Below are 125893 nucleotides of genomic sequence, written 5' to 3'. Positions count from 1 at the left end.
ATGTTATTTTTTCTTATTTTACAATACAAATACATATATTTAAGAAGCATACAGAAAAATGTTTCTTTCTTAACTGATTAAGAGTAAGTTATAAGAATCTCAATAGAATTTTAACACCAGGATATTATCACAAATAATTAGAGAATTTTGATTTTTGAATTTCATATAATTTCAGGCAGATATTCTGCTTTATGGACCTTGACTTCACATTCATGTCTTCAAAGTATGAAAATTCAGCCACAGCTGCTACATCCTGCCATTTGTTTTTATTATAATATCTGGAGAAAAAATATAAAAATCAATTACTTCATATATATCACAAGCAGGTGTCCAATAATTATTAATAACCAGAGATTGGGGAGAGAGCTCTTGAACCACAGGAAGGCTGGCTAAGTGGAAATTCTACAACTAGAAGAAAAGAGAAAAGCACACTGAGACTCACAGGAGCTGCGGAAGGCAGAGGTATGGAGGCGTGCGTGCAGAGAGGGCTGGCAACTGAGTACGCGGCTGGCTTTCTCAATCAGGAGGGAGACAAAAGCTCCCGACTGCTCTGAACTCCAGTTCCAGGCAAGACTCTGGGGACCCAGACTCATAAAGGGAGAAACTGGACTGTCTGGCAGCGGGCGAAACTTGAGGGCGGCTTTCTCTCAGAGGTGCTTGCAGCAATTACCGAGGGCTGACGGGAAGCCATTGCTGTATGCTCCGCCCTGTGACTCCACCCCATCCAAGCTGAGCGCAGAGGCTTTTGCATATGAATGACCTGGTCCTTTGAATTCTAAACTTATCTAACAAACTGCAACTGAGTCAGTGAGACCCAGAACATCCAAAAGAAGGCCCAAGGCCCCACAGCAGCTTGCATTGCTTCACAGCTGGGCCTCATCTGGGCACCACCAAAACCCAAACAAAGAAGAGGAATCTGCAGATCTCTCCGTAGCTCCTGCTGGGTGGCCTCAGGCAGAGGCTAAATTAGCACTCCTTGGAGATCCAAGAGCCAGTGTACCCAGGGGTCAGAGTGGGACCATCCAGATTACAACTCCTCAGATCCATAAGGGACACACTCAGGGGGCAGACTCAGTGAGCACCAAAGCCCCACTGAAGCAAGTCTTGTCTCATAAGGGTGTCTCCAGCTCAGAAGTTCTCCCATTGTAGATACAACTGATCCTCACAGCCAATTGGCCTGGAGGTTAATTCCTCACAGTGATACCAACAACAATCAAGGCTTAACTATAACAAGACTGTGCTCACAGCCCACAAAAGGGTGCACTAAGAGTGTCCACCTCAGGTAACTGGAGAGGCTGAGCCACTGGGCCCTATAGGACACCTCGCACACAAAGCCACTCTATCAACTCAGGGAAGCAGCCAAACTGCGGAAACAAAGAAACAGATCACAAATGAAAGAAATGGAGGAAAGCAAATGACTGGATATAGAGTTCAAAATCACGGTTATAAGGTTTTTCAAGAATATTGTAGAAAAGGCCGATAAATTCAGCGAGACCCTCGAGGATATGAAAAAGGACCAACTAGAAATTAAGCATACACTGACTGAAATAAAAAATAATATACAAAGATCCAACAGCAGACTAGAGGAACGCAAGAATCAAGTCAAAGATTTGAAATACAAAGAAGCAAAAAACACCCAACCGGAAAAGCAAAAAGAAAAAAGAATCCAAAAATATGAAGATAGTGTAAGGAGCCTCTGGGACAACTTCAAGCATACCAACATCTGAATTATGGGGGTGCCAGAAGAAGAGAGAGAGCAAGATACTGAAAACCTATTTGAAGAAATAATGACCGAAAACTTCCCCCACCTGGTGAAAGAAATAGACTTACAAGTCCAGGAAGTGCACAGAACCCCAAACAAAAGGAATCCAAAGAGGACCACACCTAGACACATCATAATTAAAATGCCAAGAGCAAAAGACAAAGAGAGAATATTAAAAGCAGCAAGAGAAAAACAGTTAGTTACCTACAAGGAAGCACCTATACGATTGTCAGCTGATTTCTCAACAGAAACTATGCAGGCCAGATGGGAGTGGCAAGAAATATTCAAAGTGATGAATAGCAAGAATCTACAACCAAGATTACTCTACCCAGCAAAGCTATCATTCAGAATTGAAGGTCAGAAAAAGAGCTTCACAGATAATAAAAAGCTAAAGAAGTTCATCACCGCCAAACCAGTATTATATGAAATGCTGAAAGGTATTCTTTAAAAAGAGGAAGAAGAAGAAAAAGGTAAAAATAAAAATTATGAACAACAAATACATATCTATCAACAAGTGAATCTAAAAATCAAGTGAATAAAAAATCTGATGAACAGAATAAACTGGTGAATATAATAGAATCTGGGCATAGAAAGGGAGTGGACTGACAATTCTCGGGGGGAAAGGGGTGTGGGAGGTGTGGGAAGAGACTGGACAAAAATCGTACACCTATGGATGAGGACAGTTTTTGGGGGGGAGGTAAGGGCAGAGGGTGGGGTAGGAACCGGGTGCCTTTATTTTTGTGGCCCAGCCAATATAACAGTATGTGAGAAACTTTTTAATAAAAATTTCTTAACTTAATTTTTACAATATCCTGTTATACATAATTGTTAATAATGAACTACAATGTTCACTCATGATTGATTACCCTGTCCGCAACTGGAGGGGAGCTGTGGGGGGGAAAAAGAGGAACAATTGTAATAATTGAACAATAAAGATTAAAAATGAAAAAAATAATAAAAATAATAATAAATTTTTTTTAAAAAGGAATAGCTGGCCTACTCCTTCCTGGACAAGCTATGGACACTCTTTGGAGATGCAAAGAGACTTGCTTAAAAACATTCCAGTGGAAAGCCCAGCAAAGACAGCGGTCAGTGGGCATCACAAGGCCTCTAACCCCAGCCTTGTAACTTGGAGGAACTCATCCCTGTCCTCCTTCAACCCAAGTTGAAGTCCCTCACATTTTCCTGTCCACCCTTCCTTTGCATTCTCCTACTCTTTTTTTTTTAATTGAGCCCATATTTTTCCCAATAGAGGATTCTGGGCCCTTTTCCCCTAACATCTTGTACCAGGAGATCCAAATTGGAGCCAGATTTACTTATTCGTATTGTCACCTCTCCCCTGACCTAATCAGCCTATCTACATTAATGGTTCTCAAACTGTGTTTTACCTTAGAATTCACTGAGCTTTTGAGTGTCCTGATATCCAGGTCATACTCCATAACAATTCAGTCAGAGTGTCTGGACAAGGGACTCAAATATTCAGGAAAGTCTGATGTGTAGCTAAGTTTGACCACCAGAGACTTATACCTTTGTCATTCAAAGTATGCTCCATGGACCAGTAACTTCATCATCACCTAGGAGTTTATTAGAAATGTAGAATCTTGGTCTTCATTCCAGACCTACTGAATAAAAATCTCCATTTTGAACAAGATCCTCAAGTAGTTCATAAGTATATTTAAATTTGGGAAGCACTGGGTATTCTACCTTCTTCTCCTCCTTACTATGTTCTTTACTGACCTCATACACTATCTGCACATTTATTAAAGAATTTGGAAACTGGACCACAGTCATCCTCTCCATTCCAACTTTTGAATAACTTCCCATTGGATAATCATCCCACCCAACCACATCCCACCTACCCTTCCTCAGCCTTCATATATACATCCAGAGCCATGCCCTATGTTTTCCCCTGACATCCCCTAGGATGTATCATTTCTGAAACTTTACGGTACTGGAAACCTGGGAGTCATCCTCTACCTGTCCTTTTCTCTCACTACCCTGTACCAGCACCTAATCAGTCACTAAGCCCTGGCAATTATACCAATAAATATTTTCAGTTTAAACTGTTTCTCAAATCCCAGAACTCTGGACCAGATTGCTGAAGCAATGACCCAGGAATATGCATTATTTATAAATTCCCCAGGTGGTCTGAGTACCATACTTTGAGATACACTAGCTCAGATCCTTATTTTCTCAACTTGGTTCATCATGACTTTTGTAAAACTCCCACCTGATCTTTCTGCTTCCAGGTTCAGTTCTTTTAAGACACCTCCAAATTTCTAGCCAGAATGATCTAAATAAAAAGCAATTTGACCAAGATAAAGTCTAAAGTCAGTATGGCTTAGGAGGCTCTCCATGATCTGAACCCTGATTACTACTCACAACTCAGTTCTCAGAGAGAGAGTCCAGTCTCCATTCTAGCTGAACATGACTACTTTCAGTTCCTTAACTACCTGAGGCTGCTTTAGAACTCTGTGCCTTTATTTTTGTGGCCCAGCCAATATAATAGTATGTGAGAAACGTTTTAATAAAAATTTCTTAACTTAATTTTTACAATATCCTGTTATACATAATTGTTAATAATGAACTACAATGTTCGCTCATGATTGATTACTATAATCATGTTGCATTCATTTCCCTTACATGTCTTATGCACAGACACATCATTTCTCTCCACTAATACTAGCAGCGAATATTTTAGCAGCCAATTGCCACGTCATTAGTCTGTTTTAAAAAAAATATGTATTTTTATTGATTTCAGAGAGGAAGGGAGAGATAGAAACATCAATGATGAGAGAGAATCATTGATCGGCTGCCTCCTGCTTGCCCCCTACCAGGGATCGAGCCTGCAACCCCAGGCATGTGCCCTTTACCGTAATCGAACCTAAGACCCTTCAGTCCGCAGGCTGATGTTCTATCCACTGAGCCAAACCAGCTAGGGCATCATTAGTCTTTCAAGAAAAAAATTTTTTTTATTGATTTTAGAAAGGAAGGGAGAGGGAGAGAGAGATAGAAACATCAGTGATGAGAAGAAATCATTGATTGGCTGCCTTCTGCACGCCCCCTACTGGGGATCCAGAGCACAACCCGGGCATATGCCCTTGACTGGAATCGAACCTGGGACCTTTCAGTCTGCAGGCCGACTGAGCCAAACCAGCTAAGGCCACGTCATTATCTTGTACTGACTTGTTTGGTGTGGCCAACAGGAAATATTTCGCTTTCAGAAAACAAGAAAAATAGGTTTATTTGCATTACACTTATTAATTCGTGCAGTTATTCAGTGTCTGGTAAGTTAATGTTCAAGAAAAAAATACTAATTTTTATTAAAATGTCCTATTATTTTATGTTAACAATTACTCATTTATTTCAGCCCTTTGTATTCAGCATGTCTCTATCGAAATAAATCTACATTTCTATGAAAATTAAAGCTTTTGTTTTTTTTGCAGCCCACATAAATTTAAACCTTGTTTCTTTGGCCCATGTTAGCCTTTGAGTTTGACATGCTTGTTCTAGAGAGTATAATTTACAGGTCAGAGAAACCTTGGACTAGATGTTTTGTAAGGCCTCTTCTATCCAGGTTGTCACCATTCTTGGATCTCAACTTACCCATACTACCTCCTCTTATCACATCTCTTTTGGACTCCTCTACTGGTTCACTTTCACCACATTTTTCCTTTAATCTGAACAGTGCCAGCCAATGAACAAACACCATACAGAATAAGGGTCCTCATCCATCAAAAGTAAGCTTCATCCTGTAATGCTGATTAGATTACTGCCAAACTAGCTAAAACGTTAAATGCCAGGACTAAAAATAGGCTGCTGCATGTTTAAAATAACATGATCACTAGTTAGCTTGGGGCTTTGCTATTTTTACTGAAGACAAGGCAGAGAGAGAGAAGTGGCCAGGGGTTGAAAGGAAATTACTTAAACGAGAAGGCTGCTAAATGAGGTGAGAGCCTAGGAAGAAGCCAGAAGGTGGCACAATTGGTTCAACATGCATCAATAGGTCTCTGAGAATTAAACTAAAAATTTTGGTCTGAACACTCAAAAGAACTTCCCAGACACATTTTTGTTTTGATTTGTTGCATACTTAAATCCAGAATTGTGACATTACCTGATGTCAGAAACTAATATGACAGGCCAAAAAGATCAAATTAAAAGAAGTTTCTCTATTTTTATTTTTTTAACTTTTTATTGAAGTATAGCATACACACAGGAATGTACACATATGTGTACTGTACAACTTTATGGGCAACACACCAACATAGCTAGCATCCAGGCAATAAAACAAAACACTACCAGCACCCTAGAATTCCCTCTCAAAACCCTTTCCAGTTGCTATCCCTGTCCTCAAAAGGCATCCACTATGGTGATTTCCATGATAGTTTACCTTTGCCTAGTTTTGTACTAAATATAAGTAATATTAAATATACTTTATTGCACCTGGCTCTTTATGTAAGATTCATCAATATTGTTGCATGTACACTGCAATTGTATATTGCTGATTCCCAGTGCTATATAGCACTTCAATGAATGAATGTACCACAGTTTACTTATCCATTATACTGTTGGTGGGCATCTGGATAATTTCTAGGTTAGGGCTATTATTAACAGTGATTTTATGAACATTCTAGTATAGACCTTTTGATGAACATATGTACATATTATAGTTGGATATAGTCCCAGAAGTGGAATTACTAGGTCTCCAGGTTCCAGAGAAATGGAATTGCTGGGTCCACCTCAGTGAAACTTCCTGGAGTCCAGTGAAATGAGAGATATGCCTTCAAAGGTGAAGGCTAAGTTGTTGCATCTGGCCTTTTAGGCAATCAAAAAAGAGGCACAATGCCTAGAGGTCCTTTTTAGATTTTGGAGTCAACATATTCCTCATTTCAGTGTAGTTCTCCAGCCCATTTACCAAGTGACCTGAAAAGCTGCTGATTTTGAGAGGATCTCAGAATATGAGAAGGCTCTGCAACAGGTCCAGAGCCTACTGTGCAAGATGCTCTGCCACGTGAACCATATGATGCAGCCAACACAATTAATTGTATTTGAAGTGTCAGTGGTGGATAGAGATGCTGCTTGGAGCCTGTTGATGAATCACAGCACAGGTCCTTAGGATTTTGGAGGAAAGCGCTGCCATTCTCTGTGGATAACTACTCTCTCTTTTTGAGAAAAAGTATTTGGCTGTTATTGGGCATTAGTAGAGACTGAATATTTAACTGTGGGCCACCAAGCTATAACAGGAGATGAGTTGCCCGTCATGAATTGAGTGTTGTCTGGTGTACCATACCATAAAGTTGGCTGTGAAGAGCAACACTCCATTATCAAATGCAAATGGTATATACGAGATTGGGCTGAGCAGGCCCTGAAGGCATACATAAGTTATATGAGGAAGTGGCCCAAATATCCATGGCCCGTACTCCTGCTACATAACCTCTTTCTCAGCATGCACTTATGGCATTATGGGGAGTTCTCTACAATCAGTTGACTGAGGAAAATAAAAATCAGGCTGGGTTTACATATGGTTCTATGATACTCAAGTACCACCTGAAAGTAGACTGCTATAGTACCTATAGCTCCTTCTTGGGGCAACTCTGAAGGAAACAGGCAAAGAGATATCCTCCCGGTGGGACAGAACTTAGAACAGTGCACCTCATTTTTCACTTTGTTAGAATTATATTCATGGACTATGGCCAATAGTTTGGCTGGATGGACAGGGACTTGGAAGGGACATGACTAGAAAACTGATGACAAGGAAATTTATGGAAGAGTCATGTGGATCGACTTCTCTGAATGGGCAAAAAAACATGAATATATGTGTCTTATGTGAATCTCAACAGAGGATAAATTCAGCAGAGGAGAATTTTAATAAACAAGCCAATGACTTGTTCTGTGGATACCAGTTAGCCTTTTGCTCCAGTGATTGCCCAATGACCACAACAGAAGTTATGCATGGGCTCAGCAACATGACCTTCTGCTCTCCAAAGTCAGCCTAACTATATCCACTGCTGAGTATCCTATATCTGTCAGCAGCAGAGACCAACACCCCATCCCCAATATGTCACCATTCCTGGGAGTGATCAACCAGCTACCTGGTGGCCAGTTGATTACATGGACCACGTCCATCATGGAAGGGGCAACATATTATTCCTACTGGACTAGATACTTACTCTGGATGGTAATTTGCCTTCCCTGCACGCAAAACTTCTGACAAAACCATCATCAAGGTCTTACAGAATGACTTATCTACCATCATGGCATCCCACATAGCATTGCTTCTGATCAAGAGGCTCATTTCAGAGCAAAAGAAGTGCAGCATTAGGCCCATGTTCATGGAATTCACTGGTCTTACCATGTTCCCCACCATCCTGAAGCAACTGGCTTAGTAGAATGGGATGGTCTTTTGAAGACAGTTACAGCACTAGCGAGGCAGCAATACCTTGCAGGACTGGGGCAAGGTTCTCCAGAAGGTAAAAGGTTGTATTGCTCTGGATCAGCATCCAATATACAGTGCTGTTTATCCCATAACCAGAATTCAAAGGTCCAAAAATTTAGGGGGTAGAAATGGAAGTGGGACCACTCAATATTACCCCTGGTGACCAACTAGTAAAATTTTTGCTTCTTGTTCCCATGACTTTATGCTTTATTTGCCTAGAGGCCTTAATTCCAAAGGGAGGAAAGCTTTCACCAGAAGATACAACAATAATTCCATTGAACTGGGAGTAAAGGCTGCCACTGGCCACTTTAGGCTCCTCATGCCTCTGGGTCAACAAGCAAAGAAGAAAGTTCCTGTACTGGTTGGGGTGACTGATCCTGAATACCATGGGAAAATTGGACTACTACTCCACAGTGGAAGAGTATGTCTGCAATACAGAAGATCCCTTAGGGCAGTGGTCGGCAAACTCATTAGTCAAATATCAACAGTACAACGATTGAAATTTCTTTTGAGAGCCAAATTTTTTAAACTTAAACTTATTCTAACGCCACTTCTTCAAAATAGACTCACCCAGGCCATGGTATTTTATGGAAGAGCCACACTCAAGGGGCCAAAGAGGGCATCCCTTAATATTACCATGCCCTGTGATTAAGGTCAATGGAAAACTACAACTCATCCAAGCAGGACTAGATTCTTCAAAAATAAGAGTTTATGTCACCCCACCAGTTAAAGAATCATGACCAGCTAAGGTACTTATTAAGGGCAGAGGGAATATGGAATGGGTAGTGGAGAAAGGTAGTAATAAATACCAGTTACGATCACATGACTAATTAAGCAAATATCTTTGTTTCCTTCCCTCTCTTATACTCTATCATCCTATATAAGATGTATTAATAATAGTTAGCTTCATAATACAGAACTTGAGTTACAGAATACCAAGGAGAAGAACAAACATCACCCAAGGACTTTGAATCCTGTTCTGGAGAAAGAGCACATTTTTGGTTGTATGTAGGACAGTCACATTATGTTAGAACAGTGGTCGGCAAACTCATTAGTCAACAGAGCGGCAAACCACGGCTCGTGAGCCACATGTATCTTGTGAGCCGCAGTTTGCCGACCACTGTGTTAGAACATAGAAGTATGACTTTGTTACTGTTTTTATTTGGATATTAAATATGGTTTAAGGATATGTGTAGTTGACACAGAGTGGACTGAGATGGTTAGTTGTAGTATCAACTTGGCTAGGGGCTATCTACCCAATTATATTAAACTAGAGGCCTGGTGCACGAAATTAGTGCATGGGGGAGGGGGCCCTCAGCCCAGCCTGCACCCTCTCCAATCTGGGACCCCTTGAGGGATGTCCGACTGCCCGTTTAAGCCTGATCCCACCAGGATCCTGGTGGGATCGGGCTTAAAAGGGTAGTCAGATATCCCTCTCACAATCCAGAACTGCTGGCTCCCAACGGCTCGCCTGCCTGCCTTCCTGATTGCCCCTAACCATTTCTGCTGCCAGCCTGATCACCCCCTAACCACTCCCCTGCCAGCCTGATTGATGCCTAACTGCTCCCCTCCCAGCCTGTTTGCCCCTAACTGCCCTCCCCTGCAGGCCTGGTCACCCCTAACTGCTCTCCCCTGCAGGCCTGGGTCCCTCCCAACTGCCTTTCCCTGCAGGCCTGGTCGCCCCCAACTTCCCTCCTCTGCCAGCTTGGTCACTCCTAACTGCCCTCCCCTGCAGGCTTGATTGCCCCCAACTGCCCTCCCTTGCAGGCCTGGTCCCTGCCAACTGCCCTCCCTTGCTGGCCATCTTGTGGCGGCCATCTTGTGTCCACATGGGGGCAGCCATCTTTGACCACATGGGGGCAGCCATCTTGTGTGTTGGAATGATGGTCAATCTGCATATTACTCTTTTATTAGATAGGATAGAGGCCTGCTGCACGGGTGGGGGCCAGCTGGTTTGCCCTGAAGGGTGTCCTGGATCAGGGTGGGGGTTCTCTTGGGGCATGGGGCGGCCTGGGCAAGGGGCCGGTGGTGGTTTGCAGGCCAGCCACACCCCCTGGAGACCCAAGCAGAGGCCCTGGGATCTGGGGTTTATTTATCTTCTACAAATGAAACTTTGTGGCCTGGAGTGGAGCCAAGCCTTCTGCTTGCTCCGTGGCGGCAGCCATTTCTGTTGGGATTTATGTATCTTCTATAATTGAAACTTTGTAGCCTTAAGTGGAGGCCTGGGCTGGCCAGGGTGTGCGGAAAGCTTGGCTTCCTCCATCGCCAGGGGCAACCCTAGCCTCCTGCTCTTTCCAGCTCCGTGGCTGCCGCCATTTCTGTTTGGGTTTATGTATCTTCTATCACTGAAACTTTGTAGCCTTGAGTGGAGGCCTAGGCCAGCAAGGGCAGGCGGAAAGCTTGGTTTCCTCCATTGCCGGGGAAACCCAAGCCTCCCTCCTGCTCTCTGTGGCCGTAGCCATCTTGGTTGGGTTTATTTGCATATTCACTCCTGATTGGCTTGTGGGCGTGGCTTGTGGGTATAGCAGAGTGATGGTTAATTTGCATATTACTCTTTTATTAGATAGGATACTAATCTAATTTAGGAGCTGGTGTTCCTGCAAAGGTATTTTGTATATGTGGTTAACATCTGTAATAACTGACTTTAAATAAAGGAGATTATCCTTGATAATGTGTATGAGCCTCATCCAAACAGTTGAAAAGCCTTAAGAGCAAAACTGAGGTTTCTCTGAGGAAGAAGAAATTCCTCCTGAGGACTGCATCAACATCAGCTCCTGCCCAAGAGTTTCCAGCCTGCCCTACAGTTTTTACCATACCTTATAATTGCACTAAGTCAAATCCTTGAAGTGTGTATTTACATTCTATTAGTTCTGTTTCTTTGGTAGACCCCTGACTGATATGACATCTACTATTCCCTACCACTATGCTGTTATCAGAGAAAGAAATAGAAGTCTATTATGTGGTCTCTGTCTGTGAAAACTTCATAACTTAAAGAATATAAAAAGTTAGCATAATAATTATGTCAGAGAGTAGTAAATTATCAAGTGTAAAATGAGTAGCACTGGATTAAGTATTCAAGGAACTTAGAAAAGAAAAATATCTCTGTGGATTTAGGGAGTGCTCAGGACAGGCTCTGTGGAAGAAATTGCGACGAGGATCAATGGGGACTGATATGGAGTGAGGGAAGTACAGAAAAATCTAAACTTGGAGTTTAGATGAAAAGATTGAACTCCTTTCTACCACTTGGTAGGAATATGTTCTTGGACAAATTGCATACTACTTTAAGCCTCATATTTTTAATATATAAAGTGAGGATAATAGTACACATCCTGTCTATCATAAAGTCATAGTGAGAAATAAACGAGATATAATAAGGTGCTTAGCTCAATACCTGTCACAGAAAACATGCTCAACCACTGTTAAGTAAACACAAAAATATCTCAATATCTTTAAAAAGAATGCTACTAAAAACAAAACCCAACAACACTAAATTTCAAATAGTTATAAGAGGAATCATCTTAAATACATTTTAATTCAATGGCATTAGCTAATTTTCCAAAAGATGAAGTATTTGACTTCCAAAAAAATTATTTTAATGAGGTTCTGAAACCTGACCAAACTTACTATTAAAATTTTACTATTTCCACTTGTGCAAGAACTCTCAGAATACAATTTATAACTGAACTTCCCATGTATATAAGAAATTTACAATGAAAATGTGTTTTATAGCTTTTTAAAAATAGTTTCTGCATTCATACTACAGTACCTTGAGGAATATCTTTGGGAAGAGAATATTTCTTCTTCTTTACAAGAACACCTTTACTTTTCACTTGTCTAGTTCCTGGTGATGCTCTAATAATACAACATATTTCTGATGTATTTAAAGGAACCTGAAAAAGAAGAACAGATGTTGCATAATTCTTCCAGATACTATATTTATGTTATTTTATTTCAAAGGCAAATAGTCTTAATATCCATATTTCATAAATATTAATAAAATGCTTATCCACTCTGGGCCCTGATTAGTTTTAAAACATTTGCTTATTTAATATTCACAAGAACCAGGGAAGGCACATTATATTATCCCCATTTGTAAAATGAGAAAACTTAGATTTAAAGAGGTTGGATAACTTATTTAAGGACCAAGAGAAAACAATGATAGAGTTGAGATTTAAGCACTTCAAAGTTGGAGAGAGTGTTTATATGATTTACTGAATTAAAACACAGTTTATATTTAATTCTGAGTCAAACACTAAGTTTCCTTGATTTGCCAACTCATGTAATTTCGACAATTTCCCATCAAATAGACAATCTCTAGAATAAAGAAATACCTTATCTTTCAGAAGTGATATATCTGTTTCTTAGAACACAAAAATAGAGACATAGTTATCAAGGGCTCCTCTCATTTAAAATAACACCTATAGAGAAATTTCTTTTACTGTAAAATTTCATATCATCATCTCTGGTGGACATTTAAAATTTTCCTGCCCAACATTCATTTTCTATTCTTCTGGAACTTCTGGTTCTCTTAGGAGAACCTATTTATTCTACCAGCCTGCATACCATACTTTCTGTATGGATCAAGTGGAGCTGATAATACTTCTGAGCCTGAGAATGGCCATAAGACCCAATCTAGCCAATCAATGTACTCCATGCCCTTGGACACAGTGACTGGCTTAGACAAGGACACTATAAATGGGCAAGCAGGAAGAAAGAAATGCTGAACCTGAGATTCCTTGAAAGTATAAGGACAGAGACCCCTAAGCCAGAATCTTTAAAGGGGGCTAAAGTGGTCCCAGACTGAAACCCAACTCATTTTTTAAATTTTTAATTTTTTGAGGAAACTCCATATTGCTTTGCACAGTCACTGCACCAGTCTGCATTCCCACCAACAGTGCACTAGGGCTCCCATTTCTCCACATCATCTCCAGCACTTGTTTTTTATTTATTGATAGTTGCCATTCTGACCATTGTAGGGTGGAAACCTTATTGTAGTTTTTATTTCCATCTCTGATGATTAGTGACCTTGAGCATTTTTTCATATATCTATTGGCCATCTGTAGGTCCTTTCTGGATAAGTGTCTATTCAGGTTCTTTGCCCCCTTTTTTATAGGATTACTAGAGGCCCATTGCACGAATTCATGCACAGGTGGGGTCCCTCAGCCTGGCTGGCAATCAGGGTTGATGGGAGCCGGCCAGCAGGGGTGTGGGAGGTTGGCCGGCCGGGGGGGCGGGGGCGGGCAGCAGGGAGGTTGGCTGTGGGAATGCACTGACCACCAGTGGACAGCTCCTGCATTAAGCATCTGCCCCATGGTGGTCAGTGCGCGTCATAGCGACCGGTCAACTGGTCGTTCAGTCGTTCGGTCACTTAGGCTTTTATATGTATAGATTTGTCTTCCTGGTGTTGAGTTATATAAGTTCTTTATATATTTTGGAGATTAACTGATTAACTCCTTATTTGATGAATCATTGGCAAATATGTTCTCCCATATAGTTGGTTCCCTTTTCATTTTGTTGATTTTTTTTTTCTGTGCAGAAGCTTTTGAGTTTAATGCAGTCCCATTTTTTTTTTCTTCCCTCTGGGGACATATTGGCAAAAATACTGCTCTGAGAGATGTCTGAGATTTTACTGCCTATGTTTTCTTCTTGGATTTTTATGGTTTCACAACTTACATTTAAGTCTTTTATCCATTTTTAGTTTATTCTTGTGTATAGTGTAAAGTCATGGTCTAGTTGCTATTGTTTTTGCATGTTGCTGTCCAATTTTCCCAGCATCATTTGTTGAAGACTGTCTTTACTCCAGTGTATGCTCTTCCCTCCTTTGTCAAATATTAATTGAGTGTAATGGTTTGGGTTGATTTCTGGATTCTATTTGGTTCCATTGATTTATATGCATGTTCTTCTGCCATCCAGGCTGTTTTGGTTACAATGGCTTTGTAGTATAATTTGATATCTGGTATTGTGGTCTCTGCAATTTTATTCTTCTTTCTCAAGATTGCTGAGGCTATTTGGGGTTTTTTTTTATTCCATATAAATTTTTGGAGTATTTTTTCTAGCTCTGTGAGATATGCCATTGGTATTTTATAGAGATTGTGTTGAATTTATAAATTGCTTTGGGTAGTATGGACATTTTAATGACATTAATTCTTCCAACTCATGAACATGGTATATGCTTCCACTTGTTTGTATCTTCCTCTATTTCTTTTTTTCAGTGACCTAAAGTTTTTGAATATAGGTCTTTTACCTCCTTGGTTAAGTTTATTCCTAGGTATCTTTTTGTTGTTGTTGTTGCAATGGTAATGGAATTGTTTTTCGTGGTTTCTCTTTCTGAGAGTTCATTATTGGTGCATAAAAATTTCACCAGCCCTAACTGGTTTGGCTCAGTGGATAGAGCATCGGCCTGCAGACTGAAGGGTCCCAGGTTCAATTCTGGTCAAGGGCATGTACCTTGGTTGCGGACACATCTCCAGTAGGGGGTGTGCAGGAGGCAGCTGATGGAAGTTTCTCTCTCATCGATGTTTCTAACTCTCTATCCCTCTCCCTTCCTCTCTGTAAAAAAATCAATAAAATATAATTTTTAAAAAATATTTCTGGGTATTAATTTTGTATCTGCTGCTTTACCAAATTCATTTATTTGTTTTTAATCCTCACCTGAAGACATTTTTCCATTGATTTTTAGAGAGAGTGGAAGAGAGAGGGAAAAACAGAGAGAAATATCACTGTGAGAGAAACACATCAGGTTATTGACCTGGGTGGGGGAGGAGCCCACAACCGAGGTACATGCCCTGGATCAGAATTGAGTCTGGGACCCTTCAGTCCACAGGCCAATGCTCTATCCACTGAGCCAAACCTTGGAGGGCCAAATTCATTTATTAAATCTAGTAGTTTTTTTGTGTGGATTCTTTAGGCTTTTCTATATATAATATCAAATCAACTGCAGATAATGAGTTTTACGTCCTCCTTTCCAATCTGGATGTCATTTATTTATTTATTTATTTATTTATTTATTTAATCCTCATCTGAGAATATTTTTTCCATTGCTTTTTCAGACAGAGTAGAAGGGAGGAAGGGAGAGAGAGACAGAGAGGGAAAAAGAGAGAGGGAAAGAAAGAGAGAAACATCAATGTGAGAGAGACACATCCACTGGTTACCTCCCACATGTGCCCCAACAGGGGGCAGGGAGCAAACCCGAAACCAAGGTATGTGCCCTTCACCAGGAACCAAACCCACAACCCTTCAGTGTGCCAGCCAATACTCTAATTACTGAACCACATCAGCCAGGGCAATTTTTGGCATTTTAATTATGATGTGTCTTGGTATGGACCTCTTTGGGTTCATCTTGATTGGGACTCTCTGTGCTTCCTGAACATGTGTGTGACTTTCCTTCACTGGGTTAGGGAAATTTTCTGTCATTACTTTTTCAAGTGGGTTCCCTTTCCCTTGCTCACTTTCTTCTACTTCTGGTACTCCTATGATACATATGTTGTTACCTTTCATGTTGTCCCAAAGCTCCCTTAAACTGTCCTAATTTTTTTTTTAATCCTCACCTGAGGATATTTTTCCATTGATTTTTAGAAAGAGAGACAGAGAGAGGGAAAGACAGAGAGAAATATTAATGTGAGAGAAACACATCGAATGGTTGCCTTCTTCATGAGCCCCAACCAGGGTCTGGGCCAGGGAGGAGCCTGCAACCAAATATGTGCCCTTGACCAGAATTGAACCTGGGACCCTTTCGTCTGCACGCCAACATTCTATCCATTGAGCCAAATAGGGTAGGGCTGCTTTTTCTGCATTTATTGAGATGATCACATGATTTTTATCCTTCATTTTGTTAATGTGATATACCACATCTTGTGATTTTTGAATATTGAACCATCCTTGCATCCCTGGAATAAATCCAAATTGATCATGGTATATGAACCTTTTAATATATTTTTGAAATTGGTTTCCTACCATTTTGTTTAGAATTTTTGCATATATGTTCAACAGGGTTATTGGTCTGTAATTTTCTTTTCTTGTGGTGTCCACGTCTGGTTTTGTTGTCAAGGTAACACTGCCATTGTAAAATGATTTTGGGAGTGTTCTCTTTTAGCTTTTGGTAGAGTTTGAGAAGAATGAGTATTCTTTCTATTTTAAATGTTTGTTAGGATTCACCAGTGAAGCTATCTTTTGTTTTTGGGAGATTTTTTAAAAATTTCTTTATTGATTAAGTTATTACATATGTGTCCTTATTCCCCCATTACCCCCTGCCTCCCATTCATGCCCCCACCCCCCTGTTGTCTGTGTCCATTGATTAGGCTTATATGCATGCATATAAGTCCTTTGGTTGATCTCTCCCCTTACCCCCACCGTCTCCTACCTTCCCTGAGGTTTGACATTCTGATTGATGTTTCTCTGTCTCTGGATCTATTTTTGTTCATCAATTTATGTTGTTCATTATATTCCACAAATACATGAGATCATGTGATATTTATCTTTCTCTGCCTGGCTTATTTCACTTAGCATAATGCTCTCCATCTCCATCCATGTTGTTGCAAATGGTAAGAACTCCTTCTTTTTTACTGCAGCGTAGTATTCCATTGTGTAGATGTACCACAGTTTTGTAATCCACTCATCTGCTGATGGGCACTTAGGCTGTTTCCAAATCTTAGCTATGGTGAATTGTGCTGCTATGAACATAGGAGTGCATATATCCTTTCTGATTCATGTTTCTAGTTTCTTGGGATATATTCCTAGAAGTGGGATCACTGGGTCAAATGGGAGTTCCATTTTTAGTTTTTTGAGGAAACTCCATACTGTTCTCCACAGTGGCTGCACCAGTCTGCATTCCCACCAGCAGTGCAGGAGGGTTCCTTTTTCTCTGCATCCTCGCCAGCACTTGTCATTTGTTGACTTGTTGTTAATAGCCATTCTGACAGGTGTGAGATGGTACCGCATTGTTGTTTTGATTTGCATCTCTCTGATGATTAGTGACTTTGAGCAGGTTTTCATATGTCTCTTGGCCTTCCTTCTGTCTTCTTTTGAAAAGTGTCTATTTAGATCAGTTGCCCATTTTTTGATTGGGTTGTTTATCTTCTTTTTGTTAAGCTGCATGAGTTCCCTGTAAATGTTGGAGATTAAACCCTTATCGTTGATATCATTGGTAAATATGTTCTCCCATGTAGTGGGCTTTATTGTTGTTTTATTGATGGTTTCCTTTGCTGTGCAAAAGCTTTTTATTTTGATGTAGTCTCTTTTGGGGAGATTTTTGATTATTGATTAAATATCCTTACTCATTATTGTTCTGTTCAAATTTTCTATTTCCTCATGATTCAGTCTTGGTAGGCTGTATGTTTCTAAGAATTTATCCAGTCCTTCTAAGTTGTCCAGTTTTGGGTGTGTAATTGTTCATAGTCTCTTATAATTCTTTGTGTTTCTGTGGTATCCATTGTAATGTTTCCTTTTTCATTTCCAAATTTATTTATTTGAGTCCTCTATTTCTTATTAAGTCTTGCTCAAGGTTTGTACTTTTTGTTTAGCCTTCCAAAAAGTAGCTCTTAGTTTCATTGATCTTTTCCTTTGACTTTTTAGTCTATCTCACTTATTTATTTATTCATTTGTATAATTAAAGTTTATTTAACTACAAAATACTTTCTCTGTCTATAAAATTTCTGTTTCCTGGCCAAGGGATGCAGATCTCTCCAGACAACTAAAACCAGGTGCACAGTTCTGTGGATATATATGTGTATGGTGGCTAGCGTCCCTTCACCAAAGTGTGTGTGTCTCTCTCTTTACTCTGCCAAGGTAAATGGGGTATTTTGACTCTCACAGAAAGCACTGGCCTGTCTTGGTCTGCACTGAAGCAGTGCAGCTCTCCATAGCATGTGTTTGGTTATTATGGGTTAAATGTGTGGCTAGTTTGTGCTTTTTCTTGAGCAGGGACCGTGCGTGCTCCATGCTCACACCATGCTCTCTAAGTTCTCTTTAGACAGAGCCTCAGCTGCTACTTCAGTCTGGTTCTCAGATGGTGTGTAGGAGTCCTGATAATCTTGAAGCAGTTTCTCTACCTCTAGGTGATTGAACTGCACAGCATCGTCCAGGGGAATGTTGCCCCAACTGTCCTTCACAAAAGGATTCATTTTTCAAGCCTCAATCAGAAATTTAACAACTTCAATGTGTCCTTCAGTTGCAGCAACATGCAGGGCTGTGCAGTCTTTCTGTTCCATGTCCTTGGATGACAAGGCAAACCTTCAAAGAGCTGAGACATCCCCACTATAGGCAGCAAATAACAGGTTTACCACAGTCTTGTTCCTAACTTCTCCCCTTCACTCCGTGGGTCTAATTTCCAAGCACAGTGCCTCAGGTTGTCATAGTTGTGGAAATTGAAGAGAGACACCAACTTCTGGCAGAAACTGATGCCCCTATGGCTGTTCTCCAGCTTGTCCAGTGGAGGTGAGAGACACATCAATCCCATGACATTGGGTACCACCAGGAGGATGGTTCTTGACATAGCTGACTTGGCTGCCAGGCTCAGGTGGAGGACAAACTGGCCTGAGAAGTCATACATGCCGCAGAAGTGCAGGAGGCTGAGGGTGTTGCACACTGCTTCAACGCTCAGCATGCTCTCGCCTGTGATGGGCCAGATCCCACCATTGGCCAGGGGGGCTGCCATGACACTGCCTGATTCACAGGTTACCTCCATGGAGCACAGCTGGAAGTAGAGGTCGAGGGCAGCTATCATGTCCACCCCCTTAGGAAAGCACTTCTTTTCCTTTAGATAATAGCCGATGGCATAATTCTGATCCCATTTCCTTCTCGGACTGGAATGTGGCATTGCTGAAACCCACGTATTCATTTCCAGCCATTTTGTGCAGATATTGCACAACAAAATCAAACTTCTCTGCTTTGTTACAGTCCATCTTGATCAGGGAGCTTACGACAATGGCTCCAGTATTGACCATGAAGTTATGGGGGATTTTTTCCTCATTGAGGGAGAGCTTGTTGTAGCGCAGGCCACTGGGCTCCTTGCCCCCAAACTTGTGCACGTAGTCAGTGCCTAGATGGCACAAGTGAGGGGCTTGACACAGGACTGGAGGCAGAAGGGGATCTTTGTATGGCCCACGGAGTGCCACTGACTATCCACAATACACAGGGAGATGCCCCACAGGTCTGGATTTGACTTAGCCAGCTGAGGGATGTAGGTTGCCACTTTGCCTCCAGTGAACTCTCTGGTATCCTCAAAGATGCGATCCACATGGCTGGTGAACTCCTCAAAATCAGGAATGACAATCTTCTTTCAGAATGCATGGGTCAGGAGCACAATGTTGCTGCTCACACACTTTTGGAAGAGATCTCGGTCCAAGAGGCCACCACTGCTGGACTCTAGAACCATGTGGTGCATCTGGCTCATGCAATCCCGGAGCGGGGGATCTGATATCTGCAGTCCAGTAGCCTTCAGTGCAGTAGTGAACTTGTGGATAGGGATTCGTTCCTGTCCCTCAGCAACAGTGTAGAAGAGCAGATCACCCAATCTGGACAGCATGCCACTCTCTGACGAATCACTGTCCCGTAAGCCTTACTGATCCTGGTGCTGAAGCTGGTGGCTATGCATTGTCTCCCTGTCCCGCGGCCTCACTGAGATGGTGCCAGATGCCCTCGCCAAGGAGGGGGCTCCAGCTCAGGTGACCCCAGTCTCTCCTCCAGCAGTGACTGCTGGCCCTGCTCAGCGCATTCTGCAGAGCCTTCATAGAGTGCATCTCCCCAGCACGTCACCCGTTCCACAGAGCACCCAGTGTGTCTCTATTTCATTTATTTCTGCTCTGTTCTTTGTTATTATCCCTCTAATTGCCTCTAGTCTCAGCTTTTTACAATCTGTTCTCTGCCTCTCGATCCAGAATAAACTTTATACAAGAACATTTGATATAATTTCCTGTTCATAATCCTTTATTGGCTCCCCTTAGGAAAAAAATCCAAAAAATTTAATATATATTACAAGATCCATTACTCTGTTGGCCCGGGTTTATCTTTACAAACTCATCTCTAGTTTTCTCCTCATCACCTGGATCCCCACTCTCAACCCAGGGTGAGACTGAGAGGTCTGGCTACACTGAACCACTACACAACCCTAAAGTTTTCCTTCTTTATTTCTTTTTCTCTCTGCCTCTGTCCCGTCCTACTGTCTTTCTCTCTGTATCCCTTCTTCTTCTCTGTGGCTCTTTCTCTCTCCACCTCTCTCTTTCTGTTCTCTCTTTTTCTATTCATCCCCTCTCTCTACTCCCACCCACACCCCCATGGCTCTTAGAAAAATGAGTTTAATGTATTTATTAACAAAGCATAGTACTTTCAAATAACATAATGAAGTTGGTGACCACAATTTCTATGTAAAGACAAAAACTGAGTTTTGGATTAAAGTAGATTAATACTGTTTCTTCTGGTTGTTTAATACCCCTTGGTCCTGAGGATGCAAAATGTTTTGGCTGTGGCAGCCTAATATCCTTTCTTTGGAATTGTAACTGAAAACTTACTCCACATGTACTTGATATTAACCTTAACTGAGTTACAGATTTTTTGAAGTCTCATATACAAAGTATCTAATATAATAATAAGTATTTCTTTTGGTATTTGAAGGGGAAATTGAAACTACTACCTCATTTGAAGAATTTTCTTGGGAACTTGACACAGGAACAATTTCATCTGAATTAACACAGCTGCTGACATTTAGAAATAGTTCCTCCAAAGATGATTTTTGTACTGAGGACAGATCAATCTATAAAAGAATATACTACTCTTTTGTAGAAGTTAAATGTTGCAAAACCATTTTTTTCCTAATAATTAAAGGAAAATTGAAACATACTATTTCATTAGAAGCACTGTGACATAGAATTTGACATATGAACAATTTTATCTGAGTTAACATAACTGATGACAGTTTGGAAATAGTTCTCCGAAAGATGCATGCTCAACTGGGGAGAAATCAATCTATAAAGAAGATTATAATACTCTTTAGCTTTAAAGTTATTATTTAAATAGGTATTTTTATTAGCTTCAGTATCATGTAATTTTTTCCTATTCTTCATCCAATTAATATTTATAAGGGTCTTATTAACTGAAATCCATCTACCCTTTCTGTAAGCCAAAAGACTGAGATAGACAGTCAAAGAAACAGAGTCAGAGACAGAAAAAGACAGATAGAAAGAGAGATCAAGATAGGTTGGTGCTATAGTATTCTAATGTTTTTTATTTTATGTATAGCAATATAGAGAATACTTCCAGTGCAAGTATGTTTGTGCAACAGAAAAATAAAAATACTATTGTCTGTGTGCAATATTCCCCTGATGTGACAGAAACAGAATAAAGGGGAGCAAGAAAATAGATTCTACACATGCAAATACTAATACTTACCTCTAAACCAGCTGTTTGCGAAGTCGGAGTACTTGTTAACAGGCCTCTGTTTTTCTTAACAAGAACAGTGGGATTTGTGTCCTATCAATGTTTTGTGAAATAGTGAATTGAACAGCAGGAAGAAATAAACTACTTTAATACCATAAAAACACAATATAAAATTAGTAGACTAAATCATAATATACCAATAAAAATTTAATCTGCTAATTACATTTTAAACCATTAGATAGGCAACTAAAGAATTTTCTGGCTTGAGCTAGGTCAAACAACTCCCAAAAGAACTTTATGTGGTGCAACAACTATTTGAGAATACTTTGGTTGAAATCACTACTAATTTATGAAGAAAGGCTAATTAAAGTTTTCAATTATGAAATGGTGCTTTGATTATCTTCGTTAACTGCTAAGAAAGATATTTTACTTATAGCATTTGTTTAATTCCTAGTATATACTGTACATTTTTATGGAAAGGGATTATAAGTTATTTCTGAAGCTATTAAAACATGTACCAAGGATACTTGATTTAAAATACACACATTTAAATGCATATAGATACTTTCATTTATGGAACATCAAAGTTAAAGAAAGTACAAAGTAGAATACAGACTAATTTTCTATTTCTTTTTTTTTCATTTTCTATTTCTTGAAGATGAGGCAAAGAGAGACAAATCAAGAGTGAGAGACAGAGAAGAGAAAAAAACAGGATCAGAGGCTAAAGAATTTAAGAAAGAGCAGGAAGGACTGTCAGAGAGAAGGACAGAGAGAGAGGGGAGAAGGGAAAGAAAAAGGGAGAGAAAAGAGAGAGGAAGGAGGAAAGGGGAGATAGGGAGGATGGGGAGATAAAAGACAGAAAGAAAAATAAAGGAAGATTAAGAGGAGAGAGGGAGGGAGAAGAAAGGTAAGCCAGAGAACAGAGACTGAGCAGAAAAACTGAGATTGATAGTAAAAGAAAGAATCAGACACAAAGGACAGATACAGAGAGATCAAAACAGAGATTGGGAGAAAAGAGACAGAGCTTGAGACTGAGAGACAAAACCAGGGAGAGCAAAGACAAAGAAACAGGTAGAGAGGCAAAGCAGAAAAAAAACAGTGACAGAGTCAAAAAGAGAGAAGAAAGGAAGCTTCCTTTCTAGCCATCAACTGCCTTTCAACTCTTAGATTCCATGAAACAACCGTATCCCCCGGATAAATCTCTGAATAGGTGTCTATTATATGCTGCCAAGTCTGAAACGCAAACTCAGAGATAAAACTTGAACAGAAAGTTTATTAGGTTTTTTTTTCCTTTATTTCCTCTTTTCTTTCTTTCAGGATTAAAAATCTCTGAAACTGCCAGCATTTCTCAGTGGTTAGAGCAGCTGTGGGCAAACTACGGCCCGCGGGCTGGATCTGGCCCGTTCGGCTGTTCTATCCGGCCCGCGGAGCCGAAAGAGCGGAGGGTTCTCTTGCGCTCCCCTCCGCTCCTTTACTTTGAATTTATATTGGTTCACACAAACACTCCATCCATGCTTTTGTTCCGGCCCTCCGGTCCAGTTTAAGAACCCATTGTGGCCCTCGAGTCAAAAAGTTTGCCCACCCCTGGGTTAGAGTGTTGGCCCATGCATTGGAAGGTCTTGGGTTTGATTCCCAGTAAAGGGCATGTACCTGGGTTGCAGATTTAATCCCCAGCCCCAGTCAGGGAAGGAACAGGAGGCAACCAATCTGTGTGTCTCTCTCACATCAATGCTTCTCTCTCACTCATCCCCTGCCCCCCACCCTTCTACTCTCCCTAAAAATCAATGGAAAAAATATCCTTGGGAGAGGGTTAACAGGGGGAGAAAATAACACTCTGAAAATAATAGTTTGTTCAAGATATAATCTGGAATAGTTCATTAAAAAAATTTTTTTATCAAAATAATAAGAACAAGCCCAGTTGGTGTTGTTCAGTGATTGAGTGTTGACCCATGAACCAGGAAATCATGGTTCGATTTCTGGTCAGGGCACATGCCTAGGTTTCAGGCTTGATCCCCAGTAAGGGGCATACAGGAGGCAGCCGATCAATGATTCTCATCATTCATGTTTCTATCTCCCTCTCCCTCTCCCTTCCTCTCTGAAATTAATAAAAAATAATATATAATCATATATATAAATGTTTAAAAAATAATAAGAACACAAATGTTATGAGCATATTTACCTGGTACACTGAATATGACAGCTAATTTATTAGCTATATAATCTTTTAATTTCTTCACCTGAACAATAGGGATTACTAGTATTCTATCCCTAGGGACTACTGTGCAAAGGTTACAAATAAAACTTTTATAGAGAACCTCTGGTGCTTGGAGAGTTGGAGATACTTGATGATAGCTGTTATTATTATTACTGTGGCAGCCATGCAGGTGCTCTGCTCAGACCTTGAACAAAGAACCTGCTGTTCCACTGCAAGGAGTGCACTAGCTCTTAGTCCCCGGCTGCAGTGTATTTAGAATCTCCTTCAGCTTTTGGCTGAGGCCATTATCTTTTTAGGCAAACCTCAGCCAACGTCTGAGCACAAAAGCCCAACATAAGATTCCTATAATGGGCAATCTTTGCTCCAGACCTCCCCACTGGGAGAGCTTCTGTCAGATCTGCAGTGAAGACTGGGGCTCTTTTCCTCAGCACTGCCTACGAGGTGGCAGCCATCTCCTACTCAGCACCATGGATGCCCTTAGACCCTTATGAAACCCAAGATCATAAAAAAGAGGACCAAGAAGTTCATCCAGCACCAGTCATACTGATATGTCAAAATTAAGTGTAACTGATGGAAAACTAGATGCATTGACAATAGGGTGCAGAGAAGATTCAAGGGCCAGATCTTGATGCCCTTGGTTATGGGAGCAACAGGAAAACAAAGCACATGCTGCCAAGTGGTTTCCTGGTCTACCACATCAAGGAGCTTGAAGTGCTGCTGATGTGTAACAAATCTCACTGTGCTGAGACTGCTCATAGCTTCTCCTCAAAGAACCGCAACGCCACTGTGGGAAGCAGCCAGGCTGGTCATCAGAGTCACCAGCCTAAGCCAGGCTGTGCAGTGAAGAAAATGAATAGACAGATTGTGTGCACATTGTATTTGTGTTAATAAAACCATAAAATTCTGCCATCTGGCATTAAAAAAGACAGACTGAGGCTACTCCTGCCCAATCCTGCTTCCTCCCTGCTTTCATTTCTCATGTATTACCTGCTCCAATACACCATATACTAGTAAACTCTTAATTCTGTCTGAATATTTTTGTACCAAGTGACATAACTGTCAACTATCAGTCCAATTACAAAACATTTACCTGTATACAGCTGTAAGTATAGCATCTCTGCATTTCCCCCTAGATTTGTTAAGAAATTATGCATATCTAAATCCCAATAAGTACATTTTCTTTTCATAGTGTTTTCAGGAAATAGTAAAAGACCAGTGCTTACCAATGCAGGTTCCAGGGGCTGAGGCAGCAGAACTCTGGTAACTGATTTACCACCTGCATTGTTTTCAAGAACAGACCTCTGTTGAGATGATGGAACCTTGATTTTTAGATGAGAGCTTAACTTTGTTTGAAAATTTGTGTCTCTAGGTTCAGGATCTTTTCCAGGCTGAAACAAATTCATAATCATGAAATACCATCCACAGGCTATAAAAAAATCTGTAGCACTTCTCAGATGTCTTTTTTGTTGTTGTAATCTATAATAATAAAAGCATAATATACTAATTAGGCTGGACAGCCGAACAACCTTCTGGACATCCTTCTGGACAAAGTCGCGGTGGTGGGGGCCGAGGCAGAGGCAGTTAGGGGCGATCAGGCAGGCAGGCAGAGTGGTTAGGGGCAATCAGGCAGGCAGGCAAGCAGTTAGGGGTGATCAGGCAGGCAGGCGAGCAGTTATAGGCATCAGGCAGGCAGGCAGAGTGGTTAGAGGTGATCAGGAAGGCAGGCAGAGGCGTTGAGGGGCGATCAGGCAGTTAGACGAGTGGTTAGGGATGATCTGGCAGGAAGGCAGAGGGGTTAGGGGTGACAAGGCAGGCAGGCAGAGTGGTTAGGGGTGATCAGGCAGGCAGGCTGGAGAGCGGTTAGGAGCCAGCAGTCCCAGATTGTGAGAGGGATGTCAGACTGCCAGTTTAGGCCTGATCCTGCTATGGGATCGGGCCTAAACTGGCAGTTAGACATCCCCAGAGGGGTCCCAGATTGCGAGAGGATGCAGGCAGGCCTGTCATATTCCTTCTTTTTCTACAAATTTTGTGCACTGGGCCTCTAGTATATAATTGTTACAATTAAGATATATATTATCCTATTATCTATGCCCTCAATTTAAAAAAAGTTTTAAACTTAAAATCTTTTTTTTTTTTTTTAATCTAAGATTTTCTAGCCTGGCTGGTGTGGTTTAGTGGTTGAGCATTGACCTATGAATCAGGAGGTCATGGTTGGATTCCCGGACAGGGCACATGCCTGGTTTGCAGACTCCATTCCCAGTAAGGGACGTGCAGGAGGCAGCTGATCAATGATTCTCTCTCGTCATTGATGTTTCTATTTCTCTCTCCCTCTCCCTTCTTTTCTGAAATCAATAAAAAAATTTTTTTAAGTAAGATTTTCTATACAAAAATATGTTGCAAGACAAAATGGTTTTCAATATACTCAGCTCAAAAAATTTCCCTACCACATTTAAGGCAACATCTCTCAAAAAGAGTTCTGTTAAGAGAAAACAAATGATAATTATATCTATCTATTGCTCAATATTTAAAACTAAGTCTTAGAGAAAACAATAAATATGTCTTCATTATGCAATAATCATCCATGATCCTTCTCCTGTCATATTCCTTCCTTTTCTACCACCATCCATCATTATGAGTACTTTTTTATCCCATACTCTTTATAATTACTTTCTTATCCTTTTCTCTTTCCTAAAACTCAAATATTCTTTCCTCAGTGTGTTTAATCCACTAATGAGTCCATCAAAGGCATTCTTCATTCCTACTATAGTGTTTTTAATATCTAGATTTCTTCTTTTTTGTTTTTGATCTCTAGAATATAATTTTTGATTCTTTCCTAGAATTTCCATCTTTCTGCTCATACTATCCATCTGTCTGTTCTTGGATGTAGGTTACTTTTTTCTACAATGCCCTTAGTATAATAATCATACTTATTTTAAATTTATTTTCTAACACTACTGATAACTCTGGATCTGATGTTATCCAGTCTCTTCAAACTGTGTGGGTTTTATGTTTGTTTGTTTTTTACCTTTAGCATGCCTTGTAATTATTTGCTAAAAAGTGGGCATGATGTACAGGGTAATAGGAACTGTGGTGAACAGGCCTTTAGCAGTGTAAGGTTGCGGCGGGGAGGGCGCCAGGAAGCAGTCTATAGTTTTGCGATTAGGTCTTAGTTTTTTGTCTAGCTTGTGACCCTCAACTGTGAACTCACCAGTGTGAATCAGTTTTTTCTCCCCTTAGGTGGGACAGCATGGCTAGAGAAGACTGAAGTTACATATTTCTATTTCCCCTATGTGGAAGGCTAGAGGGAGCTAGAGTTGAGTATTTTCCTTCCCCCACTTGGGAGGTTATTTTCCTTCTCCTAGATGGGTTAGGCTCTGATGATACCCTAGCAACTTAGGCTCTAGTGAAATGCTTTCTCCTGAGGGCAGGCTTTGTTAAGAAAAACAGAATAGCCCAACTGCATGGCTCAGTGGTTGAGCATTGACCTATGAACCAGGAGATCACGGTTAGATTCCTGGTCAGGGCACATATCCAGGTTGTGAGCTCGATCCCCAGTGGGGGGCATGCAGAAGACAGCCAATCAATGATTCTCTCTCATCATTGATGTTTCTCTCTCTCTCTCCTTCTTCCTTCTTCTCTGAAATAAAAAAAAAATTTTTAAAGAAAAACAGAATACTATGGTGTGTTTCAAAATGGTTCCTTTTCCATCCTCCCTAGTGAGGGGATTTTTCTCAGATATTCACTGTCAGGATCTTGTTGAGCTCTGGGAGGTAAAATTCACAAAAGTGTGAAGGGCACCTGATGACTGGTTCCCCCTTAAGTTTTTTTTAAATATGTTTTTATTGATTTGAGAGAGAGAGGGGATAGGGATAGAGAGATAGAAACATTGATGAGAGAGAAACAGCATTGATTCATCATTGATTGGTGCCTCCTCCATGCTCCCTACAGGGGATCAAGCCTGCAACCTGGGCATGTGCCCTGACGGGGAATTGAACCGTGACCTCTTGGTTCCTAGGTCGACATTCAACCATTGACCCACACCGGCCCAGCCCCACATTGTAGACGGATCACGAGAATTCTCGCTTCATAGTACACAGTGTTTTACAAAGTATCATACTTTAAAAAGATATTAGCTTGTAAGAATATGTAATAAATAACTTCAAAATGCAATGGGTATTTCATTTTAAAGCGTGCCTTTAACATTTATGTAAAACGTTTTTTGTACTCGTTCAATAGAAAATTATCTGGCCATGCCGAAACCGGTTTGGCTCAGTGGATAGAGCGTCAGCCTGCGGACTGAAGGGTCCCGGGTTCGATTCCGGTCAAGGGCATGTACCTTGGTTGCGGGCACATCCCCAGTGGGAGGTGTGCAGGAGGCAGCTGATCGATGTTTCTCTCTCTCATCGATGTTTCTAGCTCTCTATCCCTCTCCCTTCCTCTCTGTAAAATATCAATAAAATATATTTAAAAAAAAAAAAAGAAAAAAGAAAATTATCTGGCCACTGGGTAAAGCTAGCAATAAAACTACTGGTCCGCAATGTGTTAAGTTTTTAATTTTCAGAGTTGTCCACACTGAACTTCCGGTAATTTATCAATCATGTTTTTGTCTTTTCTACCCCAGCACTGGTTCTTAAGGAGGCTTCTGTTCATGTGTTTTTGCACCAGAAAGTTGTGATTCTCTGTATCCACCTGTCTTTCCAAGTTTTAGTGCAGCAGTATGTCCTGTGACTTTACTTATTTGATGGATCAAAAAATGAGTTGTTGATTTTTCAGTTTGTTCAGGTTTTTACTTGTTGTTATGACAGAGTGGTGACTTCTAAATTCTTTACATACTGGACTGGAAATTGGAAGTCTTCCAATTTTTCAAAATCCTTTATAAAACTGGACCTCCAAGTAGCATTCAACATTGTTGACCACTCCCACTTTCAGGAAAAACTCTTTTCTTGGCTTCTATGAAACCATATTCTGCTTATTTTTCTCCTTCTCTCTGTTTACTCTTCCTTTTCTACCTGAATGTAGATTTTTCCAAGGATTGATCCTGGACCCCTTTCTCTTATGAACTCTATATTCTTTCTCGGGTGATTTTATCCATTTCCATGAACTTAATAGTATCTATAATATTATACACTCCTCTTCTGTTTTACTGGCTTACACATTTTTATAGCCAATGGCTCTTCTAACATTTTCATCTCCGTGTGCCCTCAGACCTCCTGCCTTTCCTATCACATTAAATAGCACTTTTATCCACCAAAGCTGCTTAAGACAGAAATCTAACAGTCTTTGTTGACACCTCTCACTCCATCCTCTATATTCAATCCTTGAACTTTATAGGCAAAATTATCGAGTCCATGCATATTTCTTGTCATCTCTACCTCCTAGTCACCAAAAATCTTTGTAACTTTATACTAATGAATCTTCCTGCTGACACTCTTGCTCTCTTTCAATTTGTTCCCCAATGTATACAATGACATTATGGTGTATTGGAAAGAACACAGGTTTTAGATCCAGAAAGACCTGCCACAGCTTCTTAAACATACTGGTTAACATGTAAACCTCATTTTTCTCAGCTATAAAAAGGTAAAAACAAAGCAAGCAAACAAAAAGCTTACCTAATAGGAATGCATAAAGAGAGAGATAATTAATGAAAAGTGCTTAGAATAATGCTTAGCATTGAGTAGCCATGTAGACAGTAGCTCCTGCTATCTAAATAAAGTCCAAAGACCTGTAGATTCCAGGCCTAATGTAGTAATTCACATGTATTCCTCAGCCTAAAGCACTGCTCTGGCTACATAGCAAATGTCTTATTTTTGCCTTAATGATTAAAAGACATCCAATTATCCAAAATGAAGTTGGAAAAATTATAAATTTTAATTATCTTCCATTAAACTTATATAGGTTATACTATACTCATGTAACAATAATGTAATATAATTGCTAAACTCAAAAAGTGTTTTGAACTATTGACTTAAATAGCTGAAAAATTATTCCTATAAAAGTGTTGGTTAAAAGTATGTCCTATGTTAATAAAATTTACAGTTTATGTAGTTATTCTGCTTTAATACTTGCTTTTTTCTTTGTTTTTTCAGGGGTTAAAGGGTAAGTTTTCTCAGCAAGTACTTCACAAGCTGCATTATCTACAAATAAAAACATACTTCAGAATTTTAATTATTTAACTTATCGTTCACTATAAGTACAAAAAACTCCAATATGAAAAACACTAATTTAATAACTGACTTTGTAATAATTTTAGAAGAAAAAATATATATGTTGGATAATCTGACAGATACGGTAGGATAAAGTATTCTTTAAAATATCTTTATCTCAAGAGTTCCAGGTTTCACAGGAGTAAATAAACTCTATATAAAATACTGATAGAAAAGTTGCAGTAGAAAGAGAGAGCCTGGCCTGGCTGGTTTGACTCAGTAGATAGAGCATCGGCCTGGGGACTGAAGGGTCCCAGGTTTGATTCCGGTGAAGGGCACATGCCTGGGTTGTGGGCTTGATCCCCCATAGGGGGCGTGCAGGAGGCACCGATCCATGATTCTCTTTCATCATTGATGTTTCTCTCTCTCTCTCTCACTCTCTCTTCCTCTCCCTTCCTCTCTGGAATCAATAAAAATATATTTTTAAAAAAATAAAGAGAGAGCTTTCTCAGGAAAGTGGAAATGGAAGGATAATTAATGAAGAATTTTAATCCCATACACTTTCTCTACTAATTGAAATGTAAATAACTGTTGCAGTCAATTTCCTCTGATGTCTGGTAATATCAGTGAATGAAAGTTTGAGGAGACAGGATTTTCAGAATTTCAAGCTATCTTTTTCTAAATATTTATTAACTACAAAGAAAAACTAGTAACTTTATAATGGAGAAAACCAACAGAAACCACCTTAATCAAGTACTGAGGTTTTCTCCTGTGATATGAAAAAAAATAATAATATAAAAACTCACCTAAAATTGCAGAGAGGTTTGAAAACTGTGGTGCCTTCTCTATTGCTACTGCTTTACTGGTATCCAGAAGAGTAGAATTCTTGCATTGCATGTATTCTTCCAACTTGGGATGCTCCCAATCTAACAAAGCAGGAAGAAATGGCACAAAACTTTGAACAACAGCACGCAAGTGGCAGGTTACCTTTCCTACTTCAGCTTAGGTCCCCAGCCCACGCACAGTTCTGATAACTAAAATTTTGGATGAGAAAGAGAAAAAAGACAAGCCTTGGCCTATCCCCGTGCTCTAACCCGCTTTCTTTCAGACTTTTGCCCCAAGAAGATTATTGATCTAAGGGACAGACAGCACACATGGGAGCTCCGTGTCATATTTTATGTATGCTATACCTATGTCCCATTAACTGTCATATCACTAAATAACACAGTGTTATTACTAGATGTCAGTTTTAAACTTTCCATTGACTTCCCACTATGGGAAAATGAGGCTATTGGCAGTGCCCTCTGCAGTCCTGGATCTGTTTCTTGCTTCAACAGTGTTTGGACAGAACAGACCCAGGGATGCCCCTTCTTCCAGCCTCTGGCCACTCTCCAATGTCTTATCCAGTCACCACCTTTAGAACCACCTCCAAGACCAGCCAGCACACCGGGTGTTTTTTTTTTCCTACCTTAACTCCTCATTGCTGAACAACCATGAGCTCCCAAATTTGGCAGAATTATTCCACTAAGGTGGAAGCTGTGGTCAACCACCTGGCCAACCTGCACCTGTGGGCCTCCTACACCTACCTCTCTCTGGGCTTCTATTTTGACAATGATAATGTGGCTCTCGAGGGCACTGGCTACTTCTGCGAGTTGGCGGAGAAGAATCCCGAGGGCGTGGAGCATTTCTATTTATTTTTTACTTACTTACTTACTTATATTGTTTAAAGTATTACATGTCTCCTTTTTTCCCATTGACCCACCCTCCAGTGACTCCCACCCGAGGGCATGCCTCCACCACCCCAGTGTCTGTGTCCATTGGTTATGCTAATATGCATGCATACAAGTCCTTTGGTTGATCTCTAACCCCCTCTCCCCTGCCATTTGTCTCTGGATCTGTTTTTGTTCATCAGTTTATGTTGTTCATTATATTCCATAAATAAGTGAGATCATGTGATATTTATCTTTCTCTGACTGGCTTATTTCACTTAGCATAATGCTCTCCAGTTCTATCCATGCTGTTGCAAATGGTAAGAACTCCTTCTTTTTTACCACGGTTTAGTATTCCATTGTGTAGATGTGCCACAGTTTTTTAATCCACTCATATGCTGATGGGCACTTAGGCTGTTTCCAAATCTTAGCTATGGTGAATTGTGCTGCTATGAACATAGGGGTGCATATATCCTTTCTGATTGGTGTTTCTGGTTTCTTGGGATATATTCCTAGAAGTGGGATCACTGGGTCAAATGGGAGTTCCAGTTCTTAAAGTTGCAAAACAAGCACAGTGGCCACATTCTCTTCCAGGATGTGCTGAAGCCTCCCCAGGATAAGTGGGCAAAACTCAGGATGCCATGGAAGCCGCCTGGCCTTGGAGAGGAACCTGAACCAGTCCCTTTTGCAGCTGCCTGCCCTGGGTTCTTCCGGCACAGACTCTCATCTCTGTGACTTCCTGGGGAACCGCTTCCTGGATGAGGAGGTGAAACTCATCAAGAAAATGGGCAACCACCTGACTAACAGCAGGCTGGCCAGTCCCCAGGCTGGGCTAAGTAGTATCTCTTCAAAAGGCTCACCCTCAAGCACAACTAGGAGCCTTTGGAGCCCCAAGGCTTTTGAGGGGGCCCTCTGCATTCCCCTGGTGTCTGGCTTTTACCTGAGCCTCTCCCCAAAACGACTAGCTATTCTTTTAACCACCCTAAAGCCCTCTCCCATGCATTGGACCAAATGAAACAATAAAGTTTTTTGCAGAAAAAAAAAAAAAAGAAAAATGAGGCTATTCTTTTTTACATCCCTGTTTCCACCTTTCCCACCCTTTCCATTGTCCTCATATTACTATATCACATATTTAATTAGATGAACATACAATGTAGACATTATGATAATGTCTACATAAAAAAAAAACACGCTATTTATTCTTGTGGTATACTATGACTACCTTTTGCTTTTCCTGGGGTTAATAAAAGTCTTTTTGTTTGCTTAGTTTTCTCTATTTTTCATCTATTTAATCCAAAACTACAAAATTGTATAAATCCATCCTATTCCATTCTCTGATGTTCTGAAGTTCATAATGCTTTATCTTGGTGTTTTTCATCTGTTGTGCTAGACACATTGTGGCCCTTTTAAACCAGAATATTCTTTAAAAAAATTTTTTTTATTGATTTCAGAGAGGGAGAGGGAGAAAAAGGTAGAAACATCAATGATGACAGAGAATCATTGATTGGCTACCTTCTGCATGCCCCTTATTGGGGTGGGGCCCACAACCCAGGCATGTGCCCTGACCAGGAATTGAACCGTGACCTCCTGGTTCATAGGCCAAATGTTCAACCACTGAGCCACACCAGCCAGGCATTAAGGCTGACTGATATTCCATTAAATGTATATACTATATTTTCTTTATGCATTCATCTATCCATAGACATTTAGGTTATTTCCAGACTTGGCTATCTATATATATAAATGCCTAAGCGACTGAATGACCGAGGGACTGATCGACCAGTTGCTATGACATGCACTGACCATCAGGGGGTAGACGCTCAACGTCAGTGCGCTCCCACAGTGGGAGCGGTGCTCAGCCAGAAGCCAGACTCACGGCTGGCGAGCGCAGCGGCAGTGGCGGGAGCCTCTCCCACCTCTGCAGCAGTGCTAAGGATGTCCAACTGCCAGCTTAGGCCCGCTCCCATGGAGAGTGGACCTAAGCCATCAGTCGGACATCCCCCGAGGGCTCCTGGACTGCAAGAGGGCACAGGCTGGTCTGAAGGACACTCCCCCCCCCCAAATGCACGAATTTCATGCACTGGGCCTCTAGTTTGAATAAATATCCAAAAGTGGGATTGCTGTGTCATATAGTAGTTCCACTTTTAATTATTTAGGAACTTCCATATTGTTTTCCATAATAGTTGCATCATTTTACATTCCCATCAAAAGGGTATAAGGGTTCCAATTTCTCCACATCCTTGCCAACACAGCTTTTTAAAAATAACCATTCCAACAGATATGGTGATATCTCATTGTGGTCTTGATTTGCATTTCCCTGATTAGTGATGTTGAATGTCTTTTTATATATCTGTTGGCTACTTGTGTCTTCTTTGGAGGAAAAAAACCTATTCAAGTCCTTCACCCATTTTTAATCATGTTATTTGTGTTTTCTCTCCTGAGTTGTAGGAATTTCTTAATATACTTTTTTAAATATATTTTTATTGATTTCAGAGACTGGGCAATATATTTTTGAATACTAATCCCTTATCATATATGAGGTTTGCAAATATGTTTTCCAATTTTGTAAGTTGCCTTTACACTCTGTTCATTGTTTTTGCTGTGCAAAAGCTTTTTTTGTTTGTTTTTATGTAGTTCCAGTTGTCTATTTTTGCTTTTGTTACCTGGGCTTATGGTGTCATATCCAATATCTGCTATGAACATAGGGGTGTATACATCCTTTCTGATTGGTGTTTATAGTTTTTTGGGATGTATTCCTAGAAGTGGGATCTCTAGGTCAAATGGGAGTTCCATTTTTAGTTTTTGTTTGTTTGTTTGTTTGTTTTTTGAGGAAACTCCATACTGTTCTCCACAGTGGCTGCACCAGTCTGCATTCACACCAGCAGTGCACAAAGGTTCCTTTTTCTCCACATCCTCGCCAGCACTTGTCATTTGTTGATGATAGCCATTCTGACAAGTGTGAGATGGTATCTGATTGTTGTTTTGATTTGCATCTCTCGGATGATTAGTGACTTTGAGCATGTTTTCATATGTCTCTTGGCCTTCCTTGTGTCTTCTTTCGAAAAGTACCTATTTAGGTCCATTGCCCATTTTTTGATTGGGTTATCTTCCTTTTCTTAAGTTGTACGAGTTCCCTGTAAATGTTGGAGATTAAACCCTATAGATTTTGATCTTATGTTTAAGTTTTTAATCCATTTTTAGTTGATTTTTGTGTATGGTGTAAGGTAAGGGTCCAATTTCACTTTTGTATGTGGATATCCAGTTTCCCAACATCATTTGTTAGACTATTCTTTCCTAATTGTGTATTTTTTGCATCCTTGTTGAAAATTAGGCAAATGTATACACATGGATTTATGTCTGGGCTCTCTGTTCTGTTCTGCTAGTCTATGTCTCTTTATGCCAGTACCATGATTACTGTAAAATATAATTTGCAATTTATTTTGAAATCAAGAAATTCTGATTTTCTATCTAGACATTCTGTCCATTATTTGAAAGTGAGATGTCTGAATTCTCCTACTATTGTATTATTGCCTATTTTTGCTTTTAGTTATGTCAGTGTATACTTTATATGTTAGATACTCTGATGTTGGTTGCATATTTATTTAAAATTGTTATATGTTCCTGGTGAGTTGAACCTTTTGCCATTATATAAAGTCCTTTTTTGTCTTTTGAGATAGTTCTTCACTTAATGTCTATTTTATCTAAGTATAGCCATTCTTGCTCTATTTTGGTCACCATTTACATAGAATGTCTTTTTGTATCCCTTCACTTTCAACATGTGTGTCCTTAAGTATAAAGTGAGTCAGTCTTTTAAAATCCACTCAGCCACTGTCTTTTGATTGGAGAGTTTAATCCACTTACATTTAAAGCAATTATTGATAGGAAAGGACTTACTATTACTATATTGTTAATTGTTTTTCTGTTTTTGCAGTCTCTTTGCCCCTTTTCCTGTTTTGCCATTATCTTTGCGTTTTATTAATGTACATATTGACATGCTTTGACATCTTTCTATTTTTCTTTTGTGTATCTTCTATAGGTATTTTCTTTGTGGTTACCATGAAACTTAGTTTTAATATAAAACTAATAAAAATTTCAATCATATACAAAAACTCTACATTTTACTTTTCCCCTCACACACACTGTTATTGATATTATAATTTACATCTTTTTACATTGTGTATCATTAACATATTTTTATAGTTATAATTATTTTAAATACCATCTTTTAACTTTTATACTAGAATTAAAAGTGAATTACATACCAATTATAGTATTAACTATTCTGTATTTGTCTACATACTTACCAGTGTTTTATGCTTTCATATGCTTTTATGTTGCTGTTTAGAATCCTGTTTCAATTTGAAGAACTCTCTTCAGCATTTCTTATCAGGCATGTCAAGAAATGATGATTAACCCCTTCAGCTTTTGTCTGGAAAGGTCCTTAACACTTCATTGTGGTTTTAAGGATAGTTTTGCTAGTTATAGTATTCTTGACTGACAGTTTTTTCTTTCCCCACTTTAACTATATCATTTCATTACCTTCTGGCCTGCAAGGTTTCTGCTAAGAAATATTTTTATGGTCTCATGGGGTTCCCATATACATATCAAGCCACTTTTCTATTGCTGCTTTTAAAATCCTCTCTGACTTTGACAATTTGATTATGTGTCCTAGTGTAGATTTCTCTGAGTCATCTTATTTGAGGTTCTTTGGGCTTCCTAGAATTGAATACACATTTCTTTTCCCAGATTTGGGATTTTTTTAGCCATTGTTTCTGTGAATAACCTCTCTCTCTGAAATAAATATTTTGATCTGTTTGATTTTACTCTTCACTCTGAATTCACTAATTCTTTCTTCTGCTTGATCTAGTTGGCTGTTGAATCCTTTTATTATATTTTTCATTTCATTTATTATATTCCTTGGCTCTTAGATTTCTGTTTGATTCTTAAAAAAGTTTTCTATGCCTTCCTTGGAATTCTCACTTCTTTCATGCATTGCTCTCCTAAGTTCATTGAACATCTTTAATGATGATTATTTTGAATTCTCTGTTAGGTAAATGAGATGAAAACTTGCATGCTAGACCAAGCTGCTGTCTTTGTTCTCAGCACTCATCAGGCTTCTAGAGTATGTCAGGTCCCATCAGTACTCTGGAACAGGCAAGACAGTATCCAATCCTTTGGGTAGCTCCAAAAATTTTTAGAATGGTTGATGCATGGTTCAGTCCTTTCCTTCACTTGCAGGGAGGATCTTGGAGCTAGGGATTTCATGCCAATTATATGGCACCATGCTGGAAGTGGGGTTTATGGTGAGTGGATATCTTGAATTTTCCTCCTGGCTTTGATGTAGCTGGTTTCATGCTTTTCTGGGGTTAAGAAGCCCCTCAACTAGTTTCTGTATTTCTCACAAATTGGATTAGTTTATGTATTGCTGTTGAATTGGTGTGTCCATGAGGGTAGGAGGGTCCATGGCTTCCTATTCCAACACCTTTCTGATGTCACTCCCGTAATTTGCTTTGTTTTTATCTCTATGTTTTATACTAGAGACTTTCATCAGAAGTCTGGTGATCCCTGGCTCTCTGCTAATATTTAAGAGGGAGCCCTAAAAGCCTCAGTGGACTCTCTGTGGCCTAATTGTGGCTTGTCACAAGGTTGGCTGCACTGTAGGGTGTTCTTGTCAATTTCATCAACGGACTACTGTAGTCACTATCTTTAGATATGTTTTTTAGGGTTGCTCAGATTTCTTAGGAAAGTGTCTTCCATTCTCCAGTCTGGAAGGTTCAAGTCTGGGTGTTAGTATTCTGGAAACTGAACAGAGAAATGAGCTGTTGGGTTGGGATGGGAATAGGCACTGGTAAACAGGTTCCACAATTTAGAATGTATAGTTTCATTTACTCTTTTCTAATACATTTTTATTGATTTCAGAGAGGAAGAAAAAGGGATAGAAACATCAATGATGAGAGAGAATCATTGACTGGCTGTCTCCTGCATGCCCCCCTCCTGAAGATCAAGCCCTCAACCTGGGCATGTGCCCGTGACCAGAATCGAACCGGGCTCTGTACACTGAGCCAAACTGGTTAGAGCTATAGTTTCATTTAAATCCCCTCTCTTCAGAGAAACCAAGATGGCGGCATAGGTAAACACCTGAAATTGCTTCCTCGCACAACCACTTCAAAACTATAACTAAAAGACAAAACAGACATCATCCAGAACCACAGGAAGGCTGGCTGAGTGGAAATTCTACAACTAGAAGGAAAGAGAAAAGCACACTGAGACTCAGAGGAGGTGCGGAAGTAAAGTGCAGAGGTACAAAGGCACACATGAAGAAAGGGCTGGCAACTGAGGATGTGGTTGTCTTTTTCAATCAGGAGGGAGACACAAGCTCCCAACTGCTCTGAACTCCAGTTCCAGGCAAGACTCTGGGGACCCAGACTCATATGGAGAAAAACTGGACTGTGTGGCATTGGGCGGAACTCCAGGGCGGCTTTCTCTTAGAGGTGCTTGCAGCGATTACTGTGGGACACTGAGACCCGGGGCCTCATAGGGCAGGGCTGAGGATCAGCCATAGCTGTTTGCTCTGCCCTATTGATCCCCTGAGACCCCTCCCCACCCAAGCTGTGCGCAGAGGCTTTTGCACATGAATGGCCTGGCTCTTTGCAATCTAAAATTACCTAACAAACTACAGCTGGGTCAGAGAGCCCCAGAACTTCCAAAAGAAGGCCCAAGGCCCCACAGCAGCTTGCACTGCTTCACAGCTGGGCCTCATCTGGGCACCTCCAACCCCAAACAAAGAAGAGGAATCTGCAGATATCTCCGTAGCTCCTGCTGGGTGGCCTCAGGCAGAGGCTAAATTAGCACTCCTTGGAGATCCAAGAGCCAGTGTACCCAGGGGTCAGAGTGGGACCATCCAGATTACAACTCCTCAGATCCATAAGGAACACACTCAAGGGGCAGACGCAGTGAGCACCAAAGCCCCACTAAAGCAAGTCTTGCCCCATAAGGGTGTCTCCAGCACAGAAGTTCTCCCATTGTAGACACAGCTGATCCTCAGAGCCAATTGGCCTGGAGGTCAATTCCTCACAGTGATGCTAACAACAATCAAGGCTTAACTACAACAAGACTGTGCACACAGCCCACAAAGGGGTGCACCAAGAGTGTCCACCTCAGGTAACAGGGGAGGCTGAGCCACTGGGCCCTATAGGACACCTAGCACACAAAGCCACTCTATTAACACAGGGAATCAGCCAAAATGCGGAGACAAAGAAACAGGTCACAAATGAAAGAAATGGAGGAAAGCAAATGACTGGATATAGAGTTCAAAACGACGGTTATAAAGTTTTTCAAGAATATTCTAGAAACCGCCGATAAATTTAGCAAGACCCTCGAGGATATGAAAAAGGACCAACTAGAAATTAAACATACACTGACTGAAATAAAAAATAATATACAAAGATCCAACAGCAGACTAGAGGATTGCAAGAATCAAGTCAAAGATTTGAAATACAAAGAAGCAAAAAACACCCAACCGGAAAAGCAAAAAGAAAAAAGAATCAAAAAATATGAAGATAGTGTAAGGAGCCTCTGGGACAACTTCAAGTGTACCAACATCCGAATTATGGGGGTGCCAGAAGAAGAGAGAAAGCAAGATACTGAAAACCTATTTGAAGAAATAATGACAGAAAACTTCCCCCACCTGGTGAAAGAAATAGACTTACAAGTCTAGGAAGTGCAGAGAACCCCGAACAAAAGGAATCCAAAGAGGACCACACCAAGACACATCATAATTAAAATGCCAAGAGCAAAAGACAAAGAGAGAATATTAAAAGCAGCGAGAGAAAAACAGTTAGTTACCTACAAGGGAGTACCCATATGATTGTCAGCTGATTTCTCAACAGAAACTATGCAGGCCAGATGGGAGTGGCAAGAAATATTCAAAGTGATGAATAGCAAGAACCTACAACCAAGATTACTCTACCCAGCAAAGCTATCATTCAGAATTGAAGGGCAGATAAAGAGCTTCACAGATAAGAAAAAGCTAAAGGAGTTCATTACCACCAAACCAGTATTATATGAAATGCTGAAAGGTATTCTTTAAGAAGAGGAAGAAGAAGAAAAAGTAAAGATAAAAATTATGAACAACAAATACATATCTATCAACAAGTGAATCTAAAAATCAAGTGAATAAAAAATCTGATGAACAGAATAAATGTGAATATAATAGAATCAGGGGCATAGAAAGGGAGTGGACTGACAATTCTTGAGGGGAATGGGGTGTGGTGGGTGCAGGAAGAGATTGGACAAAAATCGTACACATATGGATGAGGACAGTGTGGCGGGGGTTAAGGGCAGAGGGTGGGGTGGGAACCGGGTGGAAGAGAGCTATGGGGGGAAAAAAGAGGAACAACTGTAATAATATGAACAATAAAGATTTATTTAAAAAAAATAAAAATAAACAAATCCCCCCTCTTCTGTGTTCAATACATTATCTGAAGAAGTTGGCTTTTTCTGTATAATACTACTAAATAACTCCAAAATTTCAGTGCCATAAAATGAAAGCACTTATTTATTATTCCCATGTCTACTGTTTGGCTCAGACAGCTCTGCTTTAGATTACAGTCTGCTGATCAATTGGGCAGCCCTCTGCACTCTGCAGATTGCCTGGGCCATTTTGCTCTGTGCCTGTTATTCAGGGGTCCCACAGAAGCTAATTAGGATATATTCTTCTCTTGATGGCAAACGTGTAAGAGGACAAGCTGACCATTTAAACATATTTCAAAGGTTTGCATATGTTTTATTCACTAATATCATATTGCCAAAGCAAGTCACATTGCCAACTCCAAAGCCAAAGTGTGAAAAGGCGGTTTTAGTGAGGAAGGGAAGTATGCTTTCTCAAAAAGATCATTATTCATTGGAAGATTGTGGACAAAGGAACAATTTCTATAGTGGAGCAACTTAAAATTGAAATTATTTTCTTACCTAAATAATCTGACCCTCTGAAGAGTTCAGGTGATGGAAAGCTACTTAAATTCTCTTCAAAACCATTGCATTCTGTAGAAGAATCTGTGATTGAATAGCTTAGAAGAGAGCTAGAAATATCATGCTGCAAACTTAGTCCTGTAGAATAAACAATAAAAAAGGACAAAATGTTTAAATAGTAAACAAATTCAAAATCTTAAGAATTCAATTTGTAGAAATGTACTTGCAGTTGTATGTTAAGAATGTGAAATTGCTTCCACATACAACTGAAAAAAATATACTATTAGTAAAGCATTTTAATTTCATCTTAGAAAATAATTATTTTTGATGTAGAGAAAATGAATTATAACCCTTTTCCATTGTTTTTCAAAGTTTTATAACCTATTCCTTCCCTACTTTGGTTCAGTTATAATTCTTGACTCAAAAATCTAAATTTCATATGTCAGTTGCCCACTAACTAGCTGAAGAGAAGAAAGGCGATTCTAGACATTCCATTTAGAAAATAATGTGCCTAAATGTAGACAAATAGGTCAAAAGAACCGAAGAGAGAGCCCAGAAATAGACTCACATATATATATGAGCAACTGATTTTTATCCAAGATGCAAAGGCAATTCACTGGAGAAAGAATATTCTTTTTTTTGAAAAATTATGCCAGAATTGAATACCCATATGCAAAAGCAAAACAAAACAAAAAAATTGCACTCATATCTTCAATCATATAACAAATTATTGATGTTTCATAGATCTAAATATAAATCCTAAAACTACAAAACTTCCAGAAAAAAAAAAAACACAGAGAAGAAAACCTTCATGATACTGGTTTAGATTTCTTTGACATAACAATAAAAAGATGAGTCATTAAAACAATAGTAATGATAAGTTAGACTTCATCAAATTCAAAATTTTCTCTTCAAAAGAGACTGTTAATATGAAAAACAAGCCACAGATTAAGAGAAACATTTGCAAATGCAATTGATTTCAGAATATAAAGAACTGGCCCAGCCAGTGTGGCTCAGTGGTTGAGGGTCAACCCATGAAACAGTAGCTCACAATTTGATTCCCGTTCAGGGCACATGCCCAGTTGCTGGGCTTGATCCCCAGTGGGGTATGTGCAGGAGGCAGCCAGTCAATGATTCTCTGTCATCACTGATGTTTCTATCTCTCTCTCACTCTCCCTGAAATTAATAAAAATAAATGTTCAGTAAAAGAATCCTATATAATAAAAGGGTAATATGCAAATCGACCAAACGGCTGAATGACTGGTCACTATGATGTGCACTGACCACCAGGGGGCAGACGCTCAATGCAGGAGCTGCCCCCTGGTGGTCAGTGTGCTCCTACAGGGGGAGCACCACTCAGCCAGAAGCTGGCTCAAGGCTGGCGAGTGCCTCTGCAGCAGCGCTAAGGACGTCCAACTCCCCGGTGGGCCTAAGCTGTCAGTGGACATCCCCTTAGGGCTCCCGGACTGTGAGAGGGCGCAGGCTGGGCTGAGGGACCGCCCCCCCAGTGCATGAATCTTGTGCACCAGGCCTCTAGTTCAATAATAAGGGGGGGAAAAATCTCAGTAAGAAAATGGACAAAATATTTTAACACAGAATTTCCCATACTCAGAGGTCTTAAAGTCATTCTTGTGAGAGTAGACTTGAATAAAGAATTTTCCAATAAATTATTGTGATAGAACTCTTTTCACAGTTAATTTCTATTCATCTCTTTGAATATATAATTTCTACTCTTCTTCAGATATAAATTAAATTGCTATTCCCTCATGGAAGCCCGCCCTAATCTCCCAACCAAAACTGAATTAGTTACACTAAAGTCAATCCCTTTTTTGTAGCACTTACCACAATTGTAATTTACTGGTCTGTTAGAAGATGAGGGCCAGAGCCCAGGCTAAAGGAGTCATCTTAGACTAGGAGAAAAACACCTCCTTCACTGAGATAAGAAAATGACAGAGATACAAACCGATGCATATGCTTATAAGAAAGAAAACTGAGGGAGTTCACATCTGACAGTCTTACCTGATACTAGTTCACCAGTTGATGAACTGTCAACCTGGAGATCATCAGCCACTGAATCCTATGTGAAATAAGAATTAAAGATAACACAAATTATGAGATTGAGTATTTTTATATTATAATATTGTATCACATTGATTTGGTCATTTTGAAAATGAAAAACTAATGTCAACTTTGTATATTAGTTTCATATGTATAATAGATTCTCTTAGCTTATTGATCACAGATACAATTTGGTACTTAATATTAAATCTGAAAATAAATATTAAAATATAATATTATAGACATATCTAGGGAGTCAACAAAATAACTGTCAATTAACTACTATGGGATAGCCCAGCAACCAGAAGATAAAGGTGAATATCTTTCTGATCCCCTAAGTAGGAAGGGCTTTTTTCCTTCTACATATGAAACAAAATAGATCAAAAGATTGACAGATAAGTCTAAAATACCAGAAATAAAATTAAAGGCCAAAAAAACATGGAAATGTTTGTTACATATGAGTGTGTAAAAGTATAACTATCTTCAGTATATAATGAACAACTATTTCACAAAAAAGAAACACAAATGGCCAACAAAATAAGAGGAAAAAGTCTTACCTTTACCAGCATTCAAAGAAATGGAAAGTGAAACATATTCCACTTTTCACTATCAGCTCTGACCCAATCCGCACAGGCCAGGCTGAGGGACCCCATCGGTGCATGAATCCATGCACCGGGCCTCTAGTATGCATATAAGATCCTTAGTTAATCTCTTCCTACTCTCTTCCCTCCCCCCTTCCCTCTGAGATTCATCAGTCTGTTCCAGGTTTCCATGCCTGTGCATTGAGCGTCTGCCTCCTGGTGGCTAGTGTACATCATAGCTAACGGTCGAATGGTTGCTTAGGCTTTTATATAAATATAAATATAAATATAAATATAAATATAAATATAAATATAAATATAAATATAAATATAAATATAAATATAAATATAAATATAAATATAAATATAAATATAAATATAAATATAAATATAAATATATTTTAAGTTTCAGGTAAGATGGTGCTGATTTACCAACATGAATAAAAAAATTTAAGCATGATCCAACCTTTGACTCATTGGAAAGTATTTTTCTTGGGACAACAATCGAGGAACACAAAAAAGTTTTGCAGTAAGATATCCACTGTTATCTATAACAGCAAAACCTTGGAAACAATTTTCCTCCAACTGCAGAACAGTTATGCAAATTATAATATATCTATCTATAAAACAAAGCATTATGCAAGACACTAAAAATTAAATATTTTTTATTGAATTTTTTTTTTTTAGAGAGAGAGAAGAAGGGTGAGGGAGAGAGAGAAACATTGATATGAGAGCAGAACATCAATCAGCTACCTCCTGCATACCCCCAACCCGGGATCTAGCCTGCTACCCAGGCATTTGCCAGGAATCCAACTGGCAACCTTCCAGTGTAAAGGACAATGCCCAACCAAATGAGCCACACCGGTCAGGGTTAAAAAGCATATTTTTGAAGACTATTTAATGTTAAAGGAATATACAGTAACATAATTTGTAAAATGAAAAAAGGCACAAAATAGAATATATAAAAAATAGAAGAAACTGCTTAAACACTTTTTGAGTAGTCTGAATCATCTACAAGGAACACTTAATAGTTATAATTGCTGAAAATGCCCTTCAATAAAACAATAACAACATGCTATAGAGAAAATACTGGACAACAAAGGAGCCAGAAACACACAATGGAATAGATAGCCTCTTCAATAAATGGTGCTGGAAAAACTGGAAATCCACATGCAAATGAGTATAACTGGATTACAGTTTGTCCTCATGTACAGAAATTAATTCAAAATGGACCAAAGAGCCCTAGCTGGTTTGGCTCAGTGGATAGAGCCTTGGCCTACAGACTGAAGGGTCCCAGGTTCAATTCCAGTCAAGGGCACATGCCTGGGTTGTGGGCTCCATCCCCACTAGGGGGCGTGCAGGAGGCAGCCGATCAATGATTCTCTCTCTCTCATCATTGATGTTTCTCTCTCTCTCTCCTCTCCCTTCCTCTCTGAAATATATATATATATATATATATATATATATATATATATATATATATACACACACACACACATACACACACATACACACACATACACACACACACACACACACACACACTGGAACATAACTATCATTTTTAATGCTTATATCAGATGAGTCACAAATAAATTTTTAAATCTGAGTCTCTCCAAACTACTGCTACCCATCTTTAAAATACTGAACAGAGTCCATATTAAATGCAGTAGAACAAGAAGTTATATAACATTCTAAAGGTAATGAATCCTGTTTCTAGTTGTTAATGGGAAAACATGAAAATGGCTTTAAAATGTTTAAGGGTTACCAAACATAAGGGAGTTAGAAACACAAGAAACATTAGAAAGGTTTTATATCTGTCATGCAGAAAATTAGCCAGTGACAGACTATTCTGAAATTTTTGTCAAGGGAAAGAAAAAACAAAAATGCATGGCTATGAATCTGCCAGAATCAGAAATTCAAGGCTCTGTCTGAAGACAAAGCATCAATGTTCATAAAAACATTAAAAAACTATGTAGTCTCTATTGAACAAAGACCACATTATACTTTCATCTGGAGGTACATCAGGTACTACTGGTTTGTCTGCTAAGTCACGCAGTGGTCGGCAAACTGCGGCTCGCGAGCCACATGCGGCTCTTTGGCCCCTTGAGTGTGGCTCTTCCACAAAATACCACAGCCTGGGCAAGTCTATTTAAGTTTAAAAAATTTGGCTCTCAAAAGAAATTTCATCATTGTACTGTTGATATTTGGCTCTGTTGACTAATGAGTTTGCCGACCACTGGAAGTGTATCCACGGGTCATAGGAGAAACATACATACGCTCAATGGAGCAATCTTCTCATCCTCAGTCTCTTCTTCACTAGTGCTACTTTCTCGCAGGCTTTTCTCTCCTGCAACTCCTAGTTGAGAGCTAACAAACAAACAACACGATTAGTTTGCACCGTCTGGACTTGGTTTGCCATGTCTCTCTTCTCTGTTGGCACACTGTCCTGAATCTGAAAGGCTCTTTTGGGGACATCATTAGGGAAAAGGAAGGAGCAGAGTTGGTGAATTGCACCAATACCCAACTGATGCCATGAATGCTTTCCTGGTGTTTTATCTCACTTGCTTTTAGGTAAGTTGGCAAAATTTTCTCTTTTAAAAAATTATTATTTTCTTAAGTCAAATTTCTGGGTGTATGTTCTGAGAAGAACGAAATCAGAGTTTCTAGTTATTTATTTTCTTTGTTGACTCCTAGAATGAGAGTCCATTAGCTGTTAGAAAATTAGGATTGCAGGTTTGAGAAGGAGGCCAGAATGCACAGGTTTGTTCCTCGTGGCTACGCACCTGGGCAGCCGAGAGCTGCTACCGCCCTGCCCACTGCGCTCGGCTTTCTCGGCGATCTTCCGCAAACCGTGAGCTTTGCCATTTCCTCTCAGGCCTGAAGGAGAGCGGGTCGTTTCAGGGCAAAAGCCTTGGAGGCCAGCCTTCTGGCTTCTGGGGTCCCTGGGGGCGAGGCCCAGCTACCAACTCCCTCCCCCACCCGCACCTCCATGCTCCCACTCAGGCCAGTCTGGCAGAGCTTACAGTGGGCAGCGAGCCGTCGGCTCGGGCCTGGGAGTGCCTCTGCCATCGCGGGTGGGCCTAGGTCTGGCGCCGGGGTCAGGTTGAGCCTCTGGCCGGTCCTCTTCTTGCGGGTATAGACCCGTAGCGGCCACATTGCCATCCACCCGCAGGCCTCGGGGCCTCTTGGCCCTCCACGCCTGTGTCGTTGTCTTCCTGAGGAACTGCGCTGCTGCCGGAGGGAGTCCACGTCCAGGGGCGCCTGGGGAGCAGCCTGAGAGGAGTGCGGGGTAGAAAAGCAAAAGGTCCCAACACCTAACCCGGCCAGCCCGCCTCGCTCCCGCCTTTTTATCTCGGCCGCGCCGTGCGCTGAGGCTTCTGGGAAGACGGAGCGAGAAGGCCGCTGGGCGCCAGCCCTCCTGGGAGAGCCCAGGTAGTTGACTGGGGCGGCTCCTGGGCCCCTGCCGCAGGCTCCCTCTGACAGGATGCTTCCAGGAGAAAACGTGTTCTTCCTCCAGGAGTTCGCGCCAACATGTGCTCCCGCTGCCCCGCTGCTCTCCTTACCCACCTGCAGTAATGGAGTGTTAGGTCTCTGAGCACAGGGAGCCTAGCGGTCCGCCTGGCTCAGGGCAGGAGGGTCAGAGGGGAACGAAAGCACATTAAAGCCACAGGGAGTGTCCTCTTGAACAATCAGCCTCAGACATCTGGGGGCCATGGTACTTGAGAATTTACCCAAGCATTTGAAAATTTGGGGTTCCAGAAGTTTCTTTTCAAGGACAAGCAGAATCTTAGTCCCTTGTGTCAAAGTGGGGAATTCCACAGGGGACACCCCTCCTGGTTCCTGGGGCTCAGCTCTTTTGCTCTGCTTAATTGGAGGGACATAGGAATGACCTCCCTCTCTCTCCACACACCCAGATTGAACCATCTGGCTGCATCTGATAAGCATACTGTGCACATAATAACCACCTTTTTTTAGAAATATAGTAACACTTTATTCTTTTTTTTCTATTGTCTTTTTATTTATGTGGATCTTGTGATGTTATCACAACAAACGTATTAATTATGGCATTTATTTATTTATTTATTTATTTATTTTAAGTAAAGAATTTATATGCATATAGCATAACCCATGGACACAGACAATAGTGTGGTGAAGGCCTGGGGGTACAGATACAGGATAGAGGGGGTCAATGGGGGGAAAAGGGGGACATCTGTAATACTTTCAATAATAAATTGAAAAACAAAAAAATAATAAAATAAAAACCATCTTTTTTAAAAAAATGACATTTCACAATATTAAAATGACATTTGTAGAGATGAAACTATAAAAGTTATAAAGACCTTTCTGTGATGCTTCAATATCGTGTGACTATAAACATATACACTGAGTGGCCAGATTATTATGATCTCTGAACGCATAATAATCTGGCCACTCAGTGTATATCCTATATAATAAAATGCTAATATGCAAATTGTCCCCTCGACCAGGAGTTCGACCAGCAGCCAGGCCGGCCAACCGCCCATGTCCCCTCCCCCTGGCCAGGCTGGCCGGACCCCACCCATGCATGAATTCATGAACCGGGCCTCATATATGTATGTATGTGTGTGTGTGTATGTGTGTATATATATATATACACACACATATATACATATATATACACACACACACTGAGTGGCCAGATTATTATGTGTTCAGAGATCATAATAATCTGGCCATTCAGTGTATATAGCCACGATATTTTTATATCACTCTGAATTTTTTCTTTCAAATCTGCTCATAGAAAGTCATTTATGACAATCAATTTAATATATAATTAATCCATTAAAACTTAACTTTGTAAAGAACAGAGGGTAGTCTTTCTTACTGGATTAGATATAGTGCTTTGAGTCACTGAATCAACACTTACTCAGCACCTTACTCTATGTTAGGCACTGTGGTAGGTCCTGGGGATAGAGGTGAATTAGAAATGGCCCTTCAGTCAAGATCTCACAGTTTTGTTGCAGTATAAAATGATGATTGTATTTCAATATCCTTTCTTTAGTCATATCCGTAATATGTTGACATCCAGTCTCTAGTTATAAGCCAAGTCTCCGGGCTCCCCTCTCCCCCTTTCTTAAATGACCTTTGAGAGGTCTGGGTCCTGGATGCCCTAGAACTGGAAGAAACATTGAAAGAGGAAAACACCTTAAAGCAAAGGTTGATCTGTCCTTTGGTGGCCTGATTCCCTAGAACTCTGTCTTATATTCCTGAAACTCTGAATCTCATTCACTGAAGTGCCATCAAGTAAAGATTTAAGGAAATTAATGGATAGGATTTCAAAACTGGAAATAACCTTTGGTATGATTTCTTGAACCAAAAAGGTCCTTAGAGATTATCTAGTTGCCCCTCATTATGCATCTGAAGAAACCACAGCCTAGGGAAGCTTGTTATGAAAGATGGTTAGCATAGGTGGCATGGATTTCCTTGCATTTGGCTTGTCATGCTCCAATTCCTCCTAACACATGGCTGGGCAAGGGATGGGGGGGCAAGGAAAGGAGCTTGAAGCCCTTCGTAGCAAGGGAAGGGGTAGGGACGACAGACAGACTTGGTCTGCTTAAAACTTCACCTAGAGCTGGCTTATAAAAGGGTAAGGAAATGTGGCCCCTACAAAAGGGGGAGGTAGGGCAGAGACATCTCACCTCAGTTATCTATCTACTAGAGGCCCGATGCACAAAATTTGTGTAAGAATAGGCCTTCTGTCCCTCGGCTGCCTTCACCAGCTTCCCTCTGTCACCCGGACCCGGGCTTCCCTCCAGCCTGACTTCATCCCGAAGGATGTCCAGAATGATGTCCGGTCTAATTAGCATATTACCCTTTTATTATTATAGATGTCCTCTCACTCCATCCCCAAATACACAAACACCAATACAGGCATTCAGTCATGAGTGTTAACTGAACCTCTGCTATTTTCCTGTTGTACTGCTCCCACTGCTCTGTGTTTCATTTCAGTCATGTAATGGATCTGATTAGGTTTGGGACAGTCATGGAGATGCTACCTTCAATGGGAAAACAAGTTCCAAATTTTGAAGAGATTTCTGAAGAAAGGTTTTTGGGAAACAGCCAGTTTGTGGGTTTAGGATTCCCTGGAGCCCAGAGGAAATTTTTTATGAATAATGTTTGTGTGTGTGCATGTGTTTAGTGATCCACTGAGCAGCTTCGATTATGGTACCATCCACAGGCTTTAGGGTCCAACTGAAAACCAGTTTATTTAGACTTACTTGTCAAGAATGGAAAAAAAAATAGGTGTTAGATGAAATGTACCTTGAAGCATTACACTCTTAATGCTATGCAACAAATGGGGAAAAAATAAAAGGACAAGGCTATCTTCATTCAATAGACTTGAGCATCCACTATGGCCCAGACATTCTGCAACAAACTCAAGCAACTCACAGTCTGAGTGGGAGTGGGCAGAGGGACAATCAACCAGTCAACCATGTGGCAAGCTTCCCAGAGAAAAGAATACTTGAGCTGAGTTTTAAGAGATAAATGGTAGGAGTTAGAGGGATTAAAGGAAAGGGCATTCTACAAAAAGGGGACTATAGGAGGCACAGAAGAACATGATGCTTTTAGGACACTACAAAAAGTAGTTGCTATGATTGGAGCCAAGGCTCTGTGGGGGAAGGGCATGAGAAGAGGTTCGGGGCCTTGTGTGCTGAACCAGGGAGTCTGAACTTTATTCTGGAAACTGTGGGAAGTCATTGAAGGAATATTAAGCAGGAGAGTGGCGTGACCAGATTTTTAATTTAGAAAGGTCACTGTGAAATATGGATGGCAAAATTTGAGGAAGATGGGATGGAAATAAAGACTAATTAAGAAAGCACTGTAATATTCCAGACAAGAGATGAGAGTAGAGCCAATTACACTAAAAGCTGTGGGAATAAAGAGAAGTGGAGGCTTAGCAAATTTAGAGAAGGCAGAATCTGCATAATTTAGAATGGCAGAACATACCATTTTAAGAAAGTGTGCCTGTTATCTTGTATGTGGGTTAAAGACATTATGGGAATACTGTTATGGTCCATCATGATGGAAAATTTGAATACAGTTCTTTGTTCTTTTTTTGTGCCAACACCTGGGAGTGAACCATATTTGTTCTTTTAAAATTATAAAAGTGATTTAAATCCAGGACACATTTAAATCCAGGATACATTTGGTAGCAGCAAATGTACAAAACAAAAGAGAGCCTCTTGGGGAACCATAAGGCTTTGAAGTTTGGGGACCCTTGGAGGATGTGGAGTATGCAGACTAGTGACATGGCTTGGTACTATGTTTACCATAAGTACTACAATTGATGATTACCAAATATACTAACATCATGGGATTATATGATATGAATAGATAAAATAATAATTATAAGCAACTTTGAGAAACAAAAAAATCTTTATTTTTTACAAAAGTTTTCATAAATGCATTTTATATTTGTTAGGCATGCTATTATAACAAAGCAACTAAAATATAACTATAGTTAAGATACTTTATGCATATTTAAAAAGTAATATTTTAATCTTTTTAAAAATTGAAATTAGAATAAGCAATTCTTCAAAAAATATCCATTTTCCCCCTCATGCATTTGTTGCAATGACTTAACAAGGAAAATTAAAAATAACCAGTCAAATGAATGTTTAAAAGCAACTGTCACCTCATGAAAACCTTTTCAGTTTGGGACCAGGTTTAGAAATGCTTGTATGCCAGGTATTTATCTATTGCCTCTGGGTGATAACCATTCATATAGTCTAACTGAAGTTTCCCATTTGGGACTTTGTCCTCACTTTGGAGGCTAATCCCATTCTTACTGCAGTTGATTGTAGATTCACAGAAAGGACTATGCAGCATACTTGAGAGAAAATTCAGACTACCAGGATCATTTTGTCTTTTCATGTATATGCTCCTTTAAAATAAAAACAGGCAAGAAAATGCAGCAACTTAGCTCAACATATAATTTATCAATTTTATATGATTACTCATTTTTTCCTGAGATAATTAAGCAGGTTTGCAAGTAGTCTGTTTTCATGCAAAAATACATTTTTCCATTCTTTACATTCATTTCGTAGCATTTTGTATTCTAAATAACTAGATCACATTTGTGCTTTATACATTTGGAAAATAAAGAATAATTCATTTTCTTTACTGCAGAAAATTAAGATTATTGGTTCTCTGATGGGTAATACAATCAAGTTAAGTGCCAACTTCAAGTTGCTAAAATATCACCCGACTATAAAAATAGCAATGGAAAGTTCTATTTTTTTCTCATGCTTGCCATTTTACCTAACTTAGGAATGAAAGGTTGACTTGCTCATGTGAGGGAGGCTATATATATATATATATATATATATATATATATATATATATATTCATTCCTTGGACTCCTGAGTTTGTGAGTTCCTAACTGTTGGAGCTAGGCCTACACACCACACCCGGTCAGAGTTTCCTCTCACCTGGGGGGAATCACGGTATAATATAGAGATGTCTTTTATGGCAAAAGAAAAAAAAATTGGTGCATATTCTATTTTAAAATATACACAAGATTCGTTTGTAAAATGTGTGAATTACTAGCACATTTGAATGAGAAACAGATAAAAGTGTTTAAGAACATGTTTATGCTTAAGGAATTGATCTCTGTTATACCTTTAGACTTAAATTGGTCTGACATCCATTGTGAAGGTGAATGTCTTAAGTACATAGCCTTTTTCTATGTTGGTTAAAGAGAAATACAAACTTTTCTCCTCTAAATAAAGTTGGGAAATCTGAAGCAAGAAGAATTTTTCCATTAATACATACTGTTTCATTTCTTCTTTATTAAAAAGTTCAGTGGAGTTAAATAGAGGAATAGATAAATGTACATGCAATATATCTAGGGTCCACTGTTTACTTTTCTCAGCACACCTGCAGTAACTTATTTATTGGCCCAAGTGTGGTGATTTCACACAGATCAGGAAGGCTGGTAGAAACATAAGATCTTCAAAATGAGAAGAAGAAATCTTAAGTAGTCTATATTCAACCATATCTAACTATTATGAAGTATAAATAGAATCAAAATAAGTTTTAAATTACTTGGTTATATGACATTGTCAAAATTCTTTTGGGAACAAAGCCAATTATGTAGTTATGTTAAATGGAAGGACAATGGGAAACAGCTTCATTTTTTCAAGATGTGAAGCTATTTGCCTTTAAAATAGTACGAATATTCAATTCAGGTAATGATTTTCCCTTTTAATTAGTCAAATATATATTAAATGTAAAAAACAACAACAATGCTATGTAGATGTGGCCTTGGGCATTTTCTAGTATTTGTTTATTTAGAAATGCCTTTAAAAATTAATGTGCATAGAACTAGCTCATTTACAAAAAGTCAAATTTGTAAGTATAAGTAGTGGGTATGCAAAGAAAATATGCCAAAAGAATATATATAAAAATTGGATAAATACATCCAATGAAGCCGTGGTCCACTTTTGCCAAGAATGAACTGGACGTGTATAATCACTGATGCACAGGGCCTGTGTGATTATGTAGCATGTAACTTACAGTATGGATCTGTTCCAGGGGAAAGGGGCTTCTGGATTGTGAACACTGCCCCATGTCTGCTCTCAGAGTTCTGTCTCTAAAGAAAACACTTTCACTCTGGCCGGGTTACTCAGCTGGTTAGAGCGTCACCCCGTTATACCAAGGTTGTGGGTTCAATCCCTGGTCAGGGCACATATAAGAATGAACCAATGAATGCATAAATAAGTAGAACAACAAATCAATCTCTCTCTCTCTCTCTTTCTCTCTCTCTCTCTCTCTTCCTTTCTCTCTCTCTAAAATAAACAAAATAAAATAAAGCATAAAAAAATAAAACACTTTCCTAGGGACATTTCCCTCTCAGATGGAGCATCTGTAGCTTTGACCTTAATTGCTGCTCATGCTGGGCTTTAATTATGTGAAATTGTTGACACCCAGGTGCAAGAAGTGTCTAAATGCATAATGCAAGAGAGGAGGTTTTTGTGGTTGAGCTTAGAAGCATTTCAGATTTTATGAATGGAATTATGCCCCAAGAAGATATTTATCTATGATGGACTTAAAAGTTTCCCATGGGTATTTTGAGGAGATTATTCAAAATTACGTTGTGGAAAAATTACTTTGCTTGGAAATAACATTCCTTCCTCCTGACATCATGCCTTGATAGTCTTACTGAAAGAAAGTGAAATTGTTCAGAATTTTAGCCATTTGGGGTTTCCCAGGCCAAGCATGGACATATTGAACATGGAAGACTGGAAGAACACAGCAAGGAACATAGTTAGATTAATTGCTGCCCACCCTGAGAAATAATTCTGGGTTTCTGTTCCCAAGTCTTCTCCACAGGCCCACTCATTGTAGAGTCAACATCAACAGACAGCTTTTAGAATTAATGTTGTAAGAAGTCCAAAAATGTACACATACTATTCTTGGAGTAGTTATACATTACATTTTTTTCTAGGTTGTTTCTGAATGTTTTAATGAGCTTATAAATGAGAAAATATTTCAAAAGATTTTTGTGACATGTTATATAAATATAACATTAGTTTTAAGAATATCTGAATTTGCATTTTTCACGAATAAACATAAAAATTAGAGAGAAAACTTTTTTTTCACATCAACAAGGATTGTCATGTTTGAAGAATCTAAAGTTATGTAGAATGTGAGTTATCACATTTTACTTTAGTATGATTCCGCACACCTAGTTTTAATTTTTAAATCTGATTTAATTATGATTTTTGACAATCGGTTATTGAATGAGGTAGTCCACATTGCCTGGATATTTGCTGTATCTGGTTTCTAGTCCACAAGTAATTAAGTACAACATATCAGTTATGCTTTTTTCTTTATGTTTAATAGGAGTGCTGTGAACATTGAGAATGTATTTCTTTTAGTGGTACATAGTTCTTGAGAAAAGTCTTGATTTTTACATTGCCATTTGCAATATTTTTAGCAGCTTGCTACAATATCATTTTAATAAAAATAAAGTGTACTCGGTGATGATAGAGAAAATATTGTTAAAGACCTCTTGGGACAGGAAAAGGCTCAGTCATAAAGTCACGTGCTTATTCATTTTCAGCTGCATCATTCTGACTCATTACTTTCATGAATAACTATAATATTGCTACACAGTCCATTGTACTGAGCAGAACTTGCCTTGAACTTCACATGGAGGTTGAGTAAAGCGCTTGTATTTGTGTTTTGAAGTACTCTCTCAGCTCAGGTCTCTTAGCCTTTAGTGTTGGTGTCAGCAAGCCATTTTGAACTGAGAACATGTCAGAATGGATGTGAATGGCTTTTACCTAAAAACCAAAGGCAGAATACATCTTCATCAGGAATATAACACAGCATTTATAGCATACATGACAAAAGTAAACAGGCACATGGGAATACCTATATCAATAAAAAAAACACTATGCCTTTTTAAAACTCAAAACTATGTTAATAACATGTCAGCCTATTGGACATGTCTGAAAGCTGCCTTCTTTTCCTTCTTACTCCTTCATTTAGCCAGTAAACAGAAATGAATTGGTTGCTTACTCTGTGCCAGGCATTGAGGACACAAAGAGTAACCATGGGTGCCCCTGCCCTCAGTGAGTGCAGTCACACCCAGTAGAGCAGACCCACTGGGCAATCACGGGTCGATCTCCTTTTTTTCCTTCCTTGAATATGAGCCATGCCCACAGCTGTAGCAGCTACCTTGTGACCATTAGGTGATGAGCCAACACACTAAGAATGGAAAGTAGGAAGACAGGCAGAGCCTAGGTCTTTGAGGACCTACCTTGGATGGCCTATCTTTGGACTTCTTATGTGAGAAAAAAAAAAAAAACCCACAGAAATGGATCCTATGTTTTTAAGACACTGTCGGGTTTTCTGTTAGAGCTGAATGTATTTCTTATAGAGCACCCAACCCAGGTATGGGCAGGCTTCACTGAAAAAGATGCCGAGTTGAACTCTGAAGGGTAAATAGGCTTTAGCCAGATGAAGACAGCAAGGGGAAGGGGGAGTGGTTGCTGCCATATGGTCTGAGTAGAAGGAGGGTGCTCTAGGCAGAGGAAGCATGTGCCAAAGCACATTTGGGACATTGCAAGTGTAGGCTGAAGCACATACTAGTAGTACAAATGAAGAAGAGAGAGAGGGCTGGAGAGGTAGACCGAATTATAAAGGACTAATATGCCAAGGTAGGGAGTTTGGAAATAATACTCTAAATAATTTTTAAGCTAAACAGTGAGAGACAGAACCAGAATGGCTCTTTAGATTGATTAACCTGTTACGAATGGATTGAAGTGAGGTAAAAGTTGAAGTTGGAAGACCAGCCAAGAGGCAAGATTGCTGGTGATTTGGGCCACGAGTTTGCTGTGGAGACAGAAATAGATTTCAGGGGTAGAAAGGACATGTCTTAGAATTGGTTTGGGTAAGTGGTAAAGAAGAGATGATGATGGTTCTAGGTTTCTGCTTGGGCAGAAAAACTGGAGGAGCAGAAAGTTCTTTGGAGGTGGGAAGATCAAGTATTCATGTAAAGTTGAAATGCTTCTGAGACACCAAGTAGTCTTTGGACATTGGCCATATAAGTATTAGCATGAAGGACAGAACTGCAGCCTAGACTTGAGACAGAGAGGGGTGAGTGAAGAAGAAAGGAACTGGAATGTGGGTTACAAAAGCCAGGAAAACAAGAGAGAGAGGTCACTGCTTCAGGTGCTACTGTTCTGTGAGAACTGTTAATAAAATCAACGGGCACAATTAGGAAATGTTACTTCAAAAATCACTGTATATACCACCTCATACCCATTAGGATGGCCATCATAAAAAAACGGAGAATAAAAAGTGTAGGTGAAGAGACAGAAAAATTGGAACCCTTATGCATTGTTAGTGGAAATGTAAAATGGCGCAGCCACTATGGAAGCCAGTATGGCAGTTACTCAAATTTTTAAAAATAGAATTACCATATGACCCAAGTAATTCCACTTCTGGGTATTTCCCAGAAGTGGAATTGAAAGCAGGGTTTCCAAAAGACAATTGTATGGCCATGTTCACAGCAGCATTATTCACAACTAGTAGCCCTGCACACGAATCCATGTGCCAGTAGCTCATCAGTAGCTCGCTGCCGCCCTCCAGTAGCTCTCCCCCTGCTGCCCGGCCCTCCTGTAGCTCCCCCTGCCCTCCTCTCCCCCGCTCCCCCTCATAGCTTGCTGCCCTGCTCCCTCCTATAGCTCTCCACCGCCCGCTTGTAGCTCGCTGCCCCACCCTCTTGCTGATCCATGATCTGGTCGTTACACGGTAGGTTGTTATGCTTCACGGCGTAACGACCATTTGCATATTACATCTTCATTATATAGGATAGCTAAAATGTGGAAGCAACCCAAATGTCCATCAGTGGATGAATGGATAAGCAAAATGTAGAACATTATTCACTTTAAAAAGGAAGGTAATTCTGACATATGTTATAACACAGATGAACCTTGAGGACATTATGCTAAGTGAAATAAGCAAGTGGCAAAGAGACAAATACAAATATATAAAGTACTTAGAGTAATCAAAGTCAGAGAGACAGAAAATAAAATGGTGGTTGCCAGGAGCTGGGACGGGGGGTGGAATTGGGAGTTATTGCTTGATGACACTATAGAGTTTCAGTTTTACAAGATGAAAAGAATTACTGAGAGGGATGGTGGTGATGTTTGTACAATATTACAAGTGTGCCTAACACCACTCAACTGTATACATAAAAACAGCTAAGGTGATAAATTTTTTATGTGTATTTTACCACAAAAAGAGGAAAAAAAATCAATGTATGCAAATAGTTGCAAAAATTCAATATGTCACCGATAGTTTTCCAAATCTCTGATGCTAACAGTTTAGTGCCCTGGCAGGCAGGTATTTTGAGATGGCAAAGAATTCTTTGCTGAGAAAACTCTCCCTTACATTCACTGATTTTTCAGATAAAAAAAACTCAATATATGTCCTGGCGAGTGTTGCTCAGTGGTTAGAGTGTCGGCCCATGCACCAGAAGGTCATGGGTTTGATTCCCGGTCGTGCGTTGCAGGTTTGCTCTCCGGCTCTGGTTGGGGTGCATGGGGGAGGCAACCAATCAATGTGTTTCTCACATTGATGTTTCTCTCTCTCTCTCTCTTTCTCTCCTTCCTCCTTCATCCCTCCCTTCTTTCTCTAAAAAAAAAAAAATCCTTGGTTGAGGATTTTTTTTTAAAAAAAGAAGTACTGTACATTTAAATATTGTATTGGAATAAAATATATGAAAAGTGTCAATTTATGCCAACTCATTAAAGCACAGCACTTTTCATAATTTATAATGAAATACTTTTAATATACAATATTGCTTATAGATAATAAACACAGAGTGAATAATTTAGGACAGAGAATAGAGTAGAAAATATTTAAATTAAATAGGAAAATGCTAAATTCATTTCTAATTTAAAGGCACTTTCATTAGGTAAGTATTCATTTCAATGATAGGAAATACAATAAAATATTTTTCATAAGAGCTTCCCAGTCAGAATTTGAAAAATCTATTAAGTGTAGAAGTTTACTTTGTGTTTCCTATCCAAACTAATAAAGCACATAAAAGTCAAGAAAAATGGTTAAACCAGAGTTAAGTATGCTCAAATACTTCCCCAAGTACCTACATTAAAAAATTATTGATAGTTATTTTAAATGCTTCCTACCTATTCATTAAAATATATCTTCCAAAGATCTCCATAAATTAATAATGGTTGGCTTAGTTCCAGGAACTGTCTGTTTCTGGAAATTAAAGTACATTAATATTTTATCTAATTCAAAATTTAATTCATATCAATCCTGCCCAGTAATTCTGAACTCTTAACGTTTTTATTGAATGATTTAAGCCTTGGACTTGGATACATATTTGTGTGTATGTAAATTTTTTGTGTGTTAAGCCTTAATTGATCATTCATATTTGCGGGAAAGGGGACAGAACAGGCTGACGATGGAATATGGGTTAACGCAATTTCTGTTGAACTCTGTAACAACAGCGGACCCTCCTCTGGCATGAGGCCTGGTGTTTGCTCTCCTGTGGTCAGCTGAGGGCACACACTGGCTGTGGTGGGGAGGATGCCACAGACCAACAAAGAGGTGACAGACTTGGCAATAAAACTCGGGCCTCTCAGGTGCCACATGACTTCTCTGTATTTGACGTTACCATGGTGAAGGCAGATTAGTAGAGCAGTAACTCTGCTTATGGAAAGTCAAGAACATGTCTCCTCTTAATGAAAGCTCTAACTTGCACAATGGTTAACACTGGAAACATAGCCAAAGATCCCTTTTTAGCATAAGCTTAAGAGTTGGTAGTCTTTTCCAGGAAGAGGATTCTAGATGTCATGATTCCCCACATGCCCTGGGGTAGGTCATACACCCCAAACCCAGAAGGGGGCGTGCAAGGCCTTAGGAATCACAGGAACTAATCAGGTTAGTCATCCTGTCCCAGTCCTCCTGCATCCCCTGTGCCCTCAGAGCCAGCCCTTGAGGCCAGCACATAGGCCCAGACCAGACAGGCCTCCAACCACCAGTCTATCTGGTCAACAGCTGCCTTATGGAAGGGCAATAAAGTCAGTTCTACCAAATTTAGAAATTTAAATAATTATTTTGCCAGAACTGACCTTTCATTCAGAAAGATAAATATAACTCGCTGAGTATCTCAGATTCTGTAATTTTTATTTTTATAATTTTATAAAGATTTATTCATCCAGGTCTTATTTGCCCTAAAACATGTTGTCAGATGAGAGTAATGCAATGTTTCTCAAGCTAGGTTAATGTAAAGATCTATTTTAAAGAAAACAACAACAACTATTCTCAGACCCTATAACTGTGTTTAGATTCCCTTAGTTTGAAACTTAAAAAAAAATTAGTCTTAAACTGTGGAAATGTTTTTTAATTGCAAGTAATTGCTCCAAGAGTTTTATATTTAAAACTGGTTTTAAAAATGTTTTTACATTATCATCAAAATGAGCATATAAAATTTAAAATTCTCATAAGCCTTGCAGATCCCTAAATACTACACTGGGCTAGTACTGACACTGCTTGGGAGCATGCCAATCACCACCTTTTATGTGGCAAATAAGTACCTGGCATGCCCAAAGGAATGACAGGTTAAGGGACCACTCTATTTTTTAAAATTGAATTTATTGAATTTAGTTAGTAAAATTATATAGGTTCCAGGTATACCCTATTGGAGAAACAAAGTTTTATGAAAAACAATTATGTTAATTACATACTAGGAAACATTAAGAATCAGTATATTAATATTTTTCTGCTTGATAAATTTTTCTTTTTGGATTTTTGACTAAAGTGGGTGTATAAATGGTATATGTAAGTAGGACCAAGTATGCTTATGAACTCAGTTACAGTAAGAACCCCAACCTAGCAAAGACAAAAGGTCTTAAGAGGACTACTGTGTCCTCCTCCTAATATATTCTTTCTTTCTTCCTCTTTGTAGAGGGCATGCTGGGCCAATAGAGCATTGGCCCAAGGAGCACAATTTTTCCGATGTCCTAGCAAGAAAGCTTGCCTGTGGTAGTCAAGAAGAGCGTTCCCATAAAAGTAAAAATAACCCAGAGCTCTGGCCTGGGCAGTTGCAGGCATCTTGGAGACAGATCACGTACACATGATCCGGTGGTGAAGGCCAGGGTAATATTTCAGCTTTATGAACATTTGTGATTACGAGGACAACGAGCAGTCTCACTCGATATATGACCTATTTTAGTTTGGACGCAGGCTGCTGCAGTCAGGATGGAACAGGCCTTCAGGGGTCTGTTGGTGCTAAGCCTGCCTGCAGGCCACAGCATGGAGGGTGGGGAATCCAGGTCAGGGTCACTGTGGGCTAGTTTAATTTTCATCACTGTGTGAAGGGCTGAAACAAATATGGGAAAGGTTACAGTTACCTGTTCAAAAGAATGGAGTCCACTTTCTTTTCCTAACCTCACCATATCTTCCAAAATGGCTTTCTTCAGCTCCTGAATTGAATCATATAGGTAAAATTACAATATCAAAAAAACATTTCATACCAACACGCTCTCCCTCCCACACCTCCAACTGGGGCTGACACTCCCTGGGAGCATGCCAACACCACCTCTCATCTGGCAAGTAAGTACCAGGAATGCCCAAAGGAGTGATAGGCTAAGGGACCACTTGATTTTTTTCTAACTGAATTTATTGGGGTGACATTGGTTAACGAAATTATATAGGTTTCAGGTGTACAATTATATAATACATCATCTGTATATTGTATTGTGTGCTCAGCACCCCAAGTCAACATGATGCTTTTAAGTGGCCCTCTGGTCAGCCTGGTGAGTCCCAGGGGCCCCATAACCCCCAGAAGAGCCCAGGGCCTAGTGGAATCGATAGGGCCTGTGGTTGCTGCTGAGGAATGGACCATGTTACTGGAGGGGCTGAGGCTGAGACAGAGCACAGAGATCCTCTTCCAGAGGTCCCTCCACGTACACGAGGTTTCTGTAAGGTGTGAGTGGCTAATGCTCTAAGCATGAAGAACTGTGTTACTTTTTCAATTCCATGACTGTCTCTCTAAGCCCAGTAGATACATAATCCACCTCACACTTGGAGAGAGCTTGGCCAGTAGGCAGAAGGCCTATGTCACATCTGACACTGCTGTTAACCAGCTGTGTGGCCGTGGGCAAGCCGCCATCCTCTGTGGACTCTCCTGCACGCTGTGAAACAAGAGGCCTGGACAAGCTTCCTGTGATGTCTTCTGGCTCGAAAATTCAATCGTTTTATCAAACTTTCTAAGAAGAAATGTGAGCCTGGTTTAGAATTCCCACCATGTATAAAGTTAGAAATTCCCCTACGTGTTCGAATTTCGCCAGTCTGCTGTTTTCCTGTTCTCTCATAATGCGGTAACAAAAAAGGTCCAGCAACCTTTTAGGAAACAGCCCCACCGTACAGACCTTATTTACACAGAGCTCTGCGTATGTCCCTTCCATTCCTCTCTGCTGTGCCCAGGAGGGCATGACTTCAGGGTCAGGCACAACAATGGCCACCAAAAAGGCCTGCAATCCCACCAAAGAAAAGCAAGTCATGACAAAAGCACTTTTTCCCCTAGTCACCATATTTATTTTGATTTTTTTCTAAAAACATTGTAACATTTTTGAAATAGATACAAAATTAAAGATACTAGTACAAGATATACCAATCACCAAAATTGACAGAAGCTTTTTATAATCACAAAAGCCTTTATATTACTACTTTTAAACATTTATTATAGTTGACATATAATATTATATTAATAAAAAGTTTTTAAAGTGGTCATCTTTTAAACATTTATTAAAGTATAGTTGACATATAATATTATATTAATAAAAAAAGTTTTTAAAGTGGTCATCTGTAGTCCAACAGTAAAAATAAGTATATGGCTGTGTTATGAAACATTTCCACCAATATATCACAGATTCTTGACTATTTATTTTCTGATATTTACCTAACTTTGTAAAAAAATTAATAAAGAATAAACCTAAGGAGGTTAAGCATCAATAAAGTTAGACCTCCATGTACCTTTATTTCTCATGCTAAACTGAAATGAGTACATCTTCAGGATGATAAACAAACAACTCTATGAACCAAAATATGTTTCCCAGGATTTCCTGACATTTTTAAGTTGTTTAATTAATATGGTCTTTCATTTCATTAATATGGTTCATTAAATTATTAAAAATAATTTCATAATCTTTAATTATAGCAATCCAATTAATGCAAAGACTATATTCATAGTGATCTTTCTGACTTTAAATCTAAATGATGTTGAAAACAGAATAATAAATTCTCTCCAAATAATTTAATCCTAAACCACATTAATTAACATATTAGCTTAATATATTAGGCTATATCATCATCAGTGCCATTGTTGCAATATTATACCTATTTATCTGTAAAATTCATTTGCATATTTCAAAACCAAAACAGTAGAAATTCTGAATTTTACTTCAACTTATTTCAAAATTCCTCTTGGAAATAGGTAGAACATTAGTTAAAAGTAGTGGATACAAGCCCTGGCCAGGTAGCTCAGTTGGTTGGAGCGTCGTCCCCATACACCAAAGTTGGCGGTTCGATCCCCAGTCAGGGCACATGCAAGAAGCAACCAGTGAGTGCAAGGATGGGTGGAACAACAACTTGTTGTTTCTCTCTCAGTCTCTCTCTCTCTCTCTCTCATAAATGAATGAATGAATGCATGCATGCATGCAGTGGGTATAGCCCTAGCCAGTTTTCTCAATGATTAGAGCACTGGCCCCCGGACTGTTAGGTCTCGGGTTCAATTCCTCTCAAGGGCACATGCCTGGGTTTCGGGCTCCATCCCCAGTAGGGGGTGTGCAGGAGGCAGCTGATCAATGATTCTCTCTCTCCCTCTCCTTTCCTCTCTGAAATCAATAAAAATATATTTAAAAAGAAAAATATCCTCGGGTGAGGATTAACAACAGCAACAACAAAAAAAGTAGTGGGTACCGCACAGGGAATATAGTCAATATTGTAATAACTATGTATGGTGACAGATGGGTACTAGGCTTACTGGGGTAATCACGTTGCAAGTTAGGCAAATATCAAATCACTGGGTTGTACATCTGAAACTAACATATTGTACGTCAACTGTAATTGAAAAATAAAAATAAAATTTAAAAACACACACACATGAAGTTAAAAGTAGTGGGAGTGTCTGTTACTATAACTTCAAGCCACTTATCACCTAGCTGCAATTTATCAAACCCTAAATAATTAAGATTTCTTCTTTAACAAGGAATTTTCTCTCATCATCTAATATGTAGATGAATACGGTGTCTGATTAGAAATTAATGTTTACTACTTAATAAAATACCAAATACTGCCGAAACCGGTTTGGCTCAGTGGATAGAGCGTCGGCCTGCGGACTGGAGGGTCCTGGGTTCGATTCCGGTCAAGGGCATGTACCTTGGTTGCGGGCACATCCCCAGTGGGAGGTGTGCAGGAGGCAGCTGATCGATGTTTCTCTCTCATCGATGTTTCTAGCTCTCTATCCCTCTCCCTTCCTCTCTGTAAAATATCAATAAAATATGTTTTAAAAAAAATAAAATAAAATAAATTACCAAATACTTAGGAAATCATTCTGAGCTAACTCCAGATTTTTCAGCAGGCCCAGCACCTGTGGGAGGGCTGGAGCACAGGGGACTCACCTGTAAGCTGTCCCCATGGACATACGTTTGCGCCACAGGCTCACTCCGGGTATAGATGTTCTCAATCTTCTCAGGCGCAACATATTCTCCCTGAGCAAGTTTAAATATGTGCTTCTTCCGATCAATAATTTTAAGAGTTCCTGCCTGTGGAGTTGGACAAACAGCTTCATAAAAAGATGGCATCCTCTGAGCCTCAACCCATCACTCCGTAGTGCCATAGTCCCTCCCTCCTGTCCTGCCCCACCCTGCAGACACCACCCAGATCTGCTCCTCTGTGACGTCTCTGCTCTTGACAGCCACCGTGCACACAGATTGATGGCTCAAGTTCTGCCCTGCATGACCTCAGCATTTACCCCCTCCCTTGCTCCCCCTCCCACCCTGCCACCCTCCTTCCCACCAGGGCTTCCCTCTCGCCCAGGCCCTTGCTCCAGCTGTCCCTTTTCTCATGGCATCTTCAGATTTCCCCCTTAAGCCATGCTTAGGACTCTCGCCCAGCTACTGCCCCAACCCCAAAGAGTTCCTCTCCACCCACAGCACACAGCCCCCAGTGAGTCCCTCCTGACCAGCCGGATGGCCAGGGCCTCTGCAGCAGGCAGGCCACCCTTGGGCAGTGAGTGCCTGTGCTCCTGGTTTCCAGGACCCCCCTTACCTCCCTGCCTCCCCTCAACCTTTTTTGAGTTCCCTAAGTGGGTCTCTCTCCTTTGGCTCAACCTTGAATGTTGCACATTCCTTACCACCACTGACATGCCCCTTGAGGTTAACCACCATTTATCTCTTCATTGGCCACTCCCACGTCTGTCTAAGCTGCCAGCCAGACCTGTCACTGAGTGCCAGACCCGGAACTTAACTCTCCTCAGGACTCGTCAGAAACAAGGGTGGTTGCATATGCAACAGGCCCCCAAAGGAAGCTCCTCACGCCTGTCCCAGTCCCCAAGCCCTAACACTGGAGATGGCCTTGCCATTTGCCTCTCCTGGGACGTCCATCAGTCAGGTTCATCCACCCTCGCTCACAAACCTCTCTCCATCAAACCACTTCCTGACCGGCCAGCCCTTTGCACACACTCTGTTCAGGCCCCATCTGTACGAGCCACCAGAACCAGAGCAACCTCTCCAGAAGAGAAAAACAAGGAGGCCCTGCTTTGCTCAAAACCCAGGCTGGACAACACACACTTTCCCTACACTGGCTTCTTTGGTGTTCATGGTACTCTGTGCACTGGGTGTCATCACCTCCACTGCATAGATAAGGAAAGGGAGGATCAGAGAGGTCACTTCTTCAAAGCCACACAGCTAGGAGGTAGGGGAACCAGGATTTTAATCAGGTCTTTCTGGGTCAGAAACATATACCTTTTCTTTGTATCTAATACTATTTCAGAACACTACTTCAGGCACTTTACATGAATTAATTTACATGCTTCTCACAACACCCTGCAAGGTAGGTGGTTTCATCCAAGTTATGGGGCATCAGTGGCAGAGCTAAGGCTTTGTGAGGCTTTAAGCTTTTTCCAACTTTGAGGATCCTCCTTAAGAAAAATAATATAAAATGAAGTACAGAGCCTTGGAAGGGGCCTATCCAAGTGAAGCGACCTGAAGCCTAAGCTTTCTTAGTTGATGGGACAATCTACCCTCCATCAGTGTCCAGGGCCCCGCTGCCTTCTCCCATCTGCCTCTTCCACACCTGTGGGCCCTCAATTAGAACTGATTGCTTCACTCCACTAGTGTCTCTCCACTCAGCACGTGCTATTACTCCTGCCCCAACTGTCCTTCCCAGTCTCTCCTCTCACTCAGGGCATATTCTGAGACTCAGACCCAGCAGGCATGTGTCCTCCTCTGCCTTTCCCCAGGTGAGCGTGGCCCTCAGTTCATGTGACCGCACTGAGCACTGTCTAAAGATTGGACGCTGTCTAGAGACCTGTCCCTTCCCTGAGCAGAGTCCCTGGCCCAGGGCACACATCAAGGATACATCCTTAACTGCTGCAGGATTGAGCGTTTCTCAAAGGGAAGCACACAGATCCAAGCAGGGGCAAACAGCTCGCCAGCCCTGGAGAGAGCTCAACTCCACTCACATGACCAATAAACTCAGCATCTCAGATCGCCCACCAGAACCTTAGAGAGACTCCTTGGGCGGGCTGCATCAGGCAAGGGCTCTCGGTTTCAGCAACAGAGCCTTTTTCTGCTCACAGCTTTCATCTAAGCATCTCCTATGTGCCAGGCTTTGTGCTAATTGCTTTACATGTATAATCTCACTTATTCCTCACAAAAACTGTGCAGGTAAGCAATGGTAATATTATAAGCAATGGTGATATCCCCATTTTATAAATGATCCCCATTTTATAAATGACAGAATGAGGCATAATAGCTGATTTGGGCTGCAAGTTGGGGGCCACAGCCAAAGTGTTTCCCGTAGCCTCACACTCTTATTCTACAAGTGAGTCCCAGAGTCCCAGAGAGGGATGAGGCTTTGCTCATGGTAACGGGAGCCACAGGAACGCAGCCGTTTTCGGGCCCAGTGTCAAGCTTTTCCTCCTGCTCAGGGCCACCTCTCAGCTGGGGCCAGCGTCCGGGCTCCCACTGCTGCCTTTCTCAGGCCTCCCAGAACTGTGAACTCCTGCTCCTTGTACTCCACCTCCCAGACTGCACAGCCCTGCAGGTCTTTCTGGAAACCATGAAGGGTAGGCAGTGGGCCCCACATTCCAGCTGTGCCCTCCCATAAAGATCCCAATCTCCCGCCTCAGGAGGGTGGAGGAGAAAGCGTTGGGGGCGAGGTACAGACAAACCTCTTAATCCCTGGAGGTGTTCCTGAATGACTAGCTGTCAGGCAGGACATGGAGAAGACCCCTGCCTCAGAGTGCATCAGATTTACACCCACCACCCAAGTGCTTGGAGCTCCAGGCTTCCCAACACACGCACCGGCAGCCACTGCCCAATGTCTCCCGTGTGGAGCCAGCCGTCGCTGTCCAGGGCCTCCTTTGTCTTGTCCGGATCTTTCAAGTAACCTTTGAACACATTTGGTCCTCTCACACATATCTGCAGGGACAAACACCGGTTTCTCTCAGCCCACAGCGTAAGGATTCCTGATGTGAGGCTGTCAGGGGGCAAGTGTAGAAGGCTGTATGCTATCCCCCAGGAAATCCACTGTGCAGATGGCAGTGACGAAAACAGAGGACAGCAACAGCCACCAGCTGTCGCGGGAGCTGTCTCCTGCTTTCGCTTAAGCAGCGTCCTCTCCATCTTTCCTCTCTGCCCTGGCCACCCCAGGCCTCCCTCCACCATCTCTTCTTCCTCGAGAACCCCCTGGCCTTCGGCAGGTTCTGCTTTGTGACACTGGATGGGGCCACATCAGATACTGATGGCTGGCTGATTCCACCAGAGAGGCTCAGCCCCTGCCTCACCAGGCAGCCAGGCAGCTTCTACCCACTCGCATGGAATGAATGAATGAGTATCTACCCCACCTGGCCTATCTGCAAATGGCTATGTTTCTGCTGGGACAGATCCACAGCAGCAGGCCATGCCACTTAGGAAGAAAATAGGATTTTTTTTAAAGTTTGAAAATTACAAATCTTGAGTTAGACCTGCCCTGCTGTAGCCTTGTTTCATAAACAGAAGAGGGAGGAAATACTGAATTCAGCTGAGTCAAATTAAGCAGTAATTTAAAGTGACTTTACACAGAGGGTAAAAGAAAAATAATTCCACCTTTTTCCTTTACTCATTACATGCAGCCTCCACAGACACGAATGGCTAAATGCTGAAGTTTACCTCTCCCTCTCCTTTGCTGGTCCAGTAGTTCAGTTCCATAACATCGATGAGCTTGATATGATTGCAGGGCAGAGGCGCCCCCACATGCCCTAGAACACCAGAGCAATGTGGCCTTGGTCAGTGTCCAGATCCATTTCAGCACTGAAGACGCTCCATGCCATGTAAACCCCCCAAGTGGTCAAAGTAGCGAATTATGGATGAAAAGCAAAACACATTTAGACAGGCATGTGTCATAGGCAAGCGCTGACAATAAAACAAAGTTCTGGAGAAAGGAGAGGCCAACCTTTGCGGGCCTTTGTTTTACATCTGATTCTTAAAGAGCTGGACAGGCACACCAGCCTGGCACCAACCTGCAGAGTCTGTGGGGCTCACACCCACACCAACCACATGATCAGGATTTTTTACAATCGTGCCCCCATTGAAAGCCGTTCCCCTTTGTCAGATCACAAGTCTTGGTTTGGGGTTCATAAAATAAGGTCATCATTGCTTTTCCTCTAGTTACCAGACTGTTGACCAATGTGCCCAGGAATCATCTAGAAATCTTGTTAAACTGCAGATTCTGCTTCAGTGGGTCTGGGATGAACCCTGAGATTCTGCATGTCATATAGGAACGCAGGGGATGATGCTTCTGGTCCACACACTACACTGAGTAACAAAGGGACGGAAACCAGGGCAAGGTAACTCGACCCTAAAAAACAACTTCTAATTTTCTTGATCTTATACATTCCAGCCACAAAATCACATTGAAGTAATTTTCTAGTAATTTGTGTGTGTGTGGTTGTTACAGAATTCACTTTAGTAAGGTGCTGGCCAAGGTCCTGAAGGGACAGTGAGCGACAGAGCCATGGAGATAAAAAGTGAGGTGGTGACACTTTTCTCTTTTAAAGGAGAGGTTGAAAAATCTTCCACAATTTGTACAAAGACATCTATCTTCTCATACTCAATAGCCTTTACAAGTTTTTATGGTAAGGATGAATAAAAAAGGCAAAACTCAAAAGTCTTACATAGGAAAATGTAGAGAATGACATAGAGGGAAGTAAGTATCCAAAAGGAAGGGCATACGTGAGAGTGATCGGCAAATATGATGGCAACAATAAGAAAAAAGTTAGTGAACCAGGACCCCAGAAGACAGTCTTTGTAGATTTTTCCCGTGGTAGAAAGATCAAAGAATTTATATACCAAAGGCTTTATTCAGCTAGAATTTAAAAGATAAAACTCAGGGAAAAAATGCTTCTGTACTTGACTTGGCCAAATCAGACTTTGATTTAGACTCCACCTATCATGTTTCTGCTGACTACCTCAAGGTGCCCTAAAAACAGGATTTCATTACTGAGCATATTTCTTGTGCATGCACATCATCCCAAGTTTTTCTAGTTTGCAGTTGAGCAAACTAAAGCATGAGAGTGGAAGCACAGAGGAAGTTGGTGCCCTAAAGGATTCTTTTACTGGATGGTTTTTAGTCTTCCAGTATCTGGTCTAAATTTGTGATGGACAATACAGGGACTACCTGCTGCTTCCTCCTTACCCTGAAAGATGAGTCTCTTCTGAATGAGGCAGTGGATGGGATATGCTCCTTCCTGAGGCTGCCATTGCCTTCTAGACCCAAGGGCCTTGGAAATGGCCCTTTAAGAAATAGTGCTCTGGCCATTAGGAAGTTGCCTCTCCAATTCATAATTGTAATCTTTCAATAAGGGAGGGCAAGATTGTAAAAAATCCTGATTGTAATCATATCCAATTCATAGCCTGCTTCCTTCATTCTATGCCCAGCCAGCATGGCTCAGTGGTAGAGCATCGACCTATGAACCAGGAAGTCATGGTTCAATTCCAGATCAGGGCACATGCCCGGGCTGTGGGCACGATCCCCAGTATAGGGCGTGCAGGAGGCAGCCAATCAGTGATTCTCTCTCATCACTGATGTTCCTATCTCTCTCTCCCTCTCCCTTCCTCTCTAAAATCACTAAAAATAAATTAAAAATGAAATAAAATAAAACCACTACAAGTGCCTGGCTGATGTGGTTCAGTTGTTGAGCATCGACCTATGAACCAGGAGGCCACAGCTCGATTCCTGGTGAATCCCCAATAGGGGGTGTGCAGGAGGCAGCTGATTAATGATTCTCTCTTATCATTGATGTTTCTATCTGTCCCTCTCTGAAATCAATTAAAAAATGACTATAAGCAAGGCTGTGTGGTATTCAGAATCTATGAAATCTAGTATACTAACATAATCATTTTTCCTGAGCTATATTTTGGGATTTATCACTCCTTTATTTTTTAAAATACAACTTCTATCCTATCTAATAAAAGAGTAATATGCAAATTAACCATCACCCTGCTATACCCACAAGCCACACCCACAAGCCAATCAGGAGTGAGTATGCAAATTAACCCCAACCAAGATGGCTGCAGCCACAGAGAGAGCAGGAGGGAGGCTTGGGTTTCCCTGGCGATGGAGGAAGCCAAGCTTTCCACACACCCTGGCAGGCCCAGGCCTCCACTCAAGGCTACAAAGTTTCAATTATAGAAGATAAATAAATCCCAACAGAAATGGCTGCCACCATGGAGCGAGCAGAAGGCTTGGCTCCACTCCAGGCCACAAAGTTTCAATTGTAGAAGATAAATAAATCCCAGATACCAGGGCCTCCGCTTGGGTCGCCAGGGGGCATTGCTGGCCTGCAAACCACCACAGGCCCCTCACCCAGGCCACCCCACGCCCCAAGGGAACCCCACCCTGATCTGGGACACCCTTCAGGGCAAACCAGCTTGCCCCCACCCATGCACCAGGCCTCTATCCTATCTAATAAAAGAGTAATATGCAGATTGCCTATAACTCCAACACACAAGATGGCTGCCCCCATGTGGTCAAAGATCCTGCCCCCATGTGGACACAAGATGGCCACCACAAGATGGCCAGCAGGGGAGGGCAGTTGGGAGGGACCAGGCCTGCAAGGGAAGGCAGTTGGGGGCGATCAAGCCTGCAGGGGAGGGCAGTTAGGGGTGACCAGCAGAGGAGGGAAGTTGGGGGTGACCAGGCCTGGAGGGGAGAGCAGTTGGGGGGACCAGGCCTGCAGGGGAGGGCAGTTAGGGGCAAACAGGCTGGCAGGGGAGCAGTGAGGTATCAATCAGTCTGGCAGGGGAGTGGTTAGGGGGTGATCAGGCTGGCAGGCAGAAGCGAATAGGGGCAATCAGGAAAGCAGGCAGTCGAGCAGTTGGGAGCCAGCAGTCCTGGATTGTGAGAGGGATGTCCGACTGCCCGTTTAGGCCTGATCCTGGTGGCCTAAACGGGCAGTCAGACATCCCTTGAGGGGTTCCAGATTGGAGAGGGTGCAGGCTGGGCTGAGGGACACCCCCCCCCCATCGTGCACGAATTTCGTGCACCAGGCCTCTAGTTTATCTATAAAAGAAATGGAAAAATGCAAAGTAAGAAAATACAAAAATATGTAACAAAGAGAACAACAGACCATAATGGTACAACCTAGACATAACCACCATTCGTGTATTTCTTTATTTCTGCTTTTTTTCTGATGGCCCTGTAAATTTACTTCCCATGAGAAAATTCTGTAGCTGTTTTAACTTAGCAGTGCCTGGTGAACCATCCCCACATCTCCTGTCCATCCTACCTGAGGTCCAGTCCCCAGGTGTGGTGAAGGTACATCCAGCTGTGCACTCAGTTTGGCCGTAACCTTCATAAACCTTCAAGCAAAACATGGAAACCACACTGTAGGCAAACAGCCTCTTGCAGCTGGCTGGCTGCCCACCTCAGCCAACTAAGCTCCCACCCTGACACCTGCTGCTCCATGCTGGGCGTGGTGGGAGGGAGGTGCTCTAGGCAGGCGTCCTCAAACTGCGGCCCACCGAGGACATTTATCCGGCCCGCCGGGTGCCGCTGCCTGTCCTGCTTAGCAGCCGACTCGTCCTGGGCCCACAGTGCGCATAGGAATTTGTTCATAGTTCTTTTTTTTTTAAACTATAGTCCGGCCCTCCAATGGTCTGAAGGACAGTGAACTGGCACCCTGTTTAAAAAGTTTGAGGACCTCTGCCTAGAGGCAGGTAAATCCAGGTGAAGCTGAACACAGATAACAGGTGTGGCTACTTTGCTTGGAAGAAGTGCTACTTTTACCACACTTAGTAGATAAGCTTAAGTGGTTTGGGGTAAAGATTTCTGACCTATTTTCAACTACTGACGCTATTTTTTATTTGGATAATATGTATTAAAGGCAAGTACTTTAAAATCTACTATATGGTTTATTTTGTCTCTGTAAGACATTCTCCTCCAGAGCCTCATGCGTTTGCAGGAATAAACCACGTGGGAGAGTCTGCTCTTAGAAGTAAGTGGTCAGGCCATGTTGGGGCAGAAGAGGCCAGTGGCTTTGAAAGTATAAAAAGTGAAGCATGCACATCGATGAAATAGATGTGCCTACTTTACTTAAAACCATTCAGTCACAGCCATGTTACTGTACCCTGCATATGTAAAAACTTAATAAATTTTAATCAAATGGGTCAATGAAGGAATGGAATTTTTAGCGATGACAAAAACCTATTAAATCAAATGACAAAACACAAATGGACTTTCAGCATGCCCTCCCCTGTGCTCCTTTTCTGGGTTGGGCGATATTTTACAGGCTGAGGAATGCAGAGATGCTGTTATAGGCGTGCTACAGATTCCCCAGCACAGTGCTGCTCCACATAAAGTTTATCAGCCCCCTTTTCCCAGACTGGATGCACCTGGGCTTTCCAGGATGTCAAAAGGTCATACTGGCTTTCAGTGGCACTGGGATGTTTTCATCCTCAGAGGAACTGAGCTTCTATCACACTAAAATCTTGCCTCTAGGGTCTTTCCCTGTCCTTACACACATCTTATTGCCCCCCAGAAAGGCCACATGAAGGTAATACCTGGCACCCCAAAGCTGCCCTAAGGAATCCCAGGACTGTTGGTGACGCGGGGGCTGCTCCAGTCACAATCATCCGCACACACCCACCGAGGCTGGCCTGTGGACGAGAAGAATCTGCCAAAGTTTGTGCCTCAGCCAAGGTCAACATTCAATAATTGGACCCTACTTGTACCCTAGGGTAGGGATCAGAGGGAAGGCCTCAACATGAGCTGAGGAAGTCTGTTCTTCAAAATGAACAACCCAATCAGCTGTACAATATGGCCAACTCTATTATGTATTTTGAGATAAGTGCCATTAATCTATGTACAATTTTGGTTCTACTTTCCTTAAAATACACAGCTATTCCCTTACTCTCCCATCATTTTCAACCATCCAAAAACAATTACTTAGGACAATTCCTTCCCACTTCCACATTAATGGCCTAGCCTTTTTTCATTTATAAATCAATATTGTACTCTGCTCTATTTACTATGCAGTGGACAAAGAGGTCTTTAAATATGTTGTTTATGGAAGTTAAGCCAAGAGAGTTTAAATATTAATTTTCATAGCTAAAAATATAGTAAGAAAAACTGAGCAATGATACTAATTAACTACACATTCCTTGGATAATGCAGGACTTGGAAACTTTAGCGGGGATCCAGAGATGAGCAATTCATGATCAGCTGGTTTGGGAGAAGCTGAAGGGACGGACAGAGGAAAAGCAAAGGAAGATTCTTGGGCTCAGCCAGAATGGCTCAGTGATTGGGTGTCAACCTATGAACCAGGTCACAGTTCAATTCCAGGTCAGGGCACATACCCAGGTTGCAGGCTCAATCCCCAGTGTGGGGTGTGCAAGAGGGAGCCAATCAATGATTCTCTCTTATCATTGATGTTTCTATCTATTTCTCCCTCTCTGAAATTAATAAAAAATATATTTTTTTAAAAGGAAGATTCTTGGCTATCCAAGAACCTAATGCTGCTGGAAAGCCACCATGGCCAGAGCTACAAAAAGGACCAAGAGAACCTTCAGGCCCCAGGAGCTCTTTGGTGGACCTGACCACCAAGGCAAAGCTGCCCCGATGCCTATGGAAGTCAAGGGACCTACTTTCTGGGAGTCCTTCCTGCTGTTTGCCTTTTGACCAATACAACACACCTCCAAATAACAAAAATGAGTCCTTTAAGATTTCAACAGTAGCTTAAGCTTTGATTTCATGACCAAATGAGTTATTATTTTATAAGATTATAGGCCACTGGGATGAACTTAGAATTCTTCTGTAAAGTCACCCATTATTAGACACTTGCATGTCTAGAATCGCTTGTTCATTCTCTTACCTGAATCTTATTAAAGAAGAGTTCATCCCAGATACTATCATTTCTGATGATTCCGCTCCGGACTTCAGCCTGTTTACGCTTTGCTGCAAACTCCAGGAGCCAGCGCTTCAGTGGTGTGTTTGCCTGGCTGAAGATCTGAGGAGCACAAGTTGGAAACAGCTGCTGGGCCTGTCCCACCTCTAGACACACTCCCCAGGAAGAAGGTCCAGACTAGCCAACAGAGAAGCCACACTCCATTGGGCCCCTATAGGAGGTCACTGAATGTATGATATCCAGCCCAAGGTCAATGCTACCGAGGTGTGAGCATATTGCGGGGCTAGTAATTCCTGAAAATAGGAAGGAAACAGGTGAGGGTCAGGGAATACAAAAGAACAGGCCATTTCCAGGACCTGGAGGTGAAAGCTTGGAAAGCCTGCCTGGGGCTTCAGACCCCATCCACAGGCATATATCTACCCCTCAGCCTGGCCAGAGACTCCATATGGGCTCACCTTGTCGTACATCCGGTTCAGCAGTCGTGGGACCACAGGGAAGATGGTGGGGCGTAGAGCCTTCATGTCATCCGAGAGGAGACGGATGTCTCCCTGGAAGAAGCCGACGCGCCCTCCATGGCAGTAGACAACAGACTGGAAGGGGAGGACAGGAAGGGAGGAGTCCTTCAGGGCAGGCACTCCTGGCTGCACTACAGAGTCATCCACAGTTCTGCCCTACATGGAGGGCGCCCATGACCCCCTACCCCAGCTCTGGCTGCTGCCATGAGACACTGAATACCATCTGAGGTGACACCCTTCCTCCCTCACCTCTCCACCTTCCCACATGGTCCCGCTCAGGCACGGGGAGAAGCAGCAGGAGATGAGTTGGAGCTTTGGGAGATATCAGAGCAGCGGATTCCACTGGGCCTGCCCCTCCTGCTCACTCCCAAACCCTGGGCGGAGCTTCCCAGAGGACTCAGGTCTCTGAGCTGCACTACACCCTGTGGCTGGGTCTGCATCAGGTCTCAGAGAGCCAGTAGTTTCCCTGGGACACCTCAGCGACTCTGGAAGGGTGATCAGTGTCCGTGAGAACTGGACATGCTGCTGATGTTGGCGGGGAGGCCAAGGGGGAGCCTGCTGGTTGGGACTAGCAGTGTGCCAGCGGCCTAATATATGCTCCTTTAAAAAAAATATTTTTATTGATTTCAGTGAGGAAGGGAGAGGGAGAGAGAGAATCTGATTGGCTGCCCCAGCACACCCCCTACTGGGAATCGAGTCCACAACCCAGGCATGTGCCCTTGGAATTGAACCCAGACCCTTCAGTCCACAGGCTGATGCTCTATTCACTGAGCCAAACCAGCTAGGGCTATGTTCCTTTCTTTAATGCTCATAGCAAACCTATAAGGGAGACAATATTTTATATTGCCATTTTATAGGCGAAAAATGCAAAGCTGAGAGAGGTAAAGGGTCCTGCCCAGTCACAAAACTAGTTCACGGTACTGCTGGTGTTCTAATCTAGGTCTGGAAAGTTGAAAAACATGCCCTGATATGCCATAGCTCCCCCAAGGCAAGATGGGAGAGGCTTAGAAGACGATTTATTCATAGGATGGTCCCTGGAGTGACACACGTGGGAGAATTCTTTGTGGACCCCCACCCCGCTAATACCTCTACCCCCACAAGGCCAGTCTCAGGGCCAATCATAACGCCAGTCCCATCTACAGCCTGAGGGGTCATGACAGTTTGATTGCCCACCTTTACTGCCTTGTTTTCTTTTTAAGGGGTTCCTGAGTAATGGAAGTTATAGGATATATGTGTTTTGGCCATAAACGAAGCCGTACTGCATAGAGCTGCAGTGATAAAGCACTTCTGCAAAGAACTACAATGCTCCCTGAGCAATGTCATCAGCTGGGGCCTCTCTGAGCCCCAGTATGTCCACAGGTAAGACAGGGCAGACCTGGGGTCTTCCCTGGAGCAATGCTCCCAGGAGGGACAGGTGAGGTGGCCAAGATCCTGTGACCCCTGTGACCCCTGTGGTAACTTCTGAGAATAGGGCCGGTTAGGTCTACTTCCTGGCACCAGTGACAAGTGACACCCTGCTAGGGTTCTGGGTTCTGGGTATGGATTGTGCCTCCCTAAAGCCAGGGCCTTACCTGCACCATTCGCTCAAACATGTGTGCTAAAGGCAAATAGGAAATGTGCACATCCGCACAAGTGGGAGCCCACTGACTCTGTAAGAAAACAGAAGGAGCCCAGGCAAGGCCCGGTCAGTCAGGTGGGCGTCTTACCTGGATCACTCTCTCAAACATGTGAGCCAGAGGCAGGAAGGAGATGAGCACATCGTCCTGTCTCGGAAAGATCACTTTCTGCAGGTGATGGGCATGGGAGACAGAAAGGAAAGAAACACTGACAGGAAGACAACAAGAGAGTCATAAAACAATAAAGAGAAAATGGTCCTGGAGGGGGAGGGCAGTGGGGAGGTGGGGGGCACAGAGAAAGGTGAGATGAGAGAGGAAAAAAATGAGAGAGAGGAGAGGGAGAGAGAGAGAGAGAAAAGGCGAAGAAAAAGAGAGGAAGAAAGAAGGAGAGAGAGAGAGAGAGAAAGAAAGAAAAGGTGAAGAAGAGAAAGATAGAGAGAGGAGAAAGATAGAGACAGGGACAGGGCAGCATAGGAAGCGGAGTGTTAGGTCACAGCGCCAATGCGTCTAGGTTATCTGCAGAAGCAAGGAGTCAAATGAAGCACATATAAACCAGCAGAGCCGAGCTCCGCAGGGAAGTCTCCTTTTGGGAAGGGCCTGTACCTCACTCCAGTCAGTCGGCGCCGGACAGCCTCTTCCCCCTCCCCACAGCTGCAGGATCTGCCCTGGGCCCCATGTCACCCGTCTCCCTGGGCCACCTGGGCAGCCATTCAGAGGTCTCGGCTTGTCAGCACTTTCTAGTCCTCCCAGAGAAAGGGGCCCAGAAAACCCTAGATTGACACCAACTATGGCTGGGGTACACGCCCTGAACTAAGGAGGGGGCAAGGCCAAGCCCCAAACAGATGGTTGAGTCAGGCCTCACAAGCCACGGCCTGGAAACAGGGCCTTCAAGGGGAAGGCGGACAGGGAGCCCTGCTGTGTTCTCTGAGCCCACGGCTCACAGATGGACTGACCTCAGGGACGGGGCTGGGCGAGCGGGTCTGAGCTCAGGGATGAGCGTGCCTTCAGCTTTCCTTTGCTGGACTTCCCCTCTCTGTGTCCTTGTGCAGACACCTGGGCTGGCTTTTGGACAAGTTTGGATGAGATCTGGGAACCTGGCTCCTGGCTCCTGGCTCCTGACCAGGGATCTATCAGATAGCTAAGTGTTTGGGGAATATGCTCCCTGCTGCCATCTGCCATGGTGTGGGTGGTGATTTTTCTCCACAGTGGTGAAAAGGCCTCACTTACATGAAAAGGTACATTCCTTGCTCCTGAAGGAAATGGCAGGCCATTCGGACACTCACCACTTGAGGAAAAAAAGTCCTTCTTTCTTAGCCAATCAGGCCAAGATATCAAGCTTTTAAATTTTAGCTTTTTAAGGACAGCCTTATAAATTAGCAGTCGATATTTCTCAGACTCTAGTAGTCCTTAAGCACAAAATGACTGAATGAAACCCTGACCTACTTGAACAACTTATTAAAGATTATTTTGTAAATCTGTTTTTGCATTTTGAACTTCAGATTTTGAAGTTCAAAATGCAAAAACAGATTTATGTGTTTTTCCTTCTGGGATCTTAGCACTCTTAGAAATCAATTGATTATGTATCAGGTGTGGATCATTTCAGTGTTGGGGGTTAAAAATATCTGTAAAAGTGGGGTTGCTCTAAAGAGAATAGAAACTCCTGCCTGTGAAAGGCAGCCCAGATTATATTAGGTGGAGGGTGGGTGGGGATGGTGGGGGGAGAAAACAAACCCAAAAAACCTCTGAGGTTTGAGGATTTCCTCGGGACCCCTGCATTAGTAAGTCTACTTTATTCACCTCTGTCACTTTCAGAAAGCCTGAGAAATCAGCCACCACGTTCCCATGGGTTAGCATTGCACCTTTTGGGTTCCCTGAAAAGAGAAAGGAAGAAGGCAAATTATTTGGAAGCTCAAGGGGGACTCCTTAAGAACAGCACCCAAGTCCGCAGTCCCAGACACCCAGCGCTGTCCACCCACGCCTCTGGCTTTCGTCCACAATGCCTCCCAAGTCATAGGCAGATGAATGCTGCTTCAGGGACCTTTATCCTGTACTTGAAGCCCACCTGGAGGCTCCCAGCAGCTTAGGCCCAGAAGGCAAGTGACACAGCGTCACAGGTCGGGTGCCTCAAGGGAGTGGCCACTTGTGACCTGAGCCTCACCCTCCTGCCTCCCTCAGGGAGCACAGGCTTCTGGCCTCCGGTTTCCTCCTATACTCCCAGCACCCTACGCTCCTCTCTGGGCTGGAGCAGATCTAGTCTCCAGAAACCTGCAGCCAACTCTGCTGGCGGGAGACTTCTTTGCTGCATCCGGTACCTGGAAGGCCCAGGCATGGGCCAAGCTGGAGGCCCAGAGGGCTGAAGCAGCCCTCCTGCCTGCTCCTGGGCAGGATGGGACATGGATGGCCGTGCTTTCTCATGGCATGACCTTTCACTACTACTTGTGGTGAAGCCAGGGCTGACTCAGAGGACCAGAGGCCTGGTGGGGACCCAGGCCCAGCAGGCTTGGGAGGGGGGCTGGCTTGGCGACCATGTTATGTCAGGGAGGACGTAACACTGGTGTGCTGCTGGAAGGTCTGACTGGGCTCAAATCCCAGCCTGGCCTCTCACTGCCAACAAGCCGTCCCTCCTCACTTTCCTTACCTGGAAAACAGGGACAGTGATACCCACCTCAGAGGACTTCTATATGCTTTAAGGACATAGTCCATGCACAAAAGATGTTAAACTAGAAGTTTCCACTGAGCCAGCAGATACAATAGCTGTAAAACTTCAAAAGAGAGTGGCCAGGCCATGTGCAGAATCCCCCCCCCAAAATATCAAGTAAACCAATATGGTTTTTGCAATCCTCACCAGAAAGCTGTAATCAGGGGCTAGTGAGTAGAAATGAACAGCATTACACTGAATCAGCAGTCATCCATGAAACAAAGAGCAAGTTTTAAACGTCTGCCTGAAACCATCTCCCGGCTGCTCCTTCTCATTTATTCACCCTCCCTGCTTCCACGTGGTACAAGAAGGTAGGAACCTTCACTAGCAAGGGAGAAGGAGGAACACCAGACAGGAAGAGAGGAAGGGCGGAACACGCCTTCCTCACCAAGCCAGCAGCCAGCCCAGCCGGGAGGGGAGAGGTCGCAGGCAAGCAGACTGAGTCATAGATTGGAACACTTGTAATTCTGAATTAAGTCCCATCATGGCCGAGAAGAAAATCTTTCCAGAATGATTCCATCACCAAAACCACGAGCCACATGTCAGGTTCTGATCATATTTTCCACCTCTCCCTACTGAAAGAACATAGCTCTTGATGAAGGTGGGAGCTGGGACACTGGGCGTAGAAGGGAAGCCACACCCAGGGCTGTGATGCCAAGGACACGCATGGCTCATGTGCTTAACAGGGAGATGATGACCAGAGGCACAGCACAGGCTTAGACCAACGTCAAGGAAATCCAAGTGTGCAGCCAGGCAAGGTGACATCAGGCAAGAGGCCTGCTGACTGCCCAGCTCTGTCCTGGCACCAGCCACACCACTGGAGTGGGAAGTGTGGCACTAATCACCACCTATTTTCCAGCTCTGTATATCCTACTCTCCCCCCCTTCGATCCCCCCTCCTCCCACCAGTCCCCACTACATTGCAGACACAAAGCCTGGGCAGGATGACTCAGCTTTTGATTGATTCCATCGTCTGGGAAACCACTGGACATGAGGCGTGTCATCTCCAGATGGGCAACAACACATTTAAGCATCATAAATTCTTTTCCAGGTACGGGGACAGCCTCTGTGACCGAGTGACCTGTTAAAAGCCTGAGGGCAGTCTTGAATGGCAAGGGCCCAAAGCTGAAGGCCACAGCAGTGTCCTGCTCCCTAACCCAGGCAGCGCAGAGGGACATGTCACCAAAATTTCAGGTTGTGAAACTCATGACACAAAGCAACCTAAACCTGAAGGGCATTTCTGAATTCTGGGTTGGCTCTGGATGTCAGCTCCTGGTGAGCGAGTGCTGTTACTTTTTCTCTAACAGGGCTTAGCAGTGTGTTGGAACTCTCAAACCCACTTGAGTTAATGGCAAAAAACCATCTCGAGTCCTGGCCCATGTGGCTCACTTGGTTGAGCATCGTCCCATGCACCGAAAAGATCGCTGGTTCGATTCCCGGTCAGAGCACATGCCCAGGTTGCAGGTTCCATCCCCAGTCCAGGAGCATACAGGAGGCAATCGATGGATGTTTCTCACATCAATGTTTCTCCCTCTCTCTCCGAAATCAATAAAAAACATATTTTAAAAAATCCATCTCGATTCAATAAAGGTATGTTGATCACAATTATCCATATGGGCAGGATGCCTTAGCGGCTGTGTCTGTAGAAGGCATGGGGGGCCCCAGTTCACTGCCCACCAAGAGCTATCAACAAGGTGGGCTAGTCTTCAGAGTGGAGAGAGATGGCTGGAAACTTCTTGCCCATTTAGGGCAGGGCAAGTAACTTCTCACGTCATCAGATGAGATGGAGGCAGCGATGGGAAGAACACTGGGCTGGGAGTTGGCAGAGCAGGGCACAGGTCCAATGCTTCCATTTGCTGGTGTGTCTGCTGGAACAGTCCCGTACCTGCTCATCTCACAGGCCATGCTGAGGCGCCAGTGGCACAGTGAGCGGGTGAACAGGGCACTGCAGACTGTGAAAGACTGTGCCTGTGCGCATTCTGCCTCCCCCAGGAAGCCTTCGCTGTCTGTTTCCCCTGATGCTGATACGTGTGCCCCTCTGTCAGCACCAGGCACGCAGTGCATTCATCTCCCTTGTCCTCTTCCTGACAGCCTTGACCATGGCACCAGCTCCAGCCTGCAGAGCACCTGCACTCCCTTTCATACACCTTCCCACCTTCTACTTGGCACCTTTAACCATCCTCAGCACAGATGAGAAACCAGGGACAGTGGTGGCAGAGGGTTACATGACAGACTTATAGCCCCCCCGGGAAGTGGCTCTCATCGACACCACACCCCACACTCCTTCCACAGTCCCTGACACAAAGACCAGGAAGCGAAGGGTAAGAGCTGCTTCTCATAGAGAAATGACGTGACCCAGCAGCCCAGCCTCCTCTGGCTCCAGCTCCGGGAAGTGGCAAGCCCCACCCTGGACCTCCTAGTCCACACCTGCCCATCTGCAACCAGCCATCCATGGCCTGCGCTGGGCCAATGTGTGAGAAAGCACTGGGAGTAGCAAGAGGGACCCAACATCTGGAGCCAGGCACAGAACAAGGCTCAGCCCACTCCAGAGGGCACCAGAGACTTCAGCAGTCACCTGACAAGTCTGCCAGGGAAGGGTGCAGGTGGCCCTGGCTGGTGACCTGGGTGCTTCTGCTTACCTGTTGTGCCGCTTGTGAAACACACAATGGACAGGTCACTGGGATTTGGGGGCTGCAGAGGTGAGAAGAGATGTGTGTTAAAGAGACTGGATGTGGCCAGCCAGGGACTAAGAGCCCTGGGCCCCTCCACCAGCCAGCCCCTCTGTGTGCTGTGTGTGTGTCGGCACATCTGTGTGCCTGTGTCCTGCAGGCAGGCAAGTCCCCAGGAAAGGGGAAAAGAAGCTGGGGCGTAGACATCCACCTGTCCCACAACCTCACACCCGGTCCTGCTGCCTTGAGTCTGGGGTGAAATCTAGGTGGAATGGGGCTGCAGTGGCCACATCTAAGCCTCAACCAAAGATCTGACCTTTCTAGTGGATGAGACCCAGTTCCCTCCTTCCTTCCTACTTTCTCCCCAGTGGCTGCGGCTAGGCTTGAGAATGGAACGTGTAGTTCAGGGAACTAAGCTGCCCACTGTGTCAACAACACTGCTCTGCATCAGGCCCCTGCTCTGGCACTGGGCACAGAGTCCTGGGCTCACTGGGAAGAGCCCACTACAATTGCTTACACATAGAGGATGGCTTCCCAGAGAAGGTGACATAAGTAGAGATGGAAAGACAAGCAAGATCTTTCCAGATGAAGGGAGGGTGAGGAACTAGCCCAAACAGGCGGAGGCACGAGTTGGGGCATAATGGCTTCGAGGTGGACACACACCACAGGCTACTGGTGAAGGGCCCTGGGAAACGGGGCTGTGACCTGCTCAGGCCTGTGGATGAGAAAGCTCATGGGTGCTGAAGGGAGTGGGGAGGCCTTCATTGGAGGGAGGGCTGGAGGAAGGAGGCCTTGTTAGAAAGCTGAAAACCCCTGAATGGCCCCTCCCAGGGAGCAGCAAGCCTCACTGGTGACTTGACCCTAGACAATATCACTGCGGATGACACAGAAAAGATGAACAAAGACAGCTGAGGCCACTAGGCCACTCGGCCCCAGGGTCCACTACTGCTTCTGTTGCTCCTTCAGTCCATCCCATCCTCTGGGGAGTTCACTACATTGAAAGGGAAAAGGAAGACGTCAGAAGGAAAAAGTTCCTGGAGAACTAAGGGTGGCCAGGGCTGGCTGCCCTTTCTTCTTCCTCCCAAACATCGGGTTCCTGTTCCAGGTCCCTCTGTGGACTCTCGCCCACAGAAGTCCTGGGCACTCCGAGTGGCATTTCCTGAGTTGCTCGAAGGCGTTGCTTATTACTGCGGAGTTGCTGCTCTGGCCTGTCTACTGAGCCCTGCGCACAGGCCCCACACACCATTCTGCTCAACCAAGACCTGCTGGCAGGTGAGCTCACCACAGGAACGTGAGGATTCTGTTGGCCGCACTCCTAGAGGAGGAAAATACTGGTTTTAAGTGCTCAAAAGTTGTCACTGATAATAAAATAAATAAATAAATAAACTGCACAGTATGCCTTGCTCCTGCACCAAGCCCTGAAGTTCAGGATTCTCTGCCTGGACACAGCCCATGTCACCACCTCAGTGGCCTCTCCTTAGATACACATCCAGGTCTAGGCTACGCCCCACGTTACAGATGGGGCCTGAGGCCCAGGGAGAGGCCAGGCGCTGTGCACATGCCCAGTGGGGCAGACAGCTTGAGGTGCCCATGGTACATCTGGACACATGCTCAGGACAGAGTGGCTGGGTGGCCTGTGCTTCCAGATTAGTCAGGCCTGGAGGGGTGGATAGGGGTTGCCAGCATAGGTGTGGCCCCTAAGCCATGGAGGGTGCAAGTATACAGACATAGGTACAGTTAGGAGCAGGGAGAAAGGAGGGGAACTGGAGGGCCCAGGGGCCTAGATCCCATAGGGCAGAATTGGGGCCAGCTGCTACAGCACAGGGCCTGAGGCCCTGGAAGCCAGGATTTCCTGTGTTACTCCAGCAGGCACCAGCTGCCACTAACCTGATATCTTTGGGAAGGCCATGCACAGAAAAATCGATTCTGCTGCTTGCTCGGGGTCTGGGACACATTTGCAAGAACCTCTCCATGACTCCTAGACCTCAGGTCTACAGTCTTCAGGCTCAGGCAGACTGACTATGGCTAGCTGGAAATGGGGAGGCTGACACCACCACTCCCCGGCTGGCGCCTGTGTCATTAACTGTGCCAGCCACTAAGCCTGTCTCCCATAGGATGCCTGTGGGCACCGACCATACCAACCACCACCAGCCCCGTGCAGCCTGCTCTGTCTCAACCCTCACGTGGCCTGACAGCCCATGCATGGCATCTAGCCGAGGGGCAGATAATCGGCAACTCTGGCTTGGTGGCCAAATGAAGGACCCAGGGGCCTAGATCCCATAGGGCAAAATTGAGCTCAGCTGCTACAGCGCAGGGCCTGAGGGGAGTGGGGAGGCCTACGCTGGCCCAGCAAACAGCCCAGCAAACAGCCCAGCAAACAGCTCAGACAGAAGCAGCCCTCACCTCCACAGCCTGCATGGACTTAATGACCACTCCGCACGCCTGCCCTCTGTCTTTCAGAGCTTCCTCAAACGGGTCCATGAGGATGATCATCTTGAGTCCTGGAATCGTCTTCCTCTCCACGTGCTCCAGCAGGAGCTGGGCCTTCTGAGGTTTGTCCACTATCACGGTGCTGATGTCAGCTGCAGGGACCATCCAGGAGAGTCAGGTTGTGACTGTGGACTGGCAGCCCATGCCGGGCACCAGAATCAGGGACTGTGGGTGCCACAGCTGGTGTGTAAGGAAATAGGCAAGACAGGCCCTCTGTGTTATGTGTTGTGCACAGAGGAAAGTGCATGGAGGCTGGATGGAGCCAAGGGCAGAAGGCCAAGGCATCTCCTGGAGCGGTTTCCAAGCAGCCCTTTGCTGCTGGCTCAGCCCCTATCATCCCGGGTCAGCTTGAGATATTTCCCACCACCAGCATCTGCCCCAAGCTGCAGTGACCCACAGAGGCGGGCAGCTCATGTGGGGGCTGGTGCAGAGGCTCCTTCTTGGCAGCTAGGCCCTATGAAAGGAGCCTGGTGGTGAAGTCTAACTGGGGGCAACTGGACTCAGGAAGCCACTCAGTGTTAGACGACTGGCATAACCTGAGAGGCTGAAGCCAGGGGCTGGATGCCAGTGGCAGGGAGGGGCAGTGGTGGGCTCACCTGTGTTGATGATGTAGCGGATAGCCCCAGGGCCCAGGGTATCATAGAGCGGGACCACCACCATAGAATACGTATAGCAGGCAAGCTCTGCGATGATCCACTGTGGAGACAGGTGGGTCAGGGGGTGGGAGAACACAGAGCAGATAGGAGGGCTGTACTGCCCTGAAACCCAGGCAACCAGGGTCCTTACTCTAGATCCTGTGATGAGAGGGCTCTTTTCTGGCCCTCTGCACGTGGCAAGGAATCTGTGAGGCCAATGGGTTGTGCCTGCTCATGCACAGTCTTCTAGACCATGCTTGCTCCAGGGAATTCTGGGACTGCAAACAGCCCCATGCCAATTTCCAGGGCTGGCATGGGCTTCTTCCCCAGGTTTTTCCTTTCCCCTGGCTCAGGGAGCAGCTGTGTGTTGGACTGGGTGGGGTGTGGGTGGAGCTTGGCTGGGATGTCCATTCCTGATTAGGGAAAAAGCCAAGGGAGCAGGAGGGTGTGGCCCTACAAACAGTGGGAGCAGGGCCCAACCCCCTACTCCACTGATACTTTTAAAACCAGTCAAGGCAGATACTCACCTCTGGTCGATTCTGTGCAAAAACACCAATAAACTGATCTGTACATGCTTTACAATTGTGCTGGAGAAGTCCAGACCCTAGAAATTCAGCCCTGTTGGCCACCTGCACACGGATGTGGGGAAGAGATAAGAAAGCAAGGAGCCTTCAGCAGGGGAGGGAGACCCCCAGGTAGGGCTCCTACAGGTTGAGAGACCTCCCAACTCCCCATGCAGGTGTCTGGCAGCCTTGTGAGCTGCTGCCAGGAGTTTGGCAGACATGCCAGGCAAGGAAAATATGACCTTTTGAGACCCAGCAGGGTGCCTGCAAGCCCGTCAAGTGCCAGGCCTGCGAGGACAGAGTGGAGCCTGTCCCCTATCACTCACCTCCTGATAGGACAGCCACTGATAAGGCTGCTTGGGCTTCCTGAAGCCAAGACACGGTCCATTCCCTGCAGAGAGAGAAACAGGCCTTGTGCAAAGTAGGAGGGTAGAGTGGAGGTAGCAGCAAACACCTAAATGGACACCCCATAGTGTGGGGTGGGCCAAGTGAACTCTCCCCCCGCCACAACTGCCTATCTGACCTGCTGAACCCCCAGAAGGCCTAAAGTACACCAGCATGTCATCACCCCAGGGATCAGGGAGGTCTGGGAATGGGGGCTGGCACAGGGCTGGTTCCTACCATGACCTTTGTGATGCAGCCCCAGAGAACATGGAGACCTGGGCCACCGGGCAGAGGTGGCAGTTTGCCTCTCTGCTACCACCTCCCTTTGGCTCGGGTTCAGAATCATGCCCAGCCAGTGGCCTGGCAGTTCAGGGCTCCCCAGGGGCTACCAATGGAAGATACAGAGTAAGGACTGAGAGATCACTTAAGGTCAGTTAGTCCTAGGGCTGGAACAAAGCTGAGGTCAACCCTTTGGCCACATAAGGCAGCTACTTCTCTGATTGGATGGGCAGAGGGCCAAGAGTGGCTTCTCTTCTCTGAACCTGGCCACCATTCATCTGCTATGCCCCTGGCACCATGCTGGCTCACCCCCCACCTGCCGCAGCTCCTCCACACCCCAATGGTCCCTCTCACCTGAGATGCTAAGCCCACGACGGAACACCTGGTACATGGTCCTGGCATCATCGTAGTAGTGGGTGAGCAGCTGAGGGCCATCCCCGATCACGGATCGCCGGGCCCCACCACTGCCCTACAAGCAAGCACAGGCCAGAGAAGCTGGCTGAGGCAGGCAGAGGCTTGAGGAGAGGGCACCAGCATGCACCAGTCTGTACACAGCTTGGATACATACCCAGTTGGGGCTGGGACATGCTGTGTGCACTCATACACATAGCCTATACACTGTATACACACAACCTATACACAAGTTCATGTACACATGGCTTGTACACATCTGACCTGTATGCACCCACACACAAACACAGACTCACGCACACAGGCCCAGTACACTGATATCTCTCTCTCTCTCTCTCTCTCTCTCTCTCTCTCTCTCTCTCTCTCTCTCTATCTATCTATCTCTCTCACACACACACACACACACACACACACACACACACACAGAATCCGCACACCAGGTCAGCATATACAAATGTCCAGAATTTCACTGGCTGCTCATCCCACCTATATTCCATTCATACAATGGAGCAGGGAGTGTTGGCTAGAGTTAGACAATCCCTGACTTCATAATCAAACCTGCCAAGGTGTCCCCCTCACCCCGTCCATCATCTGCTGCTGCTATTCCCCTAGGTTAAGTATCATTTGAATGCCATCTGTCATTCACACAATGTGAATTTTCTGAGGACTAGCTAAAGGTACTTTCCCAGGAACAGAGAGGCCTAGGAGGCTGTGGAGAGCACAGAGCAGTGAGGTCCTGGGCCCTCGGTGGTGTGGATCCAGAGTGGGAAGGCAGCAAACACCCTCTATGCCCTGAACTAGGGTGAGAAGTTGGCCTCCCGTGCCTCCTCCTCTACCACCCTGCCACCCCTCCTCAGACTCCCCAAACCCAGAACTCTCCAGTGCCACAGCTCCATCTCTTCTCTGAGCACGATTTGGGCTCCATTGGGCTGGCCCATGGCCTGCCATCTCTTGAAACATCAGGTCTCAGGAAAAATGTCCTTGAGAGCCATAAAACAGCCTAACTCCAAACCACAGGCAGCTCTCAATGTTTTGTAATGGAAAGTTCTGCTTGGTCGGTGTCTGCTTCCTGAGCACCAGGCCCACCAATGAGGGAAGCTGGGGGACCATCTGACCTGGACTGCAATCAGGGTGACAAAAAGGACAGAGCAGGAGAGCATGCCAGGGACAAGAGGTTCAGGTGTGTGTGTCAGGGAACGGCTGCTGAGCTGGGTTTTGAAGGAGGTATAGGAGGCAGAATGAGGAGCGGGAAATGGTAGTCTTGCCAGAGCAAGAGCAAGTGCAAATGCTAATGCAGGAGGCAGAAACACTAGTCCATTTGGGAAACTGGGTAATTCGTGGAGCTCCAAGTGATAAATGGAGGCCAGAGAGACTGCAGATCAAGGCAAGGAGTCTGGCCTTTGGGTTGAAGGCAATGGGGAACCAGGGGAGGATTCTAAGGTGGGGTGAGTGACACGATCCAAATTATGTTTTTCACTCTGTAGCACACAGTAAATGCTACCAGACCCTGTATGATCTGGGCCCCCCTTACCTCACTTCCTACTCTCTCCTCTGTCTACTCCACTGCAGCCACTCTGGCTTTCTGAGCTCCTGGGTAAGAGGCAAGGGAGGGCTCAGTCTTCCAGAAAGGGTGGCCTTCTACACACTGTGTCCATGTGGCTCCCCCACACTGAACCAGGGCCACTCACCATCTAGACCCTATCCAGATCACTGTCACCTCCAGCCCAGACGCCCCACTTGCCACCTCACGCCTTCCTCTGCCACAGTTACCCTTCTACGGCACAAGTTGTCCCTACTACTGAAGACCCAAAACAAATCCATGCTGCCACCCCCCCCCCCCCCACCCTGGGTCCCTGCCAGTTCATGTGACTTTGGCCTTGTTGGCCTGTCCAGGTGAGTTGTCATTCTAAACTTACCCAAAACAACTCGTTTTAGTGTTTTCTCTGTATCATCTCAGCAAATTCTACCACAGCCTTAGGAAGCAGTGCTCTTTTTATTACTCACTTGACTGTGGAAGAAACTGAGGCTCAGAGAGTTAACACACTGCCAAGACCATATGGCTAGTGAGAGGTACAGTCAGCCTTCAAACCCAAGGTCACCAAAGGCCATTCTTGCCACCACTCTGCTAGCCCATCTGCAGCCTCTCTCCACTGCCCATCCATCCCATAAGAATCACCACTTCCCACAGCCCCCAGCTGCATTATCACACACCTGTACCTTTGCACACATCATTCCTTCTGCTAGAAAAGTGCCCAGAGGACCCAGCCCTATCTCTGCCCTCTCCCACCAGGCAAAACTCTGCCATGCTTATGCTCACCAAGATGCACCATCAAGAGAGAAAAGCCAGTGGACGCGGCATGATATCATTAAAAAGGGAGTGGCTACCTATACATTCTCTCATGGACAATTGTTAACATGGTTCTCAGGAGAGGAGAACTGGGAGGCTAGGGGAAGACGGGGGAAACTTCTCAGTTTGTGTCTCTTTGTTCCTCTTGAACTGTGTGAATATCTTATCTATTCAAAAATGAATAGAATTAAAGTTCAGAAAAAGGCAATTTTTTAAAAGGCAAAATAAATTCCATAAGCTTAATAGGAAAATAAATATCACTGGTCCTTCTGGACTTAGCTTAGAACACCCTTGTCCAGGGTGGGCCACTGCACCTTCTTCCTCTTGTGTGACCCGGGAGGGCAGGGTGCTGGGGTGGGCTCAGCTCTGGGTCGTAGCAGCAGACCAGAGCTGGGCACAGGGAGAGTCTGGAAGGGAACAGACCTGCCAGCCACTTGAGAACTTGCTTAGGCCTCCTACTGAGGCACCAATGAGCCAAGGCCCCCATGCAAGAAGCCGAGGCAAACTAGAAGCCGAGGTCAAGGCTCTGCCCAGGGCTGAAAGTCTGGGAGAGACAGAGGAGCATCCAGTTAGAGACCCTGCCCAAGGCCAATGAGGCTTGCTGGCTGGCTACCAGGGGAAATCAAGATTCTCTGAGCCAACCCAGGTTCAAGAAGCCACAATCTTGGCTTCTACCTTTGAGATGCCTGTCCTCTGCCCCCTATTTTCCACAGCTGACTGCTGGAACCCTGCTCACCTCCACTTCCTCTGACTGCATCAGGAGATTGCACGGTGGTTGCAAGGCCTTGGGCCGGTGAGTGAACCAGTAGGCAAGGATGGCGGCCAGCGCGCCCATACTCATGAGGGTGGTGGCTGAAAGACTGTGGAAGAACTGGCCCAAGTCGCCCAGCTCGGACAGCCGCAGCATCCTCAGAATCTCTTGTGTCTGCATCTTCTCCAGAAGTAAGAGAATGAATTCTGCAGGAAACAAGAGGCGGGTGAGGGAGAAGGCCTGGGTGTATCCTCCCACCTGTCTTGGATCACAAGTGACACAATGATCTTGGCCAAATATACTGTGGGGCAGGCCCTGGGCTAGTGGGGTGTACAGTCTCCTGGTGCAGCACAGTATATCCCAGAAGCTGGATGCCTGGAAGGCGACAGGCCGGAACACTTAGCAGTCACACCTGATAGTCAGTCATCCAGCCAGTTTTCCTGAGAACCATATGCTCAGGCCCTGGGCCACGGGTGATTGCTGCTTCCATATCTTCCAGGGGTTCTAACAGCTCTGGAGTCAATACTTCCTGAGCTTGAGGGCCCAGGTGCTCTGCCTCTGCTGTGTGGCCACAGTGTTTTGCTTATCTTTGCTCCTGGGGTGTGGAGAGGGTAGATGGCTGTGAGTACGCCTGGTATAGTGCCCAGATTGAAGGGGTACAGAGTCCTTCCACTCCATCTCAAAGCTCCTAGCCCCAGGCCCTGACCTGAGGAAGACGGAGAAGACAAGGGCCAGAGCCCACAGACCAGCCCTGACACCTACCTGCCACGGGTCCTATGGGTGACACAAAACAGGATCTACCCAGGCCCATGCCCTGGCCCACCATGGACTCCCCTTGAAGAAAAGTTGGAGCCAAGGACCTACCAGGACTAGAGGTGATGCTAGCACCCAGCATCATGAGAAGCTGGGGTGGGGCCCAGACACTGCTCTGCTAGCCCCAGACTGCTGACCATTGTGCACTGGGGCTCTGTACTACCTTAGACCAAGCACCAGGAGGCACAGCTGTCCCCACCTGTGCTGTCCTCCCTGGGATCCCATCAGCTAATGTCCAGAGGAAAAAGAAGGTGACAGAGAGGTGCAGTTGCATGACATCTACAGGTCTACCAGCGCTGTGAGGCCTACCAGGGGCCAGGGGTGGGGGGTGAAAGGGAGGGAGGAGGTGGCTCCAGGCTGTCATGCACCATCCACAGGCACCCTCCACACTGTCCCTTGACCTTTGGAAGCATGGCTGTGGTTTCCCTTCTTGGGAAACAATGAGAAACCCAGCAGCCACTCTGCAGCCATGGAATACGAGCCAAACAGCAATTGCTTGACCCACGAGGGAGCAGAGATCTGCTGAACACCAATAAATGGTATTTGTGCTAAATGGTAACATCACCACACCAGAGATGAAGTCACTGATGTGCAAAGTCATTGCAGAGAAAGTGAGTAAAGCTCCTCGGTTCAAATCCCTCCTCCTTCACTTACAAGCTATGCAAGGTTGAGCATATTTCACCTCTCTGGACCTCCACTTCCCCTTCTTTAAAATAGGGTAGGATCACTCAGGCATGTCAAGTTTCTTATACTGTATCTGGCATAGTTACAGGCATGCTGGGACTAAAAAGATGGCTAAGGGGGTGCCTGTCAGACCAAGGAGGCTGCTCAGCCAGGCTGGTCCAAACACTGGGCAGAGGTGGCTGGGCCCAGACACTGTGGCCCCACAGGAGTTTATGCTCTACTGATGATACAGCAGGCTACCTGAATCCTGGGTGCCCAGAGGCTTGGTGCTCCTAGAGAGCAGAGAAAGTGAGCCCCTAGCCAGCCAGAGCATCTCTCTGAATTCCTGAGCAGAAATCCAGTTTTACCAGCAGCCTCCTTGAGCTAGATCAGTTCTGAGAAATGAACCGCTCCTGGCATATGATTAAATCAAGGTTCTTCATCAACAAAGCAGAGGCTCAGCTATGGACCACAGTGAATTCATCAAGGCAAACTGCTCAGCAGAGGGTCTTGGCCAGTTGGCCACCTTGCTTCCTTGGGACATTTACTTCCTTAAGATGAGATGAAGAGACCAAGTCACAGCCAGGCCCATCAGGTAAATGACTTACTCTACAGTGGATAATCCAGATATCCCACAAGCACTCGGGTTGGACCCTGAGCTGACTGACGTTTTATCTAGTGAGCGAAACTAACTCAATGGGCTGGGAAGCCAAGCCCCAAGAAGTCCCTGCCAAACCCCTAAAAGCTCAGCTATATGGTCCCAAAAGTTTTAGAGAAAATCCTGGAACCTCTCTATCACTAGTCCCTGGTCCTTGGCAGTTGCTCTCGGCTCTAAGCTATAGCTGAACATGGGCATTTATGGCATCTGCTGCAATGCTGGGGTTTTCACAGAGTACAGCCCAGAATGACCAAAGCCATCCATCCACCCATTGTCCATACACTCTTTCACCTACCCACTCACCACCCATCCACCCACTCACTCATCAATCTACCCACCCACCCATCTACCCATTCATCCACTCATCTACCCATCCCCCCATTCATCCACTCATCTACCCATCTACTCATTCACCCACCCATTCACCCATTCATCCACTCACCTATCCACCCATCCATCTTCCTACCTACCTCCCATCCACTTATTGACCTACCCACTTACCTACCCACTCACCACCCATCCACTCTCCCACCCATGAATTCACCTAGAGGTCTGCACTCTCATCTAGCTCAGTGTTAGGCACTGGGTTAAGCCAGATGTGGGCCTGCTTTCAGTCCCCTGGGGAAGATACATGAGGAAGCGGGTAGTACTGTGCAGTGTGATTTGGGCTGTGATCAGGCATGAGGAGCCAGAGGAGGTGCCCAATTCAGGTGTGGGGACTCACGGCAGACTTTTGGCAGAGACGGAAGGATCAAAAGAGAAGGGTGTCCTAAGCAGAGGGAAGCAAATATACAAAGGCTGGAGTTGAGAGAGTTCATTGAATACTCATCAATTTTCTATTCAGGAAAAAGTCCTGAACACATGAGATCTTATACAAGGGTCAGTGCCACAAGTCTGAAGGTGGTCTCCCAGATGTACTGAACTTTCAGAAGTCACCAAAGTGTCACAGTCCCCAGGAGAGGGAAGAACAGAACTTGTTTAAACTTCCTGAATTCCTAGGGCTTGGAAAGCCTTTGCCTACACACTGCACTGTTGGATCCTCACAATAGCTCCCTGGACTTATTATAAAGTGGGGAACACAGAGACTCCACTGAAGAAATTACCTACCATTTACAGGTACACAGTCAGCGAGTGAGGGAGCCAGGACTCAAGCCCCAGATAACAGCCTCCCAAACCACTGCCTTGCATTGTACTGCCACCCCACCCCTGCCAACACTGCACCATCCATACCCACAACCCATGCTCTCCTTTGCAGTAGTGCTGAACCAACAAAAACCCAGCTCCAGTTCTGCTCAGAAGAGCCCAGGCCCAGGTTGTAGGAGGTAGGGGCCGCACTGGGCCATCAGAGCCTGTAAGTAGGACCAAGACGATCAGGCCAGTCACTGTTCTTAGGCATGCACACTCTGTGGGTGGGCTCCCTCCTGGCCTCACATCAAGAACTTGCTGTCTTCTCAAGGCTGGATCCTTCTCACCTCAGCCCACTCACCTGGGGTGATGGCAGGTGATGGAAAGGGCTTGGCCAGTCACTCTTCCCCAGGCTCTTACTTAGTGCCCACCACTAAGGAGATCTCCTAGTGGCGGCAGCTCCTCTACCCTGGGGCTGGCCCCTACCCCTCTTTGGCTGGGCAGAGATCAGAGGGTGTCATTCTTCCGGGCTCACTGGTCTTCTCAGACAGTCAGGACTGCTTGCATTTACCCTGAGATTCCCTTCAGACCTGGGAGCTATTGTAGGGCAGAGCTGAAAATTCAGGTCCTCTGAGGACATGGGCCTCAGAGCCAGCCTGAGCCACCAAGCTGTTGGCAAGGGGTAGGGCAAATCTAGGCCTGGGAGTCTGGTCTCATCTCATTATATCACAGGGCCTTTGCTTCCTCTGACCTCCACACCCTTTCTGTCCACCTGGGTTGGGGCTTGGTGGTCCCTGGGGTCCAGCCATGGCTGCCTCCTTCCATGCCCAGGAGGGGATCCTGGTTGCAGCAGCCTGGGGCACGGGTTGGGGGGGGCACCCAAGGGACCCTCAGTGGTGCTGGTGTTGCCAAGTGAGCGGCTGTGTTTGTAAATATTTACCTGGCAGGAGGACCCAGCCCTAGGTAGGAACTAGCCTCCTCGTCTACAACACAGACCAGTCCAAAAACCAAGTGGTGTCAACAGGCTGGGGGGACCTAGGACTCCCCCATTCACCATGTCCTCTGTTGACTCAGGGCACATGGAAGGTGGATGGTGAAGTCATAGCTCTCAAAATCCAGGGAGGGAGGGAATGGGAAGAAGGGAGCCCTGGCAGAAAGCATGGTATCTCCAAGGTGTCAGAGTGACGGAGGCAAAGCCCCACTCAGAGCACCTCCCTGTGGAGATGGCCCTGGGGCCCACGGCTGGGCTTCAAGAACCCTCTGCTGGTCTAGCCTACTAAGCCCAACACTCCAGACCTTCACAATCTAGCTCAATGGCTCCATCAGCACTACCTCCTAAACCTCTCAAACTGACCATTCTCTCCACCTTCATAGCCCCTGCCTGGTGCAGCCACCACTGAGCGCAGTCCAAACTCCCACACCAGCCTCCTCACCCGTCTCCTGGCTCTGATCAGTGCTTACACCGATCCCAAAGTTACTTCCCTGATACACAGATGTGATCCTATGATGCCACTGCTCAAAAACCTCATCTGGCTCCCCACTGCAATAGGACAAAAGTCTAAACTCCTCACGCTGGCACTGAGGCCCTCTATGATCCTCAGATTCTTCCCTTCGCTTAGAATCACCACAACTTCACCTCTGTGTCAGCCTACAGTGGAGAGGGGTATTGTGACGCGGCCCAGGGTCTCTGCAAACCTCTGAGGCCTTCAGAAAGGGTGGGGAAGCACAAGGCAAGCCACCAGATCATCAAAGAACCTGCCCAACTCCCCATGACTAGCCGGGGGAATCACCATCTCTCCCAGGGCGTAGGGTCCCCATCAAATGAGCTAGGGAAAGGGCCCCAACGGAGTTCTGGTGCTGGACTGACCTGGGTCCAAATCCTGACTCAGACTCTTGATAGCTGTATGACTTTGGACAAGTCATTTCACCCTCTGGGCCTCATCGCAAACACACTATGGACAGAGAGTGCGGTACCAGGCACACAGAAAGGGAAACACTAAGTAGATAGTAGTTAGCTGAAGGGGTCCCTCCATCCCTTTGCCAGCCATCAGGGCACAAAAACAACTTGCAGAAGCACTTGCATTCACACCCTACCTTTTCAGCGGGCTCCTGGGGAGGCGGCTCAGCTGGTCCCACTAGTACCAGCCTCCATTTATAAAGGACGTGTCGGGCCCAGGGGGAGAGCTTACCACATCTTGATCAAAGCACAAAAGTGGCGAAGGCCCTGCCCCAAGTCTGCCCTCCTGGGAATGGCTGACAGCAATGGCTGCCTGCTCTGAGAAGCTGGGTGGTATTGGAGGCATTAGCAGTGGTGGCAGAGGCTCCCTGGCAGCCGTGGGAGCAGATCTGGCAGGGCCTGGGGCAGAGAGCAGGTCTATGAGAAGATTCTGGTTCCTCAAGGGCCCCTCTGCCCCCCCGGCCCTTCATCTGCACACTGGGCGGCGCTAGCTCAGATCAACTCAGAGCCAAGCAACCCAGCCTTAACCCCCACTCTGCCAGGTTGCAGGAGCCTCAATTCACACCCCTCTGCATGCTACCTACCCCCTTCAGTCCTGGAGTCTGCCAAATGGGTTGCTTAGGACAAAGCCTGTTTACACATCCATCTGTGACACCGACTAGGGGCAGGGCCTGAGCCACGGGCTGGGGACCTGCAGCCAGCAGGAGTGGCAAGGGTGGAAAGGAGTGGGAATGGGGGTGGGGATGCCAGGTCTCTGGTGCTGAAGAAGGCCTGCATCTTGTCTAGGAGACTCCACCGCGAGCCCCTCCCAGCGGCTTCTCCTCTCTCCACCCCCACAAGGTCACACCAGTCTACGTGGGGAGAGGAAGGAAACTGGGCACAGTCGCAGATAAAAAATCTGCTCAGAGACCCCAGGCAGCACAGCGGTCCTCCTAATACCCGCCTGGAGAGCTTTTCCTGGCTTGCTAGGGCGATGGCCATCCTGGAGCTGGAAATCCACACCTTGGCCTGCTGGAACCAAAACTAAGTTCTGAGCTCCCTGGGCATTTTTGGCAGACAGACAGGGACTCTCAGGGCGTCACTCCTGTAAGGTCTGTTTCCACAGAGTAAGGGATGGGGGTAGGATCCGGTATGGCCTATTCTCAAGCCTATTTCCATGGCCAGCGTGTGGCTACGCGCACACAGTAGGCACGTGATGGCCACTGCTAGAGAGGAAAAGGCAAGTCCAGGCTACAGGGCCCAGCTCACCCCCATCCTCTCCAGGCCCTACTCACAATGGGTTCTTCTGAGCCTTCCAGGACCAGCCACTGTTGTCCACCCAAATCCAGCTCACCTCCTCTGTATCAAGACCAACCCAGACCATCCCAGCATCCTGGTGCTCTGAGCTCCCACTTGAGAGCAGTTTGTACAACCTAGCAACTTTAGAGCCCATAGACCATGCAACCTCTTCCCTGGGGCTGAAGCAGTTTCTATTGCTCAACCCATGACCTGAGGAGAGCTTCCTGCACCGGCTGCCCTCACTGGGAACTAGGCCCCTGGACCCAGCCTCCCCCAATCACCTGGAGGAAGCTTTAAACGCACAAATGCCTGAGGACCCACCTTTGGCCCACAAAGCCCTTTCCCCTTCCTTCTTGGCAGGTCCCCATTCAGAGATGTCTTCAAATAAGACAAAAGCTTCCTTTAATGCTTCTCAGGGCTGCTTCTGGGATAGAAAATCCAGTGCCCACAACCAAAGTCCTGGCTGACAGAAAACTACACAGGATGCCAGGGCCATAGAGCCACAGCAATTCTGCACCAGGAAGTGTGTGACCCAGTTGCTCGGTTAAAAAAAAAAGCACGAATCTCACCATCACATCCTAACCTTGGCCCAGCATCCACCCTGTCCACACAGGACTCACACCAATCTAAGTTGTGAGAGGGGCTTTCCCTCCACCTTCCTCTTGGGTTTTAATTAGAGTCGCAGAACCACAAATGATTGGGGCAGAGCTGGGCTGAGAGCCTCCCCGAGCACCACTCACATTCCCCAGGAGAGATGGGCCCAGGATTCAGGGTTGCTGGGTTACAGGGTGGCTCACCCACAGATCCTCCCCGAGGAGCCTGATTATAGCTCTGAAGGCTCAATTAAGCCTCTGGAGTGTGGAAAGGCCCAACTGAGGTTGGCTGTATCTGACCATTGTGCAGGGCCACTGTCCCAGCTAGCTTGAACTCTCTGGGAACATGCCTCCTCATAGCAATTCACTCGCTGTGGGAAGCAGCCTCCACTGCCTCGTCCCATCCACACATCCTCATACTAGCACCACTCCAGAATCTCACTCACCCTAACACCGACCTGGTCAGGGACCATGAGCCCACATGAGCACAGCATTGGGAAGCCAGGCTCAAACACTTTCAGGAATGGAAAAATATAAATAGCCTTGAGAACAGTGTCTTTCATAAGCTCTGGGATAAACGTTACTACAAATCAGGCCCAACAAAATTCTCAGAGCAAAGATGAGCAACAGAGGCTGACAGTGGCAGCGCTCCCTTTGGTAATATTTTCAGGGTCCGATGACCAGGATTGATGGGTGTAGTCGAGTCTCGGCCTCATGGCCCTTCTTTCCACACCAAGCCCCTGGGGGACTATCGAGGGCCATGGCACCACACAAGCAGACCGAAACCCCCTGGCCAGGCCCCACTATGCAGACAGCCAAATCCTGGGCTGCAACGTGATCCTCTTTCCCACCAACTGGTCCACGTTAGGGCTGCCAGGGTCCTGGCCTCAGGAGCAGCGATCCGTTTCCACCACTGGGCCAGACGGATGACACACTGCAAGCTCTACAAGTAGAAGCTCAGTAAAGGGAACATGGCCTGCTCCGGGCAGGGCAGGCTCTCAGAGCTCAACTGCAGGTGGCCAAGCCGCAGGGTACAGGATGTGACCTCCTCCAGCTGGAGGGAAGCTCCTTAAAGTAGGGTGAGTCCTGTTCAGATATAGTTGGGGCCCTTGAGCTGGGGGAGCAAGGGAGGGCTTTGCTTGCTCACTTTTTCACTCAGGAGCATCTGGAAATGCCCTGTTTGAGAAGAAACACACACAAGACAAAACCTGAAGCCCATCCCCAGTCAGAGACGGGGAGCAAAGAGAGGATGAGGAGCAGGGTAGGAAGGAGAGTTCTGAGAAATGGACAGAGTGACAGAAGTGGGTTGTTCAGTCACAGGAAGAGCCTGTAAGATGTTGGGCTCCTGGGAAGGAGTCAGAGGCCTGGCTGCACTGAGAACAGGGGCAGGAAGCTGAGTCCGGGAGGGTGCCATTTAGCTGCAGAAGGAAAAAGGCTGTGGTTGGTGCTGTCTATGCGCCTCATGCCTTTGAAATCAGAGCCACAAGCTAATGGCACTCACCTGACCTAGTACCCTGGGCTTTCAGGATGCAAAAGTGCCCTAGGCAAGCTGTGCCCTTAGATCCCTGCCCAAGGGACAGCTGCTGCAGCCAGAAGCCAACAAGGGTCCTATACCCACCATCCCAGGTGTCATTGCTTTTTCATAGAATAGGCAATGAGCAGAGAAAAAGAGAGTTTTGCTTTTGGTTAAAGGTAAATTTTCTGCACATTTGATACAGCTTCATTTTCTGACTTCCTCAGGGGGAAGTTCCTCTCCTGAATGCCACAAGCAGAAACAAGTCTGAATCTCACTCAGTTCAGCGAACATTTGCTGGTGGATGAGGCTCTGCCACCTCTTGGTTCACCCCTCAGGAGGTCAGGGCCACGCAGTAGCTGCTGCCACGCCTCACTGCCCTCCGGCTGCCGGGTCCTGTTGTTGGCCAGTACGAACCCATGGCATCCACAGGGTTAATGTCAGCTCAAGCAGCCCAGCCCTCAGCTGGGCAGGGAGCACTGAGGACTCGGGCCTCCTTTTCCAGGCCAGGGTGAATGGAAGGAGAGGCAGGGGAGGGTCTGCTGCTGGCAGGCCTGCGTCTCTCTACTCTGGGCCCGTCACATGAAAGGGTTTGTATTCCTGCCACTGGCTCCGGCCCGTCCAGGCTGGGCTGTTCTCACCGGAAAACAAAAATCTCTTTCAGACCAAAGCAAAATGAGGCCCTGGCTGGCCTGCGAAGGCTGTTAGGCGTTGCTCCTGCTGACCCACCGAGAGCACCCATCACTTGGATTCTCACTGGCCCACAATTTACCAGAGGGAGCTGGAGGCTCTGTGACCTCTGAGGAAAGCACACCATCAGGACAGGGCAGTGGGACCAGGAAATGGGATGGCCCCATTCGGACGCTCTGTTGGTTCTGTCCTTTTCAGAAATAAGGCTGGATGGGTCTGAGGTAGCAACCTTTATTTTTATATGAGGAAACTTGGGTAAGTCTCATGGTGTTGATGGTAAATGGGGAAAAGGAATTGGGAAAGAAAGTGTGATGTTAAACACAAGGCCTTGCAGTGCACAGAGAGGGCTCTAGGATGGAGGCCACATGTATCCTCCGCCTGCCACTCACAGTGCTGCTGCCACCAGTGCCCTTGCGACGTGGGTGGGGTTTGTGGTAACCCAGAGCCCTGTGTGTGCCATCACCAGCTTCTGGAACACTCCATCCTCAACAGAGACAGCACGACAAGGTCAGACTTCAATCTCATTCAGAAATGCTGCCTTGCTGACACCCTGGGTCACCAGGAGCTGTCCATTAACCACAATCTTGTTCCCAACAGAGTATGCTACTGACTCCGGTTAATAGGAGACACTGACACAGCAAGACCATTTAGTCTGAGAGGCAGTCTAGGACAAAACCACTTAAGAAGGAATTCTGAACCAACAGGAGGGTCGGTGGACACACCACAGACCTGCAATCCAGGGGAAACGGGCCTCGTCAGCCTCTCCGCCCAAAAAAGTGCCCATCTCTGATGACCAGCCAGTTGCTCCTCTCCTCAGATCTTCCTATTATTAGTTGGGGCCACGCTGTGTGCAGAGAGTTCATGCCCCAGGCAGGAGGAGAAAGGACACTTCAGATAGAAAGGGGGCTTCACAGGTCACAGGCTTGGAGACAGCCTGCAGACAGGGAGGGGGCTGAGGATAGGTGAGTCGAAGGTGTCCTCTGAGAACCACATCCAACCTGCTGGAAGGTACTAAAGTTCACCATTAATACTACAGTTCTCCAGCCACTAAACAGGGTCCTTGGGTCTAGGTGGCTTCATGCAGGCCAAGTTCTAGGGGCCAGAGCACTGCCCTTTCCAAAGTGAAGGGGTCACTGCAGGCCTGGATGGGTCCCAGCTGAGGGCCCTTTGTCTGTGCTGATGACTGTCTACCTCTCTTTGGACTCTAGGGCCCCGCCATCCCACCCTCTAGCCACCTCCCTGTCGAATCTCACTGGCTGGCCCACATCCAATCTTGCTGCTCTCTCTGTCCAAGCTCTGACTGCTTTCTCACCCCCATCTCTGTCAGTGCTGTGTAGCCTCTCGCTGCCTGGCTGTTCTATCTCTGGTTGACTTCACTGTCCCTCCCAGTGCCCTTCTGCCTACTTGGCAGGATCTGCCAAGGATTGTTTATTGCCACGGCTGGGACAGGGGTTGGTGGTCAGGAGGAGCCCCACAGGGGAATCTTAGACCCAACAATGGAGGCAAAAACAGGACTTTGTCACAGGACCAAATGCTGCTGGGCCCCACCTCCAGGCTGCAGGATCCTGGGAGTGGGCCAGGCTGCAGGGTCCTGGGAGTAAGGCAGGGTTCCTGGCAGGGTTCGTTAGTGGGATCTGTCCCAGAGCTGCTCATTCAACCTGTGCTCTCTTCATTCCTCCAATAGCCATCAATTACTAGGTCTGTTCCTGGCCCAACAGGTCCCAACCCAGATTTGCTTATCCCAGGATCTGAAACTGAGATGCTGATTGTTCCCTCACTGGCACCATCCTGGCCTGGCTTCCTGCTCTAAAGCCCCAGGAGATAGCTATCTCAGAGTGCATGCCTGAATGGGCAGATGGCAAACTGGAAGCCAGCCACCCCCAACTCTCCATAGACACCCCTAGCAAAATACTTGGAGTAGCCATTGCTAAAATAAAGGTGTCTCCAGGAAGAGCAGGTAAATAGACACAGGAAGGACTTCTTGGAATTTAAAATCCTTCAGGCTCTGAGGTTACAGATTGGGTCTCAAAATACCTAGCTCAGCTTGGCTCCGAATTTGTCCCAGCCCACTTCCCATCTTCCCCCTTCCGCCTGTCACAGACCCCAAGCCTCACATGAATCAGAAGCCACACAAAGGAACTAGGTCTGGGAATGACCACACGGACCATGGGCTCTGAGAGTAGCTGGGAGATGATGGTGACCACCCCTGTGCATGTTGAAGTAACTCCCAGGGCCCAAAGTAGCATCTCACCCACAGTACTCCCATCCTGGGCCCAAGGGGCGGTTAGGGGGGGGCTCTGGCCAGGCCAAGGCAGGGAGTAGAGTCATCTCACCAGACCATCCAGTGAGCTGTAGACCTGACTGGAGCCTCCTTTCAGCTCTGCTTAGCCAGAGCTCCCAGTCTACGGGGAGACTGGAAACTTGGAGCTCTAAGGAAACAATAGGATCTTGTCCTCAGAGACACTATGAATGATGAAACCAGTCACCCTGCAGCTGCAGGTTCCATCATTCATTCAGTCATCAAACAGCTCCTCCTCTGTTCTGGGTTCTAAGCACTAAAAGTTGTCCAGTGAAGGCTGACCTGCCAGGAGTTCACACCTGCTTTCCCCTACTGCTTCTAGCATACAGGCATCGGCACCCATCTGGCATAGAGCCTGGCCCTTAGGAGGAGCACACTCAAGGTTTGTTGTTTGTTAATCGACTTGTGGTGAGAAAACAGCTTAAAAAATACACCATCCTATCCTATATAATCCTATATAATAAAAGCATAATATGTAAATTGACCTAACAGCAGAACAACTAGTTGCTATGACATGCACTGACCACCAGGGGGCAGATGCTCAATGCAGGAGCTGCCCCCTGGTGGTCAGTGCATTCACACAGGGGGAGCACCGCTCAGCCAGAAGCCAGGCTCATGGCTGGTGAGTGCAGCGGTGGTCGGTGGGAGCCTCTCCTGCCTCTGCTGCAGGCGGGAGGTAAGGAGTGAGGGGTCCCAGACTTCGAGAGCCCCAGACTGCGAGAGGGATGTCTGATTGCTGGCTTAGACCTGATTCCACCAGGGATTGAGCCTAAGCCAGCAGGGGGATATCCCCCAAGGGGTCCCGGACTGTGACAGGGTACAGGCCGGGCTGAGGGACCACCCTCCTCCCGTGCACGAATCTCGTGCACCAGGCCTTTGGTTATTAAAATAAGCTATTCTCAGGGAACTTCTCATATTAGTCATGTATGCAATTATGCTGATGCACACCGTGTGCCCGGCCCTCATTTGGGGCATAGAGAGGAGATACCTTGGCCCTGCCCTCAAGAAGCTCAAAGGGCTGGTGAAGGAGGCCAAAGGCTGTAGTTCAGTGGGACATGTGCGACCAGGGATGCATATGGCTCATGGGGTGCAGGGACAGTGTCATCTTCGCCGTCCACGTGCCCAGTTTGGGCTGTATGTCCTTAATGCAGTCACTACACAGAATTTAAGTCCATGCTGCCTGGCCTAGCATTCTAGGGCCTGTAGAAACCAGCCCTGGTGACCTCCCTGAGTATGACCCTCATTCCTATTGCCAATCTTTCCTCACAAGGGTCGGTCTGCCTGGAATGCCTTTTCTTCCCTTTCCTTTCTGGGCAGCCTATACCCCCTTTCAAGAAAACCTGATTCACGTTGCTATAACTTTAGCTAACACTAATGAGTCCTTTCCTGTATGCCAGCCACTGCTCTTGTCACTTCACACCTGTCCTCTCTTAAACCTTTCCCTGTCCAAGGACTGCTCCCTTGCCTGTGCCCACTGACAAGCCTGCTGAAGGGGCTCAGATGCTGTCTGATCATACCTGGTGGCCCCTCCCTGGACTGGGAGTGTGACAGTGGGGCCTGGCTCACAGCTCTTAGGAGCTGCTTCACCAGTGAAACTCCCTGTATCTCAGTGCCTCATCTATTAAATGGGGATAACATTTAAAATTGCAGTGTTGTGGGGAGGATGAAAGGAAAGGTTGGGGGATTGTAGAACGCAGTGCGTGACACATGGTAGGTGCTCAGGGAAACAGCAGTCAAGTCAGCATGTCTGCAACAACACTTCTCCCATAAAAAACTCCCCCCAACCATAGTACTTTATTCAGCAAACATCTGAGTGCCTGCCACGTGCCAGGCACTGGCTAGTTACACAGTGCAGCTTCTAGCATACAAACACCTATAACTTTTGCCACTTTTTGCAAATATGCCAGAGCTTCATGCTCACTTATCCTGCTTGCTGTGTGTATGGGTCAGTCCTGGGTCCCAACTGCGGCTGAGCCAAATTCAGCCTTCTGAAGGTCAACCTCTGAGCCCTTATCACAAGAACAGAAAACTATCCAGAGAGCAGAAATGGCCTGCTCTGCTGCCCCCTGGTGTCAGTGAGCTCTCACTGGAACCACCCCTGTATCCTACCACAGGCTGGGTAGGATGAGAAGGAGCTGAGGTCAGAATTCTCCCACATGGTGGTATACCTACCACATGCAAATCCAGGCTTTCTTTTGTGAGGTTTGTTCTCAGTTGCTCTGCTTGGAGTTCTACCACCTATCGAGGTCCTAGCTGCCTTCTTGGGCCTTCTGGCATGGCCCAGACCTCATACCATCCTCCACCCTTATGGGAGCGAGCTCAGGATTGGGGTGGGGAGAACTGATAGGGCTGAGCTGAGCCAGGCTGTGCAAGTCTGCACCTGCCCTGGACACCTACAGCCAGCTGGCTTCCACACCAGACTCTGTCACCAGGGCCACCCCCAGGGTCACAGCTGAGGCCTCCTACCTTACCTTTCCTGGAGCTCAGCCTCAAATGGGCCACCCTTGGGCCACATCTATTTTCATACACATCACCACAGCCTCCCGCTGCTCTCCCAGGCTGCACTCTCCCCTTGCTGGCTCAGCCTGGCCACTACAGCTTAATGGAGGGTTTCTCTGCTCCTAAATGAAAGCCTCTCCTCCAGAATCCCCCTTCCACCCAGACTCCACCCTCCACCTACAACCTAGGCTCCCCAGTCACGAGACCCTGAAGACCCATCCCCTACCATGGTTCTTACTCCACACCTCCGATGGCCTAATTTTCTCCACCTGGAGTTTGGCCTCCCTGCCTCTGACAAGCACCCTTCGATGCTGCAAAAGTCCACTCAGCTGTCACTGCTGGCTGGGCAGATGGTTGAGCAGACCCGGCCCTGTACAAGGGCATGGGGCTGCATCAGCCTAGGGAAAGGGGAGCCCTCTTAGAAATTCACCCACTTTACACAGTGGTGTCATATAGGCAGGCAGGAGTGTCCGTCCATTGCTCCCATAGTGACACACGGTAGGTGCTCAGGGAAACAGCAGTCAAGTCAGCATGTTTGCAACAACACTTCCCCCATAAAAAACTCACTGCACAGCTGAAACCGGTTTGGCTCAGTGGATAGAGCGTCGGCCTGCGGACTGAAAGGTCCCAGGTTCGATTCCGGTCAAGGGCATGTACCTTGGTTGCGGGCACGTCCCCAGTAGGAGGTGTGCAGGAGGCAGCTGATCAATGTTTCTCTCTCATCGATGTTTCTAACTCTCTATCCCTCTCCCTTCCACTCTGTAAAAAATCAATAAAATATATATTTAAAAAAAAAAACACAAAAAAAACCTCACTGCACAGAGACCAGGCACAGCATCTGACTCATGTTGGATCTATTTCATCTGTTTCCCTGTTTACTACTCAACACACAGGTGAAATGTGGGCTGGCTTCCTCAGTGGGAGCAGGACAGATGCAGCCCTTGCTCTCCAGGGCTCAGAGCACATGGTTTCCTCTCCCAGATAGTCCATTCCTCCTCTAGCGGCTCCCCCTACCCTTTGTGTCCATCATGCTCTCCCTGTGGCTCCTTAGAGGCAGTCTTGTCTCCCTGGGGCCAGATTGTGGCAAAAAAAGCACATAACCCTTCTAAAGGATGACATCACCTTGGGAGTCTCCTATTTCTGGCTGAGCCAAAGGATTGTGTGAGCTGCAAGGCAGAATATGTTCTCAGTTTTAGCTTAGGAATCCCCTCTGTCCCTAGAGAAAGGCTGAAGTCCCAAGCAAAGTGGACATGTGATCTGGGAATGCCCCAGTGTGCGTCTGGGTGTTCTATCCAATGAGTGCACTTGTCTCTTAGACCAGTGGTCGGCAAACCGCGGCTCGCAAGCCAAATGCGGTTCGCGAGCCGCGGTTTGCCGCTCTGTTGACGAATGAGTTTGCCGACCACTGTCATATACTATCCTTTACCTCTCTGCATACAATATGCCACAATTGCCTAATCCTCACAGCTTCCAACTACACGGTAACATTTAGTCTAGTCCAGTGGTCGGCAAACTCATTAGTCAACAGAGCGGCAAACCGCGGCTCGCGAGCCACATGTGAGCCGCGGTTTGCCGACCACTGTCTTAGACCAAGTGTGGTATCTTTGAGGAAATTCCTGTTTCCACTGAGAAGTTTGGCCCCTATGGAGGCAGCTGCCACTTGTGCCAAGAGTCGCCCTGCTTGACCACGCCATGGTCCTGTCCAGTCCCTCAGTGAGGCAGTTTCCCCATGCGGGGAGGCACCTGACCACGTTGGAAACGCTCGGAGACTATCACCCAGGCAGTAAATGGTGGCTGTTACTATCATCATCGTTTTTGATAACTCCTATTCCTTACCCCTGACCCAGCTCCAGCCCTGACCTTGCCTGGTGAATGAGCACATCAGGCCCAGAGTGGCCCTGCATGGACACTGGCAGACAGAAGGAGCTTAGGGAGAGAAGGGGATTAGAGAGGCCTCCCCAGCTCCCCAGCTCAGGGAGGTGTCCCTGTGGCCTGACTCAGGGCAGTGGGCAGTGGGTGGGAGGAACTTGGGCCACTAACGTTCTAGTTTCAGGCCAAACACTCAGCAATGATTGATCAGTTAAAACCTCAGATGGAACCCCAGTCTTCCAGATATTATCTGTGGAACACTGGACAAATCAATTAATCTCTGAACCTCAGTAAAAAGCAGAAAGCACCACCAACCCCCTATGATTTGCTATGAATATTAAATAACATGCAAAGTTTCAGGTAAGAATTCCAAAGAGTGGACTCCCCCGCTTCTTGGCTCAAAAGGAATCTTTTTACCTCCTCTGATGCCGCTGTTTAAATGTAAAAATAATAAACACTAAAATTCATAGAGCATTTGCTCTGGGCTAGCTCCGGTTTAAGACCAATTTGAGGTTCAAGCATTTCACATACATTATCAGGCTGAATCTGCACAGGAGGGTGATGGGGTGGGGGTGGGGGACCTTTAGTGATATAACAGAAGCCTCACAGAGGGGAGGGCTGGTGCAGGCCGCAGAACTGGTGGATAAATGGGCCTGTGGGGAGATCCCAGGTGTGTGTGGAGGAAAGGGGAGGAGTGCTGAGCAGGGATACAGAAGAGGTCCTCACAGCCTCCTGAGAGATTGCAGGGGTGAGGGTCTGACTCCTGTGAGGGGTGATGGGGACACAAGCCCTGGGCAAAACTGAGGAGCCAAGTGGACCCCGCTTTGCTGAAATCTTGTACTCTGACTGAAGGTGGGCAGAGAGGGGTAGTGAGGAGACTCCCTTACCGGGTTCAGGAAGCCCCAGGTCAGTCCTGGTTACGTTGCTGACCTGCTGCAGGACCTCTGGGACCAACACCCTCGGTTTCCGACCCTAGAGATGGACAAGGAGGCACTAAGTCTGTCCCTGGACTTGGCCTTGGGGGACGAGTGGGCTCAAGGCCTAGTCTGATGGTCCTCGCCATAAGGTGAGGGGACCGCGAGAACTGGAGGGATGTTGTCGTGGGGTCGCAGAGAGCAAGGCCCCTAATTTCTGCAGACCCACCCAGCTGCTTCCCAAACCCGCCCGGCGCCCGCCAGAATTTGGGGGGTGGTAACCTGGGAGGCCTGGGGGAGGGAGGGCGTGAAGGGACGCCTTGGCAGCTGGGGCTGGGGGTAAGGGACAAGGACAGGATAGGAACTTACCCGCGAACAGCCAGAGAGAGCCCCCCGAGACCAGGAAGAAGGTCAGCATGTCCGTCCGCGGGGCCGGCCTGGCCCGGCACAGCCTCCCTGGCCCACAGCCCCGCAGCTCCGCAGCTCCGCAGCCCAGCAGTCGCCGCGCCGCCGCCGGGTATTTTTAGCCCCCGCCCCTGCTCCACAGCGCCCCCTCCCCGCGCCGCCGCAGCCCAGTCAGCCGCAGCGGGAGGGCGCCGCGCGCTGCCCTGGGAGCCACCGGCCTGCCCGCAGCCCGCGGGGGTCTAGGGCGCCCCGAGCTCGCAGGCCAGCCGAACTGCCGAGGCCCCGGGCGGGCGGGGGTGGGCCGCAGCGCCGACTTGCTGTCTCCGCCCCGCCCCTGCCCCCAACGTCAGGGCCCGGCGTTCTGGGGAAACCGGCAGGAGGGGAGCGCATGGGCGACCAGTGCGGGAGCATGACGCCGCACCAACCCACCAACGCGCGAATCTTACCCCGCGCGAGCCTGGCTTTTATGGCTGGGCAGGATCGGGTGGCAGAGGGGTCGCGGTCACCTGTCCTAGGAAGCACACATGCCTGTGGGCCGGCCCGAATTTGCAGATACCAGGATCCTCTGGGTGTCAAGTCTGCAAGGCAGTGAGGAGAAAGGGGTTGAGGTTTCTATCGGCTCCAGCAAAGGGGCAGAGTCCTTACATCTCCCCTATGCGAAAATTAGATCTGAAGCCACCCAAGGTCAGAGGGGGTTCCATGTAGTCACAGGAAGCCACAGGGAATCACACCACAGGTGCCTCAGAGGACACAAGCAATCATGATCTTTATACACAATCATATGTACCTCACAGCTACAGTGAATGGCCACACAGTCACATCCTACCACAGACGGGCACACTGCTGGCTGAAGGGCTGGATACCTTCTGTTTCAGTGTCTGTGACTGAAAGGAGGAAGCCCAATTTTACATTTGGAATGAAATGTAAACATTCTGCTGGGCCCCGACCTACACCTGAATTTCAAGGTCACTCCTCCCTACACTCGTGCTTGTTCTCAAAACATGCATGTCCACTAGGCCTCCAGCACCAAGGACAGTGCTCAGGCGGCCCAACCCTTGCTCTATGTTACAGTCCTCGCAGCGCAGGCATCAACGGACTCAGGAAGAAGAGGCCAGGAGGCCAGAGAGTAAAGGTCAGGCAGCAGAGGGTGGAAGAGCCAGGGGTCCCTTCAGACCCACCAGAGACCACCTACCCCGTGTGTATGTGTGCTCACAGCTCAACAGCTGGGGCACGAATTTGTGTAGGGACCTGTGCCTGCAGTGCCAGTACATGGCATGTGTGCGCCCAGGGCTGTCTGTGTACACCTTGTAGGTGCAAGTATGCACATGTCTACTTATGAGACTCTTCCCGTAATTACAACAGGACCCTCCACCTTCTTCCCTGTCGCAGGATCTGGACTCCTGGGAAAGCTACTCCTGCTGGATCTCTAACAGTCTGGTCAAAATTTGGATAGAGTCCCTCATGTTCCAGGTTTGGCAGGGTTCTTCCAAGAGGGTGTCATGACTGTCAGAATGCCCCCTCCACACCCACTAGCAGCACATTAACTGAAGACCTGCTGGTGCTCAGGAGGAGACCCATGGGGAACCAGAAGACTGGGCAAAAAGAAGGTATCTCCGCATACTACATCAGAATAGAGAGGTGGGCAGACAATTTCTCCATAGGCCAGGATCCAGCAAAGCATTTCTTCACAGAACAGGGGACCCAGGAGCCAAGCAGCAAGGCCCAGGCCCAGGCCTCCTCTGCAGCACTCAGCCGTAGAACTGCTCCAGGCCCTTGCATGGCTCCTGGCAGCCTCCTCTCTAAAGTGATGTCATGGGACACATTTAGTCTGGCCTCCTGCAGAATGGTGCATCCAGTTACTCTTCCTCAGATGTCTCTGCTACTTGTAAATATTTTAATTCAAAAACCTGTGCTGGAGCTGTGACAGACTACAGCTTAATGGAGTATTTCTGTTTTCCTCTGACATTGGCTTGTCCCACTTGAAGGATGGGGACAGGGAAGTCCTGGGTCTGGCTGTGGGATCATGGCCAAGTATCTCTCCTCTCTAGGCCTGTTACCACCAGTGTAAGGGGACTTGTTCTTTCCTTTACTGGGCTCCTGAGGTCTCCTTCCTCTCTGTGGGTCTCCAGCTAAGGACCATCTGTTGGCCTGGGCAGTGGTGACTCTGAAGCCTCCAGAATGCATGAGTATGGCAGCCATGGAACCCAGCAGGAGGGAACCCAAGGCCCGGAGAAATGGAAGCTAGGCTCGAGGGTCCTTGAACTTCTTAGAAAGGTCAGCCACAGTGTGGCATCTCTTTCACACCTATATCCTCCCAGATCAGCACTTCTGAGAGGGTGGGAAGGCTGATCCTGACCATGTTTTCAGCCCTAGCACAGGGTGTGGCCCAGAGAATTTGGAGAACATTATTCCATTCAACAGAGCTGTAGACTGTAGTCCAGAGAGAAGAGCATCTGCCTCAGGTCACCAGCAGTTCTGGCCTCCAGACTCCCATTCATTCATTCATTCATTCATTCATTCACTCACTCATGCACCTGAAGGGGTTCAGAACAGACTTCCTCAAGAGTGCTGCTTAGACCGGGCCAGGTGGCTCTGTCAGTTGAAGCGTTATCCTGTACACCAAAAAGCTGCAGATTCAATCCTGGTCAGGGCATATACCTATGTTGTGGGTTCGTTCCCTGGTCAGGGAGGCAATGATCAACGTTTCTCTCTCACATCAGTGTTTTTTCCTCTCTCTCTGTCCTTCCTCTCTCCAAAAAATAAATAAGTAAGTAAATAAATACAAGATGTGCCACTATGGCATGTAAGTTTTTTTGAGCTGAAGCCATTGGAGACCCTGCAGGCTCACGAGAAACTTACCTCTCCCTTAAAGAATTTAAATTAAGGGCCTTGCCCATGATAAAAGTTATCACCAGAAGTACTTCTTGTGACCTATTTTATGGCAGGGAAAACTTCTAATGACTGACCATCTGCTCTTCATATCATTCTGCAATGACCTTCTTCCCCTCTGAAACCCCAGGGCACCTGACCTCCTCCTTAGCTCAGAATGTCACATATATCTCATTTTAACTTCCTGTTCCTGAACCTGTCACGTATGTGGGGTCCCAATGAAATTTGGTCATTTTTTCTTATTAATCTGTTTTTATATTGTTTTAATGATTAGACCAGCTGGAAGAACCTAGAGGGATAGGAATAAGTTCCTTCCTTCCCCAAACACTCATTAAACTAATGCTAGGATGTGGGGAGACAAAAAGAAAGCAGAAGTAACAGCAACCCAGGGTGTTGAAGGTGATGACACACATCTGATCCAAGCCTAACCCAAAGAAGACCTCCTGGAGGAAGGAATATTCAAGTGGGCCAAGGACACCACTCCCAGTCCTGGCTCTGATTCTGTTATGCTGTGCAACCCTGGGCAAGCCCTTGCCTCTCTCTATGTTCACTGGTACAAGTTAGGGCTGATCTAGAGGCTTCTGGGTGTAAGGACTAACTTGCCATGACTCTGCTGCCTCTTTTTCACCACAAGTGACCACCTTATGGTTGATGAGACCCAGTATTCAGTCTGCTAGTGGCCCCAAGAGCCAGCCAAGGATGGCCTCAGCCACTCTGGGCTCAGGTCTCCTGCAGTTAGGACACCTGGACCATGCTTCTCTAACAGTGGTGGACCCTCTGTTATTTGAACTTGCCAACATTTTTTAACCCTCTCCTATATTTTGATAGTTTCCCACATTGTAAGTACCTTCTTCCCAAGGTAAAACCCAGAAAACTCTCTCTTCCAGCCTCCCTTGAAGGAAGGGGTGGATAAGTGACTTAGACAGTACCAATGAGACAAAGCCCCATGAGCCTTTGATTCCAAAGTCAGCAATGAACAGAAGAAAGTCCTGCAAGTGGTCTCCATCTTGCTGGCACAAGGCTGGTAGCAGAAGCTATGAATAGTGGATGGTTTGGGGAGTTGTTCCTGGAAACCAAGATATGACCCTGTTTCTGGAACCCTCCCAATAATACTGTAGACTTACCTAACATTCTTTCATATGCTCATTTTTTGCTTAAAATAGTCAATAAAGATTTTGTTTGCAACCAAGAACTCAGACTGACCTACTCATGACCCTACTGCTAAAAGTCTTCCCAGCCCTCTAGAGGGTGTGAATATGGGCAGGGCACACAGCATGCTGCACCCCCACCCCATCACTGCTACAGATGGAAGCTCTGGCTGGTGTGCCCAGGTGAGCGGAGCCAGGCCTTTGTTTCTCTTTACTCTGACAACCACCAATCTGGAGAGCTGAGCCAAGAACTTGAAACACTATCAGAGCAAAGTCTTTGAATATATGATGAAATGGTTGAAGAGTTATAAGCAAATGTTCAACCCATGTCTTTTATTGAATAGTAGTAGTGTCTCCCACCCACGATTAATAAAATTATTCAATGTAGAAATGTTTGAAAACACAGAAAAATATAAACTAAAATCACTTAATAAACAACAACCAAAGTCACTTGTAATTTCATTCCCCAAGGATAATGGCCAGTGCAATTTTGTGCATTTCCTAATAATAATATCAAACATTTATACAGTGTTTAGTGTGTGCCAGGCATTATTTCTAGCATTTTACATATGTGCTATGGACTGAATTGTGTCTTCTCATTCATATGTTGAAGACATAACTCTCAATGTGACTATATTTGGAGATAGGGTCTTAAGGAGGCAATTAAGGTTAAATGAGCTCCTACGAGTGAAGTCCTAATCCAAGAGGACTGGTGTCATCATAAAAAGAGACAGTGAAACTGGGGAGTGCGTGCACACAGAGCAGAGGCCACGTGAGGACATAGCAAGACGGCCATCTGCAAGCCAAGGAGAGAGGCCTCAGCAGACACCAACACTGCCAATGCCTTTATCTCAGACTTCCAGGCTCTAAAACTGTGAGAAAATAAATGTTTGATTGTGTATGTACTGGGGATGTAGCTGTGAACAACCAAACAAAGAAGGCCCTGCCCATGTGGAGTGCACTTGCTCTATTGAAATTCCATTGCCCAGCTGTCAGACATGAATTAACCCACTTATGTGAGACTTCTTTTAATTAAAAATTCTCTGATGAGCCAACCAGACAGACACAAGCAACCACTTTATTTTTCTCTTTTGTTTTTTTTTTAAAAGGTTAATAAAGCAACTAGTGGGCTCCTGGGATTTCCCCAGAGCCATAGAACGACAAAGATGAAGGCCTTGGAATTTGCCCTGAGTCCACAGGGTTGGGAGTTAGGGCTGACCAAGCCACCAGCACTGGTCTCTGAAGAGACAGACACCTGTGCATGTGTCTCCCACCAGCACAAGGTCAGGATTTAATGGGAAATATGCCACATTTGTAAGGCTTTGCAAATGAAGCACAAAAATTTGAAGAAAACATAGATGAATTTTATACCATCTGCAGGTAGGCAAATCTTGTTAAGCACAACAAAGAAGGCAGAAACCACAAAGGAAAAGACAAGTAGATTAAAAGATCTGAGTATTTAAATGTCTGCATGTTAAAAACCACCATTAAAAATTTTTAAAGATAAATAGATAACTCGCAAAAAATATTTATACTACCAGCCACAGAAAAATGCTTTGACACGTAACAAAGCAAGAAGATGAAGACAAATAAGCAAAGGACATGGACAGGCAATTAAAACCAAAGAGAGTGAGAGAGCGAGAGAGCGAGAGAGCGAGAGAGCGAGAGAGCGAGAGAGCGAGAGAGAGAGAGAGAGAGAGAGAGAGAGAGAGAGATTGAGATTCTGCCCTTCTCTGCCTGGCTGCCCACCTAGGTGAACGATGAAGCTACTGCCTGAATATCACCACCGATTTTGTGCCTCTTTCCTCCAAAGACTGAGGTGGAGTCCCCCATCCTAGACATGTCACAGGGGTGCTGATCCCTGTTAGAGGAGGGAGGACTAACATTCCATAAACCCACCTCACTCACCTGGAAGCTCCAAGCACCACCATCACTATCCTCATTTACCCAGAATCCAGACTAGTTCTCGGGGTGGCCACGGAGGGAGCTCAGCCCAGGGCTTGGCCAGATGATCTCAACAATAAAAGCAGGTTAGAGGTCAGGAGAATGTGTGAGCATCTGAGGATCTGACCACCTGCAAACCCTTTTTGAAGGGCAGCTTGGCAAGGTGTGTTACAACCTCAACAAATTCTTAACCTTTCACTACCACTGGCCAGTTTGCATAGGAATTCACACGAAGGAGGAAAAAAATCAGGACTTACTTGTTCACAAGGATTGTCATTGCAATATTATTTACAATAGAGCCAAGTTGGAAACTACCCAAATGCCCAATCACAAAGCTGCATTCACTTCTGTACATTCATGGGATAGTGTATGCTCTGCTCCCATAAAAATGATGATGCAGAAGATTGCTCAGTGACACAGAGAGATGTTTGTGGCATGTGGCCAACTGAAAAACACAGGTTATAAAACAGTACATTCAAGGTGATTCCAATTATGTTTAAAAGCATTTACATATTCGTGGAAAAAGTTAATAGTGGTTATCACTGAGTGGTGGGAGAGTATGTTTTTTTTTCTTCTGCATTTAATTGTATTTTCCAAATTTTCTACAATGAATAGACATTTAACAAGCAAAAGTCTAGAATAAGCCATTTCCAGAGCCCTCTCTTGGTTCAGAAAGGGCTGGGGTGCTGGACAGGGAGAAGCAGGTCATGGGGAGATCATTAGGTAAGTCAAAGTGATGTTCCTGCCCACGGCATGAACTGCAGGGTCTGAGTAGAGGGTCAGTGCTACTGGACCCTCACCTCCTGGGTCTCTTGGCATCTGCCCCAGGCTTCCCCTTCCCTCGTGGTCATTAGATGATTGAGCTGGGCCTGAGCAGAGAGTCAGGGCTGGACGTGGCTGTGAGGACCTTCAGAATGACCCATGTATCTCAGGAAGGTGTTCGAGAAGGAGAGGAGCAGGGCAGATGCAGACCCTTTTAGGGGTGGTAGAAGGAGGAGCCCTGGAGGAGGGCCAGGTGCCAGGGAAGTCAAAGGAGAAAATGTCCAGAAGAGCATGGTGCATTCCCTGGAGACAGGAGGGACACCTCTGATTCTCAGAGCTCATTACAGGGAACCAAAAAATCCATGCCTAGGACATCACCTACGAAGAAAATAGGGCAGAGCTTGGAAGAGCACCCTCAGGGTTAAGAGAGAAACAGAGCACAACCCAAAGCACTTCAAAGGTGGGGAAAAGCACTGGCTAGAAATTGGCTGGTGGTGGCCTTCCCTGGCCCAGTGCTCAGTGGTTAGTGTCGTCCCAATACACCAAGGTTTCGGGCTCAATCCCTGGTGAGGGGCACATATAAGAATCAACGAATGAATGCATACGTAAGTGGAACTACATTTCTCTCTCTCTCTCTCTCTCTCTCTCTCTCTCTCTCTCTCAAATCAATGAGTAAAAAAGAAATCTGCTGGTAGCACCAGAAAGGTGCAGAAGGGCCTCTGCCTAAAAGAAATGACCCCAAGGACCAGAGGCTGATCACCCGGAAAGGCCAGCTGGGTGGGGCCGAGACATCCAGGCCAGCTGTCCTGTCCTCCCTAACCCTACAGAGGCCCATGGAGGGGCAGGGACTTGTTCAAGGTCTCACAGCAAACTAAGAGGAAGACCAAACTGAAACTCAGGCATTCTGACTCCCAGCCTAATGTACCATCCATTACCCCTAGGGAGAATTTTTTAAATTTGAAAACATAAATAATCCTGGTATTATATAAATTAGTTAAAGCTATATGAAACATTATTGGTCATCCAATTCAATTTATTTATGAGGTAAATATAGAGAATTCCAAAACTTGGTGCGACATCAATATTTTAAACTGAAAACATAGGCCAATATCAGATATAAATATACGCACACAATTTTCAACAAAATTTTAACAAATGGATTAAATGTGTAAGATGAATTACATTAAAATAAAAGAGAAGCTATCTCCAGGGTGCCAGGATGATATGGAATAAGCAGCTGGGCAATACCTAAAGATTTGTTGAGCATCATCCAGGTGGGATTGCATGGTGAGCTCATATTCTACCCCCAGCAACTCTAAGATATAAGCATTATTTATTATTATCGAAGGTAATAAGGATTATCTCTGCAGCAGCCCTCACTATGCCCTTCACTCCGCTGAGGGGGAAGAAGGAACTTTCCTCTACTCTACTAGTTCTTTTTCCCTAGGAAATAATTAAATCAACACAAGACAGATTAATAAAAAATACCAAATTTAATTACATGTGTGCATGAAACTCCACATACACAAGAGGTTCAGAGACAGAGTTAAATGAGATATATGTGATGTTCTGAGCTAAGGAGGAGGTAAGGTGCCTTGGGGCTTCAGGTGGGAGGAAGGTCACTGCGGGATGACAGGAAGTTTGTCCTGCCATAAGTTATTTATGGTGATAATGCCTATTATGGGCAAGGCCCCTAAGTTAAATTCTTTAAGGGTGAGGTAAAAGATTTTCGTGAGCCCACAAGGTCACAAATGCCTTCAGCTCAAAATAATTCACATGCCAAAGTGGCACATTTGGGGGAGGCCTGTTCTGAACCCCTTCACCATCCACAACTTTATAATAGGAACTGCCGTATTCCCACAATGTCCCCTGGTCATTGATGATTCATCCAGGTGACCAATAACTGGCCCAAGAGCTGACCCACCTGAGCTCTTCCCTGGGAATATGAAATTAGAATTTTAGTCCTTTTATGCAGTCAGGGCACATGTGCAGAGAACATGAAAAATGAAGCAAATATGCCCAGAGATGCAGAGATGAGAAACAGAGGAATTCATGGTTGAGTTCTCTATAGGGTCAGGGAGGGGTGGAGGAAGTCAGCACAAAAATAAATAAATAAATAAATAAATAAATAAATGAGACTAGAAGAGGGCTCAGTGCTACTGGACTCCTAACCTCCTGGGTCTATTACGTTGCATCTCAAAACAAGTCCCAGGTAGAGATGTTTAGCCAGTCCATGATGGAGCCTGAGGTTGTGATGGCCCTCATTTCTGACTGCACCCATCCCTGAGCCCAGTGTGCAGAGGCCCCGCCGCGTTCCTGCATCTGGAGCATATGAGATACTCCCCAGTGACCCTCTGATCAATCTTTTGCTGGCCTGAGTAGGTTACAATTGCTTGTGGTCACTTGTAATATACATAATTTTTCAGATGAGGATATTGAGGCTTAGAGAGCTGAAGATCCCTCAGGTCTGAGATTTGAACCCAAAGCCTTCCAACTCCCAAGCCTGTGTTCTTTTCATTCTACTTATTAATAGAAAAATTGGCAATAATCATATAAAGACCTTCCCCCGGCCTCCCCTACCCACCCCCCCCCCGCACATGCCCTCATCCCCCCCCCACCGCCCCCCCAGTGTCGTGCGTCCATTGGTTATGCTTATATGCATGCATACAAGTCCTTCAGTTGATCTCTTACCTCTCCCCGGCCCAACCCTCCCCAGCCTGGGGGAAGGTCAATGGGGGAAAAAAGGAGACATATGTACTACTATTTGTAATACTTTAAACAATTAAAAAAAATCATATAAAGAGGAATCCACAACAAGTCAACATTGTTTCTCAATAAAATCTCTTAAGATTAGGAGTTGAGGATTTCTTATGTTAAAAAAAAAAAAAAAAAAAAAAGGAAAGCAAGAGTTACTTTCTTGGGAAGAGAAGATTTGAATTCAGGAGCCAGTCTATTTTTTAGTGGGTAAAGGTGGCAAGTGTGAGTGAGCCTAGCAACCAGAGTCTTTCCTCTCCTCCCTGAAGCCATTACGGCCTCCTGTGGTTTGTGCAGGGGGCAAACCCCGAAGGGAAGGAAATAGAATAACACCAACCACAAGCTCTTGGTGATGATAGCAGTGCATCCTCCATACATGTGCTGTACAACTCCAATCCCATTCAAAAGAATATAAAAACTATATATTTAATCTGTAGAATGAAATCTTCCCCCCAAAAAAGGAAAAGGTAATAGAACGTAAAACACTCAGGACGGACAGGCTGGGCCAAGTGTTTGGGGAAGAGAAGACAGTTTCAGAGGGTGAATTCCCAGAAACCGAGGAGTAAAGAGTGAGGGGGGTGACTCAACCACCAACACCCAAGGAGAGTGAGACTGAAACCCACAGGGTCACCCGTTCCATGGAGGAGGGGCCTGATGCCCGTCAAGTGCTCCACTCCTTTCCATGGAGGGGAGGCCTGGTGCCCACCATCTCCTCCACTCCTTTCCACGAAGGAGAGGTCTGATGCCAGGGTGAGAATTGACATTTTTGTAATATTTAGCATTTTTAAAGTATGTTTTTAAATTGATTTTGAGAAAGAGAGGGAGAGAAAGAAACATTGAGCAGTGCCTCCTGCATGCACCCCGGCTGGGGATTGAATCTGCAACCTAGGCAGTTGACCCGACTTGGAATCAAACCAGTGACTTTTCAGTGCAACTGAGCCACACTGGCCAGGGCCAATATTTAGTATTTTAGTCCAGGGATATTTAACAGAAGTGTCCTTTAACATCTTCTATAAAGTTTTAGAGTGTTCTTCATCTAGGATCCTGCACATATATTGTTAATTCCCAATTATTTTTCTTTTTTGGTGTGCTCAGTGGTTAGAGCATTGGCCCACCCACCAAAAGGTCATGGGTTTGATTTCCAGTCAAGGTCATGTACCTGGGTTGCAAGTTTAATCCCCAGCCACAGTGGGGGTGAGTATGGGAGGCAACTAATCGATGTGTCTCTCTGACATCAATGTCTCTACCTCTCCCTCTCCCCCCCCCTCTTCCCCCATCCCTCCCTCCTTTCTACTTTCTCTAAAAATCAGTAGAAAAAATATTCTTGGGTGAGAATTAACAAAAAAAAGTCAATTCTCTCCAAAGTTGTTTCTATTTAATGCCATCTAAATTTTAAACTTAACAAAAATGGATTTAAATTTAATTTGAAGAACATACATGTATAGTACTGGCCAAGAGATACTTTTGAAAGGAGAATAATATTAAAAATTAAAATGCCCCAATAAATAATTAATAAATAACACAAACTTAAGTGGTACCAGCACAGAAGTAGACCAATTGATTAGAAGCTCAAATACTAAATGAAGATACTACATGAAATTTTAAAATTTTGCAACCCCCAAATATTTATTATATGAGGAGCTCTTACAAGTCCATTAGAAAAAAACACATCCTAAAAGAAAAACACATCCGAAAAGGATAATCCTCACCCAGAAAGATGGCTAAGCAATACAGAAAAAAATACAAATGGCTAATAAACATAAAAATTAGTCAATATTACAAGTAATCAAAACAATTCAATAAAAATAAGGTACATTTTTTTCTATCAAATTAGCAAAGTTGAAAACATGATAATAGATTCCATTGGAAAGGACTGAGAACATGGGTATTGATCAGCCTTTCCGGGGGGTGGGGGATAGGAGGCCAATTTGGCAAAATGTATAGAATTTTAAGTGGGCACATTCAATCCAGCAATTCTATTTTTAGGAATGTATCTTTAGGAAATAATGTGCAGAAATAGTATCTCTATATATAAAACCCTAAATGACTGGATGACCGGACGACCCGACAACCGGCAGGCAGCTATGATTCGCACTGACCACCACAGGGCAGATGCTCAACGCAGGAACTACCCCCTAGCGGTCAGTGCGCTTCCACAGTGGGAGTGCCGCTCAGCTGACCAACAGGCGCCAGATGCTGGGCTCACGGTTGGTGAGCACAGCCACAGGGAGCGAACCTCTCCTGCAGATACTCCCCCTGCACTGCCCTCCCCCCTGAGGAGCTGGTGGGTAAGGCCAGGCTGCAGCTGCACGGAGGTCCACTGATCCCCACAAGCCAGGCTGAGGGACCCCACCAGTGCATGAATCTGTGCACTGGGCCTCTAGTACAATATATAAGTATTCAGTGATGTTCAGCATGATGTTACCTAAAGTATAAAAAATTCAAGGAAACTTCATTATCAACAGTAGTGGGTTAAATACACATAGGACAAAATACTATGCAGCCATTAAAAATAATGGCAAAGAGATTCTTTTGTAGTTCATAAGCGTGATGATTGGGCACTCATGCTCTTGTGTGAGATGTGCCTTCCTCAAACCTTGCTGCGACTTCGCCACATTACTGGTCTGAAGTGAAAAAATAATAATGATGGCAAAGATAATACATATAATATCAGAAAATGGTTACATTGCATCAAGTGAAAACAGTTACAAAATCCATTCTTCTAACAAATATTTATTGAGTGACTACCATATGCTAATAAATAGCAGTGAACAAACTAAATAAAACTCCTGCTCTCATGGAATCCAACATTCCATTATAAATTTTGTAAACTGAAATGTAAGATATGGTTCCAATTAAAAAAAAGTAGATGTGGTTGGAAGTGCATCAGGAAAGACACAAACTGATGTGTCAAAAGTGAGTGATTGACCTTGGCCGATTTTGCTCAGTGGTTGGAGCGTCAGCCCATGGACTGTGAACTGAAGGGTACGGGTTCGATTCCCAGTCAAGGGCATATACCTGGATTGTGGGCCAGATCCAGCCCCTACATGTGCAGGAGGCAACTCTCTCACATCAATGTTCTCTCTCTCTCTCTCTCTCTCTCTCTCTCTCTCTCTCTCTCTCTCTCTCTCTCTCTCTCTCCCCTCTTCCCTCTCCCCTCTCCCCCTTCCCTCCCTTCTACTCTCTAAAAATCAAAGGGGGAAAAAATATATCCTCAGGTGAGGATTACAATAAAAAGTGATTGCCTCTGAGTTTGGGATTCAGGATGATTATTGTTACTTTTTTTTGGTGCTTTTCTGAGTTTTCCAAACTTTTATTTTGTCGTCGTTCTTTATTTTTTTTGTTTTTCTCTTTTCCAACTTTTTTATAATAAACGTTTATTACATTTGTGGCCAGAATGAAAACCAAAACGTCACCTTTTTTTTCCCCTCAAAGAATTCAAGTAGACATATGTAATATGGCTTTTCAAAAAAGGGACTTTTTTTCTTTTGTAAGTTCATTGTCCATTGTCATAGAGAAGACAGGCAGAATGAGGTAGGGCTGCGGCTCTGGGAAGGGAGGTGAGGGGGCACAGGGCTTCCCCCATCAGCAGAAGTGGGATCCAGATAACAGGAGGAAAGCAAAAGAAATACCCTTTGCCACAAAAATCATACTGACCCCGATTACAGTGTGTTTCCTGTGAGTCAATCCTCTCTTCCCCAGGCTGCTGAGGCCCAGGTCTCCCTGGAGCAGCCAGGACGAGAAGACCTGCTTTTCTGTTCTCTTCCCACTTCAGTTCGCTCCAATCCATTCAGCGCCTCGGCCAAAATCCTTCAACTCATCCCGGACTCCTTTCAGACTCACACCCCATGGCCTGTCTGACAGCAACTTCTTTCAGCCTTACTTTGAAAATATATGAGGAGTCCATCCATGCCTTCCCTTGTCCCACGACTGTCTGCTCTGTCACAGCTGCTACCCGAATCTTTGAGAAACCTAAAATAGATCATGGCCTTAGCCTGCTTTAAAACCTTCCCATTTGAAATAGGATTGAGAATCCTTACCAAGCCTACAGGCTCTATGCGATCCAGCCCAGCCTACCTTCCTGGCTTACCCCCTTCCACTGCCCCCTCCCCAACTACACTGGCCTCCTCTTCCCTAAAGACCCCCCTGCCCTCATGGAAAGCTTCGGCATTGCTCTTCTGTATCCCCATGCTTCCGATGGTTGCCTGGCCCCTCCTCATGGTGGCCTTGCCTGAGGACTCAGGCTCCAGGTGCCCACCTAGTTAATTCTTTTAATGACACTGAAATTATCTTGTGTGGATACAGTTTTGTTACTGCTGTATCCTGAGACCTAACATTCATTGCGTCTGGACCCAGTGTGAATTCCAGCAATGTCTGTGGCCACCACAGCAGCAGAGGTTGGTCGAGGCCTCACCACGGTGGGATGCTCTGTCCCACTGCAATGGAAGCCAGAGTTCTCGGTCAGACTTCTGCACAGAGAGTGCAGGGGCAGATGAGAGGTATGGGGGAGAATCCATGAGGCTTTGGGGACTGTGGCTCCAGATCTTGGCTCACATCAGTCCCCAGCTTCAGAGAAAAAGCGTCAGAGAAAAAGGGTCCGAGAAACCTCTGCGGCCACATACAATGGGAAGCCCCGACTCAGAGAAGCCCTGGGTTGGGCTGTGTGTGGGCAGGTCTTGAATCACCCTGAGGCTTCTGGTCACAGATTCCACATCTGCTGGGGCCCAGAGTCCCTGGTGCCAGTGACCGCCTTGACTCCTGCAGCCCTGATGGCAGGCGATGCCATCTGGGAGGCATTGTTCACTGCTGCTAGCTACCATGAGTCTCCGGTCCGACCCGGGGCTCTGCAGGACTGAGGCACTGGCGCTAGGGAGGGGCTGCTGCACACGTTTCCTGGTGCACACTTTTTCTTTTATGAGCAAATATTGTTGCTGGGGCCTTGGCCACAGCTTCCTGCCTTCTTTTGAGATCAGAAGCCACAGTCACAGTTTCATCAACTGCCCTGCCAGACTAGTCTTGGCTTCAGAGACACACGAGGCCCACTGTCCCACTCCCAGCCTTTCCCAAGGGATGGCTCTGTCTTAGGAGGTAGGCTTAGTGGCAGCCAGCTTGATGCTTGGCAAGGGGCAGCTCCGGCCCTGGATGGACAAGATCACTCTGGGCAGAGCAGGGTTGCAGATGCAGGTACAGAGGGGCCACCTGTGGTTTAACATCCTGTGATTGTCACTGCAGCTCTCACTGGCCTCGGGAGGGACACCTCCCACTCACGCTTACCCCGCTCTCCCACCAGATGACCTGTCTGTGGTGCTCCACGGAGCCACCCTCTCCATCACCTCCGGGCTGTTGCCCATGTGTGGAGAGACACTTCCATGATGTGACCGCTGCAGGAGCTCCAAGCTAGATGCAGATCTGGGCCAGAACAGAGATTGCCTCATGTAAATCGCCTAGAGACTATCTGATGGATCCCTCCTCTCTGCCCCAGGCATGCTGACTCCTGGAACAGACCCTTGCCCTGCCCTGGGTGAGCATGAAGGTGTTTTCCCCTTATTGGGGGATGAGGGGAGCCCATCACGCCCCAGTACCCCATCTATCCTGCCCTATTCTACATAATCCTTCAGCACCAGCCACATGGCTTCTTGCTGCTGCCCAAGATGTGCCTTATAAATTCCCCTAATAAACTCTTGATGTAATGATGGACTTGTCAGCTTCTTTCTTTGATCTCTTGGCCCTGGGAAATTTTTCAAAGACCACGCTGCTTCCTCTGCCTGGAAGACCCTTCTCCCTGTCTTCAGTCGGCTGACTCCTCATCTTATCCTTCAAGAATCACTTCACCCGGCCCTCCTCCGGGAAGCCCTCCATATATTCTCACTTGCTGGTGGGAGGGCACTGCTCTCCGCTCCCACAGCCCCTCACTACATTGCAGTTCTCCAGGTAGCTAGCTCCCTCAGAACCACCTTGACCACCATATTTAAAAATCACTCTCCCAACCTTCTCTTATCAGCATCCCTGGTTCCCTTCTCCTGCTCTACGGTTCCCAAAGCATCTATTACCCCCTAACATGTCTCTCCCTAATGAGCTTCTCAAGGACGGGGATCTGTGGACGAAAAGGGATCACATGCTAACCTGACTAGTTCAGGGGAGGATTGTGTGGAGACCTAAAGTAACCACAAAGATGGTCTGGAATTAAAACTTTTTAATTAAAAAGCAGTCTATGGTGGGTAGTCATGTCCTAGGCCAGTATCTTCCCTGACGAAGATCAACTTTGACATTTACTGAGCCTGTTGTCTTTTTGCATCTATGATAACATATTTTTGGAATGTGGGGATAACTTGTAAACTTCCCTTTTTCTGGATCCCTCAGGACACAACCACTGCTCCAGGGCGACCACAAATTCCCTCATTGTTACTGTTATCGGTTAAGTGATGACTGTTAACTATCCTAAACCCACTTATTTTATTCATATACTAGGTGGGGTCCCTCGGCCTGGCCTTCGGGGATTGACCAAAACCAGCAGTCCCAAGAGATATACCTAGTAGTGCGCAAAGCAGCAGGCAGCCAGGGAGGAGCTTGCGCCCTGGCCGGGTGCCCCGCCACTCCCGCTCATTCCAGCCCCACTGCACCTGCCGCCACTCCCAGTTCCGGTCCAGATGGGGTAGGGGAGCACAGGGGGAGTGTCCAAGGGAGAGGCTTGTGCTGCCAATTAATCACTTGCCAGCCATGAGCCAGGCGTCTGGCGCCTGTTGGTCAGCTGAGTGACGCTCCTGCTATGGGAACACATTGACCACCAGGGGGCAGCTCCTGTGTTGAGCGTCTGCCCCCTGGTGGTCAGTGTACATCATAGCTACTGGTCAACTGGTCTAACAGTTGACTGAACGGTTGCTTAGGCTTTTATATATATAGACAAGTACATATTTGTGAATAGTGATGATTTGCTTTTATTTGCCTTATTTTCCTATGTCTCCCATGTCCCCGCCCTTTATCTCACTCCTCCCAGCCCCTACTACCCCACCAGGTCTTCATCACCTTACTGCCTGTGTCCAGGGGCTATGCATATCTACACTAATAAAAGAGAAATATGCAATTTACCATACCTCCCTGACGCCCATCAGCCAATCAGGAGTATGCAAATTAACCCAACAAAGATGGAAGATTAATTTGCATATATAGGCACAATGTGGCTGGGCGGGGCAGGACGCCTGCTATGAGGGGGAGGGCAAGGGGTGGAGGTAGCTACAGGAGTGGTGCTCCAGACGGGAGAGAAGACTTGCAGGCTCCCGGGAGGCCAGGAGCGAAGCCAGGGGAAGGAAGGCCTATTCTTGCACGAATCTTCATGCAACTACACAGATTTAAACATCCTGTACACTGTTGAATAGAAGTAGTGGTATTAGGCATCCTTGTCTTGTTATAGATCTCAAGGGAAAGATTTCATCATTTTACCATTAAGAGTGATGTTTCCTCTAAGTATATTCCTTTATCAGATTAAGGAAGTTCCCTTCTATTCCTAGGTTCGCCCAGTGATTTTATCATGAATGGATGTGGATTTTAGCAAATGTTCGTTTCCACATATATTGAGATGAGCTCGTGTGTCTGCTTCTTTAATCAGTTAATGTTGTAAATCACATTCATTTATTTCCTAAAGTTAAAATAATCTGTATTCCAGGGAAACCCAACATGGCCATCATATGTTATTTCCATTTTTTGTATTGCTACTTTGTGTATCCTAATTTTTAAAAAATATTTTTACATTTTGTTCATGAGTGAGAGTTAGGGGAACATAGGTTCTGATTTTCTTGGGACAATTCCAGTTTATACTTGTCATCCTGACATCATCATTTATAGCGCGTCCTCTAAACCTCAAAAGTGCTGTGGTTTGGGTGATAAGCATATGATCACTCTAGTGGAATGGCTGTGATACTGCCTTCTCACAGTGACTGCCTAGTTTTGGTATCACAGCAATGTCTTCTCATTTTATATTTTTTGGAAGTATTTGTATAAGACTGGAATTATATTTTTTTTAGTGTTTGGTAGAATTCACTGTTGAAGCCATTTGGGGTCAGAGTTTTCTTACTGAAGCCATTATTTTATAGGCTATAGGATTATTCATGTTATCTATTTCTCTTTGAATCAATTTTGAGGTTATAATTTTATATTAATGTTAGGGTTTTTTTTCCCTAAATTTTTAAAAAATATTTTTATTGATTTCAGAGAGGAAAGGAGAGAGGATAGAAACATCAATGATGAGAGAGAATCATTGATTGGCTGGTGAAAATTAATGTTAATAATGAGTTTTAACTTATTTATCAAAAATAGTGTCATTTCAACATGTAATCAATATAAAAATTATTAATGCTATAATTTACATTGTTTTAATTTTTTGTATTAAGTCTTTAAAATACGGTGTATATTTTACATATACAACACATCTTAATAGGTCTAGCCAAGTTTTACGTCTTAGCATGTGCCTAATAACTACCATATTGGACAGTGTACCTCTAGATGATGTCATTTTTGAAATTTATGAAGACTTACTTATGCTCTAGTATCTGGTCAGTTGAAAGTATTACATATATCCTCCTTTTCCCCCCATTGACCCCTTCTAGCCCACCCCCAACCCCCATTCCAGCCTTTTACCACCCTATTGTCCGTGTCCTGGGTTATGCATATATTCATACAAATTCTTTGGTTGATCTTTTCCTACCCACCCACCCTCCCCTGCCTTCCCTCTAAGATTCCACACTCTGTTTCATGGGTCTATGTCTCTGGATCTATTTTGTTCATCAGTTTATTTTGTTCATTAGATTCCACATATGAGTAAGATCATGTGACAATTGTCTTTCTCTGACTGGCTTATTTTGCTTAGCATAATACTCTCCAGGTCCTTCCATGTTGTCTCAAAGGGTAAGAGATCCTTCTTTTTTTACTGCTGCATAGTATTCCATGGTGTAAAGGTACCACAGCTTCTTTATCCACTCACCTACTGATGGGCACTTGGGATTTTTTATAAATTTTTTTAGCATTTGGCTTTTGAAAATATGCTCTTTCCTGGTTGTTGTGGCTCAGTAGTTGAGCGTCGACCTATGAACCAGGAGATCATGGTTCAATTCCTGGTCAGGGCACATACCTGGGTTGTGGGCTTGATCCAGAGTGGGGCATGCAGGAGGCAGCCAATCAATAATTCTCTCTCATCATTGATGTTTCTCTCTCTCTCCCTCTCCCTTCCTCTCTGAAATCAATACAAATATATATGTATGTATGTATGTATGTGTGTGTGTGTATATATATATATATATATATATATATATATACATATACATACATACATATATATATATGCACATATATATATATTCTCTTAGTTTCTTAATGTCTGCAAATGGCTCTCTATTATTTCCTTTTATATATTTTTTGGGGGGTTATTTTTGTTGTTCTTTGTCAAATTTCTAGCCATGGATGCTTAACTTGTTACTTTTTCATTCTTTTTTTTTTAATTGGTTCTAAAGCAAATTTAAATATATATATATACTGAGTGGCCAGATTATTATGACCACCATATCAGTACTTCATTGGGCCACCTTTTGCCTTCAATACTGTGGCGATTCTTCTTGGCATTGACTCCCTGTGATGTTGAAAGGTGATGCGAGGAATCTGACACCATGCCTGATGAATAGCACTGTCCAGTTCTATGAGATTTTATGGTTGTGGAACCAGCTGCCTGATGGCTCTTTAAACTTCGTCCCACAAATGCTCAATTGGATTGAGGTCTGGTGATTGTGGGGGCCACCTAGAAAAGGTAAAGTTTCCCTCATGTTCTTGAAACCACTCCTGCACAATACGAGCACCGTGGCTCATTGTCTTGTTGGAAGAAGCCATCTCCATTGGGATATGCCATCAACATGATAGGATGAACTTGATCAGCAACGATACTTAGGTATGTTGTGCTATTCAAACTTTGTTCTACACGAACTAAAGGACCCAAATCATGCCAGGAAAACATGCCCCAAACCATAACACTGCCCCCACCAGCTTGAAGGGTTGAACTCATGCATGTGGGGTGCATGCTTTCATGCTGTTTCCGCGAAATTCTCACTCTGCCATCTGCATGATGCAACTGGAAAAGTGATTCATCGGACCACATGACTTTTTCCAATGCTCGACTGTCCAATCCTTGTGTTCCTGTGCGAATTTGAGACGTTTTATCTTGGTAACTGCAGACAGCAAAGGTGTTCGAACAGGCCTTCAGCTTCCATATCCCATACGATGTAGTGTATGGCTATTTGCCTACAAACGTCAGATGGTCAAAATAATCTGGCCACTCAGTGTATATA

The 125893-nt window shown here is 45.0% G+C and overlaps 2 protein-coding genes and 2 pseudogenes across 13 annotated transcripts; 1 reads left to right on the top strand and 3 right to left on the bottom strand.

The window, feature by feature from the left end:
• Positions 1–246: 246 nt before the first annotated feature.
• Positions 247–46401, bottom strand: MEIKIN (meiotic kinetochore factor; the record flags this gene model as incomplete). The annotated part of the gene is made up of 12 exons (XM_080673415.1): positions 247–278; positions 11965–12088; positions 20824–20943; positions 21579–21659; positions 25005–25169; positions 29848–29915; positions 30731–30850; positions 40604–40741; positions 42623–42680; positions 45522–45612; positions 46029–46122; positions 46209–46401. 12 exons carry the CDS (start codon positions 46399–46401, stop codon positions 247–249), a joined length of 1284 nt encoding a protein of 427 aa, XP_080529541.1.
• Positions 18137–19433, bottom strand: LOC308250284 (glutaminase liver isoform, mitochondrial-like; annotated as a pseudogene). Its single transcript has 2 exons — positions 19387–19433; positions 18137–19312 (listed from the first exon to the last, which is right to left on the bottom strand). The product of its transcript is annotated as a glutaminase liver isoform, mitochondrial-like (transcript).
• LOC308250782 (large ribosomal subunit protein eL32-like) lies at positions 24227–24638 on the top strand (annotated as a pseudogene). Its single transcript has one exon. The product of its transcript is annotated as a large ribosomal subunit protein eL32-like (transcript).
• A 4241-nt stretch (positions 46402–50642) lies between the features above and the next one.
• ACSL6 (acyl-CoA synthetase long chain family member 6) lies at positions 50643–106222 on the bottom strand. Of its 10 annotated transcripts, none has more exons than XM_080672885.1 (23): positions 106036–106173; positions 105640–105724; positions 88781–89001; positions 85641–85755; positions 84950–85014; positions 84588–84689; positions 84022–84121; positions 83339–83517; positions 82218–82250; positions 80906–80957; positions 77367–77440; positions 75660–75737; positions 73894–74028; positions 73406–73540; positions 72096–72191; positions 70823–70895; positions 67206–67294; positions 66360–66476; positions 63453–63596; positions 61203–61304; positions 60183–60254; positions 54430–54575; positions 50643–51169 (listed from the first exon to the last, which is right to left on the bottom strand). In XM_080672885.1, exons 3-22 carry the CDS (start codon positions 88973–88975, stop codon positions 54438–54440), a joined length of 2094 nt encoding a protein of 697 aa, XP_080529011.1. In that variant the 5' UTR covers positions 88976–89001; positions 105640–105724; positions 106036–106173; the 3' UTR covers positions 50643–51169; positions 54430–54437. The 10 variants fall into 10 exon arrangements, with proteins under 10 accessions (XP_080529011.1, XP_080529013.1, XP_080529006.1 ...); XM_080672887.1 differs by lacking the exon at positions 75660–75737 and adding an exon at positions 75525–75602; XM_080672880.1 differs by lacking the exon at positions 105640–105724 and having other exon boundaries at positions 106036–106222.
• Positions 106223–125893: the final 19671 nt, after the last annotated feature.

The sequence above is a fragment of the Plecotus auritus genome (genome assembly GCF_963455305.1).
Source record: "Plecotus auritus genome assembly, chromosome: 6".
Classification (NCBI taxonomy): Eukaryota; Metazoa; Chordata; class Mammalia; order Chiroptera; family Vespertilionidae; genus Plecotus; species Plecotus auritus.
This window is presented reverse-complemented; position numbering and strand designations above follow the sequence as displayed.

Excerpts from the sequence above, each read along its gene's own strand:
- ACSL6 (XM_080672880.1), bottom strand. The coding sequence starts at position 106,084 with ATGCTGACCTTCTTCCTGGTCTCGGGGGGCTCTCTCTGGCTGTTCGCG. Across the intron at positions 85,015-85,640 it reads TCGTGGGCTTAGCATCTCAG|GGAATGGACCGTGTCTTGGC; the intron begins GTGAGAGGGACC and ends CTCTCTCTGCAG. Across the intron at positions 83,518-84,021 it reads CCGCTACATCATCAACACAG|CTGACATCAGCACCGTGATA; the intron begins GTGAGCCCACCA and ends TGGTCCCTGCAG.